Source organism: Hippocampus bargibanti, linkage group LG04, assembly GCF_051943395.1.
Source record: "Hippocampus bargibanti isolate YZ-2025 linkage group LG04, ASM5194339v1, whole genome shotgun sequence".
Taxonomy (NCBI): domain Eukaryota; kingdom Metazoa; phylum Chordata; class Actinopteri; order Syngnathiformes; family Syngnathidae; genus Hippocampus; species Hippocampus bargibanti.
The window spans coordinates 33,767,267-33,874,647 of NC_142737.1; the positions used below are offsets into that span (position 1 = coordinate 33,767,267).

Consider the following 107,381-nt stretch of genomic DNA (forward strand, 5'->3'; position numbering starts at 1 on the left):
CTAGATCGTAAGATTAGCGAGCGAACAGATAACTAATAGATAGCTAGCTCGATAGATAGCTAATCGATAGCATATTTACATAGCGAATAGATAATAATATAATAATAATAATAATACATTTAATTTCTATGCGCCTTTCAAAACTCTCAATTGGACTTTACAGTCACAGAATAGTAATATTAATAATAATAATAATAATAATAATAATAATAATAATAATAATAATATATTTCATTTATCAGCAACTTTCAATAAGTGATAGATCGTTAGCCAGATAGCTTGCTAGCCAGCCAGCCAGATAGCTGTATTTGCTATCTATTAGCTGTCTATTAGCTATCTATCTGTCAATATCCAATCCAATATTATTATTATTATTATTATGATGATGATGATGATTATTATTATTTGGCGTCCATTGCGTGCACCACGGAAATTCCTGAAAAACGAGTCACGGCGTGATGGGCGATCCCAAAAACAAACAAACAAACAAATCCAAAAAGCGGGTCCAAAAGTTCGCCGGGTCAACATCAGTGGGAGCGGTTGTTGGGTGGGAGGGGGGGGGGGGCGTGCCCGTCCTTCCGTCCGCCCGTTTGCCCTTTGACTGAATTTTCCGGATCATTAAGTGGCTAAGATGATGATGAGAAACACACACACACACACACACACACACATATGCGTACACGCCCCCCGCCCCGCCCTCCGCCCCGCCCCCCAGCAAAGTGTTCAGGGCCATTTTGCGCTAGTATCGTTTTAATGAGCGCCATTTCATCCCAAGCTAACCTTGTCAAGTGACAGGCTACTTTTCACCGGCCGGATTGAATCGCTTTTTGGCGCAATGGCGGCGCGGCGGTGCGGGGGCGGCCCGCGACCGCCGCGACGACGCTCGGTTGGGACGTGACATTGGCAGGGTGGTGGCCCGCGGGGTGCGGGGGGGCATGGCCCATTCTTACAGGGAATCTCACACATACCACACTGATTGCAGTGTCTGAAATAACGTCTGCCCGGACACCCGGGGCGTGCAACTTTCAACAACAACAAAAATACAGATTTTTGTTTGCAAATCAAACATTTGCTTTATTCAATCAATCTTTTTTTTTTTTTTTGCTTTAAATGTTTGAACGTTTTGAAATTACTTGAACAAAGATTTCGAAATCTGAATAATTTATTCCGATTTAGAAAATGATCTTTTATGGGAACCTGGGAACGGTTCATTCTCATGTTAATGGTTTCCTATGGGAAATTCATTTTTGGGATACACACTTTTCACCTTACACGCTGTCTGGGAACCAATTAAGTTCATAAGCCAATCGCCCCCCCCCAAAAAAAACAAATTAACTGGCTGGCAATGTCCCACTCCTGAAAAGTGACGGCGTGGGGGCAAACACACATTTCATCAGAAATGGATCCTCAACTTTGACAATTTGTGTGTGTGTGTGTACGCGTGTGTTTGTATGACTGGTCTTGTGAGGACCCCTTACATTTTATAACATAGGCAGTGAGGACATTTTTGACAAGTGAGGACCTTTTGGCCTTTTGGTCCTCACAAGTTTTTCAGTCTAAAGGCTTCTAGAGGGTCCATATATGCATCTCAAGTTAAAGTTTCGGGGAGGTCCTCACATCACCCAAAATGATTTTTCATTTCACTTGGATACACACACACTTTTTACTCACTGTGTGTGTGTGCGTGTGTTTGTGTGTGTGTGTGTGTGTGTGTGTGTGTGTGTGTGTGTGTGCGCGTGCAGTCACGCCGGTAGACGACAACCGAGAGTCGGCAGCCTTCGACCCCGCCCTCATCAATCCGGACGACGGAAGCGACGTCTCCGACAGTCTCGTCATTGACGAAGACGTTGGCAAATGAGCACCTTTGACCCCCTCCACGCCCCGCCCACGCCCCGCCCCCCACCGGCCACTCCACTTTTTGGGTTATTCTTTGCTTCATGTGTTGATTTTTCGTTTGCCCCAACTTGAAATTTGGAGCACGTAATAATAATAATAATAATAATAATAATAATAATAATAATAATAATAATAATAATAATAATAATAATACATTTCAAAACTCTCAAGGTCACTTTACAGTCACACGATCAGTTTTTCTGTGGGTGAGTAGCGGCAGCCACACGCACCAGCGTTCACTCAACCCGGAAGTAACTCACATAGATAGAAAGCTAGCTAGCTAGCTAGCGAATAGATAGCTAATAGATAGCTATTAGTTAACGAATAGATAGCTAATAGCTAGCAAATAGATAGCTAAAAGCTAGTGAATTGATAACTAATAGCTAGTGAGTAGATAGCCATTAGCCAGCGAATAGCTAGCTAGCTTTCACTCTACCCAGAAGTAACACAGCAGCAAAGTTATGAAAGCAAGAGGAAAGGAAAGAAAGAAGTAGAAAAAGGAAGGAAGCCCCTCTCGCAGTGCCATCTTGAAGTAAAAACAAAAACAACTATTATAATATTATACATTTCATTTCTAGGCGCCTTTCAAAACGCTCAAGTTCACTTTACAGTTACAGGATAAGTTTTCAACCTGGAAGTAACTCAAATAGAAAGAAAGGTAGCTAGCTAAGAGTTAGCTAATAATCACTCAACCCGGAAGTAACTCAAATAGATAGAAATCTAGCTAGCTAGCTAGCTCAGAGTCAGCTAAATGTTGAAAGCAAACATGCAGCAGTGGCATCCATTGACCAAAAGAGACATTGTCTCACATCTCTTGTCCCACGTCAATCCGCTTCAATTCCGAGCCTCTTGGTTTACTTCTCTCGTTTTTTGTGTTCCAGTTTGTTTGCCAATCATCTCAATCGTGTCATTTAATGTCATTTAATTTCATTAAAAAAATTCATCATTTCATCATTTGAGGTTTAATTTAATCATTTCATTTAATCATTTAATGTCATTTAATTTCATTTAATTTCATTACAAAATGTAATCATTTAAACATTTAAGGTTTAATTTAATCATTTAATTTAATCATTTCATTTAATCATTTAATGTCATGTCATATAATGTCATTTAATATCATTTAATTTCATTCCAAAATGTAATCATTTAAACATTTAAGGTTTAATTTAATCATTTAATTTAATCATTTCATTTAATCATTTAATGTCATGTCATATAATGTCATTTAATATCATTTAATTTCATTCCAAAATGTAATCATTTAAACATTTAAGGTTTAATGTAATCATTGAATTTTAAATTAATGTAATCATTTAATCATTTAATGTCATTTAATGCCATTTAATTTCATTATAAAATTGAATCATTTAATGTTTAATCATTGCGTATTTTTTTAATGTTGACTCATTTTTGCTTTGCTTCTTCTGTTTCATGGCCAAATAAAGATTCACTCGTCAGAGCGTGCAATCCAAACGAGCGTCAAAACTTTATTGGCAGCGCTTTTTCCCGACAGTGTGGGGATCCAAGTGCAGGAGTGATGCTACAGGGAGAATAGATCAAGAAGGTGGACGAATTTAAGTACTTGGGGTCAACTGTTCAGAGCGACGGAGAGTGTGGAAAAGAGGTGAAGAAGTGTGTCCGGGCAGGCTGGAACGGCTGGAGAAAAAGAGCAGGAGTCACGAGTTTGGATAAGATCATAGGATCAGTGACCAGGAGTCACCAGGTTGGATAGGATCAGTGACCAGGAATGACAAGGTTGGATAGGATCAGGGGGGAAAAGGGTCCAGTAGGATTTTCCCACTGAAAAGGTAGTGGGCAGGGTGCGACGTGTCCAGGAGGATTTTCCCCTGGAAAAGGTGGTGGGCAGGGTGTGGAGGGTCCAGTAGGACTTTCCGCGCCTTTGTTTGGATTCTCGCGGTGTGCAAGTCCTCCGGAGTGGCTAGGACGGTTCCATTTTTTTTCTTCTTTTTTCCGCCGCCGTCCTAACTGTCCGTTACCTGTCCGCACCCTTTTCCAGTTGAAAATCCGACTGGACCCTCTGCACCCTGTCCACCACCTTTTCCGGTTGTCCATGTTTGTGGGCCAACGCCGATGGAAGAACACAGAATGGATTCCGTGACTGCCGTGTAGCACGTCGTAGCACCTCCTGCGGCAGGTCATGCTTCTTTATTAGCTTCTTTATTAGCTTCTTCATTAGCTTCTTCATTAGCTTCTTTAGCCGCCTCAGGAAGTCCATCCTCTGCTGGGCCTTTCTCAGGATGGACTCGGCATAAAAATGGCACGTCGGCTGCACGCGGGAAGTGTTTTGTGGAGGCGGGCGGTGGGGGGGGGGGGGGGGGGCGCTTTATGTGGCATCGCGTTTGTGATGGAGGGCGGCGGACGCCAAGACAAACTTGGAATGTTTTCTTTGCGCTCGCCGACACTTGAGCGGGTCGCGCCCCATCTGCTGGAATCAATAACGCCGCCGTCTTGCAGCACGCCCCCCCCCCCTTTTTTTTATGAAACGCACTTACTCTTAATTTCATCCCTGAGTGGTTTTAGGGCAAAGAGTGCGGAGTTACCTATAAGCCGCGTGGCGCCGCCATAAATCAGTGGCGGCCCGCGCCGCTATTGATCGTTTGCTGATAGATCACACAAATTTACTGTCACTTGTGTTTTCAATTAAAGATACAATCAGTCAGATAATGACTTCATTGGATTTTACACAAGGTTGACTTTGATGGCCGACGCTTTGATGACTTTGGTTTAGGGAGCTCCTTTCACAAGCCGCCGTTGAAGCCCCACCCCCTCCTCGCCTCATAAGACTCGGAGGGACTTCAGTATCTAGCCAGGTAGCTAGCTAGCTAGGTATCTAGCTAAGCAACTAGCTAGGTAACTAGCTAGGCAGTTCCTGAAGCGCAACAATCCCCCTCTCTCTCTCTCGGTCTGTGTTGACGCTAAACAAAAGTGGCTTTTTTAATAATAATCATAATAATACATTTCATTTACAAGCGCCTTTCAAAACTTTCAAGGACACGGGATATTTTCTTCTGCGGGTGAGCAGCGGCGCCCATTCACGCGCCAGCGTTTGCTCAACCCGGAAGTAGCAAATAGTGTGCAAAACTATAGAAAAAAACATGTTACAGTTTGTTTTTGAAAGTATTTTACGAACGGCCTGCTCTTTTATGGCGTGTGAGTACAGTTTATGCTGTAAAATAGTTGAAAAGTGCTTTTAAAAAGTTGTTTTCTAGACTTGGAACCAATTAAAAATTTCTACATTAATTATCATGGGAAGTGCTGATTCGGTTTTTGAACAAATCGGTTTTCAAACGAATTATGGCCCTTTTTCAAGGGGCAAATTTGCCATTTGGTAATCTACAAACTGCCAGACGACAAATGAGGGACGCCTTCCCAAATGGAGGCTCGGCCGTTGCTTTCTGGAGCCCCAAGCTCCATTGATTGAATCAGAATCAGAATCAGAATCAGACTCATCTTCACTTCACTTTGCTGCTGTGAAATGTAAATTTCTCCACTGTGAGACTAATAAAGGCATATCCAATCCAATCCAATCCAATCTTTATTGCCAAGTATGTAGAACACACAACGGATATGTTTGGCTATCTAGCTGGCTAGCTAGCTAGCTTTCTATCTATTTGAGTTACTTCCAGGTTGAGTGGACACTAGCGTGTGTGGCTGCCGCTGCTCACCCACAGAAAAACTGATCCCGTGACTAAAAAGTGACCTTTTGAGTTTTGAAAGGCGCTTAGAAATCAAATGGATTATTATTATTATTATTATTATTATTATTATTATTATTATTATTATTATTATCATCTGGCTATCGAGCTGTCTAGCTGGCTATATTAGTATATTAGTATATTTAGTAGCCAAAATGGAACTGTATAGTGCCACTTAGCAGTTTTTTTTTTTTTTTTTTTTTTTTGACAACGATACTAGTGCAGCGTGTTCTACCGGAAACAAATTCCTTGTGTGTTCTACATACTTGGCAATAAAGATGATTCTGATTCTGATTCTGATTCTGATTCTGATATATTGGCTATCTAGCTACCTATTAGCTATCAATCTGGCTAGCTATTAGCTATATATTAGCTAGCTTTCTATGTATTTGAGTTCCTTCCGGGTTGAGTGATCAGTGGTGCCTGTGTCTGCCCCTGCTCACCCACAGAAAAACGTATCCTGTGACCTTGAGAGAAATGAAATTTATTATTATTATTTATTGAGCAAATTATTGTGAAAAAAAGTCAATGGCCGTATGGCGCAAAATATCCCAAATGATGATCGGAGTGCACAGTGATTAATTAATCGGCGATTGGTCAAGTGTTTATTTTCCCGCCAGGCAAATGCGTCCGGGTGGGCGTGGCCTAGTCGACGCCCCGCCTCCCCCCCCCCCCCCGGCGCCTCCTGACGTCAGCCACCCGAGGTGGAGCTCGGCGGCTCCCTCGCTCCCTCCGCAAAGCGACGTGCGCGTCTTCCCGGTCGGAAGCGCGCGCATGGACGGCTACTGCCCCCCGTACCTGTACGCGGGCGCGCCGGCGCCGCGCGCGCCCCTCCAGCGGACCCCAAGTGCGCGCGCTGCCGCAACCACGGCGTCCTGTCGTGGCTCAAGGGCCACAAGCGCTACTGCCGCTTCAAGGACTGCGCGTGCGACAAGTGCGTCCTGATCGTGGAGCGCCAGCGCGTCATGGCCGCCCAGGTGGCGCTGCGGCGGCAGCAGGCCCACGAGGGCCTGGAGGCCCTGCTGCCGGAGGCCCCGGGGGCCGCACAGGGGACCCCCGCCGGCGGACGGAGGAGCGCGCGACGGGAGATGAGGGCGCCGGGTGAGCGACGGCCGAGTCCTGCATGAACGCTTTTCAAATCCAATGGATTAGGATGATGATGATGATGATTATTTGCATTATTTGTATTATTATTATTATTATTATTATTATTATTATTATTATTAGCATTATTAGCATTATTAGCATTATTAGTATTAGCATTATTATTATTAGCATTATTATTATGATGATGATGATTATTATTATTATTATTATTATTAGCATTATTAGCATTATTAGTATTAGCATTATTATTATTAGCATTATTATTATTATTATTATTATTATTATTACTATTATTATTAGCATTATTAGTATTAGCATTATTATTATTAGCATTATTATTATTATGATTAAATCCCGCCGCCGTTTGAAAATTCCTCCCGTTGATCCAAAATGACGCCATTTTTTCCAGGGGGGGGGGGCAAAAGCCGTCAAAAGATGTCTCTAAAAAAACGGCTGCGTGTGTGACATCATTCGTTTGACGTCATTTGACACACCGTCAAATTCAGTGTCAGATGTCACCCAAAAAAAAGCGAACAAAAATGCGATCCTTGAAGCCAACCCCCCACCAAAATAAAATAAAATACAATGCAATAATATAAAATAAAATAAAATACAATACAATACAATACAATACAATACAATACAATACAATACAATACAATACAATACAATAAAATAAAATAAAATAAAATACAATAAAATACAATACAATACAATACAAATCGCTCCAAGCCGAAAACAGAGTTGGGATGATTGACAGGTGACAACGAAAATCGCCGCCGTCGCCGTTTGAAATTCCTCCCGTCGATCCAAAATGACGCCAAAATTTTCCTATGAAAAAAAAAAACAACAAAAGCCGTCAAAAGACGTCTCCAAAAAACCATCCGTTCCACGTAAAACGGGACGCGAAGATTGTTCGACGGCTGAGATGAAATTCGCGTTTTGTTTTTTTTTTTTTTTTTTGCTGTAAAAAAGACGAACGGAAATTGATTGTCTCCAAATGTGTTGAATAATAATCATAATCATAATCATAATCATAATAATACATGTCATTTCTAAGCGCCTTTGAACGGTCGAAAAACGTTGCAATCCAAAAGGGAGGTTGAAGGCTGCGCGCTTGACGTCATTCGTTTGACGCCATTCTGACATAAACAGGTCCAAATCAACGTCAGATGTCACCAAAGACTTTTTCTGACAAGTTGACATGACAGATCTACATGTAATGATGAGACATTCAGGAATGCTGGGAAATTCCTTTCATCACTTTGCTGCTGTGAAATGTAAATTTCTCCACTGTGAGACTAATAAAGGCAAATCCAATCCAATCCAAATTGGCAAATCAGACTATTATTTGTTATTTAGGGTTTTTTTTTTCATTTACTTTATTTTACTTCCGGGTTGAGTGAACGCCGGCGCGTGTGGCTGCCGCTGCTCACCCACAGAAAAAAAATTCTCCCGTGACTGTAAAGTGATCTTGAGATCTTTTTGAAGGCGCTTAGAAATAAAATATTTTATTATTATTATTATTATAAAAATAAAAATCGTCAATACTTATCGATGCAAAATAATAATAATAATAATAATAATAATAATAATAATAATAATAATAATAATAATAATAATAATAATAATAAAACATTTCATTTTTAAGCGCCTTTTAAAACTATCAAGGACTTACAGTCACGAGATAAGAACTTTTTTTTATCGTGCGGGTGAGCAGCGGCAGCCATTCGACGCCAAAGTTCACTCTACCCGGAAGTAACACAGCAGCAGTTAGGAAAGAAGGGGAAAGGAAAGAAAGAAGTAGAAATAGAAAGGCAGCCACTCTCGCAGCGCCATCTTGAAGTAAAAAACAAAAACAAAAAAGACAAAAACCTAAATATAATATAATATAATATAATATAATATAATATAATATAATATAATATAATATAATATAATATAATATAATATAATATAATCCATTTAATTTCTCAGCGCCTTTCAAAACTCTCAAGGTCACTTTACAGTCACAGGAGAATTTTTTTTCTGTGGTTGAGTAGCGGCTGGCTATCTGTTAGCTAGCTGGCTAGCTTTCTATATGTATTTCAGTTACTTCCGGGTTCAGTGAACGCTGGCGCGTGTGGCTGCCGCTGCTTACCTGCAGAAAAAAATATCCAGTGACTGTAAAGTGTCCTTGGGACTTTTGAAAGGCGCTTAGAAATGAAATGGATTATTATTATTATTATTATTATTATTATTATTATTATTATTCCAAATCCAAACGTGTGCGCTCCATGCACCCGCCGCTCTTTTATTGTATGTATTTTTTATTTTTTGTTGCAGAGGATCCAGACGAGGCTAGCGGGGAGACGTCTGGGCCCGAGACCGGACGCGGCAGCCCCGAAGAGCGGTCGGGTTGCCCCGACGGTGCCGGCAGCTCCCCGGAAGGCTCCAAGGGCCACTCCCGCTGCACCCCGGAGCCTCCCGACGCTCGGCCGCCGGCCGAGGAGGCCCGAGCCCCCGCTAGCCTCCCCGGCGGCCCGAGAGCCGAGCGCCCCCCGCTGGAGGTCCTGAAGAGGATCTTCCCGGGCCACCGGGCGCCCGTCCTGGAGCTGATCCTGCGCGGCTGCGGGGGCGACCTGGTGGGGGCCATCGAGGCGCTGCTGTCCGGCCGCGGCCCGGAGGGAGTCTGGCGCCCGGACCCCCCGGGGCTTCCGCCTTTTGGCTCCGCCGCCGCCAAGTGGTCGGCGGGGTCGGCCTTCAGGGTGCCGGACTCGCTGCGCTTCTCGGCCGGGTCGCCCCCGCCGGGCGCCCCGGGGGTCCCCTTGCAGCAGCACCCGAGCTACCCGCCGGCGCTGGGCCCCCGGGGGCCGAGCGGCGCCCCGGTGCGTCCCGGCGAGGTGACGCTGTGGAACGCGGTGGCCCTGCAGCAGCAGTACCGGTTGCGCTCGGCCGCCGCCGTCGCCGCCGCGGCCGCCGCCGCCGCCCAGTACGCGTCGCCCTTCGGTCCGGTCGCCGCCCCCGGGGGGTCGGCCTTCCGGGGGGTGCCGCTCCTGGCCCGGCACCGCCCCAGGGTCACCGAGGAGAGCCGAGGGGCCGAGGGGGGCCCGTACTCGCCCGGCGACGACGACTACCAAGAACGCCCGGATTCGGCCGACTCGCGGATCTTGAACTCGTCCGGCTAGAAGGCCCACCTGGACCCGAGCCGCGTCCGGATGCGCGCGTTAAGGCCCCGCCCCCTTGTCAGCATGTCGTCGTCGTGATTGTGAGCATGCATGCGTTGTTGAGTGCGGCTAATAAACGCCACGCCGGGAATGGAACCTGCGTCACGTGTCGCATGAGTATATGGCGGGCGACCCCCCCCCCCCCCCCCCCCAGGCAACTCAAGGCAGCATCACAGCTCAACTTTCAACATTTCTATTGCTAACTATTAGCTATCTAGCTAGCTATCTATTAGTAATCTATTTGCTATCTATTAGCGATCTATTTGCTATTTATTAGTTATCCATTTGCTATCGAGCTATTTATTTGCTATCTCTTAGCTATCTATTTGCTATCTATTAGCTATTTAGCTAGCTATCTATTTGCTATCTATTAGCGATCTATTTGCTATTTATTAGTTATCCATTTGATATCGAGCTATTTATTTGCTATGTCTTAGTTATCTAGCTAGCTATCTATTTGCTATATATTAGCTATTTAGCTAGCTATCTATTTGCTATCTAGCTATCTATTTGCTATCTATTAGCGATCTATTTATTAGTTATCCATTTGCTATTGAGCTATTTATTTGCTATCTCTTGGCTATCTAGCTAGCTATCTATTTGCTATCTATTAGCTATCTATTAGCTATTTAGCGAGCTATCTATTTGCTATCTATTTGCTATCTAGCCAACTATTTGCTATCTATTAGCTATCTATTTGCTATCTATTAGCTATTTAGCTAGCTATCTATTTCAGAATCAGAATCAGAATCATCTTTATTGCCAAGTATGTAGAACACACAAGGAATTTGTTTCCGGTAATTTGCTATCTATTTGCTAGTCTAACTAGTTATCAATTTGCTAGCTAGTTATCTATTTGCTATCGACCTATCTATTTGCTATCTATTAGCTGTCTAGCTAGCTATCTATTCGTTATCTATTAACCAGCTAACTTGAGATCTTTTTGAGTTATTCTGGGTTGAGTGAACGCTGGCGCATGTGGCTGCCGCTGCTCACCCAGAGAAAAAACTTATCCTGTTACTGTAAAGTGACCTTGAGAGTTTTGATAGGCACTTATAAATTACTTGTATTATTATTATTATTATTTCAAATGGGCCCCAAAGGGGCAAGGGGGGGGCGTGGTGGAATCAAACATCAGCAAGTGTAATGACGTCGTTCACCACTAGCAGGCAGCCAATCGCGGATCTGAACTCATCGACCGGAAGTAAGTGAAGAGCACTATCTTACCAGAGAGCCGCTTCTTTTGGCTCGGCTCACGAAAATGATCCGGCTCTTTTGGCTCCCAATTTCCCAGTTTGTGTTTTTTTTTTTGTGGCGTAAATTAAATAACTACTAAAAATCATGTAAAATGATGTGAAAAACCAATTACTCGTGTAGAAAACACATTATATCAAATATTTTTATTGATATATATGGGCACAGAGTTAGTGGACGCTAACTTTGACTGTCCCTGTGGTTCCTCTGGTCTGATGATCAGCTGTCACTCATTTGCCTTTCATATTCATAATGCTATCAAATTAACGAGTAAAATTGATAATAATTGAATAATAACAACAGCATCATGTGATAACATTAAGCCACCTTTCTACCCTAACCCCTCATTGCTGCGTGTGTCTGTATTTGTCCCCTCCCTCCTCGGATATCGACCAATCACGTGCGGCTTTAACCAAAGACTGGGGGCGGGGATTAGAGGACAAAAAAAAGTCGGCTCCCGTTTCCGGCTCCTTGTTAGGAACAGCTCTCTTGGTTCATTTCATAGAGCCGGCTCGTTTGCGAACGACACATCACTAAAGAGCACCTTTTCAAAAACAAGCGGGTGTGAAACGGGTGTGAAGCAGGGACACCTGTCGACGTTCCGGCAAGAGTCGGGTGAGTGACCCAGCCTGGGAATGCGGGTGTTTTTCCCTCTCGATCAGGGGTGGGCAAACTTGACAGAGGGGCCGGGCCAGGAGCATTTGGAGGGAGTGTTTGGGCCGGAAATACGAAACCTAAAGCATTAAAGGACAACCGACGCCTCCGGACAAGTTATGTCCATAATTTATAAAATCACTTCAAATGACTTTGACTGAGCGTATTTTACAAAGATTTCACAGCATGTAGCTATAGTTTACGTTCTAAGACTTGCGCTGAATATTCACAAAGTCTTGTTTTCGAATTGATGACGATGCCTGACGTGACGTGACGTCTGGAACCCCCTGACCGAGAAAGCAAGACACAATGCATTTTGGGTATTGTTTGCTCTGAAAACTTGGTGTTGATCCGTGTTGATGGCGAAATTAGAAGGAAAACACATAAATAACGCCATGGTGAATCGTTGTGTGTTGCACCAAGACTACTACAGTAAAGTCTCGTTATATCGATATTCAAGGGAGTCGGAAAAAATATCGATATAACCGGGACTATCGATATATCCGACCCTGTTTGCATGTAATTTTCTCCGTGCGTGCATAGAAATAGTATCGATATAACCTGGACTATCGATATATCCGATATCGATATAACGGGACTTTACTGTATTTGATATTCGCTGACACAAATTCCCAGCTGACAAATCAGCCCATTTCCAACGGAGCTTGGGCGCCATCTTGTGCATTTTCTGGGACGCCACATTGCTGTCATTGACGGCTCGAATTGATATGGGAGGACTCCTTGAATCGATGGCAAACATGTATGCTTTCCTCTTCACAACTATTTGAATGATATTCGTAACAGGATGAGTCACAAGAAAGCATCTTTTCCCGATGTGAAGCCATTGTTTTGGCAAGACGTCTTGGCGTGACGTCACGAACAAGGGGGTGGGACCTTCTGATACTGACCATTTCCGGATTCATTTTGAAGTCATTTTTATTGGTGTTTTTCATTTAACTAAAAATATCAGCCTGCCTGATTTGGTTATTTTAGATGCTATAAAACGTTTTTCTGATGTCAGTGGGAAACAAAAACAAAAAATGGTGCCGGTTGTCCTTTAAATGTAGTGTGTACAAACTCACAGCACAGTAAGAACACTACAACCCAATTTATTAACTGTCTTTCAAATGTGAAAAATATCCCTGATCAGTTAATCAATTTGTCTCAAGGAATATGGCCTTTACATACTATTTTGCAGATACTTGGAGGAGGAAATGGAAATAGATTAAAATAACATATGCACTGTGATTTATCAAGATTGTTTTTAATAAGTTTTCATTGAAGGGGCAAAGTTAAAGAAATCAACATTTATTGAAAAATGGAATCACATTCAAAACATATTATTCCACAAGGAAATATTCAAGCTCAATAATACCTACTTGTGTTAAATTCCGCCAAATCATAGATGGTTTGTCCTGACCGCGCGCTCAACAAACTCTCGACTGACGCCCTCGCATTCACGCGCAAACAATACACGTGTACCGTCGCCGAGCACACAGACATAGGCTACCTGCAGTTGAAATTTGCATACTCGGCACAGCAGCCAATCAGAAGCCTGCTTCTTTCTTCCGGACTTTCGCAAGCGTTATAAAGTCGTGCAATTGCATGTCATTTTCCAAAATAGATGCACAGAACCTCAGACCAGAAGAAAGATTCAAAAGAAGCTAACAAGATATGTGACGCTACAAAACGAAAAAATTACATTAAACCGTGACTGTAAAGTGTACGTGAGACTTACGAAAGGGGCTTAGCGGCTCGAAGAAAGCAATGCAAACGTTGCATTGTGCACCGCAGTGACAATCGACTACTGCAGCAAAATCTACAGCCATGCACATTTACCGAAAATTAAGCAAGGTAGCATTTGTAGTAGGTGCATTCTTGATTAAAAAAAAAAACTTTATACTTTGTTACAATGTTTTTTTAATGTCATTAGTTGTCTCATTGTGCTCCAAGTTGTGAAAGATGGGGCAGGCAACTTTTCAGTTATCTGCCCTGTTGTCCGCTAACTTTTTGTCATGAGTTTCAGGCACTGTTTTTACTATAATTTGGGCGGGTTCGGCGGGCCGGATTAAAAAGCCTAATGGGCCGTATGTGGCCCGCGGGCCGTAGTTTGCCCATGTCTGATATAGATCCACATCCTCTTCTTCTTGTCACACGCAATCACGCAGGCGACTTTATTTTCTCCTGAAATAAATGTCGATCTGGCTGCAAAGTGCACAAAAATACTCTTCAGTCAAAAAGGAAAAGAAGAAGATTTACCTAGCTATCCAGCTATCTTCTCGCTAGCTATCTAGCTACCTAGCTATTTGCTATCTAGCGCCCTGGCTGGCTATCTAGTGAGGTATGTATTAGCTATCTAGCTATCAGCTTTCTATCTATTTGAGTTACTTCCAGATTGAGTGACTATTAGCTAACTTTTAGCTAGCTAGCTAGCTTTCTATCTGAGTTACTTCCGGGTTGAGTGATTATCAGCTAACTCTTAGCTAACTAGCTAGCTTTCTCTCTGAGTTACTTCCGGGTTGAGTGATTATTAGCTAACTCTAAGATAGCTAGCTTTCTATCTATTTCAGTTACTTCCGGGTTGAGTGAACGCTGGCGCGTGTGGCTGCCGCTGCTCACCCACAGAAAAACTTCTCCTGTGACTGTAAAGTGACCTTGAGAGTTTTGAAAGGCGCTGATGAATGACATTGAATATTATTATTATTATTATTATTATTATTATTATTATTCCCAAACACGAGGAGGGGTCAGAATCAAACGCCATTGACGTCACCCGCTGGGCCGACCGGAAGTCCCCCGAAGCTGGAAGAAGCTCAACAAGTGGAGCGACGGCGCCATCTGGCGGTCAAGTGTTGACTCTGCACGCGTCCAATGCGCGCCACGCCCCCAATTGGTCGCCTCGGAACGACATCTAGCGGGCTCAGCTGAGCACTGCACCCAGATGGGGGTTGAGGGGTGGGGGTGAGAGGTCACGTTTGTCCCACGTCTCCCCCCCCCCACCCCAAAACTTTCGCTTTTCGACCTTTGCAGCCTTTTTTCCCTCGTTTGGCGACCGATGACGCCCCCTGGGGGCCAACTGGGGGCCAACTGGGGTGTGTTAGGGTGGCTTGCTCAAGGACACGCTGAGCGTGTTTTTGACGTCTGGGAATGCACACATTTTCTTTTTCAACCCATCGCGGGAGATCCTAGCTTAGTGCTAACAAACAACGCTATACGTGATTATCGATACATAGTTCAAAATGATGTTTTATGGGGACCTGGGAACAAATTATTCTCATTTTAATGGTTTCCTATGGAGAATTAATGTTTGGAATACACACTTTTCGCCTGACACACTCTGTCTTGGAACCAATTAAGTTCGTAAGCCAAGTATCACTGTATTAAATTTAGAATAATAATAATAATAATAATAATAATAATATTTGATTTTTATGTACCTTTCAAAACTCTCAAGGTCACTTTACAGTCACAGGATAAGTTTTTCTGTGGGTGAGCAGTGGCAGCCACACACACCTGCGTTCACTCAACCCGGAAGTAAATAGAAAGCTAGCTAAGCAGCTAATAGATAGTGAAGTGATCAAAGTTAAAAAAAAACGTCAGCTAGCCAGCCGGATAAATAGCTAATAATAAGGCAGCTAGCTAGTTAGATATCTAATAGATAGCTAATAGATAGCCAGTTAACTAGCTAGCTAGCTAGCTAGTTAGATAATAGATAGCTAATAGATAGCTAACCAGCCAGTAGATAGCTAATAGATAGCTCGCTAGATAGCTAGCCAACTAGATAGTTATACAGCTAATAGCTAGCTAGCAAGCTAGATAGTCAGTTAGCTAATACACTGAGTAGCTAGCTAGCTAATAGATAGCCAGCCACACTTGATCCTCCCTCCCGAAAACTGATTTGAAATCAGTTCCACTGGTCTTCAAAAACAAGGCGACGGACGGAATGAGAAGCCCCCGAGAAGCCCCCCCCCCCGACGACCCCAAGATGAAGAAGTCAACATTTTGGGGGTGGGGGGGGGGACCTCAAAAAGGCATCCGGGCTCAGTTTTTATGGGGTCCCCGATTCCCACATTGCGATCTGGGCCTGCCTGCAGCTGGAAAAGGCGTGGCGGGGGCCTCCACGTTGGTAGCAGGTTCCCCCATAAAAAGGCTCCAAACTCGCCTTTACCCTCAACGGGGGGAGGGAGCTATCTACCCAGCTATCTATTAGCTATCTAGCTAGCTATATATCTAGCTATCTATTTGCTATATATCTAGGTATATATTTGCTATTGAGCTATTTATTTGCTATCTACAGTAAAGTCTGGTTATATCGATATCGGATATATCGATAGTCCCGGTTACATCGATATTTTTTTCCGACTCCCTTGAATATCGATATAACGAGACTTTACTGTATTTGCTATCTAGCTATCTATTTGCTATATATTAGCTATCTGGCTATCTATTTGCTATCTTTTAGCAATCTAGCTAGCTATCTATTTGCTATCTAGCTATCTATTAGCTATCTATTTGCTATCTATTAGCTATTTAGCTAGATATCTATTAGCTATCTAGATAGCTATCCATTTGCTATCTAGCTATCTAGGTGCTATCTATTAGCCATCTCTTTTCTAACTATTAGCTATCTAGCTAGCTAGCTATTTGCTATCTATTAGCTATCTGGCTATCTATTTGCTGTCTTTTAGCTATCTAGCTATCTATCTATTTGCTATCTAGCTATCTACTTGCTATCTATTAGCTATCTAGCTAGCTATCTATTTGATATCTAGATAACTATTTGCTATCTATTAGCTATCTATTTGCTATCTATTAGCTATTTAGCTAGATAGCTATTAGCTATCTAGCTAGCTATCCATTTGCTATCTAGCTATCTAGGTGCTATCTATTAGCCATCTCTTTTCTAACTATTAGCTATCTAGCTAGCTATCTATTTGCTATCTATTAGCTATTTAGCTAGCTAATTCTTAAAAAGCCTGGATCTGATCCCAATGACTTAATAATAATAATAATAATAATAATAATACCGTCCATTTTAAGAATCTTTCAAAGCTCTCAAGGACACTTTACAGTCACAGACTCGCATAGGTACGATCATAAATAAAATACAATGACAAATAGAATGCAATTAATAAAATACAATTATCAATAGAAACAAGAGAGCGAGAGAGAGCTACACAGTCTGTGACTGTAAAGTATACCCGAGAGCTTTGAAAGGCGCTTAAAATGAAATGTATTATTATGATTATGATTATGATTAAGACTGATACAGACCTTCAAGGTGCACAGGTTGTCCCCCGTCTTCCTTTGTCCTTTCCCCAAAAGGGTGACGGGAATTCCTTGCAGGTCTCCTCCCCGGGGGGTCGAGGGGTTGGGGGTGCCCCTTAATGATCCACAGAGAACGCGTTCCACCTGGAGAGGCCGCCGACCGGCGCATTCCTCCGACCCGATCGGGGGCCCCGACCCGCCGGATCAAAGCATTCCTGGCCGGGAAACGGCGGCCTGGGGGGGCCACTCGCAACCCCTCGTCGTAAATTAAGAGACCAAGTGGAGAGTCCAGCTGCACCTGCGGGTCTTCGCCCCCCCCAAGAACCCCCAAGAACCCCCTCCTTCATCCACACATGGAGGAAACGTTAAGGTCCGGGAGAACCGCAAGCAGGCGCCACGCGAGCGTTTCTTCGCGGTGCGGGCGGGCGGACGGCGACGGAACAAAATGGCCGCCGCGCCAAAGACGGCGAGAAAACACGAGCCGGGTGCCCAAAACAACAACAACAACAAGGCGTCGACTCAAACACACCCAAGTGAAAGAAACGGCAAAACAGCTAACGCGCTACATGTTAGCATGACGTGTTGAAGACTTTTTTTTTTGTCAAATGCAAAAATGACGGAAAGTGTCCAGAAACGACTTGAAATTGAACGCGGAAGTGGCCAGTTTCAGAAGGTCCCGCCCCCTTGTTCGTGATGTCACGCCAAGACGTCTTGCCCTGCTCTCGAATCAAAACAATGGCTTGAGAATATGATTCAAAAAGCTCTGAAGAGGAAAGCATAAATGTTTGACATCGATGAAAGGAGTCCTCCCGTATCAATTGGAGCCGTCAATGACGGCGAGGTAGCGCCCGCACCTGCGCAGGTGTTGGTGGTTCCAATCGGTGGCAGTTCAAAGGACTCCCGGCGCGACCATTCATTGCATTGCATGGTCACCCCGCCAGCTTTGTTTCATCTCGGCAGATTTTTACTGGTGGTTTTCTTTGATACTTTGTACTTTTCTGTTGGGATGACTTTGATGTTTTTGTTCCCGCTGACTTTATTTGACTACAATTTGTCCAATCCAACCCGCTGCTGCCTCCCGCCCGCCCGCCTGCTTTTTTTTTTTAGGATCTGCCACCGTCACCGCCTTGCAAACCGTGACAGTGGGCCAATCGGGCCACAGGCACGTTTCATAACGCCTTCAGTCCTGAAAATATTTTAACAAAATTCAACTCGTAAAAAAAACCTTTATTGACAAAAAAACCGTCAAAATCCAATTTGATTCCATTTTTCTTGCGTTGAGGCAGCAGCCGGCGAGGGCCGAGTGGGCGTGTCATAACCAAACGCCATATTGGGCCGGGTGCGTCTCTCCTGCCTAACCGGAAGAGGCTTCGTATACACGTCGCTATCGTTCTCGGGCTGACGATTGGCTCGATAGACTTGAACCAACAACGCGAGGATCGTTTCGATCGTCGCGCCAACTTTAGTCGAGTTTGACCAACCCGGAAGCTAAGCGCCTCCCCGTTGGAGGCATTCTTCCTCGTGGCCTCGGAAGGCGGCCAATAGACGCGATGGGGGCGTGGCTTCGGGAGAGGCGTTGCTAGGAGTCCGCTCGGCTCGGCTCGGCTGCGGCCAATTTGGCTCCGGCGCCCGACGAAGGCCGACCAACCGACCGACGGAAGAAAGAACGCAAGGACGCAAGAACGCAAGAACGCAAGAACGCCGCAAGAACGCAAGAACGCAAGAACGCAAGAACGCCCGCTCCTTCCGCTCCTTCCGCTCCTTCCGCGTCACTTTGCAGCTCATTGGGCGCTCACAACTTTCCAGCGGCAGACTGGAGGACCTTTGCGGACGAGGTAAACCATTTTTAATCATTCTGTGTGTCCGAAAAGCCGCCGAACTTGCCCTCTTCTCGTTTGCTTTTGACGAAGTGCAATGCGGATTTTCAGCTTTGTGGACTTGAACGATCTCCTAATTTGATATTATTGATTGATTGGCATTCTGTGCCTTCGAATGGCATACTTTTAACGAACGGCTTCGTTTTGGGGTCATTCGTGTACTATGCAGCACCATTCATTGATTCTTTTTTTGGAAGCGTAGTCCTTTCATTGTGACGTCATTTGAAATTAAATGTATTATTATGATTATTGCACAGAAATGAACGATGACCTTTTGCATATTGCGTCAACATGGCAGAGAGGGACAGGGTTATTTGTTATTTGTTTGTTTGCGTGAGGAGGGGGCGGGGGGGGGTGAACCCGAATGGGGCAACATAGCGAGCTTTGGGGTAACCCGGATGCAATTGGGCCGTTTGAAAAGGGGGACAAAAATGCGCCTTCAGACGCAAGAAACGGGACGGACATTTCAACTTGCAATGGAAACACGGCGACTACTTTGCACTCGGAACCTACAAAAATATACAATCAGAAGAAGAATCATACACATCATAAATAATAATAATATTATTAATAATAATAATAATTATTATTAATAATAATATACATAATAAATAAATAAATAAAATATACATAAAAATATAACTAAATAAATACATAAATAAATAACAGAAAAACTGACCCAGTGACTGTAAAGTGACCTTGAGAGTTTTGAAAGGCACTTATAAATGAAATTTATTATTATTATTATTATTATTATTATTATTATTATTATTATTATTATTATTATTATTATTATTAAAAGTCTCAAGGTCACTTTACAGTCGCAGGATCAGTTTTTCTGTGAGTGAGCAGCGGGAGCCACACGCGCCAGCGTTCATTCAACCCGGAAGTAAGGCACACATAATATCATAATAATCATCTTAATCAGATATTCTGACGTTGATACATTTTTGTTCAATAATAATAATAATAATAATAATAATACTAATAATCTATTTGATTTCTAAGCGCCTTTCAAAAGTGTCAAGGTGACTTTTGTTTGTCCCGTCAAGGGCACTCGCCGACATGACGGAGGGTTGCGAGTTCGAGATCGACGTGGAGAGCGTGGAAACGGAGGCCGACGAGCGAGCGGAGGAAGAGGACGACGACGAAGACGAGGAAGACGCCGCCGCCGCCGCCGTCGCCGCCGCCCGTCCGGGCCTCCCCGCCGCCGGAGGCCCCGGCGAGCAGCAGCGGCGCAAACTGAGCCGCACGCCCAAGTGCGCGCGCTGCCGCAACCACGGCGTGGTGTCGTGCCTCAAGGGCCACAAGCGCTTCTGCCGCTGGAGGGACTGCCGATGCGCCAACTGTCTGCTGGTGATCGAGAGGCAGCGCGTCATGGCCGCCCAGGTGGCGCTCAGGCGACAGCAGGCCACCGAGGTGAGCGCCGGAGCCGAGACGAGCCGAGTTCGGCCGAGTTCAGCCGAGTTCGGCCGAACGCGGCCGATCGCGCTCCATTTCATGTCTGCCGTTCATTTGACTTCCTATAATAGCAAGAATGCGTTTCATTTCGAGGCGCCTTTCAAAACTCTTGAAAGGACGCTTTACAGTCACGGGATTGTTTTTTTTTTGTGCGGGTGAGCAGCGGCAGCCATTCGAGCAAGCCAGCGTTCGCGTTTTCTCTTCTTCCAAATCGTCGACGCAAAAGACGCGATTTTGGTGTTCGTTTTGGCAGATTGTCCTCCCAAAACGACTTTCCTCTCATCTTTGGCTAGTAGCCGTCCTTCGAAATGATGACAAATTCCCTCTCAAAGTTGAAGTACGCACGACATTATTTGTGCGTTGTCACATTGTTTATAATGTCATTTTTTGTTTGTTTTTTTGCTTTACTTCAAGATGGCGACGCGACAGTGGCTGCTTTGCCAGCAGCTCCTGGATTTTGTTTTTCTACTTTTTTCTTTCCTTTCATCAATTGTGTTACGTCCGGGTAAAGTGAACGCTGGCACGGGTGGCTGCCACTGCTCACCCGCAGAAAAAAATAAAGTAAAGTGTCCTTGAGAGTTTTGAAAGGCGCTTAGAAATTAAATGTATTATTATTATTACTATTATTATTATTATTATTATTATTATTATGACTACATTTTTTTTGCTTTTACCGCCGTGAGCCATTTCATTTTCTTTTCCCTATTTTTTCTTTTCTTTTATTTTTTTGCTGTTAAAGATCCGGCTCTTTTGGCTCCCAAATGGCTCCTCAGTTGTTTTTTTTTTTGGTTGCTTAAATTAATTAACTACAAAAACTCATGTCAAATAATGTGAAAAAACGAATTACTCATGTAAAAAAAATACACTATATCAAATATTTTTTTATTGATATGGCTTTATTTATATGTGTACAGGAGTGTTGGGAATTCCAACTTCTTTCAGAGAGCCGGTCGTTTTGGCTCGGCTCACTAAAAAGATCCGGCTCTTTTAGCTCCCAAATGGCTCCTCAGTTTTTTTTTTTATTGCTTAAAATAATGAACTACCAACGACGGCATTTTATTGACCATTTTATGACCTCGTGTTCTTTTTTGTGTCTTCTTTTTTCTTTCTTTCTTTCTTTCTTTCTTTCTTGACGTCTCGCAGGACAAAAAAGGGAAAGAAGTTGTGGCCAGCGAGAGGAGGCCCGTCTATCACAGACACGTCCGTCCGTCAAGTCTGCTGGCCAAAAGCATCCTGGAAGGTAAACATGAAAATGTATTAAAAATTGACACAATAATCAACAAGATGCTCACTGGTGACAAAGTAGCTGGCTACCTAGCTTGCTATTTGCTATCTAGCTATCTGGCTAGCTAGCTAGATATTTGCTATCTATCTAGCTGGCTAGCTATTAGCTACATATTAGCTAGCTTTCTATCTATGTTACTTCCGGGTTGAGTGAACGTTGGTGCGTGTGGCTGCCACTGCTCACCCGCAGAAAAAAATATCCTGTGACTGTAAAGTGTCCTTGAGAGTTTTGAAAGGTGCTAAGAAATGAAATGGATTATTATTATTATTATTATTATCTAGATAGCTAGCTAGAAGCTATCTCTTAGCTACTGACTGGCTGGCTAGCCATCAAGCTACCTACCTAGCTACCTACCTAGCTATCTATTTGCTATATGTTAGCTATCTATTAGTTATCTATCAGTGGTTTAGCAGGTTGGCTAGCTATTTCGCTAGCTATTAGCTGTCTACTAGCTAGTTAGCTTTCTATCTATTTGAGTTACTTCCTGATTGAGTGAACGCTGCCACTGCTCACCCACAGAAAAAGGTGTCCTGTGACGGTAAAGTGACCTTGAGAGTTTTGAAAGGCGCTTAGAAGTGAAATGGATTATTATTATAAAAGTTCATCTGCCAAACATTTATTTCCCATAAGAAACCATTAAAATGAGAATAATCCGTTCCCAGGTCCCCATCAAACGTCATTTCCTACTAAATAAGCCTTAGAACTTGGTCGAGATTACACAGACACAAAACAGACCTTATTATTATTATTAATATTATTATTATTATGTTATTAATCAAATTATTATTATTATTATTATTATTATGAAAGGGGAAGGCGGCTTTTGAACTGTCGCCTGAAAATGACATCACAGCGGCAAGCCGAGCGGCCATTTTGGGTGTTGTCGCTGCCGCCTAGCTCTTTTGAAATGTTCCGTTTCCTGTTTGCGGGCAGGTTTCCGGCCGCTGTCGTCGGAGCCTTTCCTGGCCCCGCCCCCGCCGCTGAGCGAGCGCATGCGCAAGAGGCGGGCCTTCGCCGACAAGGAGCTGGAGAGCATCATGCTGGAGCGCGAGCGTCTGGAGAGCGGCCGGGCGTCGCCGCCGTTGGCCGGGCGCCGCGTCCTCGACTACGGCGCCTACGCCGCGGCGTACCCGCCCGCCGCCGCCGACCTGTGCCCCACCTACTCGGACGCGGCGGCGGCGGCGTTCCCCGCCACCCTGGACGCCGCCTACCGGCGCTACCCGCGGGGGGGCTTCGTGTTGTGGCCCAGCGCCGACGCCCTCTTCTACCGCCGCTGCCTCTTCGACGCGGCGGGGGGCGACAACGGCGAGCCTGCGACGGCGGCGTGGGGCCTCAAGACGGGCCCGACCCCGCCCCCCGACTCGAACTCCGCTTTCTACCCGGCCAAAGGGCGCTCGCTCCACGTCCATCGCCCGCGGGGGGGCCACAAGGGCGGCGGGGGCCGGGCGACCCCCGACCCCTCCCGCCGGGACGGCAAAACGGACTTTCCGGTGGAGCCGGGAGGGACCAAGATGGCCGCCGGCGAGTCCCTGTCCTTCTCCGTGGAGGCCATTTTGAACAGACCCGCCGTGAGTCGAGCGTTTCATTGAAGTGGACGTGGCGTGGAAGCCACGATTTGGCCCAACGAAGGACATCTTCCAACGGCTCGCCTCGTGGGCCAAATTCCAACCTTTTGCCTAACCCAACATCGCCACAAATACAGTGAAAGCTCGCTTTACGAACCCCTTCGCTTACGAACGATAAATTGATGAAGATTTTACCTTGGCATACAAACTATTTTTCGGGATACACACGGAGCTGCCACAATGAGTGATGTGTCGTTCGCCAACGAGCCCGTTCTAAAAGAAAATGGCAGCCAACTTGTTTTGATTCTCTATTCCCCGCCCCCAGTCATTGGTTAAAGCCACGTGATTGGTCAAAAACGTAGCAGCACAAGCCATTTCTACACTTGATGCATAAAGCTATCGACCCAGCTAAACAGAACACACTTGATGAGGAACAAGGTAAAACGATGGCAGAGAAAGCACCTACAATGGATCATTCCTCAAGATGGTGAAAGAAGAAGGCTACGTTCCTCATCAAGTGTTTCATGCTGATGAAAGCGGACACTCCATTTTGTGTAGTGTTAAGGCTTATTTAGTCGAAAATGATGTTTTATGGGGACCCGAGAACGGATTATTCTCATTTTAATGGTTTCCTATGGGAAACTATGTTTTGGGATACACACCTTTCACCTTACACACTGTCTGGGAACCGATTAAGTTTGTAAGCCTAGGTATCACTGTACTAACATTTTTTTTCATCTAATGAAGCAAAAAATCCCATCCTCGTTTTCTCTCTATTGGCGACAAAGCAGACAAAAAGACGGCAAACAGAAACATTTAGCGTTTTCCCCACAAACTGCACCTCACCAAATATCACCCCTCTGGAATATTAAAATAAAAACCTCCAATAAATAAATGGATGGATGGACCGATGAATGATGGTGTGGTTCTGATATGGTTTCGCCGAGGGTGGTAAAATTGCGGTTCGGGGGCCACAAATGCTTCGGTCCAATCGTATCCGCGACTTTTATGCTTTGAGGCGTTCAAGGTCACACAAAAAAAAACAACAACAAAAAAAACAATCCCTTTGCACCCGTCAATTTTGTTTTCAATGAGCGCCATCTGTCACCTTGATGATGGGGGCGGGGGGCATTCGGGAGAAACGCCGTCTGACCTCTTGACCTCTTGACCTTGTAGTGATGGAAATTGCGGCTCTTTTTGGAGAGCCGCTTCTTTTGGCTCGGCTCACTAAAAACATTCGGCTCTTTTGGCTCCCACTGGCTCCTCAGTTTGTTTGTTGCTTAAATTAACGACCAAAAATCATGTAAAAACAAATTACTCATGTAAAAAAAATACAATATATCAAATATTTGTTATTTATATGGCTCGATTTATATGTGTGCACATAGTAGTGATGGGAATTTTGGCTCCTTTCAGAGAGCCGGTTCTTTTAGCTCGGCCCACTAAAAAGATCTGGCTCTTTTGGCTCCCAAATAGCGCCTCAGTTTTTTGTTAAATTAATTAACTACCAAAAATCATGTACAATTATGTGAAAAACGAATTACTAATTTAAAAAAAAAATACACTATATCAAATAATTTTATTTATATGGCTTGATTTATGTGTGGACAGTAGTGATGGGAATTCTGGCTCTTTTTAGAGAGCCGTTTTTTTTTGGCTGGGTTCACAAAAAAAATTCGGCTCTTTTGGCTCCCAAATGGCTCCTCAGTTTTTTGTTGCTTAAAATAATGAATTACCCCAAAAAATCATGTCAAACTACAGTAAAGTCCCGTTATATCGATATCGGATATATCGATAGTATCGACTGGCTGTTTCGATATCTATCTATTAGCAGTGTATTGGTTAGCTAGCTAGCTTTCTATCTATTTGAGTTATTTCCGGGTTGAGTGAACGCTGGCGCGTGTGGCTGCCCAAAAGGCGTCGGCTGCAATTCGCCACCCCCTCCCCCCTTCCCTGTTTTTGTTGTTGTGTCAACACGGGCCCGCAAAGCTAGCGCGACACGCATTAAACGGCCGCTGATAACGATCTGCTGAAGCGTTTGGAAGCCCGTCGTGGGAAGGAGAAATGAGGGGGGGGGGGAGTGAACGCATCAGCAAAAGAGCGAGGGATTGCTGACGGAACAGCCGTTCCTCACACCCTCCCTCGCTTTGTGTTTGTGTGCACACACTTGACATTTACAACACGCTTTTGGGCTGAACCCAAAACACACACACACAAAGAGGCACATGGTCGGAAATTTCAGGTTTGGTGCCTCCCGTCTAGCAAAGCAAAGAAGGTCAAAGGTCACCAGCGCCACGCAAGCGTTCACTCAATCGGGAATAACTCAAATAGATCAAATTAGTTAGCGAGCGATTAGATACCTAATAGTTAGCTAGCTAGCGAGTTAGACGGCTAATAGATAGTAAATAGATAGCTAGCCATGCAGCCAGCAACGGTGATCCCATTCAACCGGGAATAACTCAAATAGATCAAGTTAGCTAGCTAGCTAATAGAGACCTAATAGTTAGCTAGCTAGCTAGTTAGACAGCTAATAGATAGCAAATAGATAGATGGCTAGGTAGCCAGCAATGGTGACCCTGTTCAACCGGGAATAACTCTACTAGATCAAGTTAGCTAGCTAGCTAATGTATGACTAATAGATAGCTAGCTAGCCAGTCAGACAGCTAATAGATAGCAAATATATCGCCGGCTAGGTAGCCAGCAATGGTGACCATGTTCAACCGGGAATAACTCTATTAGATCAAGGTAGCTAGCTAGCTAGCTAATAGATGTCCGTGTCCAACGACGGCCATTTTGGGCTGGGAGAAAGGATCCGTGACAAAGCCGCGCGCTAATCTATGACTACGTTGGCGTTAGCCCCAAGCTAACAAAATAATAATAATAATAATAATAATAATAATAATAATAATATTTGATTTTAAGCGCCTTTCGAAACTCTCAAGGTCACTATCTCTGCATGTGAGCAGCGGCAGCCACACGCACCAGCGTTCACTCAACCAAAGTAACTCAAATAGATAGAAAGCTAGCTAGCTAGCTTATAGATAGCTACATAGCTAGGTAGCTACATAGCTTATAGATAGCTAATTAATAATAATAACAACAATAATAATACATTTCATTTAAAGCGCCTTTCAAAACTCTCAAGGCGTTCACTCAACCTGGAATAACTCAAATAGATAGAAAGTTAGCTAGGTAATATGTAGCTAATATCTAGACGTACCGGTACACATGGAAAACGAGGACAACCTGAAATAAAAATGTATTTGATGCCGTCTGAAAACCTTATGTTTGTTAGTCTGACTAACAAACAAGGCTAGCTAATAGATAGCCAGCTCGACAGTTAGTGAACTAGCTAGATAGCTGTATAGCTAATAGATAGCCAGCTACGTAGCTAACTAGCTAGCCATATAGCTAATAGCTAAGCAAATGGATCGCAAATAGATAGCCAGCTAGGTAGCTAGCTACTAGATAGTAAATGGATAGCAAATAGCTAGCTAGCTAGGTAGCCATCTAGAAGCTTGGTCAAACAACACCATTGACAATTATTTGGGCTTTTTGTTAGCATTAAAATACAAAACAAAACCGCCCAACCCCCCCAAAAAATCGGACCTTTGTGCCTGCAAGTTAAAAAAAATGTAAATCGCGTGTCCAAGTGTGGGGTCGGGGGTCAAGGGGGGGGGGGCAGTGTTCCACCAGCATGGTGGTCATGAATGAGCACGACGAGAACCTGACGCCCTGCAAACGACGTTGCGCTCCATTAGCTTCCGCCGTCATAATACGGTGCCGTGCACGCGGCGTCTCTCGATGCCTACGGAGCGTCATGCTAGCCGCCGGCGTAGCCGCAAACGTTTGCTAATCGTGTCGAGGGAGGAGGGGCTTGAGCTCCCGCGCCCGAAAACGGCTACGCTTCAGCGGCGCTAGTGTCCGTTAGCAAACCACCTTAAGTGAGGACAATGCAAAAACGGTCTTGTTTGCAGCACAAGGCGGGCAGTACCGCTGGTGCTCTTGACTGGTTTAGGTCTTACCGAGCTGTCATGTGGTGTTCCACAGGGCTCCATTTTGGAACCATTGTTGTTCTCACTATATCTGCTCCCATTGGCTTCTATCCGAATAATACATGGATTCTCGCTAGCTATCTATTTGCTATCTAGCTCCATGGCCGGCTATCTAGCTAGCTATGTATTAGCTATATAGCTATCTAGCTAGCTTTCTATCTATTTGAGTTACTTCCGGGTTGAGTGTGTGGCTGCCGCTGCTCACCCGCAGAAAAACTTATCCTGTCACTGTCAAGTGACCTTGAGAGTTTTGAAAGGTGCTTGGAAATGAAATGTATTATTATTATGTAGATAGCTAACTAGAAGTTATCTATTAGCTATCTGGCTGGCTAGCTATCAAGCTACCGACCTAGCTATCTATTTGCTATGTTAGTTTCTATTAGTTATCTTTGAGTGGTTTAGCAGGGTGGCTAGCTATCTCGCTAGCTATTAGCTTTCTGCTGGCTATTAGCTAGCTAGCTAACATTTTATCTATTTGAGTTACTTCCGGGTTGAAAAACTTATCCTGTGATTGTAAAGTGACCTAGAGAGTTTTGAAAGGTGCATATAAATGAAATGTATTATGATGATGATTATTATTAGAGGGCCATGCTCCATCGTCACGACAACAGGCAAAGGCGGTGCCGAGGGGCGGAGCCAGTCCCGATTTGGCGTATTTTGATGAAGTCCAGCTGCCGTTTTGGAGCCTATTTGCCAGTCTAAAGCGCGATGTAAATGCGATGGAAAAAAGGCTTTGTGCGGCGCGGCGTGTTATTGCTGCCCCGTTTGTTGTCTTTTGCCCCCCATTGGCGGTGCTTTTTTTAGAGGGCGCCGCCACGCCGCAGATGGAAAGCCGCCGCTGGCCGACCGCGGCTGCCATTTTACTAACGTGCCCATAAATGGCCGCCGCACCTGGTCCCGAGCCCGCGCACGCACGCACGCACGTACAAGTTCCGAGTGGAGGGGCCCGCTCGCCCGCCTTTGCATACGGTCTTCAAAGGTCACGCTGGGAACGGCGGTGGCGCTCGGGTCCCAGAAGCCCCGCCCCTTCGGACCTTTTGACCTTGAACAACAACTTGTTGCCACTCTGCAACTTTGCGCCTGTTGTGGCAACAAAGGCCTGCGCTAATCGCCGTCTTGTTGCGTCAACGCGACGCCGCCTTTCAACTCGCTTGCCGCTTGGACCCTTTCAAGTCTGCACACGCGACATTCTCTCCCCTTACCTTGAGACATACATCAATCAATCAATCAATCAATCAATCAATCAATCAATCAATCAATCAATCAATCAATCAATCAATGCATACATGCAAACATGCATGCATGTATGTATGTATGTATGTATGCATTTATTGATTATACATTTCCACATACACACACACATACACAAATACACACACACACACACACAAAACAAACAAACAAACAAGAAGCTGGAGTTGAACGACCCGACCCCGAACGCAACGTCACTCTGATGTTTTTCGGCCATCGCTAAGGTTTGCGCGTTGCCGTGGCGACGGGGTGCATGATGGGAAAACCAGAAAACATGTGCGCTCTTTAAACCCGTCGTGAAAAAAACACAGAGAGAGCCAAAAGTTGACACACGCTGGAAAAGCGCAGAAGATTGAGCGAGGGGAGGGAATCGAACGGGGAACCGCCGTCGCAAGGCCAAATAAAGTGAGTGTCTTTGTGACAGCCAAAAATATTAAAAACAAAACCACTTTTTCAAATTCATGCAAAAAAATGCTTGAAAAAAAGCCTCCGGTATGTGCTATCTATTAGCTAGCTTTCTATCTATTTGAATTACTTCCGGGTTGAGTGAACGAACGCTGGCGCTTGTGGCTGCCGCTGCTCACCCACAAAAAAACTGATCCTGTGACTGTAAAGTGACCTTGAGAGTTTTGAAAGGAATAATTTAAATTAAATGTATTATTATTATTATTATTATTATTATTATCATTTGCTCACTATTTGCTATCAATGAGCTATCTGGCTGGCTAGCTGCTAGCTATCTAGCTAAGTATCTGTTGGCTATCGATTGGCGAGCTAGTCAAAGACAGTTATTCATTCTGCAGCACTTGCTGTACCCTCTTTGTGACATGAAGCAGTTCGAGATGAAAGAGGAGAGGATCAAAGCGTCATTTTCAGCAGTGGATCAGGGGCGTCATGGTGGAATGCAATACAATCCGCTTCAATTCCAAGCGGCGACACTTCCACATAGGCATCGCTGCTCTGCAGACTGGATGGATTGAAAAAAAGTCCAAGGAAATGGTGAAAGTCTCCACTTGGAAAAAAAACCCGCCACGTTCTTTTCACGTTAGCGCTTTTAACGGGCCGAAGCGGAGCCGTTTTGACATCACGTCAGCGTCGCTTGCGGTTTGGCTCGGAGGCGGCCAACAACAACGGCAGCCACGAGGACCACGAGGCGCTCGAGCGCAACCCAAATCATGAGGAAAGACGAGCGCGCGTGGCGCTAAAACAAATGGATTATTATTGTTATTATTATTATTATCATTTGTTAGCTATTTGCTTGAAAGTTTTGAAAGGCGCTTAGAAATTAAATGCATTATTATGATTATGATTAGCTATCTGGCTGGCTAGCTAGCTACATCTATTCACTATCTAGCTGTCTGGCTATCTAGCTAGGTATCTGTTAGCTAACGATGGGCTAGCCAGCTAGCTATCTATCTATTTGAGTTATTCCGGGTCGAGTGAACGCTGGCGCGTGTGGCTGCCGCTGCTCACCCGTAGAAGAAAAAATATCCTGTGACTGTAAAGTGACCTTGAGAGTTTTGAAAGGCGCTTAGAAAGAAAATGGATTAGTATTATTATTACTCAAATCAACAATTTGGATTTGATTGTATTTTTTTTATAATAATAATCCATGTCATTTCGAAGCACTTTTCAAAACTCTCAAGGTCACTTTACAGTCACAAGATAATTATTTTTCTGTGGGTGAGCAGCGGCAGGAACACGCGCCAGCGTTCACTCAACCCGGAAGTAACTCAAATAAATAAAAGGCTAGCTAGCTAGTTAATAGTAAGCTAATAGATAGCTAGCTAGAAAGCCTGCCAACTGGACATCTACACAGCCAATAGATAGCCAGCCAGCTAATAGCTAGCCAGCCAGATAGCTACATATATAGCTAGCAAGATAGCCAGCCAGCCACCCAATAATAACATAATAATCCATTGCGTTTCTAGGCGCCTTTCAAAACTCTCAAGGTCACTTTACATTCACAGGATCCGTCTTTCTGTGGGCAGCGGCAGCCACAAGCGCCAGCGCCAGCGTTCACTCAACCCAGAAGTAACTCAGATAGAAAGCTAGCTAGCTAGCTAAGAGTTAGATAATAATCACTCAACCTGGAAGTAACTCAAATAGATAGAAAGCTAGCTAAGAGTTAGCTAATAATCACTCAACCCAGTAGTATCTCGGATAGAAAGCTAGCTAGCGAGCTAAGAGTTGGCTCATAATCACTCAACCTGGAAGTCACTCAGATAGAAAGCTACCTAGCTCGCTAAGAGTTAGCTAATAATCACTCAACCCGGAAGTAACTCAAATAGATAGAAATCTAGTTAGCTAGCTAAGATTTCGCTAATAATCACTCAACCCGGAAGTAACTCAGATAGAAAGCGAGATAGCTAGCTAGCTAGCTAGCTAAGAGTTAGCTAATAATCACTCCACCCGGAAGTAACTCAGATAGAAAGCTAGCTAGCTAAGAGTTAGCTCATAATCACTCAACCCGGAAGTAACTCAGCTAGAACGCTAGCTAGCTAGCTTGCTAAGAGTTAGCTAATAATCACTCAACGAAGTAACTGAAATAGATAGAAGTAACTCAAATCGATAGAAAGCTTGGTAGCTAGCTAAGAGTTAGCTAATAAGCACCCACCCTGGAAGTAACTCAAACAGATAGGAAGGACAGTAGACCCCAGATGCACTGGACAGTTTAGGGGTGGGGGCATTATTTCCACACTGGGGACCAACTGCAGTGATTGTAAACGAGGCACTTGGAGGTCCTCAGACTTGATAGTCCGGCGCCAGGGTGGTCTCGGGTGGCCTCGGGGGGCCAAGGGCCTTTTTGAAGGACCCCGTGAGGTCGCGACAAGGCGACCTTTGCCACCGCCCGCCGGAAAGTTGTCTCATTGACGTTCGTTTGGTTTTGCAGGTGCAAAAGGGCGCCGCTATTTGAGGTCGGCTCTGGACCCTTCGCGTTGGCTAATGTTAGCATCCAAACCTCGCAAGCTAGCTCACCTTACCTTTATAGATATAAGGCCAAAACTACCAGCAATTTTTTTGTTCGTCTTATACATAAAATAAGGTATTTTTTGTGTCGTTTTAAGGCTTAGAAAATTAGAAAATGATGTTTTATGGGGACCTGGGAACGGATTATTCTCATTCTAATGGTTTCCTATGGGAAATAAATGTTTGGGATACACACTTTTCACCTTCCACACTCTGTCTGGGAACCTTTTAAGTTTGTAAGCCAAGGTATCACTGTACGTACTTTGTATTTTTCTGTTCAGATGACTTTGATGTTTGAGATTTGGTTGCTGCTGACTTGATTTGAATACAATTCGTGCTCCTCCCCCCTTGCCTGCTTTTTGGGAGCGAATAGATAGCTATTAGCTAACGAATAGATGAATAGCTAGCTATTAGCTAGCGAATAGATAGCCAACAGCCAGCCAGCAAACAGCTAGCCAATATTCAGTGACAGCTAGTAGGTAGATATCTAATAGCTAGCCATTAGCAAGCGAACAGATAGCTATTAGTCCGCTAATAGATAGCTATTAGTTAGCAAATAAATAGCTACCAGCCAGCGAATAGATAGCTAATAGCTAGCAAATAGATAGCTATTAGCTAGCGAATAGATAACTAATAGCTAGCGAATAGATGGCTATTAGCTCGCGAATAAATAGCCAACAGATAGCGAATAGATAGCCAACAGCCAGCCAGCGAACAGTTGGCCAATAGTCAGTGACAGCTAGTAGGTAGATATCTAATAGCTAGCCTTTAGCTAGCAAACAGATAGCTATTAGTCCGCTAATAGATAGCTATTAGCTAGCAAATAGATAGCTACTAGCCAGTGAATAGATAGCTATTAGCTAGCGAATAGATAGCCAACAGCTAGCGAATAGATAGTCAACAGCCAGCCAGCGAACAGTTGGCCAATAGTCAGTGACTAGATAGCTAACAGCTAGTGAATAGATAGCTATTAGCTAGCGATAAGAGATCTATTAGCCCGCAAATAGATAGCTCTTAGCTAGCAAATAGATAGCTACTAGCCAGCAAATAGATATCTAATAGTTAGCGAATAGTTATTAGCTAGCGAATAGATAACTAATAGCTAGCGAATAGATAGCTATTAGCTAGCGAATTTATAGCCAACAGCTAGCAAATAGATAGACAACAGCCAGCCAGAGAACAGCTAGCCAATAGTCAGTGACTAGATAGCTAACAGCTAGTGAATAGATAGCTAATAGATAGCCATTAGCTAGCGATTAGAGAGCTATTAGCTGGCGAATAGATAGCTATTAGCTAGCGAATAGATAGCCATTAGCTAGTGATTATAGAGCTATTAGCTTGCGAATAGATAGCTATTAGCTAGTGAATAGATAGCTAATAGATAGCCATTAGCTAGCGATTAAAGAGCTATTAGCTGGCGAATAGATAGCTATTAGCTAGCGAATAGATAGCCATTAGCTAGTGATTAGAGAGCTATTAGCTTGCGAATAGATAGCTATTAGCTAGCGAATAGATAACTACTAGCCAGCAAATAAATAGCTAATAGCTAGCAAATAGATAGCTATTAGCTAGCGAATAGATAGCTATTAGCTAGTGAATAGATAGCCATTAGCTAGCGAATAAATAGCTATTAGTACTTGAGACGTGAAACAAAATGGCAGACCGAAGGATGGTGTCAAGCAAACAAAGAGCAGAATACTAAGTCTTGTCTTGCAAAAAATAAAAACTAAAAGAAGGAATGGAAAAGTGAGGAGAAGACGCAGAGAAAAGCCCTTTGGAAAAATGCCTCGCACGCACCCACATAAATGTCACACAAGATTTAAGCGACGCGCCGCGCAGGCCCGGCCGGGCCTGCAACCTTTCGGCCCCACGTTTGGCTTTTTCCCAGCCTCCTCGGCCATTTTCCATTTCCAACAAGTCATCTGCTCTCTTCTGTCTGCGAGTCATCAATGTCCTGATCGAGGACGATCCGACGCTTTTAGCCAATAAGACGAAAACCACCTTAGATAACTCATACATAGCTAGCTAGCTAGTTAGATAGCAAATAGATAGATAGCTAGGTAACCAGCTAGCTAACCACATAGCGAATAGATAGCTAACCAGGTAGCCAGCTACATAGCCGGCGAGGTAGCCAGCCGTTCAAAACTCTCAAGGTCACTTTACAGTCACAGGATAACATTTTCTGTGGGTGAGCAGCGGAAGCCACACGCGCCAAACTTCACTCAACCTGGAAGTAACTCAAATAGATAGAAAGCTAGCTATTAGATAGCTAATAGCCAACTAACTAGCAAGACAGCTTATGTATAGCCTACTAGATAGCCACCTATCCATCCAGATAGCTAATAGATCTCAACATCAAGAAGAACGTGATCAAGAGAAATTCATTTGTTTGAATCACAAAAACTTTATTCGTCCCGCAATGGGGAAATGTGCAAATATATATATATATATATACTGCTAAAGCCATTTTCAAGATGGACTTTTCAAGAATAGATGGACATTATTAAGAAAGGTTAGACAACTCCGTAGCTAGCCAAAAAAGCTAATAGTATTGCATTGTTATTAATTGGTGAACATTGGAATAGTTTCATGGCATTGCAGCAAATGGCGAGCAGCGTTTGTTGACATTTTTGTTCTTTTTTTTGGTTGTTTTTATCATATAAAAATGGCAGCGTTAATCACCTTGGAGAAAAAAAGACATTTTCAGTGGGTGAGAGTGGCGAGCAACAGGCAAAATAGGCTCTTTTGGCTGCCAAATGGCTCTTCAGTTTGTTTGTTTTTTTTTGTTGCTTAAATTAATGCACTACCAAAAATCTTGTAAAATCATGTGGAAAATGGAATTACTCGTGTAAAAAAAAACACACCATATCAAATATTGTTATGTATATGGCATGTTTTATATGTGCACAGAGTAGTGATGGGAATTGCGGCTCTTTTCAGAGAGCCGCTTCTTTTGGCTCGGCTCACTGAAAAGATCCGGCTCTTTTGGCTGCCAAATGGCTCCCCAGTTTGTTAGTTTTTTTTTGTTGCTTAAATTAATTAACTACCAAAAATCATGTGAAAAACTAATTACTAATGTAAAAAAACTACACTATATCAAATATTTGTATTCATATGGCTTGATTTCTATGTGCACAGAGCTAATGGATGATAACTTTGACTTTCCCTATGGTTACTGTGGTCTGATGATCTGCTGTCACTCATTTGCTTTTCATATTCATAATGCTATCATACCAACTAGTCAAAAATATCATCATCGTGAATAATAATAACAGCATAATGTGATAACATTTATCCACCTGACTACCCGAACCCCCATATTCTCCTCACTGCTGCGTGTGTCTGTAATTCTCCCCTCCCTCCTCTACCACGGATATCGACCAATCACGTGTGGCTTTAACTGAAGACTGGGGGCGGGGAATAGAGGGGAAAAAAATCGGCTCCCATTCCCGGATCCTTGTTCGGCTCTCTTGGTTCACTTCAGAGATCCGGCTCTAAGAACCGGCTCGTTCGCGAACGACACATCACTAGTACATCAAGGCGCAGTGTGACATACAAGTGCCACCGTGACGTCATCACTCGTGTCAATTAGGGGATTGGGGGGGGGGGGGTGAGTTAAGGAGGGACCATCCCAAACCACTCCGCCATCACAACGACCCCCCGTCGCACATCCGACCGAAAGCGTTCCTCGCTTGTCTCTGATTGCGATTGCTTTTGCCTGGATGCCCAGCTGTCCCGAGCGAAGAATCAAAAGGCAAAAGACTCCATTTCCCCAAAGTGTATTTGCTGCGTGGCGGCTATTTATGAGCTGCCCTGCGAGTCTTTGCCGCTTCTTTTCCAACGTTGACACATGGCGAGAAGATGGCGGCCCCTTTCAACTCGCACATCTGCGCGACAGCGGAAACGCCCCAAAAAATCTTGCCTGCCGCTTTCATTGTTACATTCGAGGTATCGCATGTGTGTGTGTGTGTGTGTGTGTGTGTGTGTGTGTGTGTGTGTGTGTGTGCGTGTGTGTGTGTGTGTGTGTGTGTGTGTGTGTGTGTGTGCTAGCAAGTGAGCAGGCCGGCTGCTGCGAGCTTGTAAAAAAGTGCAAGATGGAGATTCCACATGCTTATCCAAGGAGATAATAAACAAAAGGGGGTGAGCAGGATGGGGCGGGGTGGGGCGGCTGATATATTGGGCACATGTGGGCTCTTGGAAGGATGAAGGACGGAGGCGGGAAGGGGGGAGGGGGGAGGGGGGCCTGTCCGGATACTTCTCCGAGAACAAGATGAGCCGACTCCATCACATGGTCGCAACTTCAAGAGATTCCCGCCTCCACGGGATGCCCCCCCCCCCCCTCCACGTTTTCCGCCGGCGGACGGGCAAAAGTCAAATACAGTCATACCTCGGCTTATGAACGTAATTGGTTCCCTGACAGAGTGTGTCAGGCGAAAAGTGTGTATCCCAAACATTGATTTCCCATAGGAAACCATTTAAATGAGAATAATCCGTTCCCGAGTCCCCATAAAACCTGATTTTCTACTAAATAAGCCATAAAACTACACAAAATAGATTATATTTTATGTATAATAAATGTGCTAGGGTATTATAATTAAAGAAATAAACCATACGGTATATAATCAAGTCATTTTATTGACCTATGCGATGGTCGTTGATGGCTTGATGAAATGACTGGCCGCTTTCATCAGCATGAAACACTTGATGAGGAACGGAGCCTTCTTCTTTCGCCAACTGCTATAATTTTATCTAGTTCCTCATCAATTGTGTTCTGTTTAGCTGGGTTGATCGCTTTTTGCATCAAGTGTACAGATGGCTCGTGCGGGTTATTTGTGGAGCCTGATTGAGGGGAATTTTTACCTTGCAGTCTACACTCTGCCTTTGAACTATCCAAGTTGAAACCAGTCCAAATGTCACTGTTTTCTCTCCATTTTCTCACTCTCTCTCTGTCGTCTGCCTGTCTCTTTAATGTTTAAACCAATCACGTGGTTTTAAGTGAAGACTGGGGGCGGGGAATAGAGGATAAAAACTGTCGGCTGCCATTTTGTTGTCAGAAAGGGCTCGTTTGCCAATGACACATCACTTATTGTGGTGTGTATCCCAAAAAATAGTTTGTATGCAAAGGTAAAATTTTCATCAATTTAATGTTCGTAAACTGAAAAGTTTGTAAGTAAAGGGGTTCGTAAACTAGCTATTAGCTGTCTAACTAGCTAACTAGCTAGCTAATAGATAACTTGATCTTTTTGAGTTATTCACGGTTAAGTGAACCCTGGCGCATGTGGCTGCCGCTGCTCACCCACAGAAAACCTGATCCCGTGACTGTAATGTGGCCTTGAGAGTTTTGGAAGACGCTTAGAAATCAAATGGATTATTATTTTTTTTTAAATCCAATCAAATCAAAATGGTAGCATCCGATTCTTCTTTGCGTTTGCATGATGATATTGAGAACAGTGCCTCCTGGTGGCCAAGAGGAGAACACTCGAAGGAGCAGTTATCTTCAATGAATAATAATAATAATAATAAATAAGTAAAAAAAAAAACAACAACAACCTAAATAACAAATAATATAACATCACACAGACAGAGACAGATCAAAGCGTCCTTTTCAGCAGTGGATCAGGGACGTCATGGTGGAACGTGCTCACCCACAACAAGATAAAGGTTCCTGGCAACTAAACGTTTGCCATGGCCGTGATGATGACATCAAGTAAGAATTAAAAAGCCAAAAATATGGGGTGGGGGGTGAGCGCTTGTAAAAGGTGCACCCCGTGACGGGAGGTTGTCACGGCGATGATCCAGGAAACTGCCAACTTGCATCAAGTTGTGATGGGGGGGGCGGGGGTCCGATTCCCATGAAACGGCTTCCATATTCCTTTCATTTCTTCCCCGCCAGCAATTAGTCGCGGTGGGGGGTGGGAGGCAGCAGGCGTTATCAAAGGAGGCGGTAGGGGGGGGCGGGGCCGGGCATGTGCGCCGACGTCCACAAAGCACAATGAAATATGAAATATCCAATTTCGCACTCGTAAAAGCAAATGTCGGGGAAGAGGAGCCCCTTTCACGCAGGTAACGCAAAACATTCGGCGTCCGCTCGCCGTCCACCTGCTTCGGTCTGGTCCACTGTGCTTGTCGTTTAGGAATAATAACAACAATAATAATAATAATAATCCATTTAATTTCTAAGCACATTTCAAAACTCTCAAGGTCACTTTACAGTCACAGGATATTCTTTCTGCAGGTGAGCAGCGGCAGCCAAATCCTCCAGCGTTCACTCAACTCAACCCTGAAGTGACTTAAATAGATAGAAAACTAGCTCGCTAGCTAATCGATAGCTAATAAATATAATACGTAACTCAAAGAGATAGAAAGCTAGCTAGCTAGCTAATAGATAGCTAATAATATTAATAATAATAACTCATATAGATAAACAGCTAGCTAATAGATAGCTAACAACAATATGCTAACCCTAACCCTAACGTTAAAGCTAAAACCAAGTGTAAACGTGCATTTGCATCTCGTTGTTTATTTTTGGTCTGACGTGGCGGCAGAGCAAAGGTGGCATCAGGCGGCGCAAAGACACATGACCTTGTTCATTGTTGCCCAACCAAAAACTCCAGAAGTTCTGGGTGCCCTCAGAGACGTTTGGGAAGCGGCTGGTTTGGGGGGGGGGGGCGCGGGTGGTCTTTTGCGGTTCGGAGCGCCAAAAGGCCGTAAATGCGATGCAGGTGCGGGTCGACGCGCGCTCGCAGCAAATCAATCGCGCGCTGTCAGCCGGAAGATTCCAGAGCGTGAAACGACACCTCCACTTGAGCGATGCGCCCCCTCCTCCTTCTCCCCAGTGGTTGACCAGGCGCTGACCCCCCGCCCCCCCCAGCGCTCACCTGCCGCCGCCATCGTCGACGACCCGGATAATCCCACGCCGCCTTTTGCCATGAGCGCCTTCACCTTCTTCTCCGCGATGGAACATCAAAGACAAGTTGGGAATAGATAGATAACTAATAGCTAACAGCTAGATCGCTAGCCAGCCAACGAGATAGCAAATAGAGAGCTAGTTAGCTAGCTTGATAGATAGCCAGCTAGATAGCAAAAAGAGAGCTAGCTAGATAGACAGCTAGATAGCAAATAGAAAGCTGGCTAGCTATCTCGATAGCTAACAGCTAGATAGCAAGTTTGATAGCAAATAGAGCGCTAGCTAGCTAGCTCTATAGATAACAGCTAGATAGCTAGCCAGGCAACTAGATAGCAAATAGAACGCTAGCTAGTTAGCATGATAGCAAATAGAGAGCTAGCTAGCTATTAGCTTGATAGCTAATAGCTATATATATAGATAGCCAGCTAGATAGCAAATAGAGAGCTAGCTAGCTAGCAAAAAGAGAGCTAGCTCAATAGATAGCCAGCTAGATCGCAAATAGAGAGCTAGCCGGCTAGCTCGATAGCTAATAGCTAGATAGAAGGACCTCGCGGGCACACCCACGCCCGAGGAGTCCGCCACCGTTGGGGTGATGAAGCCGCTACGAGCGTGGCGTCGACGCACCCGCATTTGTCAGCTGTGGAAATGCAAGTGTCTCATGTTTATGCAATAAGATGTTTTCTTTGCCCTCAAACAAGAAACGGCGGCGCGGTGGCGGAATGTTTAAAGTCCATCCTTTGCAAAATGGCGCCCCCCTCACCCCCCCACCCCCAACTTGGTTCCGCCGCGACTAAACGGGAAGCAGGTGGGCATCCTTGGAGGCCGTAAGAAAACAGCCCCCAGAGTCTCATCAGGCTTCCCCACCGCTGCGGCCTCCTTGACCATCTGTAGCCGCAGAGGTCAAAGGTCAAGTCAATAGTTCAGGGGGGGTTGCCCCCCCCCCGAGCAAATGTTCGGGTTGGCCTGCTTGGCAGAGTTCCGTGCCCAGCGTTTCCTTTCATATTATATTAGCTAGCTAGATAGATAGCTAGCTATTAGCTAGCTGGCTAGCTTTTTATCTATTTGAGTTACTTCCTGGTTGAGTGAACGCTGGCGTGTGTCGCTGCCAAGTGACTTTGAGAGTTTTGACAGGCGCTTAGAAATTAAATGGATTATTATTATCATTTGCAAGCAATTAGCTAGATAGCTAGCTTTCTATCTATTTGAGTCATTCCAGGTTGAGTGAACGCTAGCACGTGTGGCTGCCACTGCTCACCCACAGAAAAAAAATATCCTGTGACTATATCCTTGTGACTTAGAAATAAATGTGACAATTAGCTAGATAGATAGGAGTTTTTGAGTGAACGGGCGCGTGTGGCTTAGAAATTATCCTGTGAAATGTGATTGAGGGTTATTATCAAATGTATTATTATTATTATTGTTATCATCATTTGCTAGCTATTTGCTCTAGCTATCTGGCTGGCTAGCTAGCTATCTATTCACTATTGTAAAGTGACTATAAAGTGACCTTGAGAGTTTTGAAAAGCGCTTTGAAATCAAATGGATGCTGATTCTTTCCTCCAGTTCTCAGTTGACTCCTGACCGAGACGTGAGGCGAAAGACGCCTCGATGGCCGCGGCGGCGTCGGCGGCGCTGAAACCAGAGCCGCTTTCTTGCGAAACGCCGCCATGAGTCACACGGGGGGGAGGGGAATGGGGGGTGGGGGTCTTTTCCACTTTTCGGGGGATTAGCCGGCCGGCAGCGCTCGCTTCCAGTAGTGTTTGTTTAGCCGCCATTTCTTTTAAGTGGTGTCACGCTTTTGGGGGGGGTCGGACGGTCGTAAAATTCCAAGGGCTTCTGAGGAGGGGGTGAGGGGGGGGGGGGGGTTGAATAAAAAAAAAACAATGAAATTAAATAAAATTAAAACAAAATAATAATAATAATAATAATAATAATAAAGTAACTCGGCTAGAAAGCTAGCTAGCTAATAGATAGCTAAAAATAACTAGCTAGGTCTTCACTCAAACTTTTCTGATGGGAAAGATGCATGTCTGCTACAAGCTAAATGTTGAAAACATTTAGCAAACAATAAAAGTCGGAATTCTGAGTTAAAAGTCAGAATTTTGAGTAAAAAAAAAGTCGGAATTCCGACTTAAATGTCTGTGCGTTATTCCGGGTTGAGTGAACACTGGCGGCTGCGGTGTGGCTGCCTCTGCTCACCCGCAGAAAAATAATAATAATACATTTAAAAACATTTTTGTTCTTATTTAGTTTTGAAAGACGCTTAGAAAATGAAATGTAAGATTATTCTGATTAAAAAAGCCACTTTTGTTTAGCGTCAACACACACTGACAGAAAGAGAGAGAGGGATTGTTGCACTCCAGGAAGTGCTTCCTTTGGGGTCAGCTCACCCATCACGTGACAGGCGTCGCCTTCTCGCAAAACAAAGTGGGCATCACGTGATCAAACATGTGCGAGGGGGCGGGGAGGGCCGTCATTTCACGTCGACGACGCGGGGAAACTCCATTGTGGAGTGCGAATTGCGCCATCTGCTGGAAGCTTGTTGTTCGAGCCCCTTCGAATATTTACCAGCCTTTCAAAATAATTACAACAATAATAATAATAATAATACATTTAATTTCTAAGCTTCAAGGTCACTTGAGCAGTAGCAGCCACAGGCGCCAGCGTTCACTCAACCCAGAAGTAACTCAAATAGGTAGTAATGTAGCTAGCTAGCCAGCCAGATGGCTAATAGATAGCAAATAGCTAGCTAGATGTCTCTTTTAATTATAATTATATAATTATATATTTACTTTCAAAATTTATAATTATAAGTTTTGAAAGGCACTTAGAAATTAAATGTATGATTATGATTATTATTAGCTATCGATTAGGTTGCTAGCTAGCTTTCTATCTATTTGAGTTACTTCCGTGTCGAGTGAACGCTGGCGCTGGCGCTTGTGGCTGCCGCTGCTCACCCGCAGAAAAAACGTAATAATACTTTAAAAACATTTTTGTTCTTATTTAGTTTTGAAAGACGCTTAGAAAATGAAATGTAAGATTATTATGATTAAAAAAGCCACTTTTGTTTAGCGTCAACACACACTGACAGAAAGAGCTTCAAGGTCACTTGAGCAGTAGCAGCCACAGCTAGCTTTCTATCTATTTGAGTTACTTCTGGGTTGAGTGAACGCTGGCGCTTGTGGCTGTCGCTGCTCACCCACAGAAAAACGTATCCTGTGACTGTCAAGTTACCTTGAGAGTTTTGAAAGGCGCTTGGAAATGAAATGTATTATTATGATTATTATTATTCCAAAACAGGCCAGTGGGGCCTTCTTCTTCTTCTTCTTCTTCTTCTTCTTCTTCTTTTGAAAGGTGGCCGTGCTTCCGCCATGTTGAAGGCGCATGTGTTTGTGGCTTGTCACAGTGGATACTTGGCACCGCTGGCCCCCTCGCCTCCCGCGAACGGACGCATCCGCCATCTGCGAGCCGTTAAGGACGCTTCATCTCCATCTCGCCGATGCAGAAGACAAAAAAAAAAAAAAAGACCCCCCATCTGCCCCTCATCTGGTCAGCGCAAAAATGTCCATTTGCGCGCCATTTTAGTTGAAACGTTTTACATACATAGATATTAGTGCTCTCTATTTGATATATATATATATATATAGGGCCGACAACCCCCAGCAAATATTAGGTCGCTGACGAAGCCTCTTGAATAAGAAGCGACACCTTGAAAGAAGTACCGATGACGCCTTTTTGCGTTCTTTTTGTCTTTCTTTTTCAGTACCTGAACTTGTGGGATGGCACGACGAGCGACCAATCATCTGTTTCCACTCAGCCCCGCGTTTTGGGATGCGCAGCCGGCGCGTGATGGATCCCAGCAGATGCGTCGCCGCCACGCTTGGACGCATTAAGATCAATTGTCAGCTCAAACGCTTTTCCTGCCCTTTGACCTGCCGGGGGGAAAAACGGCGTGGGATGAAGCTGTGAAAGCGGCCTTCTCGCTCTCGCCATTCGCACAATGAAAACGGATTATTATGACTCTACCATCATTTGCTAGCTATTTACTATCTATCAGCTATCTGGCTGGCTAGCTAGCTAGCTTATAGATACCTAGATACCTAGCTCGAGCTAGCTACAGATGACATTTACAGAACCTCTAAACCTCATTTACTAATTCCTAGCTATCTAGCTAGGTAGCTAGCTAATGTCTTGTATCGGTACTCTGAATCGTTATCTGTAAGTAATCAAAAGTAATATCCGAGTAGTGGCTAAAATGGCGGACATGGTCCTTTATGACCGAAACGTCACATTGGCCCGAAATGTAAGCGACTTTTGCCGGCAGAAAGGTGGAGATAATTGTCTATAGCGATTGTCATCACGTCAATATTTCTCGATTTATTTATCGAGCTATCCACCTATCTAGCTAGCTATTTGCTATCCAGCTCCCTGGCCGCCAGCTATCTAGATATCTAGCTAACTAGCTATCTAGCTGGCTGGCTAGCTATCTAGCTGGCTAGTTATTAGCTATCTTTTGGCTAGCTAGCTAGCTAGCTTTCTATCTATTAGAGTTACTTCCGGGTTGAGAGAACACTGGCGCGTGTGGCTGCCGCTGCTTACCCACAGAAAAACGGATCCTGTGACTGTAAAGTGACCTAGAGAGGTTTGAAAGGCGCTGAGATATTAAATAATAATAATAATAATAATAATAATAATAATAATAATAATAATAATAATAATAATAATCATAATAATCATAATCATAATAATAACTTTCATTTGTAAGCGCCTTTCAAAACTCTCAAGGCCACTTTACAGTCACTGGATCAGTTTTTCTGTGGGTGAGCAGCGGCAGCCACACGCGCCAGCGTTCACTCAACCCGGAATAACTCAAATAAATAAAAATCTACCTAGCTAGCTATTAGATAGCTAATAGATAGCCAGCCAGCCAGCTAACAGATAGCCAATAGATAGCCAGCTAATCAGCTAATATATAGCTAGCCATCTGGATAGTCAGACAACTAGCCAACTAGCTAATAGCTAGCTAGCTAGCTAGCTGGATAGATAGCTAACAGATAGCCAAGTACATAGTGCCCCGAATCTCCATCAGTATTCTCAGCAAAACATGCTAACTATGTTAAAATGCTACATGTGGCTAATTTCTTCATTGCTAATAAAAATGCGATGTGAAGCCGTTAAAAAGCAACATTTGATGACACGCGCAGACAGAGTGTCATCAGAGAGTGACATCATAATTACATAAATGTATTATGATTATTATTATTATGACCCTTTATGATCATTCTATATTCACGCTGCATTGACGGCAAACCTCCTCGATGCAGACACGATATTCAAAGGCAAGCATAAAAAAGAGACGATTCGAATACAGAGCGGCGTTGTGAGATACAGTGATACCTTGGCTTACGAACTTAATTGGCTCCCGAAGAGTGTGTAAGGCCAAAAGTGTGTCTCCCAAAAATTAACTTCCCATAGCAAAACATTAAAATGAGAACAATACGTTCCCAGGTCCCCATAAAACATCATTTTCGACTAAATAAGCATTAAAAATACACAAAATAGACCTTATTTTATGTATAATAAAGTTGCTATGGTGTTGTAATGAAGGAAATAAACTACACTGTATAATAAAGTGGGTTATTTTTACCTTTGTGATGGTGGTTGATGGCTTGATGGAATGGAGTGGCCGCTTTCATCATCATGAAACATGAGGAACGTAGCCTTCTTCTTCCACCATCTTGAGGAATGATTTCTTGTAAGCTTTGGCAGCTTCATCGTTACAACTGGCTGCCTCACCATGAACAATGACACTATGAATCCCTGTACGACGCTTCAAGTTCGTGGCTCGCCTTGAAATCATCAATGGATGACAAACTTGCAGGTTGCCTCTTGACGATATCCGAGTAAAGTTGCCGTACTTTAATTTTATCTAGTTCCTCATCAATTGTGTTCTGTTTAGCTGGCTTGATGGCTTTTTGCATCACGTGTACAGATGGCTTGTGCGGGTTATTTGTGGAGCCTGATTGATGGAATATGTTAACCTTGCAGTCTACACTCTGCCTTTGAACTATCAATAAAGTTGAAATGAGTCCAAATTGCACTGTTTTCTATCCATTTTGCTCACTCTCTCTCTCTGTCGTCTGTTCGTAAAGCAAAACGTTCGTAAGCCAAGGTATCACTGTACAAATGGCATTTGATATTTGAATGAAACGGCACGCCAGCGACCGGAACCTTTTTCAAGGTGACCCGCAACTTTTTCCTGCCTCGCCGGGGCCGCAAGGTCATCCTGCGCTGCTTGATTTGGCTCGCATTTACATCCACTTCCTGTGCGTCGGCCCCCAGAAGAAAAGGCGGCGAAGGCCCCGCTAGCGCAAGTCCAGATCAAAGATCAAAGCGCTTTTGTGAATTGAGCCCCGGATATTCAAATGAAGGCCCGTGTCGGGATGAAGCGCTTTGAATGCGCCGGCCGGCAAACCGAGGATGCTTCTCAAAAGCACTCTTTGAACTTTTTGTCTGCGTAAGCTCTCAGCGGTACAGGAGTGGTATCGCCTCATCAGCATAACTAAGCCTATGTGGTCTCAGAAGTCTGTTGGAAGAACAATTTTAATAGCTTCTTTTACTCCCTTTTACAATAGAAGTAATCATTGTCGCCTCAGGGAATAGTCCTCTGCTCCCCCCAACCTTAGAGCAGGGACCTATCATAGCAGAGGTCTGGCACCGCCACCCCTGGACTGTTGGGATATCTATCTATCTATCTATCTATCTATCTATCTATCTATCTATCTATCTATCTATCTATCTATCTATCTATCTATCTATCTAAAAGTACCAGCAAATGTTTGTTCGCTGACGAAGCCTCTTGGATGAGTAGTGAAACGTCCGACACCTTGAAAGAAGTACAGATGACGGCTGAAGGAAGAAACCTTATTTGAACTTTTCTGGCTATTTTGGATCCCAGGATCCAATTTGATTGACTTTATTTAGCCACATAATTATTTATTTGTGTTAATTAATTAATTAATTTCATTATTTAATTCTTGTTTTTATTTGTTTATTTATTCATTTATTTATCCACATACAGTACTTATTCCTTATTCATGTGTGTTTTATTTATTCATTTATTCATTTATTTTCATTTACTTCTGCACTTGTTTATTCATTCATCCACATATTTATGTATTTTTTCATCCACTTATTTATTCGTTTATTCACCTGTACATTAGCACAAAGGCTAGCTAAAAAGGTCTTTAGCTATATTGTCTGGCTGTTATTATTATTATTATTATTATTATTATTATTATTAAAAGAGAAAGAAAAGGCCAAACGTGTGGTGGGAAGTCAAGTATTGGGCGGTGCTGCCACCTGGCGGTCGATATCAGAACTTCGCGGAAGTGTGCCCCAACACCTCGGCGCTCCTCACTTTTCTCAAAATTTGAAAAAAAATGTACCGCTTTTTACGTCGAAAAACATTTTGTCCACAAACTGATCTTGGACACTTTCCACTAAAAGGCGCCCCGGGTCTCCTCCCGCCTTCAGAACGTGGCAGCAAAGTGACACATTCGAGTCAACATGGAGCCCAAAACACACCCGAGGAAGACAACAAGATGATCGACAAGGCCTTCTAGCAATAGGCGAGAGCGGCGGGGGAGAAAGGCGGGACATCCGCTGAATCCAACCAATGGACGAAGCTACCATCCAGCTCCACTTTAAATATGTCAGCAAAATAGCACGAAGGGGGAGTGAACTTGACGTCTGCAGTCATATTTTCGACAAACATTCCATTATTTTCCATCTGCCGCCGTGCGCCACTTTTGCTTGGGCCGAGAGGTAAATAAAGCTCGCCGGGGGGTTTCGGGGGGGGGCATGTCGCCGTGTGCGGTGCGTTTCTTCCCCCGCTGTTCGTAGCTGTCAAAACTTTTGGGACGCCGCCGCGACGTTCGCTTTGCGAGAGGCCGAGAGGGGGAGAGAAAGTCCGCGCCACACCGCCAGAAAAGCAGCTAGCTCCTTAGCCACCTAGCTTAGCCTTAGCTTAGCCTTAGCTTAGTTTAGCCCCGCCAATGACGTGTGGGGGGGGGGGGACGTGTGTCCGAAAGAAAAGAACCCAAATGACCGCCAAGGCGCAAACATCTTCGACAGAATAGCCGCGTGTAGTTACCTGGAGGCCCGCTGACTGTCCCGATTTGAGTCGCTCATGTGACGTTCCGCCATGATGGCCACCGTTTTCCCCCCTTTTTTTTGGTCAGCCATGATCCTATCCAGAGTCCGCTTCAAGCGTTCGGCCCTTTGCTTGCGTTCAAGAAGATGATTTGGCACGCTACTTAACGCTCGCAGCGTGTTATTTAAATAAGTAAATAAATACAAATAAAATCAATTTTGCCACTTGCTGGAATGTGAATTCTTTGCCGTTTGTTAGCGAGTGTTAGTGATGTGACAAAATGTTTTAATAAAAATTCATCACACATGTTCTAATACCATATTAAATTTACAGGACAACCGACACCATTTTTTGTTTCCTAACTGATATCAGGAAAACGTTTTATAGCATCTAAATCTGATATTTTTTAGTCAAATGCAAAACACCAATAAAAATGACAACCGACGCCTCCGGACAAGTTGTGTCCATAATTTGTAAAATCACTTTGAATGACTTCTACTGAGCGTATTTTACAAAGATTCCATCGCATATAGCTATATTTTACCTTTTAAGAGTCGCGCTAAATATTGAGGAAGTCTTGTTTTTGAGTTTGTGATGATTCCTGACGTGACATCACGTCAAGAATGCCCCTGACCGAGAAAGGAAACATTGTATATATACATATTCCTTTCATTCACGTCAATGCATGTTGTGGTCTGAAAAGTTCATGTTGATCCGTGTTGATGGCGAAATAAGAAGGAAAACACATAAATAACGCCATGGTGAATTGTTTTGTGTTGCACCAAGACTTTGTGTCGCATTCTCGGTCAGGGGCGTGTCACAACCGGAATCGACATCAACTCACAAACAAGACTTCATTAATATTCAGCGCGAGTCTTAAAATGTAAAATATAGCTGTATGCCGTGGAATCTCTGTCAAATGCGCTCAGTAGAAGTCATTTTACAAATTATGGACGCAACTTGTCTGCAGGTGTCGGTTGTCCTTTAAATAGCTTTCAAATGACGTATCAATTATTGTTCTATAACAAATAATAAGGAAATAATGGAATTTTTAATTTTGGAAATATGAGGGGATTTTCTGCCTGTAATCACACAGTTAAAACAATGAAAATCTGTGAGAGAGTTCTCTACAGTTTAAACAATCATAACTTTCTTCATTTTTGGCATATCTTAACGAGTAAGGTACCATTGGAAAGCTTGAAATTCTAAACAATAACAAAAAACACAAGAAAAGATTGAAAATATAAATGAGCAAATATCAACGATCGAATGCAGGCAGGTTATTGTCAAAAATCCAAAATGGCCGTCACTGAATACTAGGAAAGAAAATTGCCAGCTCTAGAAATATAGATGCTAATGCTTCTTTTTGCTTGAAATTTGCTAGTTATGGAGTAAAATATATATTCTAGCACTTCTATGAGTTATAAAAATACAACTTACTCACCTTTATGAACTGTAGTTTTATCAAAAAGAGCGTCAACTTCAATCCATTGTTTTCCCCGTTTCTCGTTGTCGTATTGGGACATTTCAAGACGTTTCATACGTCATCATAAGCTGCATAGCTTGGAAAATCCCACCAAAATCTATCACGTACTTCACAAAAATGCAATGATATACCACTGCGAGTACAGAGTGCGCTCTCTTCACTGGACAGAAACAATCACGGTGGAATATAGCGAACCGTAGCGTACCTACAATGACGCTGAGATCATGAGGTCTCCGTTTCCTTAAAAGTATGGATCAAATTAGGAAATCGAGACACACAAGAAGTCTACAGAGGTGGAGGGAGGGAGAGGATCTGAGGTAACGAGAGGGAATAGAAATTGGAAGAAGGTCAGATAGGTATGTGGGGGGGGGGGGGGCAAGGTTATGGATAGCTTTAAATGTAAAAAGAAGAATTTGAAAGTTGATTCTATATTTGAGCGGGAGCCAGTGGAGCTCTTGGAGGACGGGGGTGATGTGGTGAAAGGATGAGGTTCTGGTGATGATCCGGGCTGAAGAATTTTGGACCAGTTGAAGTTTGTGGAGAAGTTTCTGAGGGACACCAAAGAGAAGCGAATTGAAATAGTCAATGCGGGAGGTGACAATACGGTGAACGAGGATAGCAGTGGTGTGAGGAGTGAGAGAGCGGCCAAGACCGTTGATATTGCGGAGGTGGAAGTACGCAGATTGGCTTAAGTTATTTATATAGGAGTGGAAAGACTGTGTGCTGTCAAGGATGACACCTAGGCAAAAGACCTGATGGGAGGAAGAAACGATCGAATTGGGATAGCCCAAAGTCCACCATGGGGGGAGGGGGGGGTTCTAATTCTCACAATGGAGGGCAAGAATCATCGGAAAATCACTACGGGGGTGTAGATAATCAATTGATACCTGGCGGCACTGACACGGATTGTTTTCCTCAAAGGTGGTCTGCTTGCAGTCCATGTCCAGCCATTCCGAGCCGTCAGGCGGTATGTCCCACGCCGGGCCTTCCCCGGGCGCGGGCCTTTCACCCGGCCCCATCCTGGGCCCCAGCCCCGGCCCGGACCCGTCTCCCGCCTCCGTTCACAGCATGATGGGACCCAGCCCCGGGACGCCCAACGCGGCCCACGGCGTGCCGGGCCAGGCGCAGGGTGACTTCTCGCAAGACGTGATGTATTCCATGCACAAGGTCAAACAAAGTCCACGCAATTCTCTTCCGATGAATTCTAATGAAATGGCAGCTTTGCGGGTTTCTGCTAAAATTGTGGTCTTCGCCGATGTTGATTTTTCAGCCCATGGAGGGAATGAACGACAAGGCCGTGGCGGACGGCGTGCACTTTGCTCACATGAAAGGCGTGGGCATGAGATCTCTCCACAGTGGCATGGGCCCCCCGCAGAGCCCCATGGAGCAGCATAGCCAGGGTACATTTCAATGTCTTTTCTGTTGCACGATTGTCCATGCTTTTTGTCGTGTTCTGTGACGTGCTTTGTTCCAGCCACATTTGTTGCCAAAGCCAAATACAGTAATACCTCGGCTTACCAATGAACGCCTTGACTAACAAACTTTTCGGCTTACGAACGTTAAATTCACGAGAATTTAATCTTGGCATACGAACTATTTTTCGGGATACACACGGAGCGCCACAATGACTGATGTGTCGACAGAGAGAGAGTGAGAAAATGGAGAGAAAACACAGTGAAATTTGGACTCGTTTCAACTTTATTGATAGTTCAAAGGCAGAGTGCAAACTGCAAGGTTAACATATCCCATCAATCAGGCTCCACAAATAACCCGCACAAGCCATCTGGACACTTGACGCAAAAAGCTATTAACCCAGCTAAACAGAACACAATTGATGAGGAACAAGGTAAAATTAAAGCACAGCAACTTTACTCGGATATCGTCAAGAGGCAACCTGGAGTTTCGTCATCCATTGATGATTTCAAGGCGAGCCACGGATGGTTCGAGAACTTGAAGCGTCGTACAGGGATTCATAGTGTCATTGGTCATGGTGAGGCAGCCAGTTGTGACGATGAAGCTGCCAAAGCTTTCAAGGAATCATTCCTCAAGATGGCGGAAGAAGAAGGCTACGTTCCTCATCAAGTGTTTCAGGCTGATGAATGACCATCCCAAAGGTAAATAAAAAGACTTTATTGTACGGTGCAGTTTATTTCTTTCGGTTCAGGTTGTACCCCGCCGAGTGCCTGAAGACGGTTCGGAGTATGATCCCGCGACTCCGGTGGGGATACAGCGCTTTGCAAACGGAATCAATGTATTGATCGATTTAGTCTCAGGAAGTCTGGGCCTAAAATGGAGGTTTTTATGACTGTGACTGAATCCGAAAGTGCTTCGCACGCTGGGTCCGAGAGGACAGTCATTTCATCTGTGCTGTATGTCATGCGTATGAGCATATTTGGAATAAAGCTGACTTTGATTTTGTAAACTAGTTTGTATGCCCAGATTTTATTGTCGCAAATTTAATGTTCATAAGTTCGTGAGCGAAAGCATTCTTACGCTGAGGTATCAGTGTACTAGCTATCTATTGGTTATCTATTAGCTAGCTAGCTAACGTTCCATCTATTTGAGTTACTTCTGTGTTGAGTGAACACTGGCATGTGTGGCTGCCGCTGCTCACCCACAGAAAAACATATCCTTTGACTGTAAAGTGACCATGAGAGTTTTGAAAGGTGCTTATAAATGAAATGTATTATTATTAGTATTATTAGTAATAGTAGTATTACTGTAGTATTACTATTAGTGTTAGTATTAGTATGATTATTATTGTTATTGTTATTGTTATCTAGCTAGCTATTTAGCTATGTAGTGAGCTAGCTATTAGCTATCTATTAGCTAGCTAGCTTTCTTTCAACTTGAGTTACTTCCGGGTTGAGTGAACGCTGGCGCGTGTGACTGCCGCTGCTCACCCACAGAAGAACTGAGCCTGTGACTGAAAAGTGACCTTGAAAGTTTTGAAAGGTGCTTAGAAATGAAATTTATTATTATTATTTATTATTGTTTGTAGTATTATTAGTATTATTATTACTGTTATTATTATTATTATTATTATTATTATTATTATTGTCTAGCTAGCTATATAGCTATTAGCTATCTATTAGCTAGCTAGCTGTACGACTGAGAGCTTACACAGACATTATTATTATTATTTATGATTTAGTCTAGAAGACGTGGACTAACAATACATCTGTGGCCTTGCACCTTGTTTCTACTTTAGGCTACATGTCCCCTCATCCTTCGCCGATGGGCGTGCACGAGCACACGTCCAGTCCTATGTCCGGGGGCGCAGGACCCACGCCGCCCCACATGACCCCGTCCCAGCCGGGTCCCATGATGCCCATTGACCCGCAAGGGGGAGGCGGCGTAGCCAACATGTCCGCCATGGGTCAGCAAGGTCGCGGGCCGTCCACGTTCAATCAGGCCCAACTGCAGCAGCTCCGGGCGCAGATCCTGGCCTACAAGGTCTTGGGCCGCGGGCAGCCGCTGCCCGAGAACCTCCAGCTGGCCGTGCAGGGCAAGAGGAGCCTACCCACAATGCAACAGCAGCAGCAGCAGCAGCAGCAAGCCGCCAGTGGCAGCCCTTATAACAGACCTCAAGGTACCACAAAGGTTGCCGCAGACACAAACTTTGTCCTTCTTCTGATTGTGCCAGGGTCTGAAATAACGTCTGCCCGGACGCCCGTGGCGTGTAACTTTTCTGTCGGCCGTACAACTTACAAAACGTCTACGCCCGGGGTGGCCGACAACTTCCTCAAGGAAAAAAAACGAAAGATTAATTTTCAAATCAAACGTTTGCTTTATTTAGCGAAAGAAAATTGAAAGAAAACAGCAAAACCCTTCACTAAATCGCCATGGTGGGGTGAGGTTCATTTTGGATCGTTCCTACAACCGACTTCTTAGGCAACATAGGCTTAGTTATGCTGATGAGATGACAGTAGGGATATATATGTATATATAGGGCCAAAACTACCAGCAAAAGATTTTAGTTTGCTGACGAAGCCTCTTAGATAAGAAGTGAAACGGTCGACACCTTCAAAGAAGTACAGAATGACGGCTGAGGAAACCTTCTCATCGATGGATCACTCCTGTACGGCTGAGCGCGTACACGGACGTATTTATTTAATAGAGCAAACGTTTGAAATCAGAATAAATTATTTCTGAATTTCGGTTCGTTTGGCAATTTGCATACTCGGCACGGCAGCCAATCAGAAGCCTTCTTCGTGCTTCTGGACTTTCCCGAGCGTTATAAGGTCACGCATTTGCATATCGTTTTCCGAAGTAGACGCACAGAACCACTTATCCACTCATCCAGTGATGAATAGGATTCAAATAGTTGTGAAGAGGAAAGCATACATGTTTGCCATCGACTCAAGACGTCCTCCCGTATCAATTGGAGCCATCAGGACTCCAATGTAGCGTCGCAGAAAATGCACAAGATGGCGCCCAAGCTCCGTTGGAAATGGGCTGATTTGTCTGCTGGGAATCAATCTGTGTCAACTCGTATCAAATAGACACTGGATCGTGCGGTTTTGTCTTGAGCATTTCGTTCTGTTTGAAAGGCACCCCAGGGGTTCCCTTGAGCGGGGCTCAGTCCAGCCCTTGCCCCACTCCAGCCGTGCAAAGTCACAATCAAGGCGCCGTTCCCAAACCTTGGCCCGACGGTGCGTATCGGACCCGTTGTTCCGCAATCGGGACCGCGAAGGATTCACTGAACGGCGTTTTGTGCAGGCCAAGGCGGCGACAATCCCGCCGGCGCGCCCAAGCACCTCCCGCCGATGAGCGGCGCCCGCCCGTCGGGCGCGCCGCCGCAGGCTAGCTCCGTAGCGGCGGCGGGCCCTCAAACCGCCGGGCAGCAGGTGTCGCCCATGCTGCAGATGCAGCAGAAGCAGAACCGCGTCACGCCCGTCCAGAAGCCCCAAGGCCTGGACCCGGCGGGGATCCTACAGGAGAGGGAGTACAGGTACGCGGCGCTTCGCCCGTCCCGTTCGTTAGCGCTTCGGCGCTTTGATGAAGGACGTGGGCCAGGTTGCAGGCTCGGATCGCGCATCGCATCCACGAACTGGAGAGTCTGCCCGGATCGCTTCCGCCCGACCTGAGGACCAAGGCCACGGTGGAGCTCAAGGCGCTGAGGCTCCTCAACTTCCAGCGGCAGGTTTGCGCGTCCGGACTGGGATTTTTTGGGGGGGAGAAGGCCCTTTTCATTTTGAAGGCCTTCAACTTCGGTGTGTCAGTGTTGAGAACTTCCAACTTTTTCTGACCAAAATGACCAGATCAAACTAAATATAGACAGTGCCCCTTGGCTTATGAACTTTTCGGTTTACGAACGTAAAATTTTACCTTGGCATATGAACTATTTTTCGGGATACACGCACAGCAACACGATGAGTGATGTGTCGTTCACAAACGAGCCCGTTGTCTAACGAGACTTGTTTTTGTCCTCTATTCCCCGTCCCCAGTCTTTGGTTAAAGCCACGTGGTTGGTCAAGAAGGCAGAAGAGGGGGGCGGTTAAACATTAAAGAGACAGGCAGACGACAGAGAGTGAGAAAATGGATAGAAAACAGTGACGTTCGGACTGGTTTCAACTGTGATAGTTCAAAGGCAGAGTGTAAACTGCAAGGTTAAAATATCCCATCAATCAGGCTCCACAAATAACCCGCACGAGCCATCTGTACACTTGATGCAAAAAGCGATCAACCCAGCTAAACAGAACACAATTGATGAGGAACTAGATAAAATGATGGCAGAGAAAGCACCTACAAGAGATCATTCCTCGAGATGGTGAAAGGAGGCTGCGTTCCTCATCAAGTGTTTAATGCTGATGAAAGCGGCCACTCCATTCCATCAAGCCATCAACGACCATCACAAAGGTCAATAAAACCACTTTACATACAATACAGTACAGTTTATTTCTTCAATTACAGTCCTTCCAAACAGCAATTCCCTCCCTCTGACCTCCTCCCACCCCATTCCATCAAGCCATGAACGACCATCACAAAGGTCAATAAAACCACTTTATTATACAGTACAGTTTATTTCTGTCATGATAATACCAAGGCACATTTATTATACATAAAATAAGGTCTATTTTGTATAGTTTTAAGGCTTAGAAAATTATGGGGACCTGGGAACGGATTATTCTCATTTGAATGGTTTCCAATGTGAAATTAATTTTTGCGATACACACTTTTCGCCTTACACTCTTTCTGGCAACCAATTAAGTTCGTAAGCCAAGGTGTCACTGTATATATGTGTTCCGCCCCTCCCCCCGTCTTTTTTTTAGACTTGTTTTTCTTATTTGTCATTGTCGTGCCTGCTGTATGTACAAACGCTGTCCCCCAGCTGAGGCAGGACGTGGTGGCGTGCATGCGGCGAGACACCACCCTGGAAACGGCCCTCAACTCCAAGGCCTACCGCCGCAGCAAGCGGCAGACGCTGCGGGAGGCGCGCATGACCGAGAAGCTGGAGAAGCAGCAGAAGTTGGAGCAAGAGAAGAAGCGTCGGCAGAAGCATCAGGTTGGGAAAAAGAACTCAACCAAAATTCAAAATGGAGATTGTTGAGAATCATAACAATAATCATCATAAACATTTCATTTCCAAGCGCCTTTCAAAACTCTCAAGGTCACTTTACAGTCACGGGAGAAGTTTTTCTGTGGGTGAGCAGCGGCAGCCACTTCTGCCAGCGTTCACTCAACAATAGATCAAGTTAGCTAGCTAGCTAATAGATAGCTAGCTAGTTAGGCAGCTAATATATAGCAAATAGATAGGTAGCCAGCAACGGTGACCCCACTCAACCGGGAATAACTCAAATAGATCAAGTTAGCTAACCAGCTAATAGAAAATGCTCATCGCTCCGCCCCTTTCAGGAGTACCTCAACAGTATTCTCCAGCATGCCAAAGACTTCAAGGAGTACCACCGCTCCATGTCTGGGAAAATGCAGAAGCTCACCCGCGCCATCGCCACCTGGCACACCAACACGGAACGGGAGCAGAAGAAAGAGACCGAGAGGATCGAGAAGGAGAGAATGCGGAGACTTATGGTAACCGCCTCCACCACGGCACAACCCGTCCGCTATTGATTGATGAGAAGCTTTCTTCAGCCGTCATCTGTGCTATATATATATATATATATATATATATATATATATATATATATATATATATATATATATACAGATATATATATATATATATATATATATATATATATATATATATAAGGCTTGCCTAGATGGCAAGAGCCTAGACCTATTTGGTCTAGGAAGTCTGTTGTAAGAATGATCCAAATGAAACCTCACCCCATCATGGCGATTTCGTGAAGGGTTTTGCTGTTTTATGAAATAGCTTCTTTGACTCCCCTTTTAAAGCATCTCTTTTCTTTCGCTAATATTTTAACCTTACTGTCGTCAAATGAGTGGTTGCTAGCTTTTAGGTGCATATGTACTGCAGATTGATATACATACTGTATATCGGGCCAAAACTACCAGCAAAAAATGTTAGTTTGCTGACGAAGCCTCTTGCATAAGAAGCGAAACGTCCGACACCTTGAGAAAAAAAGTCCAGATGACGGCCGAAGAAACCTTTTCATCGATGGATGGACCACTCCTGTACCACTGAGAGCTTCCACAGTCCGCTATTGTTGTTGTTCCGCCAGGCGGAGGACGAGGAGGGCTATCGCAAACTGATCGACCAGAAGAAGGACAAGCGTTTGGCTTACCTGCTGCAGCAGACGGACGAGTACGTGGCCAACCTCACCACTTTGGTCTACGAGCACAAAGCCGCTCAGGCCGCAAAGGAGAAGAAGCGCCGCAAGAAGAAGAAGAAGGCGGTACGTAAGCGACGCACCCTCGAAAAAGGCCACCCTCGCCCTCCAATGACTTGAATGCGCTCCCGCGTCCAGAGAGCCGACGGAGAGGCCGGCGAAGGCCCCAGCGCCATCGGACCCGACGGAGAGGTACGGCCGGCCGCGCTCCCCGCTTCTTCTCTCTTTTTCACCGATGCCGCGTTCGCAGCCCATGGACGAGAGCAGCCAGATGAGCGAGCTGCCCGTCAAGGTGATCCAGACGGAGACGGGCAAAGTCTTGCAGGGGACCGAGGCGCCCAAATCCAGCCAGCTGGAGGCCTGGCTGGAGATGAACCCCGGGTGAGGTGGCGTCGCCGCTCGCTGCGTTCAATCACAAATCAATCGATAAACAAATCGCGCTGATTGCCTTTTTGCACTCGCCCCAGCTACGAGGTGGCGCCCAGGTCGGACAGCGAGGAGAGCGGCTCCGAGTTTGAGGAGGAGGTCAGTCTTTTTGCACACTTCCGCCATATTTTATTTTGAAAAATCTCATGACGCCGTCAAACGTAAAGCCAAATACACACAATTGAGTCATCGCTTTCTTATTAATACAACGCCAATCCACTAGGGGGCGGTAAGTGTGACATAGTTTCAATCCATCCATCATGTAAAAATCTACTGCATCTACGAGTTCAACCCCGATTAAAGGTGAAACGATGCCAGAATCTCGGGTAGAAACGATTCAAACGCGGTACTCTTTATTATTATTATTATTATTATTATTATTATTATTATCATTAGTATTCGTACTATTAGTATTAGTATTAGTATCAATATTATTATTAGTATTAGTATTGTTATTTTTAGCATTATTATTATTATCAGTATCATCAGTATTCGTATTAGTATTATTAATATTAATAGTATTATTAGTAATATTAGTATTAGTAGTATTAGTATTAGCATTAGTATTAGTCTTATTATTATTATTATTATCTAGCTAGCTAGCTATATAGCTATCTAGTGAGCTAGCTATTAGCTATCTATTAGCTAACTAGCTATACATCTGAGAGCTTACACAGACATTATTATTATCAGTATTAGTATTAGTATTCATATGATTAGTATTAGTAGTAATATTAGTAATTGTAGTATTAGTATCAGTATTATTATTAGTATTAGTAGTATTAGCATTAGTATTAGTATTATTAGTCTTATTATTATTATTATCTAGCAAGCTATATAGCTATCTAGTGACCTAGCTATTAGCTATCTATTAGCTAACTAGCTGTAAAACTGAGAGCTTACACAGACATTATTATTATTATTATTATAGTATTACATATTACACTATGTAGAGTTTTTTTATGAAACGGTTTTGCACATTTACAGTATACATTATGATGATGATGATTGATTGAAGGAACTTTGCGATTGGAACTGTTGTGGCCTCTCCCGCCGACCCCCCACATTAACATACTTCTATCATGAAGCCCATGAATCCATCTCCAAAGTGTCTTCTTTTATGTGGTCACAAGGAGGAAGAAGATCCGTCCAAGGGTGAAAATGACAAGAGCGCAGAAGATCCCGTTGGAGAGGCCAAGCACATTATCGAGTATTGGACTTCATTTTTCTCTCGTCGCCATTAGCGTATAGCATATCTGGAATGGGACCCCGAGTCTGATGTTGGCACACGTTCAGGTCAGCCAAGCAGGACGTGGACGACGAGTACAGCGTGCCCACAGACGAGGCCAGCCTGCACTCCTACTACGGCGTGGCCCACGCCGTCGTCGAGAGGGTGGAGAAGCAGTCGTCTCTTCTCATTAACGGCTCCTTGAAGCACTACCAGGTACGCTAAGTCCACCGTTGCTACGTGCGGCTAAGGGTGTTTCTGTGTTGTCTGAGCAACGGTCTCAGGCAATAAAAGAGGTTGAAAAACTTTTGTTGATTTTCATTAACGGAAAACAGCTAGCAGGGGACAGTGTGAGTGAGGGTATGATCGCCCAGCAAGCACGGCAACTTCACTCGGATATCATCAAGAGGCAACGACATCAACCACCATCACAAAGGATTGAATACAGATAATTGCACGCTGATAATATTGCTATCTACCTGGCTACCTAGCTAGCTACCTATCTATTTGATAGCTAGCTAGCTAGCTAGCTATTAGTTTTCTATTAGCTAGCTAGCTAACTTTCTATCTTTTTGAGTTGTTCCGGGTTGAGCGAAAGCTGGCGCGTGTGGCTGCCGCTGCTCACCCACAGAAAAATGGATTATTAATTGCACGCTAATAATATTGCTATCTAGCTAGCTATATAGCTGGCTACCTTGGTAGCTATTTATTTGCTATTTGCTATCTAGCTGGCTACCTAGCTAGCTACTTATCTATTTGCTATCTATTAGCTATCTAGCTAGCCAGCTAGCTATTAGCTAGCTACTTATCTATTTGCTATCTATTAGCTATCTAGCTAGCCAGCTAGCTATTAGTTATCTATCAGCTAGCTAGCTAGCTTTCTATCTATTTGAGTTATTCCGGGTTTATCGTCACAACTGGCTGCCTCACCATGACCAAAGACACTATGAATCCCTGTGACCTTGAGAGTTTTGAAAGGTGCTTAGAAATGAAATTTATTAATTGCAGACTAATAATATTGCTATCTAGCTGGTTATCTCGCTAGCTATCTAGCTGGCTACCTCGGTAGCTATCTATTTGATAACTAGCTAGCTACTTATCTATTTGCTATCTATTAGCTGTCTAGCTAGCTATCTATTAGTTTTGTATCAGCTAGCTAGCTAGCTTTCTATCTATATGAGTTATTCCGGGTTGAATGAACGCTGGTGCATGCGGGTGCCGCTGCTCACCCACAGAAAAACTTAACCTGTGACTGTTAAGTGACCTTGAGAGTTTTGAAAGGCGCTTAGAAATGAAATTTATTATTATTATACATCCACAACCATCACAAAGGTCAATAAAATGACTTTATTGTCCAGTACAGTTTATTGCTCTAATTACTATAGCACCATTTTTGCTATACATTTTTAGCAACATTTTTACTAATTACTATAGCACCATTTTACTATAGCACAATGACCATAGCACATTTATTATACATCAAATAAGGTCTATTTTGTGTAGTTTTAAGGCTTGTTTAGGAGAAAATTATGTTTTATGGGGACCTGGGAACGGATTATTCTCATTTTAAATGGTTTCTTATGGGAAATAAATATTTGGCAGACTAACTTTTTGCCTTCGACACACTTTCTGGGAACCAGTTAAGTTCATAAGCTGAGGTATCACTGTATTTTGTGTAGATTTCAGGCTTATTTAATGGAAAATTATGTTTTATGGGGACCTGGGAACGGATTATTCTCATTTGTAATAGTTTGTTATGGGAAATAAATGGCTTATGACGATGCTCTTTTTTGTCTCTTGGATATTCCGCAGCTTTTGTGTTCCGACACCCTTTTTTATTGTCGTCGCGAGATTTCACATGACAACGCTTGCGTCTTCTTTTGCGCAGATTCAAGGCCTGGAGTGGATGGTGTCGCTGTACAACAACAACTTGAACGGCATCCTGGCCGACGAGATGGGCCTGGGCAAGACCATCCAAACCATCGCCCTCATTACGTACCTGATGGAGCACAAGAGGCTCAACGGGCCCTACCTCATCATCGTGCCGCTATCGTCAGTACCCGTTTGCTCGCCCGCTTCAGGTTTTTGCCAAGCGAACCAATCAATGCGCTTGGTGCATTTCCAGGACTTTATCCAACTGGATCTACGAGCTGGACAAGTGGGCCCCGTCTGTGGTCAAAATTGCCTACAAGGTACGATCGGAACCATCGGTCCGAGCTGTTTCGAGAACTGATTCTTGGCCCGTCCGTCATCTTTGCAAGGGCACTCCGGGCCTGCGCCGAGGACTCGTTCCGCAGCTACGCAGCGGGAAGTTCAACGTTCTGCTGACCACGTACGAGTATATCATCAAGGACAAGCACATCCTGGCCAAGGTCAGACCCCACCTCGGTTCTTTGACTTTTTAGGCCTCGACTAGAAGTTCTTCAAGATTCAACAAGCAGGATGTTTTCAAGTCCTTCGTATTGGCACTAAAATGATCATCGATGAAAAGGATTCTTCAGCCGTCATCTGTACTTCTTTCGAGGTGTCGGACGTTTCGCTTCTTATCCAAGTAGCTTGGTCAGCAAGCTAAAGTCTTACTGGTAGTTTCGGCCCTATAGCTATATCCCTACTGTCGAGACGTTGGTGGTGCCGAGCAGGGACCTATCATAGCCACGTCCGACACACGCTACACTGATTACTTCTATTGTCCTGCCTGATTATGGGGTCTAGGACTGGCCTGATAGCCCCATTTGCTCTGGTATCTGGTAGCCTGATCAGCATCACTAAGCCTATGTTACCTAAGAAGTCTGTTGTAGGAACGATCCAAATTAAACCTCACCTCACTCAAAGAAGTACAGATGACGGCTGAAGAAACCTTTTCACCGATGGACCACTCCTGTACGACTGAGAGCTTACACAGACACTAAAATGATCATTGTTTAGTTGCAAATAGGGACAAAGCGCCTCGCTCGTGAATAGAAAACAACCTCTACGCGGTCTCAGTAGGCAGGTTCGAATCCCGCGAGCAGTGTTTTAAAGGACAACCGACACCTCGGACAAGTTGCGTCCAGAATTTGTCAAATGATTTCGACTGAGCGTATTTGACAAAGATTCCAGCGCATATAGCTAGATTTCACCTTTTACGACTCGCCGAATATTCAGGAAGTCTCGTTTTCGAGATTATGTCGATGCAGGAAGTGACATCACATTGGGTACGCCCCTGACCAAGAAAGCGACACAATGCATTTTGCGTACCTTTTTTTTCGTCTGAAAACACTGCGTTGATGGCCAAATTAGAAGGAAAACTATATAAATAACGCCATGGTGAATGGTTGTGTGGCAGCCAATTGCGGTAACACGCATAAAGAAGGTCTAAGTTGACACAAATTCCCAGCGGACAAAGCAGCCATTTCCAACGGAGCAGAGCAGTTGAGCAACAGCGGAGGCGAACGAGAAAGCTAACCCGAGTTAGCGATTCGGCGCTTGGATAGCGGAAGTTTGATGCATGTTTCCTCATTTAGTCACACTGCATGCTAACTGCTACATCAGAGTCCAGATCTCCTTCACCGGTTTCATCGCTCGCAGAAAGCTCGAATTGATCCGGAAGGACTTCTTTAATCGATGGCAAACATGTATGCTTTCCTCTTCACAACTATTTGAATCCTATTCATAACTGGATGAGGAACAAGAAAGCATCTTTTTCCCAATCTGAACTCTCTGAAGCCATTGTTTTGATTCTGGAGCAAGGCAAGACGTCCTGGCGTGACGTCACAAACAAGGGGGCGGGACCTTCTGAAACATTCCGGGTTCATTTTGAAGTAGTTTTTGGACACTTGAAGTCATTTTGATTGGTGTTTTGCATTTGACTAAAAATAGCATTGTGCGTGTTTTGGGTATTTTAGATGCTATAAAATGTTTTTCTGATGTCAGTTTGGAAACAAAAAAATGCGGTCGATTGTCCTTTAAGCTAACCCTGGCTGATCTTTGATGCTAATGTTAGCATCATGGAAGCCCATTACAACAGGGATCCCAGACGTCGGCTATTTAGCAGAGAGCATAGTGCTTTAGTCGGCATGCTTTTGTGTGTTTTGTTGCTTCCGAACGACACATCGCCCCCAGTCCTCGGTTAAAGCGCATGTGATTGGTCAAGAACGCAGCAGTGAGGGGAAGGGGGGGGTTACAGAAACACAGAGCTGCTAATATAAAATAGATAGGCAGACGACACAGACAGTGAGACAATGGATAAAAGACGCAGTGAAATTTGGACTGGTTTCAACTTTATTGATGCACAAAGCTATTAAGCCAGCTAAACAGAACACAATTGATGAGGAACTAGGTAAAATTAGAGCACAGCAACTTTACTTGGATATTGTCAAGGGGCAACCTGGAAGTTCGTCATCCATTGATGATTTCAAGGCTAGCCACGGATGCTTCGAGAACCTGAAGCGTCGTACAGGGATTCATAGTGTCATTGGTCATGGTGAGGCAGCCAGTTGTGACGATGAAGCTGCCAAAGCTTCCAAGGAATCATTCCTCAAGATGGTGGAAGAAGAAGGCTACCTTCCTCATCAAGTGTTGAATGCTGATGAAAGCGGCCACTCCGTTCCACCAAGCCATCAACGACCATCACAAAGGTCAATAAAACAACTTTATTATACAGTAGTTTATTTCTTTAATACACAATACCATCGCACATTTATTATACATAAAATAAGGTACATTTTTTTTGTAGTTTTAAGTCAACAAGAAAGGAGAAAATTATATTTTTTGTGGGCCTGGGACCGGATTATTCTCATTTTCATGGTTTCCTATGGGAAACTAATGTTTGGGATACACACTTTTCACCTTACACACTCTGGGAAGCAATTAAGTTCGTAAGCCGAGGTATCACTGTAATACATTTCATTTCAAAGCTCCTTCATGGTCACCTTTCAGTGGGTGAGCAGCGGCAGCCACACGCACCAGCGTTCACTCAACCCGGAATAACTCAAGTAGATAGAAAGCTAGCTAGCGAATAGATAGCTACCAGCTAGCGAATAGATAGCTATTAGCCAGCTAACAGATAGCTATTAGCTATGGAATAGATAGCCATTAGTACTTGAGACGTGAAACAATGAACACCCCTAAATATCGTGTAAAGAAAACAAACACCAGAATAATCATTTTTTTCTGTGGGTGAGCAGCGGCAGCCGCACGCGCCAGCCTTCACTCAACCATGCTTCTAAATGAAATGTATTCTTCTTATTATTATTTGTCACACTGTAAAGATGTCGTGGAAGAGAGAGATACTTCTATCTAGTAAGAGTGATAGCGGAACGAAGATGTCATTTCCGCTCCTTTAATTTGCGTTATCTGGCATCGCTCTTTGAAGCTAAGCGCTAGATTGCACGCCATTGATTATTTTCTTGCCCCCTTTTGCAGATCCGTTGGAAGTACATGATCGTGGACGAAGGTCACCGCATGAAGAACCACCACTGCAAGCTGACGCAAGTGCTGAACACGCACTACGTGGCGCCGCGCCGCCTGCTCCTGACCGGCACGCCGCTGCAGAACAAGCTGCCCGAGCTGTGGGCGCTGCTCAACTTCCTGCTGCCCACCATCTTCAAGAGCTGCAGCACCTTCGAGCAGTGGTTCAACGCCCCCTTCGCCATGACGGGCGAGAGGGTGAGCGCCTCGCCTCCCGTTTCGGCGCCGCCCGCCGGGTCCTGACGCAACTTTGCGCAGGTGGACCTCAACGAGGAGGAGACCATCTTGATTATTCGCCGCCTGCACAAGGTTCTTCGGCCGTTTCTGCTGCGCCGCCTGAAGAAGGAGGTGGAGTCTCAGCTGCCGGAGAAGGTGAGCCGCTTGGCTTCTGCTCATTCCTTTTGCCCGCAAAGGCGGCGGTGAAGCGGATGGATGTAATAATAATGACAAACATGATAATAAAAAACATAATAATAATAATGAAAAACATAAAAAACATCATAATAGAAACAATAATAATAAAACACTATCACTATTTTATTTTATAATCATTTATTATTATTTTGTTATTATTATTATTATTTTATTTTCATTATTTTATTATTTTATTTTCATTATTTTATTGTTTTTTATTATTTTTTTTTAATGTTTTAATTATTATTCTTATTTTTATTATTATTACTACTATCACTATTACTATTATTTTATTATTATTATTATTTATTATTATTTGTCTGAAGGAGTTCTGGCTTGCAAGTTGTTATATTGCAAGAGCAACAGATGCAGGCGGACACACTCGAAACTTCATAAATAGCTGCTTCCCTGGCTTGTTTTGAAAGGTGCTTAGAAATGTCTTATAAAAGCGAGCTTTGACCGACCGTACGTGGCACGCGCTAGCGCTTTTATTTGCTCAACTGCTAACATTCAAAAATGAATGAACGCGCGTGGCTTTTCCTTTTGCACAGGTGGAGTACGTCATCAAATGCGACATGTCCGCCATCCAGAAGGTCTTGTACCGACACATGCAAAAGGGAATCCTCCTGACGGACGGCTCGGAGAAAGACAAGAAGGTAGCCGAGGCGGGTGAAGGCGCGTGAAGGCCGGTGAAGGCGCACTCCCGTCCGTTTGTGGCTTTTCAGGGCAAAGGCGGAGCAAAGACCCTGATGAACACCATCATGCAGCTAAAGAAGATCTGCAACCACCCGTACATGTTCCAGCATATCGAGGTCAGTCCAAAAAAAATCCCAAATGCCCATCTTCTACATTTCTCAAAAATTATAAAATGACCATTTTCTAAACTTAAAAAAATACAAATAAAACAGTGATGCCCTACATTTCAAAAACATTCGAAAATGGCAATTTTCTACATTTAAAAAAAAGCTAAAATGGCGATTTTCGACATTTTTTCCCAAAATTTTCAAAAATGGCGATTATCTACATTTTCAAAAAAAAAAACCAACATAAAATGGCGATTTTAGAATTTGTAAATAATTATAAAATTCAGATTTTTCTACATTAAAAAAATCGAAAATTTTGATTTTCTGCATTTCTTAAATTCTAAAATGGCGATTTTCTAAATTAAAAAAATATATAAAATGGTGATTTTCTACATTAAAAGAAAATCTAAAATGGTGATTTTCCAGATTTTTAAAAAATTGTCTAAAATGCTGATTTTCTACTTTTTCACCAACATTTTAAAAATGTCGATTTTCTACATTGTTTTACCAAAAATTTCAAAAATGGCGATTGTCTACATTTTTAACAAAAAAAATCTCAAATGCCGATTTTAGAATTTGTAAATAATTATAAAATTCTGATTTTCTACATTAAAAAAAATCTGAAGTGGCGATTTTTCTACATCTTAAAATTCTAAAATGCCGATTTTCTAAATTAATAAAATATATATAAAACGGTGTTTTCTACATTAAAAAAAATATAAAATGCTGATTTTCTACATTTTTACAAAACAATTTAAAATGGCGATTTTTAGAATTTGTAAATAATTATAACATTCAGATTTTCTACATTAAAAAAAATCTAAAATGGCGATTTTTCTACGTCTTAAAATTCTAAAATGCCGATTTTCTAAATTAATAAAATATATAAAAACCGGTGATTTTCTACATTAAAAAAATATAAAATGCTGATGTTCTACATTTTTTAAAACTGTCTAAAATGCTGATTTTCTACATTTTGGCAACATTTTTTAAAATGGCGATTTTCTACATTTTTAACAAAAAAAAAAAAATTAAAATGTCGATTTTCAACATTTTTTACCAAAAATTTTAAAATGGCAATTTTCTCTATTTTTTTACCAAAATTTCAAAAATGGCGATTGTCTACATTTTTAACCCGATTTTTTTTTTAATGGCGATTTTCAACATTTTTTTTAAATTGTCTAAAATGCTGATTTTCTACATTTTTACAAAAATGTCTAAAATACTGATTTTCTACATTTTGGCAACATTTGTTAAAATGGTGATTTTCTACATTTTTTTTACCAAAATTTTTAAAATGGCGATTGTCTACATTTTGAAAATGGTGATTTTTAATATTTTTTTTAAAAAATGGTCAAAAATGCTGATTTTTTCCGTTCTGGCAACCATGAAAGCCCCCCTTTGATGCTTTCATTTTGTGCCGCAGGAGTCGTTTGCCGAGCATTTGGGCTATCCCAACGGCATCATCAGCGGGTAAGTGGAAGGCTACAAAAGTCCGGCGAGCGTCGTCCTCCATTGTCCGCCGTCTGGGTGTGAAAAATGGCCGCCGCGGCCGTCCGTCCGTCCGTCCTCGCTCGCAGGCCCGACCTGTACCGAGCCTCGGGGAAGTTTGAGCTCCTGGATCGCATCCTGCCCAAGCTGCAAGCCACCAACCACCGGGTGCTGCTCTTCTGCCAGATGACCTCGCTCATGACCATCATGGAGGACTACTTTGGCCACCGCAACTTTCAGTACCTGCGCCTGGACGGTAAGGTGGCGCCGCGATGCGCCGCGCCCTCCCGTGACCTTCGCCGCGGCTTCTTCAACAGGAACCACCAAGTCGGACGACCGAGCGCTGCTGCTGAAGAAATTCAACGAGGCGGGATCGCCCTACTTCATCTTCCTGCTCAGCACGAGGGCCGGCGGCCTGGGCCTCAACCTGCAGGCCGCCGACACCGTCGTCATCTTTGACAGCGACTGGAACCCCCATCAGGTGCCTTTGTCCTTGCAAAGTCACCTTTATTGTCAAATACCTTGGCTTACGAACTTCAGAGTGCGTAAGGCCAAAAGTGTGTATCCCAAACATTCATTTCCCACGGCAAACCATTAAAATGAGAAGAATCCGTTCCCAGGTCCCCATAAAACATCATTTTCTACTTTCCTAAGCCTTAAAACTACACAAAATAGACCGTATTTTATGTATAATACATGTGCTATGGTATTAGAATGAAAGAAATCATTTGTACTGTATCACAAAGTGGTTTTATTGACCTTTGTGATGGTCGTTGATGGCTTGATGGACTGGAGTGGCCGCTTTCATCAGCATGAAACACTTTTTCTTCCACCATCTTGAGGAATGATTCCTTGTAAGCTTTGGCAGCTTGATCGTCACAACTGGCTGCCTCAGCATGACCAATGACACTATGAATCCCCGTACCACGCTTCAAGTTTGTGGCTAGCCTTAAAAACATCAATGGATGACGAACTTCCAGGTTGCCTCATCAATTGTGTTCTGTTTAGCTGGGTTGATCGCTTTTTGCATCCAGTGTACTTGTTGCTTGTGCGGGTTATTTGTGGAGCCTGATTGATGGGCTATTTTAACCTTGCGGTCTGCACTCTGCCTTTCAACTCAAATCAAAGTTGAAACCAGTCCAAATGTCACTGTTTTCTCTCCATTTTCTCACTCCGTCTGCCGTCTGCCTGTCTCTTTAACGTTTAACCCCCCGCCGCCCCCTCACTGCTGCGTTCTTGACCAATCGCATGGCTTTCACCAAAGACTGGCGGCGAGGAATAGAGCATAAAAACAAGTCGGCTGCCATTTTCTTGTCAGAAGAACGGGCTCGTCATCACTCATTGTTGCGCTCCGTGTGTATCCTGAAAAAAGTTTGTATGCCAAGGTAAAATGTTCATCAATTTAAGTTTGTAAGCCAAGGGGTTCGTAAACCGAGGTATCACTGTAGTGTAAAAACGGTTGAGGTGAGGTCGTGCAGAAAAAAAAGAAGAAAAATAAAGTCCAGGATGTAGCGTGTACTTAGAGTTCGGTGAGTGTGGCAGTGGAAAGGGGCAGGGGGGGCAGGGCTGGGAGGGAGTTGAGTCTCCTGACGTTAGGCGCGTCTCGCCCGCCATTTGCAGGACCTGCAGGCGCAGGACCGGGCGCACCGCATCGGGCAGCAGAACGAGGTGCGCGTGTTGCGCCTGTGCACCGTCAACAGCGTGGAGGAGAAGATCCTGGCGGCCGCCAAGTACAAGCTCAACGTGGACCAGAAGGTCATCCAGGCCGGCATGTTTGACCAAAAGTCCTCCGGCCACGAGCGCCGCGTCTTCCTGCAAGCCATCCTGGAGCACGAGGAGCAGAACGAGGTCTGTGGTGACACACGCTCGCGCAATGGACGCACGCGCCCTTTAGCTCGCTCGCTCGCTCGCTAATAACCGCCTGCCTTGAACTTGTTGTTTTGATTCACACCCGCGGACAAAAGTACAGGCAAACCCGGCTCTTCAGCTGCAAGTAAATCTTAGCTACCCAGCTAATAGATAGCCAACGGATAGCTAGCCACCTAGATAGCTCTATAGCTAATAGCTAGCTAGCTAGATGGTTAGTTAGCTAATACACTGAATGTCACTATTAAATAGACAGATAGAAAGCTAGCTACCCAGCTAATAGATAGCTATCCACCTAGATAGCTCTATAGCTAATAGCTAGCTAGCTAGCTAGATAGGTAGCCAATACACAGAATGCCACTATTAAATACACAGATAGCTAGATAGATAGCCACTTAGATAGCTATCTAGCTGCTTGCTAGATTGCTACTTAGCTAATACACCTAATGTAGCTAAATAATAATAATAATATTGATAATACATTCTATTTATAAGCACCTTTCAAAACTCTCAAGGACATAAGTGGAGGAGACTCCAGTGGTGCATTCAGGTGCACTCAGGTAGTTCCAGAACCCATTTTTGCTGGTAAACCCGGGAATTAAAAAAAACGATGGTTAGGGTTCCTGTTACATCATAAATTATGACAGTCGAGCTAGCTATCAAACTAGCTACCTAGCTATCTATTTGCTATATGTTAGTATCTATGAGTTGTTTGGCTGGCTGGCTGGCTAGGTATCTATTAGCTAGCTAGCTTTCTATCTACTTAAGTTATTTCCGGGTTGAGTGAACACTGGCGGGTGTGGCTCCCTCTGCTCACCCACAGGAAAACTGATCCTGTGACTATAGTGACCTTGAGAGTTTTGAAAGGCGCTTAGAAATGAAATGAAATGGATTATTAGTATTATTATGATAATAATAATAATAATACATTTCATTTACAAGCGCCTTTCAAAATTATTCTTATTCGTCTTGTTCTTCTTGAACTTCTTCTTCTTGTTCTTCTTCTTGTACTTCTTGTTCTCGTTCTTCTAGTCCTTGTTCTTCTGTTCTTCTACTTCTTGTTCTTTTTCTTCTTGTACGTCTTGTTCTTCGTGTACTTCTTGTTCTTGTTGTTCTTGTTCTTCTAATCCTTCTTGTTCTTCTGTTCTTCTTGTTCTTTTTCTTCTCCTTCTTGTTCTTCTGTTCTTCTAGTTCTTCTTGTTGTTCTTTTTCTTCTAGTCCTTGGTCGTCTGTTCTTCTAGTTCTTCCTGTACTTCTTGTTCTTCCTGTTGTTATTCTAATCCTTTTTCTTTGTTCTTCTAGTTCTTCTTGTTGTTCTTTCTCTTCTTCTTGTTCTTGTACTTGTTCTTCGTGTACTTCTTGTTCTTGTTCTTCTAATCCTTTTTGTTCTTCTGTTCTTCTTCTTGTTCTTCTGTTCTTCTTGTTGGTCTTTTTCTTCTTCTTGTTCTTCTGTTCTTCTTGTACTTGTTCTTTTTCTTCTTCTTGTTTTTTTCTACTTCTTGTTCTTCTTTTTGTTATTCTTTTTGTTCTTCTAGTCCTTCTTGTTCTTCTGTTCTTGTAATTCTTCTTCTTGTTAATCATGGAGAAGTTGCTTCATTCTCCATTTTAGGGTTGAAAAAAAAGACGAGTGTTTGCATGTGAAGGCTTTTTTCTGCTTAACGCGCAGGAAGAAAACGAGGTGCCGGATGACGAAACCCTCAACCAGATGATCGCCCGCAACGAGGACGAGTTTGAGCTGTACATGGTAAGCAAGGCGACTTGTGGGGTGGGGGGGTGAGCATCATACCCCCCCCCCCCCCCCTTCCACTGACCCCCCCTCCCCCTCCCATCGCAGCGCCTGGACATGGAGCGTCGGCGTGAGGACGCCCGCAACCCGAAACGGAAGCCGCGGTTGATGGAGGAGGACGAGCTTCCTTCCTGGATCATCAAAGACGACGCCGAGGTGGAGCGCCTCACTTACGAGGAGGAGGAGGAGAAGATGTTTGGCCGCGGCTCCCGCTGCCGCCGCGACGTCGATTACAGCGATGCGCTGACCGAGAAGCAGTGGCTCAGGGTATGTTTTGTTTCTTGCCGGCGGCCATCTTGGGAGGCTCCGAAGGCCTTTCAAGAGTTTCCGTTTTGGCCGTTTTGGCTTCAAATTCCAATGAGGCGCCTCGGGTGGGCGTGGCCAACCGGCCTTTGGCACGTCTGAACTAGTGATGTGTCGTTCGCCAACGAGCCGGATCTCTGAAGTGAACGAACAGAGCCGGTTCCTAACAACGAACCGGACATGAGAGCCAACTTTTTTTTATCCTCTATTCCCCGCCCCCAGTCTTCGGTTAAAGCCACACATGATTGGTTCGATATCCATGGTAGAGGAGGGAGGGGACAACTACAGACACAGGCAGCAGTGAGGAGAAGGGGGAGGAGGTCAGGCTAGACAGGTGGACAAATGTTATCACATGATGCTGCTATTATTATTCAATGATGATATTTATTACTAGTTGGTATGATAGCATTATTAATATGAAAAGCAAATTAGTGACAGCTGATCATCAAACAAGAGTAACCTTTTTTACGCGAGTAATTAGTTTTTCACATCATTTTACATGATTTTTGGTAGTTAATTCATTTAAGCAACACAAAAAAAAACTGCGGAGCTATTTGGGAGCCAAAAGAGCCGTATCTTTTTCGTTAGCTGAGCCAAAAGGGCCGGATCTTTTTAGTGAGCCGAGCCAAGAGAACCGGCTCTCTGAAAAGAGACGCAATTCCCATCACTACTCTGTGCACATATAAATCAAGCCATAAAATTAAAAATGTTTGATATAGTGTATATTTTACATGAGTAATTTGTTTTTCACATAAGTATACGTGATTTGTGGTAGTTAATTAATTGAGGAGCCATTTGGAAGCCAAAAGAGCCGGATCTTTTTAGTGGGCCGAGCCAAAAGAATCGGCTCTCTGAAAAGAGCCGCAACTCCCATCACTCGTCCGAACGTCTCGCCGGCAGGCCATCGAGGACGGCAACCTGGAGGAGATGGAGGAGGAGATCCGTCTGAAGAAGCGCAAACGCAAGCGGCGGCCGGACAAGGAGCCGTCGGCCCGCCGCGACGACTGGGGTGCCAAGGCCAAGAAGAGGCGGGGCCGCCCGCCCGCCGAGAAGCTCTCGCCCAACCCGCCCAAACTCACCAAGCAGATGAACGCCATCGTCGACACCGTCATCAACTACCGAGACGGGTGAGGACCCCCCCATGGACCCCTTTTTCTTCTTCTTCTTCAAGTCAGACCGATCGATGAGAAGGTTTCTTTAGCCGCCATCCGTACTTTCAAGGTGTCGGACGTTTCTTATCTTCTTATCCAAGAGGCTTCGTCAGCAACCAAAAATTTGCTGGTAGTTTTGGCCGTATATTACCGTCCAGTATTGGAGGTGCCAGACTCTGCTATGATAGGTCCCTGCTCTCAGGTTGGGGGGAGCAGAGGACTATTTCCTGAGGCTACACTGATTACGTCTATTGTCCTGCCTGATTATGGGCCGATTGCCCCATTTTCACTGGTATCACCTCATCAGCATAACGAAGCCTGTGTTGCCTAAGAAGTCCGTTGTAGGAACGATCCAAATGAAACCTCACCCCACTCAAAGAAGTACAGGTGACGGCTAAAGAAACCTTCTCACCGATGGACCACTCCTGTACGACTGACGCCCAAGTCACACCGGGTCTTTTCAAGCGGGATTGGGCTCTGCTGGTGTTTTTCAGGGCTGGCAGGCAGCTGAGCGAGGTCTTTGTCCAGCTGCCCTCCAGGAAGGAGCTTCCGGAATATTACGAGCTGATCCGAAAGCCCGTGGACTTCAAGAAGATCAAGGTAGGCCAACGGGTTCCTGGGGGGTTCCTAGGTGGGTTCCTGAGGGGGTTGGGGGTTCCTCGGTGGGTTCCTGGAAAGTTTCCTGAGGGGGTTCCTAGGGAGGTTCCTATGTGGGTTCCTGTGGGGTTCCTGGGGCGCTCACCGTCTCTCGCTCGGCAGGATCGCGTCCGAAGCCACAGGTACCGCGGCGTGGCCGACCTGGAGAAGGACGTCATGCTGCTGTGCCACAACGCGCAGACCTTCAACCTGGAGGGATCTCAGGTCGGACCCACTCCAGATCCCTCCCGGAAGGGGACGCTAACGCCTTTGCCCGCCCACAGATCTACGAGGACTCTATCGTTCTCCAGTCGGTGTTCAAGAGCGCCAGGCAGAAGATCGCCAAGGACGACGACAGCGAGGACGACGACAGCGAGGAGGAGGACGAGGACGAGGACGACGACGACGACTCGGAGGCCGAAGGTCAGCGCCAGCCGTCCAGGCAGGTTCTCATCCTTCGGCTTTTCACGCCGTCTCGTCCCCTTCGCAGCCAAGCCGGTGTGGGTGAAGATCAAGCTGAAGAAGGAGGCCCGCGGGGGCGCCGAGCGGGGGGCCAAAAGGCGGCAGGGCCGAGCCAAGGCCAAGCCCGTCGTCAGCGACGACGAAAGCGACGACGATGACGACGAGCGAGACGCTAACGTGAGTCCGACGGACAGAAAAAGACGCCAAGATGGCGCAGTCCCGTTGCCCCCCTCCTTTCTTTTATGGCGCGGTCCATTTTGTGACAAGTGCTTTGAAAGATGCTCACATTAATAGGGCGCTATGCCTGCGCAGACCACTGGCTAGCTATTAGCTATCTATTAGCTATCCATTAGCGAGCTAGCTATTAGCTGTCTAGCTGACTTGCTGTAAGCTGTATAGCTGGCTAGCTCTTGGCTGTCTGGCTATATCTATTAGCTATTTATTTGCTATTTATTAGCTATCCATTAGCTAGCTAGGTATTGGCTGTCAAGGTGACTTGCTATTAGCTGGCTAGCTGTTGGCTATCTGGCTATCTATTAGCTATTTATTTGCTATCCATTAGCAATGTATTAGCTATCTGATAGCTAGCTAGCTATCAGCTCTCTAGCTGACTTGCTGTAAGCTGTCTAGCTGGCTAGCTTTTGGCTATCTGGCTATCTATTCACTAGTTATTTGCTATCCATTAGCTATCTTAAGTGAACGTTGGCACGCGTGGCTGCCGCTGCTCACCACCCGCAGAAAAACCGATCCTGTGACTGTAAAGTGACCTTGAGAGTTTTGAAAGGCGCTTAGAAATGAAATTTATTATTATGATTATTCTGAAAAATCTCTCCGCTTTTTGCTGTCTGCCTGCAGGAAGCGTCTGACATCAGCGATGACGAGTGAGCGACGAAGAAGAAGAAGAAGAAGAAGAAGAAGAAGAAGAGCACCCCCCCACACACACACACACACACACACACACACCCTCCTTGTTGTGGCCGCATTTTGTTGACACAGTCGGCCTCGCCGCATCGACCTTTTCCTCACTAACAAGCAAGCGAGCGGCGTCCGTTTCACCGATGTAATCTAGTTTGCAGTATTTGTTTTTTTTTTTTTTGTTTTTTTTTTGTTTTGGTTGACGCGACATCTGCTTTTGCCATTGCTTACACCGCGTTTTTATGCTTGCACTTTTGAGAAAAACAACAAATGTAGATGTTGTGGTGGTGGGGGGGGGGGGTGTCCGATGATGACGGTACGGTCCGATGGGGCCCCCAAATCTGCATCCGTAGTCCTTGGGGTGCCTGAACCGCCTTGCTAGTGTCCGCCTTTGAAATCAGAAGCGACACCCCAAAAAAAAAAAAAGCCTTTCCTCGCCACGGAGGGGCAATATGGCCTCTTTCTGGGGACGCGTGCGGAATCCAGCCATTCCACCGTGGCGGGTTTGGGGGCCGAATGTTTGGACCCCCCCCCCCCCCCCCCCCCCATCTCGGACGGTTATTAAAGAAAAAACAACCTTCCGAAAGAGTACAGTGAAACCTCGGCTTACGAACTTTTCACTTTACCAACGTTACACTGATGAAAATTTTACCCTGGCATACAAACGATTTTTCGGGATACGAGCCCGTTCTCCTAACAAGAAAATGGCAGCCGGCTTGTTTTGGTCCTCTATTGCCCGCCCCCAGTCTTCGGTTCAAGCCACGTGATTGGTCAAGAACGCAGCAAACATTAAAGAGACAGGCAGACGACAGAGAGAGAGTGACAAAATGGTTACAACACAGTGAAATTTGCACTCGTTTCAACTTTATTGACTGCAAGGTTAAAATATCCCATCAATCAGGCTCCACAAATAACCCGCTGATGGAGAATAATAAGTTATCATGTTTAAAAGTGTCGTGCTTTTGGGCCCACAGTCCAAGCGCAGATGGCCACAGTCAATCTGAGTGAAACAGACCCGGCCGGCCGGCAAGGTGAACTGTCGGCGCCATCGAGAAGGTCCGGCCGGCCTCGCACAAAATTTACAGCTTGAGATAGTCCTTTTTCACCAAAGTTAGTTACGGCTTAAACACAAGCGCCAGATTACAAATTCATCAGTTCATGGAAAAGACAACCAATTAAAATGTCTATGTTTTACTGCTTGCACGACGCCCAGAGGCATTATAGTCATCCATGTTTTACTAATGTATCACTTTAATTTACATATACTCTCAATAAATTGCTTGGCAGAGAGGCGCACAATTCAGACGGATGTCATTTGATGCCCGCGTCTCCTGCCGGCAGTAGGACAGTCTTTCTGGTTCCGAGTCTCTGTCCACGGTGTCTGACTGGCATATCTCTGACACCCGCACAAGCCATCTGTACACTTGATGCAAAAAGCTATCAACCTAGCTAAACGGAACACCATTGACGATTTCAAGGCTAGCCACGGATGGTTTGAGAACCTGAAGCGTCGTACAGGGATTCATAGTGTCTTTCTTTGGTCATGGTGAGGCAGCCAGTTGTGACGATGAAGCTGCCAAAGCTTACAAGGAATCATTCCTCAAGATGGCGGAAGAAGAAGAAGGCTACGTTCCTCATCAAGTGTTGAATGCTGATGAAGGCGGCCACTCCATTCCATCAACGACCATCACAAAGGTCAATAAAACCACTTTATTATACGGTACAGTTTATTTCTTTGGTTACAATACCATAGCACATTTACTGTACGTAAAATAAGGTCTGCTTTGTGTAGTTTTAAGGCTTAGGAAAGTAGAAAATGATGTTTTATGGGGACCTGGGAACAGATTGCTCTCATTTTAATGTTTTGCTATGGGAAATTAATGTTTGGAAGACAAACCTTTCGCCTTACACACACTTTCTGGGAACCAATTAAGTTTGTAAGCCAAGGTATCACTGTATTACAGCTTGTGCGCCATGTCTTGCGGCGTACTCAACAACAATTCAACGTTTGTTTTGTTCTTCATTTCCAAGTGTGATGTTTGTGTTTGCTTTGTGGTCACATGGCCCCGAGCCAGCCAATTAAACCCCCCTCCCCCAATTTGGTGCAAAACACGCTTGTCCTGCCTCCCATTTTTTTAAAACCCTCCCCAGGCGAGATTACGAGTTTTGTGGACGCCAAAAGGGCCTTTTTGGCCTGATTGCGCAACTTGGTTTGTTTCTGGCCTTGTAAAGTTTGAGCAAGTTCGACCTCCTCTGGTTTTGCGGCTTTTTTTTTAGCCCCGGCCCACTCTTAAACTCTGCTCAGGAGTCTGAAAGCATCTGACGGTGCAGCAACGCGGCACGGGGGGCCTCGCTTCCGACGGCTTTTATTGCTCTTTTTCCACCGCAGTGCTGCCTTTGAAATGAGCCTTGTTAAAAGGGGGGGAGGGGCACACCGTCGTGTGTTGGGAAAGAAAAGAATAAGAATTACATTTCATTTCTAAGCGCCTTTCAAAACTCTGACGGTCACTTTACACTCACAAGAGAAGTTTTTTTTCTGTCGGTGAGCAGCGGCAGCCACACGCGCCAGCGTTCACTCAACCTGCATGTAACTCAAATAAAAAGCTAGCTTGCCAGCAAACGGATAGCAAATAAATAGCTCATAGCCAACAGCTAGACCGTTTACAGCCAGTCAGCTAGACAGCTAAGAGCTTGCTAGCTAATGGATAGCAAATAAATAGCGAATAGATAGCCGACAGCGTACAGACAGCCAGCTAGACAGCTAATAACTAGCCAGCTATTAAATGGATAGCAAATAAATAGTGAATAGATAGCCAGACAGCCAACAGCTAGCCAGCTATACAGCTTACAGCAAGTCAGCTGGACTGCTAATAGCTAGCTAGCTAATGGATAGCAAATAGATAGCCAGCTTACAGCTAGACAGCTAATAACTAGCAAGCAAGGTAACGGATAGCTAATAAATAGCTAATGGACAGCAAATAAATGGCTAATAGACAGCCAGGTAGCCAACAGCTAGCTAATAGATAACTAATTGATAGTTAGCTAGGCCTTCACTCAACCCGGAAGTAACTCAGATAGATAGAGCGCTAGCTAGCTAACAGATAGCTAGCTTGGCCTTCACTCAACCCGGAAGTAACTCAAATAGGTAGAAAGCTAGCTATTTGATAGTTAATAGCCAGCTAGCTAACAAAAGTCGCATCCGAAGAGAAATCGACTCAACGTTTGGATTTTTGTCCCAAAACAAGTTTTTGGGGTTCATATTCGCTTCCTTTTGTAGGGGGGACGGGGGTCTTCTTTTTTGGGGAAAATGGCGATCAAACCATTTGATCAACTTGAAATGTGGAAAGGCCAAATCACTCTGCTTTGTTGCACATACAATTAGGCTAATTAGCATGTCTCCGGGCAAACTACAAGTACAGTGATACCTTGGCTTATGAACATAATTGGTTCCCAGACACAATGTGTATCCCAAAAATTAATTTCCCATAGGAAACCATTGAAATGAGAATAATCCGTTTCCAGGTCCCCATAAAACATCATTTTCTACTAAATAAGCTGTAAAACTAAACAAAATAGACCTTATTTTATGTGTAATAAATGTGCTAATGTATTATAACGAAAGAAATAAGCTGTACTGTATAATCAAGTCATTTTATTGACCTTTGTGATGGTCGTTGATGGAATGGGGTGGGAGGGAATTGTTTAACGTTCGTCAACTGAAAAGTCCGTAAGGCAAGGGGTTCGTAAACCGAGGTATCACTATGGGCTATGTTGGGGGGTCCCCATTCAGCCAATGACAAGCATCTTTTAATTGATTCTAAGATTCTTAGCTCCCACCCTTCAATGGAATGTCCCGTCTTTTTGTTGCCACCAATTGTTTTATTGCCCCTCCACATCCCAACAACAAGATGCGTGCGTCAACGGAACTTAACCTGCCCGCTAAAGACGCGTCCCCCCCGGTTATTGTGTCGCAAGCAAAAAGAGTCAAAAGGCAACATTCCACATGGCGGCGGGGGGGGGGGGGGTCAACTTGATGATCGCCAGCCTCCACGTCACAGAATCCTACAGTGTGAATCGCTCGTTTGACCTGCTACTTTGGGGGGGGGGGGGGGGGGGGGGGGGGCGTCATCTCGCAGGCGCGGGGCTAGTGAAGGGAATATCGTCTCTTTTCAGAGAGCTGGTTCTTTTGGCTCGGCTCACAAAAGAGATCTGGCTCTTTTGGCTCCCATTTGGCTCCATAGTTTCTTTTTTTTAACGTAAATTAATTAACTACAAAAAAAATCATGTAAAATTATGTGAAAAATCGAATTACTCGTGTAAAAAATACACTATCAAATATTAGTTAGAGTGATGGGAATTCCAGCTCTTTTCATACAGCTGGTTCTTTTGGCTCGGCTCCTTCAAAAGATTCGGCTCTTTTGGCTACCAAATGGCTCCTCGGTTTGTTTTTGTTGCTTAAATTAATTAACTACCAAAAAGCATGTGAAATTATGTGAAAAATTAATTACTCGTAAAAAAAAATACACTATATCAAATATTAGTTATAGTGATGGGAATTCCAGGTCTTTTCATACAGCTGGTTCTTTTGGCTCGGCTCCCTCAAAAGATTCGGCTCTTTTGGCTACAAAATGGCTCCTCGGTTTGTTTTTGTTGCTTAAATTAATTAACTACCAAAAAGCATGTGAAATTATGTGAAAAATGAATTACTAGTAAAAAAAATACACTATATCAAATATTAGTTATAGTGATGGGAATTCCAGCTCTTTTCAGAGAGCCGGTTCTTTTGGCTCGGCTCACTAAAAAGATCTGGCTCTTTTGGCCCCAAAATGGCTCCTTAGTTTCTTTTTGTTGCTTAAATTAATTAACTACCAGAAATCATGTAAAATGATGTGTAAAAAATACACTATATCAAATATTTGTATTTATATGGCTTGATTCATATGTGCACAGAGTTAAACTATTTCATAAAAAAACTACATAGTGCAAGTATCAATAAAAGTATATTGATATATTATTGCATCAACCCATATTTACAGATCAAGAGTCCATTTTTTTTAATTTTTCCACATGTGATTATTGATAATTGCAAAGCCTACAATCCATTTGATTTCTAAGCGCCTTTCAAAACTCTCAAGGTCACTTGACAGTCACAGGAAAAGTTTTTTCTGCGGGTGAGCAGCGGCGGCCACACGCGCCAGCGTTCACTCAACCCGGAAGTAACTCAAATAGATAGAAAGATGGCTAGCTAGCTAATAGATAGTAAGCTAGACAGTTAGCTGACTAGCTACCTAGCCATATAGCCACGAGATAGACAGCTACTTAGCTAGCCAGCTAGCTAATAGATAGCAAATGGGAGGTCCGAAACCTGCGGGTGACGATTGGTTCCTTCCAAAATCCACTCAATAAAATGAAAGCCGCGACCCCCTTCCCACACACACACACACACACACACACACACACACACACATTTTTGGGGGTGCGACATTTTTTGTCGGCTTCTGTGACGTCACAGACGGGGTTTGCCTTATTTGGGTGACGGGGCGGGGCTTTCGCCGGCGGGGCGGGGCGTGTGGAGCCGCTGTGCGGCGGCGGCGGCGGACTGGCGTCAACTTTTGGAGCGACCCCCCCAGAAGTGACGCAACTCGCCTCGCGACCATCTGCGGCTGTTTTAAGACAAACCAAAGGGCGAAAAAAGAAGACCCCCCCCCCCTCCCAAACTAAAAAGGACAAGGCGGAGGGGGAACCTTTTGCTGCTTTTTTCTTCTTCTTCTCTTGGGAACATTTGCCTTCCTTCCTTCTTTCTTTCTTTCTTTTTTTTTTTGTTTGCTTGACGAGACTCGCCATGGCCGCGCTGTCAGTCGCCTTGTTGGCGCTCTTGGGATTGGTCGCCGCTTCTGCCGCGCAGGTAACAAGATGACCAGAACGAGATCAATTAGCATTTTATTACAAACCGTTTCGATTAGAAAGTCAAAGCGGATGAGGGACTGCCGTGGGGGGGGGGGGGGGGTGTTTCTTGCACGTTTGACACCCTTAAAAGCGGCCAGTGTGTGAGATGTTGACACTCACACACACACAGGGGCGCACACTGCACACTTTGTCCCCTTATATAACCTCCAAAATACTCTTTTTTTTTCCGCGAGTGAGCAGCGGCAGCCACACGCGCCAGCGTTCACTCATCCTGGAAGTAACTCAAATAGATAGAAAGCTATCTCGCTAATAGATACAGTAATAATAATAACTCATTTCATTTCTAAGTGGCTTTCAAAACCCTCAAGGACACTTTACGGTCACAGGATATTTTTTCTGCGGGTGAGCAGCGGCGTTCACTCAACCCGGAAGTAACTCAAATAGATAGATGGCTAATAGCTAGCTAGATAGTCAGATGATCTAATAGATACCTAGCTACATACCTAGCTAGCTGGCCAGACAGCTACTGGATAGCGAGCTAGATAGCCGGATAGCAAGATAAATAAGTGAAGAGAGGAAAAGAGTCAAGAGAAAAAAAAGCGAAATGAAAAACAAAGCATTCATTGGGCGTGCGCCTTATACAACGGGAAAGACGCTAATCGCAATTTGTTATGATATTATTGACGATATTGACCATTGAATGTGTTGTCAATCAAGCCCTTCTTTTTGTCTTGCAGGGCGACGAAGGGCATCGACAAGGTGAGTTTCAACGTCAAAAAAAGACGACTTGCATCTCTGATTTTTGTTCAAAAACAGCCCGCGGGTTCCTTTCAGAAACTGGCGCGTGTGGCTGCCGCTGCTCACCCAAAGAAAAAAACTTGTCATGTGACTATAAAGTGACCTTGAGAGTATTGAAAGGCGCTTAGAAATCACATGTATTATTATTATAGGTATTAGCTATCTATTTGCTCGCTAATAGCTGTCTATTTGCTAGCTATTAGCTATCTCGTCACTAGCTAATAGCTATCTATTCGCTAGCTAATAGCTATCTATTTGCTAGCTAATAGCTATTTATTCACTCGCTTGTTAGGCGCATGTGCTGCCGCTGCTCACCCACAGAAAAAAACTGATCCCGTGACTGTAAAATGACCTTGAGAGTTTTGAAAGGTGCTTAGAAATCAAATGGATTATGATTATACGTGACGTCTGTGCGCTACGTCATCGATGGACGCGGTGAGGCAAAAAGTGTCTTGAATGGTGCTTGGCGTCCGTCTGTCCGTCCTGGCAGGAAGTGTCAATTCCACCTCTGGCTTGTCCACATCTGGTCTCCAAATGAGGAGTTGAGCCTGGACACGCCCCCCCCCCCCAAGCCCCACCCCCTTCCCCTCGCCCCAAACCCGCTTCCGCTCACACTTGACCTCTCTCCCCTCACTTCCTGTTTGTTTGGCCAATTGAATTGCTGGCGTGGGCTGCTTTCAGAATCAGAATCAGAATCAGAATCATCTTTATTGCCAAGTATGTAGAACACACAAGGAATTTGTTTCCGGTAGAACACGCTACGCTGCACTAGTATCGTTGTCAAAAAAAAACTGCTAAGTGGCACTATACAGTTCCATTTTGGCTACTGTTGAAAGAGTTCAAAGAGTTCAAAGAGTTAATGGCTTGGGGGAAGAAGCTGTTTAAATGTCTGCTGGATTTGGTGCGCATGGATCGGTAGCGCCTGCCTGATTTCAAGGGCGCTAACGACGCCAGGCTGTCATCAATACCGTTACTTGATTGACATACCGGGCAGCCAATCAGGTGACAACGTTTAATTCGTGATGGGAATTGCGGCTCTTTTGGCTCCTAAATGGCTCTTTCTGTTTATTTATTTGTTGCGTAAATTAATTAACGACCAAAAAAAGTCATGTATAATTATGTGAAAATTACTCATGTAAAAAATATACTATATCAAATATTTTTATTCTTATGGTTTAATTTATATGTGCACAGAGTAGTGATGGGAATTCCGTCTCTTATCACAGAGCCGCTTCTTTTGGATCAGCTCACAAAAAAATCCGGCTCTTTTGGCTCCCAAATGGCTCCTTCTCAGTTTTTTTTTTTTTTTTTTTTTTTTGTTTAAATTATTTAACCACCAAACAATCATGTAAAATGATGTGAAAAACGAATTAGTCATGTAAAAAAATACAATATATCAAATATTAGTAATTACAGTGATGGGAAATGCGGCTCTGTTCAGAGAGCCGCTTCTTTTGGCTCGGCTCACTAAAATAATCCGACTCTTTTGGCTCCCAATTGGCTCCTCAGTTTTTTTTTTTTTTTGCTTAAATTAATTAACGACCATAAATCATGTAAAATGATGTGAAAAACAAATTACTCATGTAAAAAGATAAACTCTATCAAATATTTGTATTGATATGGCTTGTTTTATATGTGCACATATGCTAACGGATGCTAACTTTGACTTTCCCTGTGGTTCTGATGATTAGCTGTCACTCAATTGCCCTTTCATATTGATAATGCTATCATACCAACTGGTAAAAAATATAGTACAGTAAAGTCTGGTTATATCGATATCGGATATATCGATAGTCCCGGTTATATCGATACTGTTTCTATGCACGCGCGGAGATAATTACACGCAAACAGGGTCGGATATATCGATAGTCCCGGTTATATCGATATTTTTTCGGACTCCCTTGAATATCGATATAACGAGACTTTACTGTAGTTGAATAATAGTAACAGCATAATGTGATAACATTTGTCCACCTGTCTACCCTAATCCCCCTTTTGCTCACTGCTGCGTGTGTCTGTAATCCTCCCCTCCCTCCTCTACCACGGATATCGACCAATCACATGCGGCTTTAACCGACGACCGGGGGCGGGGAATAGAGGACAAAAATAGTCTGCTCCCATTTCGGCTCCTTGTTACGAAGCGGCTCTCTTGGTTCACTTCAGACATCCGTCTCTAAGAACCGGCTCGTTTGCGCACGACACATCAGTAAACGGAATCACCGCGCATGCGCAAATAACGACGCTAACCGCTAAAGGTTGGCAGGACGGCACAAGTGCGTCGGTGTCTTTCAGCTTGCAACCTTTTTCAACCTTTTTGTCGATTTGAGTGACTTCCGGGTTGAGTGAACGCTGGCGCGTGTGGCTGCCGCTACTCACCCAAATAAAAACCGATCCTGTGACTGTAAAGTGACCTTGAGAGTTTTGAAAGGCGCTTGGAAATCAAATGGATGATTATAGCTCGCAAATATAGACAGAGAGACAAATGAATAAAGAAGTCCTTTTCAAATGTGAAGTCCCTAATAATGAGTGAATGAATGCGATAGTGGTTTACGTGGGCTCATCGGAAATTTGAGCGAGCATCCTGGCATTTGACGTGCTTGATTTGCTTTGGCCGGCAAGATTGCAAGACTTCCACACCTGCGATGTTAAAATCCCATCCCTAGAACTAACTAATATTTGATATTGTGTATTTTTTGCACATGAGTAATTCGTTTTTCACATAATGATACATGATTTTTGGTAGTTAATTAATTTAAGCACCAAACACGGACGAGCCGTTTGGGAGCCAAAAGAGCCGGCTCTCTGAAAAGAGCCGGAATTCCCATCACTAGAACTAACTAATATTTGATACCGTGTATTTTTAAATGAGTAATACGGTTTTCACATAATTTTACATGATTTTTGGTCGTTATTAATTTAAGCAACAGAAAAACAAACCGAGGAGCCATTTGCGAGCCAAAAGAGCCGGACCTTTCGAGTGAGCTGAACCAAAAGAACCGTCTCACTAGAACTCACTAGAACTAACAAATATTTGATATAGTGTATTTTTTACATGAGTAATTCGTTTTTCACATAAGGTTACATGATTTTTGGTATTCAATTAATTTAAGCACCAAAAAGAACCACACTGAAGAGCCAGATCTTTTTAGTGAGCCGAGCCAAAAGAAGCGGCTCTCGGAAAAGAGCCGCAATTCCCATCACTATTGGACACCTGTGATGTCAGGGCTTAGCCAGCTAGCTGTCTAGAAAGAGAGCTCTCTAGCTAGCTTGATAGATGAGCATGGATTCGCACAAGTTTGATTTGCTTCGGCGGGCCAAATAAAATGAGACGGCGGTCCGGATTTGGCCCCCGGGCCTTGAGTCGGACACCGACCGGTGCCTCAAGTCCGTAACGGCGGGCGCTTTGTTTTTGTTTTTGATTTTTGCGTTTTGCGTTGCAGGTGCGCTAACGCGGCGCCTGAAGGAATACGGGCTGGTCACCCCGTTCAGCACGGACGCCCACGGCCGCTTCCTGTCTCACCTGCTGTCGGCCAATCGCAAAGAGCGAGCCAGGAGGGCGGCGCCGTCGGCCCCCCCGCCGCCGTCGGATCGGCTCTTCTTCAACGTCAGCGCCTTCGGCGAGGAGTTCCATCTGCGCCTGCGGCCCAACCGGCGGCTGGTGGCCCCGGGGGCCACGGCGGAATGGGCGGGGCCCGCCGGCGCCGCCAGGATAAGCCCGCTGGAGACGGACTGCGCCTTTGTGGGCGACGTCGCCGACGTCCCCGGGGCCTCGGTGGCCGTCAACAACTGCGACGGCCTGGTAGGTGCGCGGGTCCGCTCTGCTAATTGGACTCCTTTCAACTTTAGCCATAAACCGCAAGGTTAAAACAACCCGTCGATCAGGCTCCGCAAATAACCCGCGCGAGCCGTCTGTATAATTTGAAGCAAGGCAACCGGCTATCAATGAGGTTTCTAGGGTGTCTGCTTGCATCTGTTGCAATATCACAACTTTTAAGATGGACAAGCCAGAGCTCATTGAGACACTTTATGCACAAAGCTATCTTTATTATAAAGTACCGTTTATTTATTTAATTACGATCCAAGAGCGCATTTATTAGACACGAAATAAGATCTATTTTGTGTAGTTTTAAGTCTTAGAAAAAGTTGAAAATGTTGTTTGATGGGGACCTGGGAACGGATTATTCTCATTTTAATGGTTTCCTATGGGAAATAAATGTTTGGGACACACACTTTTCGCCTGACGCGCTCTGTGTGGGAACCCATTAGGTTGGTAAGCCAAGGCCTCACTCTACTTTTTAACCTGCTTTTCCTGTAAGCAAAATACGAGAAGAATGACAGAGAAAGTGAGTGAGAGAGATAGACATAAATAGCAGCCAGCCCCTCCCCCTCCCCCGCCTGTACTTGTTTTGTGGGTCACGTGACCGGCCGGCCGACCGAGGCAGGCAGCACATGGCTGCAAAAAAGGGGAAAAAAATGATAAGAGCAAACAAGCGAGGAATGCCAGCGAGGGCCAGCTTCTTCTTTTTCTTCTTCTTCTTCTTCTTCTTCCCACTTGGGCCTCCTTGGGCCTTCCCGTCCTCCTCAAACGATGAAAAACTTTCTTCAGCCCTCATCCCTACTTGATGTCGGACGTTTCCTCATCCGAGAAGCTTGGTCAGCGAACCGACGCTTTTCGGATGAGGAGCGAAACGTCTGAAAAAAAAGAACACGTGACGGCTGAAGAAAGCTTTTCCTCAAATGGACCAGCGAGAGCTTCCGCAGCCGTCCTCCTCAAAGTTCACGCCGGCAAATTAACTGCAGACAAACGGACGGAACTTTGCAAGCGGATCTCCTTCGCGCTGATCGGGCTAACTCGTTAGCAAAGCAGCCTGTGCGCAAAATTGACTCGCTGTGGGAAAAAAGGAGGAAAAACGGTGATGGGAATTCTGGCTCTTTTCAGAGAGCCAATTCTTTTGGCTCGGCTCACTAAAAAGATTCGGCTCTTTTGGCTCCCAAATGGCTCCTGGTTTTATTTTTTTGTTGCTTGAATTAATTTACTACAAAAAATCATGTATCATTATGTGAAAATGAATTACTTGTGTAAAAATATACACGATATCAAATATTGTAATAGTTATAATGATGGGAATTCTGGCTCTTTTCAAGGAGCCGGTTCGTTTGGCTCGGCTCACTAAAATGATCGGCTCTTTTGGCTCCCGAATGGCTCCTCTGTTTGTTGTTTTTTTTGGTGCTTAAATGAACGAAAAATCATGTAAAATTATGGGGAAAATGAAGTAGTCATTTAAAAAACACATATGACATAACTGGACATAATTTTTTCTTTCATAGGGCTTGCTTTCTATGTGTTAGTGAATGCTAACTTTGACTTTCCCTGTGGTTACTCTGGTCTGATGATCAGCTGTCACTCATTTGTTTTTCATATTCATAATTATATCATACCAACTACTAAAAAATATCATCATTGAATAATTTGACATGATTTTTGGTAGTTATTTAATTTAAGCAACACAAAAAACTGGGGAGCCATTTGGGAGCCAAGAGAGCCGGATCTTTTTAGTGAGCCGAGTCAAAAGAAGCGGCTCTCTGAAAAGAGCCGCAATTCCCATCACTACTCTGTGCACATATAAATCACGCCATATAAATACAAATATTTGATATAGTGTATTTTTTTTACACGAGTAATTAGATTTTCACATCATTTTACATGATTAATTTAATAAAAAAAACACACAAAAACTGAGGAGCCATTTGTGCGCCAAAAGAGCCGGATGTTGTTAGTGAGCCGAGCCAAAAGAATCGGCTCTCCGAAAAGAGCCGATATTCCCATCGCTACTGGCTACTGCCGCCGTGGCAACGGCAGGTGTTTGCCCCCCCCCCCCCCCCCCCCTCGTTGGCCGACTTTAAAAGCGGCGTGTTCTCGGGCCGGGCCAGCCAGACAGCGCCGGCCCGCCAACGACAACAGGCGGCATTGAGCCCAAACGCCCCCCCCCCCGCCGCCGCTGCAAAGAAGCTCTGAGAGAGCCGCTCTTGGAGGAGGGGGGGGGGGGGGCACAGTGGCACCTTTCACCCGCCATGTTGCTCAAAGGCGTGTTTGCTTGGCTGGCACAAAACGCCGGTTGGCCTTGGTCATCATGAGCTGCCATCTTCTTGCCGAGAGCGCCGCGCGTCCCGCTGCGTTTCCCAAAATAGCCAAGCAAAACAAGAGCCAGGCAGCAAACGCTAATAAACGCTTTCAAAACTCTCAAGGACACTTTACAGTCACAGGATCAATTTTTCTGTGGGTGAGCAGCGGCAGCCACACGCGCCAGCGTTCACTCAACCCGAATGTAACGCACGCATAATCTTAATATGATAATAAGCAGATAGCTATTCCCTATATATTAGCTATCCAACTAGCTAGGTAACTATCGATTAGTTATCTATTATCTAGCTAGCTAACTTTCTATCTATTATTAACAATAATACATTTTATTTCAATAATAATAATAATAATAATACATGTCATTTCTACGTGCCTTTCGGCAGCCACACACACTAGCGTTCACTCAACCACTCATAGAAAGCTAACTAACCAGCTAATAGATAGCTAATACCTAGCTTGCTCGCCAGCCAGATATCTAATTAATGAAATGTATTATTATTATTATTATTATTATTATTATTATTATTATTATCATAATAGATAGCTCGCAAGATAGCTAGCGAGCCAGCTACATAGCTAATAGATAGCCAATAGCTAGCTCATTGGCAGTGGGGGGCTATTTTCTCTTTTCTTTCTGCCATTTGTTAGCTCGGTGCTAACACTTTGCGTTTGTCGTGCGGTGCAGGCCGGCATGATCCGGACGGACCGGGACGAGTATTTCATCGAACCTCTGGAAAAGGGCAACCAGGACCTGGAGGAGCATGGAAGAGTCCATGTGGTCTACCGCAGGTCAGCCGTGCTGCCCGGGGCGCCGCCGTCGGACGCCGCGCCAGGTAGGGGGCAGGCCCAGAAACGGCGGCAGTCACTCAAATAGATAGAAAGCTAGCTACCTAGCTAATAGATACAATAATAATAATAATAATAATAATAATAATAATCCATTTTATTTCGAAGCATCTTTCAAAACTCTCAAGGAACTTGATACAGTCACAGGATACAGTCGCTAATAGATAGCTAAACGATAGCTAGCTAGACAGCTAATAGATAGCAAATAAATAGTTAGGTCATAGTGAGACGAGCAGAATGGGAGTCGTTCCCACAGGACCCTTCTCAAAGCTGCTTTTCCTCCTTTTTCTTCCGGGGTCGTGACCTTTGGCGGGTGGGGCGGGGATGGCGCTCTTTTTTCCCTTTTTTTTCGCCGCCCACGACATTGAAGCGTTTGTTGCCGAGAACCGGATGCGGGTCACTGGAGTGGTCTGACCTCCCCGAAAAGGAAACGCAGCTTGCGTTTTCTGCCCCCGCCCACCCCAAAAGTGCCGTTGGCGCCCCGTCGTCCATGAATGCGGCCTTAAGTTCGCTGCAGCGGCGGCAACAAAGCCCCCGCTTGTGCCGCCTGGCAGGGCCCAACAAACCCCCGGGTGACTTGCTTCGCCTTCAAACGAGGGGGGGGGGGGGGGGGGGCATTGCCGGAAGCCCTTCCGTTCGACGCAAGGCCGGAGAAGGCCTCACGTGAAGGCCCACGCCTTCACGCGTATCTCAAAAGCAGATTAGCTGGGATGCTACGAGAAAAGAGCTTTTGTGCTTGATTGGCGAGCAGGCCAATTGATTACTACCCAGCTGGCTATCTAGCTAGCTACCTAGCTGGCTGTCAAACTAGCTACCTGGCTGGCTGTCTCGCTAGCTACCTAGCTGGCTATCTAGCTAGCTACCGAGCTGGCTAGCTCGCTAGCTACCTAGCTGGCTATCTTACTAGCTACCTAGCTGGCTAGCTCGCTAGCTACCCAGCTGGCTATCTAGCTAGCTACCTAGCTGGCTGTCTCGCTAGCTACCTAGCTGGCTGTCAAACTAGCTACCTGGCTGGCTGTCTCGCTAGCTACCTAGCTGGCTAGCTCGCTAGCTACCTAGCTGGCTATCTTACTAGCTACCTAGCTGCCTATCTCACTAGCTACCTAGCTGGCGAGCTCGCTAGCTACCTAGCTGGCTATCTTACTAGCTACCTAGCTGCCTATCTCGCTAGCTACCTAGCTGGCTATCTCGCTAGCTATCTAGCTGGCTATCTACCTAGCTGGCTAGCTCGCTAGCTACCTAGCTGGCTATCTACCTAGCTGGCTGTCTCGCTAGCTACCTAGCTGGCTATCTAGCCAGCCTCCTAGCTGACTATTTAGCAAGCTACCTAGCTGGTCATTTAGCTAGCTACCTAGCTGGCTGTCTCGCTAGCTACCTAGCTGGCTATCTTACTAGCTACCTAGCTGCCTATCTCGTTAGCTACCTAGCTGGCTATCTAGCTAGCTACCTAGCTGGCTAGCTCGCTAGCTACCGAGCTGGCTGTCACACGAGCTACCTAGCTTGCTGTCTTGCTAGCTACCTAGCTGACTATCTAGCTAGCTACCTAGCTGGCTAGCTCGCTAGCTACCTAGTTGGCTATCTTACTAGCTACCTAGCTGCCTATCTCGCTAGCTACCTAGCTGGCTATCTAGCCAGCTTCCTAGCTGACTATTTAGCAAGCTACCTAGCTGGCCATTTAGCTAGCTACCTAGCTGGCTATCTATGTCCTATCTATTAGCTATCTGGTTGGCTGGTTAGTTAATAATTATACGGCTACCTTGCTCGCTGTCTATCTAATAATAATGATAATGCATTTCATTTCTAAGCGCCTTTCAAAACTCTCAAGGTCACTTTAAAGTCACAGGACAAGTTAAATAGCTAGCTAGCTACCGTAGCTAGCTAGCCAGATAGCTATATGGGTAATTGATAGATAGCCAGCTAGATAGCTAATAGATAGCTGATAATAATATTCACTATCTATTGGCTATCTATTAGCTAATAGATAGATAGTAGACGTGCACATTCCACCATGACGTCCCTGATCCACTGCTGAAAAGGACGCTTTGATCTCTTCTCTTTCATCTAGAACTGCTTCATGTCACAAAGAGTGTACAGCAAGTGCTGAAGAATGTATGACTCATTGTGTTGTCATATTATTTATATAATAATAATCAATCATCATCAATCATCATCATAATATTAATAACAATAATAATAATAATAATCCATTTCATTTCTAAGCGCCTTTCAAAACAATTTTTTTTCTGCGGGTGAGCAACGGCAGCCACACGCGCCAGCGTTCACTCAACCCGGAATAACTCAAACAGATAGAACGTTAGCTAGCTAGCTAATAGGTAACTAATAGCTAGCTACATAGATAGCTAATGGATAACAACATTAGCCAGCATTCACTCAACCCGGAATAACTCAAATAGATAGAAAGTTAGCTAGCTAGCTAGCTAGCTAGATAGATAGATAGATAGATAGATAGATAGATAGATAGATAGATAGATAGATAGATAGATAGATAGATAGATAGATAGATAGATAGATAGATAGCAACATGAGCCAGCGTTCACTCAAACCAGAATAACTCCAATAGATAGAAAGCTATCTAGCTAATAGATAACTCATACATAGCTAGCTAGCTAGCTAGCTAGCTAAATAGCTAATAGATAGCAAATAGATAGGTAGCGAGCTAGATAGCCAGCTAGATATGTATGATATGTATTTGTTATTTAGTTCTTTTGTTGTTTTGACTTTTGTTTATGTAGACATTAGTAAAACAAATTGTGCCAGGTCTATTCCCTAATTTAAATTACATTAAATTAAATTTTCTGTAATACCGAACAATAGCTATCTAGCTGGCTAGCTATTAGCTCTCTATTGGCTTGCTAGCTTGCTTTTTACCTCTTTGTCTTACTATTCTATTTGAGTTACTTCCGGGTTGAGCGAAGCTGGTGCGTGTGGCTGCCGCTGCTCACCCACGGAAAAAAAAACGTATAAATCATGCCATGTAAATACAAATAGAAATATTTGATATAGTGTATTTTTTACACGAGTAACTTTACATGATTTTTGATAATTAATTAATTTAAGCAACAAAAAAACCAACACACTGAGACTTGGGAGCCATAAGAGCCGGATCTTTTTCGTGAGCTGAGCCAAAGGACCCAGTCTCTGAAAAGAGTCGGAGTTAAAATATAAATAAAAATATTAGTCTACTTTTTTTACAAGAGTAATTCGTTTTTCACATAATTATACATGATTTTTGGTAGTTAATTAATTTAAGCAACAAAAAACAAACTGAGGAGGAGCCATTTGGCAGCCATAAGAGCCGGATCTTTTTAGTGAGCCGAGCCAAAAGATCCGACGTCTGAAAAGAGCTGAATTTTTTAGTGACCCGAGAATTACATGAGTAATTCGTTTTTCACATCATTATACGTGATTTTTGGTAGTTAATTAATATAAGCAAAAAAAAAAACAACGAAGAGCCATTTAGGAGCCAAAAAGCCGAATCATTTTAGTGAGAACCGAAAAGAACTGTCTCTCTGAAAACAGTCGGAGTTCCCATATGAATAAAAATATTTCATATTGTGTATTTTTTACATGAGTAATTGATTTTTCCACATAATTTTACATGATTTTTGGTAGTTAATTAATTTAAGCAAAAAAAAAAAAAAAAAACCAGGCGCCATTTAGGAACCAACAGAGCCGAATCTTTTTAGCGAGCCAGCCCAAAAGAACCGCCTCTCTAAAAAGAACCGGAGTTCCCATATCAATAAAAATATTTGATATAGTGTATTTTTTTACATGAGTAATTCGTTTTTCAAATAATTATACATGATTTTTGGGAGTTAATTAATTTAAGCAACAAAAAAAAAACCAAAGAGAAGCCATTTAGGAACCAAAAGAGCCGAATCTTTTTGGCGAGCCAGGCCAAAAGAACCGTCTCTCTGAAAACAGCCGGAGTTCCCATATCAATAAAAATATTTGACATAGTGTATTTTTTACATGAGTAATTCGTTTTTCAAATAATTATACATGATTTTTGGGAGTTAATTAATTTAAGCAACAAAAAAACCAAAGAGGAGCCATTTGGGAGCCAAAAAGAGCTGCATCCTTTTAGTGATCCGATCCAAGAGAAGCGGCTCTCTGAAAAGAGCCGAATTTCCATCACTAGCGAGCACACTGGCGCTCTTGAAGCGCCGCTGTCCTTTGAAGTGGTCTGTTTACTCTTGGGGGCGGCGGCGACGGCGGCGAGGGGGCCAATCGGGGGAGTGCACAAGAATGCCAGTGTCACCTCCGAAGCGGCGCGGGGCAGGAATGCTGCCCACAACCCTCGACCTGCGGAAGATCGGCCGCCAACGCCGCTGTTGATTTGAGCTGGCCTCCATCGGCCTCCCAAAGACAACAAAAGTTATAATGAAAGTCACCGAGCTGGCTATCTATTTGCTATCTATTAGCTAGCTACCTAGCTAGCTATCCTGGCTATCTATTTGCTATCTATTAGCCTGCTACCGAGCTGGCTATGTATTTGCTATCCATTTGCTATATATTAGCTCGCTACCCAGATGGCTATGTATTTGCTATCTTCTTCTTTTCCTTTTGGCTTTTCTCTTCAAGGGGTCGCCACAGCGAATCCGTGTCCTCCATCTTCCGAGGTTTGATTCGTATTTTTGTTTTGGCCAAGCTTTTACGTCGGATCTATTTGCTATATATTTGCTATCTAGCGTGCTACCTAGCTAGCTATGCATTTGCTATACATTTGCTATCTATTAGACAGACACCTAGCTGGCTACATATTTGCTATTATTAGCTAGCTACCTAGCTGTTTATCCATTTGCTATCCATTTGCTATCTATTAGCTAGCTGCCTATCTGGCTATCTAATTGCTATCTGTTAGCTAGCTACTTAGCTGGTTATCTATTTGCTATGCATTGGCTATCTAGTAGCTAGCTACCCAGCTGGCTATCTACTTACTATCCATGTGTATCTATCTATTTGTTATCTAGCTAGCTACCTAGGTAACGATCTATTTGCTATCCATTTGCTATCTATTAGTTAGCTACCCAGCTGGCTATCTACTTGCTATTCATTTGCTATCTATTTGCTATTGGGATAGGTAGCTGGCTGGCTGGCTAGTGGCTATATGGCTATCTGGCTAGTTAGCTAAGTGCCTAGCTTGCTAGCTATTAGTTATCTGTTAGCTTGCTAGCTAGCTAGCTTTCTATCTATTTGAGTTACTTCTGGATTGAGTGAAAACTGGCGCATGTGGCTGCCGCTGCTCACCCACAGAAAAACTGATCCTGTGACTGTAAAGTGACCTTGAGAGTTTTGAAAATGAAATGTCTTATTATGATTATGATTATGATAAAAAAATGAAAGTGAAAAGGGCCTGTGCTGGGATCTCCATGAGTTGCGCGTGTGACGTGCGTCGTTGCGCCTCTCGGGGTCAATCGCGAGACCGAAGGTGGGCCACCAAGTGGTGGCTTGGCCCAAAACTGGCTGTGAACGAAAGTGGGCCGCGTTTTTATTTTTGGGCTCCTCTTTTAAGACGCAGCGTTGCCAGATGTTCCCCAGACTTTGGATACGCTTGCCAGGCAGCTCAACCACACGGTGCAGCAGCAACGTCGGCGCCGCCGCGACGCCGGGGACAACGACTACAACATCGAAGTCCTGCTGGGGGCGGACGACTCGGTGGTTCGATTCCACGGGAAGGAACACGTCCAGAATTACCTCCTCACGCTCATGAATATCGTAAGTGCGACTTTTCTATCACCGATGCGGCGTCAAATGCTGTCATGTCTCCCATCTGCTCCTGGCGGGGATTCCTTTTGCTTGCACGTTTGTTTGAATCGAGCGCGCGTGGCTGCCGCTGCTCACCCACAGAAAAAACGATCCTGTGACTGTCAAGTGACCTTGAGCGCTTAGAAATGAAACGGATTATTCTTAATATTATTATAAATGTGCCACTCAGGTGAACGAGATCTACCACGACGAGTCGCTGGGGGTCCACATCAACGTGGTCCTGGTCCGGATGATCATGCTGGGCTACGCCAAGGTGAGCCCGTTCGCCTTGTTTGGGACCCGACCGACATCTTGACGGATTCCGCCGAGCGAGTGACGGGTTGGTCCCGCCCGCGGGGGGCGCCTGACCACGCCCCTTCCTCGCCGGAGTCGAGCCATTTCTGGGCCTTCTGATGTTTTTAAAGTCCCGTCCCAGCTTCGCAGTGATGTGTCGTTGGCGAACGAGCCGGTTCTTAGAGCCGGATCGCTGAAGTGAACCAAGAGAGCCGCTTCCTAACAAGGAGCCGGAAATGGGAGCCGACCTTTTTTGTCCTCTATTCCCCGCTCTCAGTCCAAAAAAAAAAACAGAGGAGCCATTTGGAAGCCATAGGAGCCGGATATTTTGAGTGGGCCGAGCCAAAAGAACTGGCTTTCTGAAAAGAGCCACAATTCCCATCACTACTCCGCTCAACCGCACAAAAAAATCCAGTAACTGTAAAGAGTTTTGAAAGGCGCTTAGAAATGAAATGGATTATTATAATATCCTTGAGAGTTTTGAAAGGTGCTTAGAAATTAAATGTATTATTATTATTATTATTATTATTATTATTATTATTATCGGTGCACATATAAATCAAGCCATATAAATAAAAATATTTGATATAGTGTATTTTTTTTTACCTGAATAATTTGTTTTTCACACAAATTGACCTGATTTTTGGTCTTTAATTAATTTAGGCAACAACAAAAAAAAAAACACAAACAAGCTGAGGAGCCATTTGGGAGCAAAAGAGCCAGATCTTTTTAGTGAGCTGAGCCAAAAGAACCTTGTCTTTTTGAAAAGAGCCGCAATTCCAATCTCTCGTGTCAACGTGAGTGATGTGTTGTTCGCGAACGAAGCGGCTCTTATAGTGAACGACTGGAGCCGACTTATAATAGGGAGCCATACACATTTAAAAAATGATATATTGTGCATTCTTTGACATTAGAAATTCGTTTTACATGTAATTTGACATTATTTTGGGGAATAAATTAATAAAAAAAACTGAAGAGCCATTTGGGAGCCGAATGAGTTGAAATTCCCATCACGAGTCAACATGTGTCCCCCCCCCACCCCCCCCTCACCCCTGTCCGGTCAGTCGGTCAGCCTGATCGAAAGAGGCAACCCGTCCCGCAGCTTGGAAAACGTTTGCCGCTGGGCTTTCGGCCAGCAGAAGGGCGACGCCGAGCACGCCGAGCACCACGACCACGCCATCTTCCTCACTCGCCAAGGCTTCGGCCCCACGGGGATGCAAGGTGAGCCCGGCTGGAGTTGCGTCCTTGTAACCCCGCCCCCTTGTATTTATTTCCGCCCCCCCCCCGTTCCCTCCAGGTTACGCCCCCGTGACGGGAATGTGCCACCCGGTTCGGAGTTGCACCCTCAACCACGAAGACGGCTTCTCTTCCGCCTTTGTGGTGGCTCACGAGACGGGCCACGTGTAAGTCCCGTCGGCTTCATGCCGCTCTCTAATCCACCAAACACCCGCGTTGAAGGTCACTCTCGAGGTCACTTCACCGTCACTGCTAGATGTTTTTTGGTGGGTGAAGTAACTCAAATAGATAGAAAGCTAGCTAGCCACTACGTAGCTAATAGATAGCTAGCCAGACAGCTCGCGAGATAGCGAGACAGCTAATGGATATCTAGCTAGGTAGCTAGCGAGATAGCCACACAGCTAGCCAAATAGGTAATAGATAGCAAATAGCTAGCTACGTAGCATATCAGCAAAATTGATAACAACGGCAGTTTAGCGTCGGTGTAAGCTCTCAGTGGTACAGTAGTGGTCCATCCATCGATGAAAAGGTTTCTTCAGCCGTCATCTGTACGAATTTGAAGAAGTACAGATGACGGCTGAAGAAACCTTTTCATCAACGGCAGTTTAAGGCAAGAAAAAAAAAACACTACAAATAGCCTATAGATAGCAAATTATTATTTTATTTTATTTTATTTTATTTTATTTTATTTTATTTTATTTTATTTTATTTTATTATTGTCGAGCTAGCTATCTATTAACTATATGGCTAGCTATCTAGGGAGCTAGCTTTCTATCTATTTGAGTTACTCCCTGTTAGCTATATAGCTGTGTTGTCATCTATCTATCTATCTATCTATCTATCTATCTATCTATCTATCTATCTATCTATCTATCTATCTATCTATCTATCTATCTATCTAGCTAGCTAGCTAGCTAGCTAGCTATGTATTGGCTCTCTCTTAGCTAGCTAGCTTGCTTTCTATCTATTTGATTTACTTCCGGGTTGAGTGAACGCTGGCGCGTGTGGCTGCCGCTGCTCACCCACAGAAAAACTGATCCTGTGACTATAAAGTATACTTGAGAGTTTTGAAAGGCGCTTGTAAATTAAATGTATTATTATTATTATTAAATCGCCAGCTAGCTAGCAAATAGATAGCAAATAGCTAGCTAGCTAGGTAGCCAGCTTCTAGAAGGCGGGGCTTTTGGAGCAGATGGATGCGCCGAGCCCTCGCCAGCCTTCCAAGAGGGATCCGATACTGGCGAGGGTGGCAATTGTGTGGCCAGATCCGGTTGGGTTTTTGCTAGCTGGGCTGTGGCGTTTGCGGCCAGGTTGGGGATGGAGCACGACGGCCAAGGCAACCGCTGCGGCGACGAGACGGCCATGGGCAGCGTCATGGCCCCCCTGGTGCAGGCGGCCTTCCACCGCTACCACTGGTCCATGTGTAGCGGGCAGGAGCTCAAGCGCTACATCCAGTAAGTGGGGGGTTGGGGGGGAGGGGTCGCAAAATGGCTTCCGCGACGCCCACCCTCCCTTTTTTCGCAGCACGTACGACTGCCTGCTGGACGACCCCTTCAAGCAGGACTGGCCGAAGGTTCCAGACCTGCCAGGGATCAACTACTCCATGGACGAGCAGTGCCGCTTTGACTTTGGCGTGGGCTACAGGGTCTGCACCTCGGTGAGTGGCGCCTTTGATTCCATTGGAAACGGAGAGGACTCCGGCTTCTGGATACTAGGATGTTTTAGGGGGACCTATTAAGTCCAAAATATGTTGGATGGGGACCTGGGAACGGATTATTCTCATTCCAATGGTTTCTTATGGGAAATAAATGTTTGGAAGAGGAATTTTTCGCCTTACACACACTTTCTGGGGAGCAATTAAGTTCGGACACTGAGGTATCACTGTATTTTGTGTACTTTTAAGGCTTATTTAGTCAAAAATGATATTTTATGGGGACCTGGGAACGGATTATTCTCGTTCTAATGGTTTTTTATGGGAAATAAATGTTCGGCAGGCAAACTTTTCGCCTTAGTCTAAAAATATCGCCATTATTTACACATAAACATTTGGACTTTACATCACATCAATGAAATAAAACGTCTGCAATAAAATCGTACAAACTTTGCTGCTGTGAAATGTAAATGTGTCCACTGCGAGACTAATGAAGGCATATCTAATCTAATCTAAACTAATCCAATCCAATCCAATCCAAAGCACTTTTCCTGCTTTCCGCTCCGAAATGGAAGTTTTGATCTTCGTCCTTTTGATCTTTTCCTTGCTAAACAGGACAAGTCGATTGTCGCCGTCTTCTCAGTCAAATGAAAGTGAAAGAACAAAGCACGGCAAGTAAAACCTGTCGCGGAAGTGACAACAACCCACCGTAAATGTCAAGAAAAATAAGGCACAGCCACCTGCTGGCCAACTATGGGATAGCAGTCATAGACAAAGGGATCAGCAACATTTACACTGCCAGTGTCTGAAACTCCTGAGAAAAAGTTAGCGGACACCAGGGCAGACAACGGTGAAAAGTTGCCTGCCTGGCCAGAAAGTTGCCTGCCCCATTTTTACCAACTTGAAACGCATTTTTTTTTTTTTTTTTTTTGAAGGATGTAGCTAGCACAAATGCTCCCTCGCTTAATTGATGGTAAATATCCCTTGCGGATGATTTTGCTCCAGTTCGCTCGATAGCCAGCCAGACAGCTAACAGATAGCTTAAACAGATTCATGACATAAATAATCATATATAATAATACATTTCATTTTTAAGCACCTTTCAAAACCCTCAAGGACACTTTACAGTCACAAGATATTTTTTCTGTCGGTGAGCAGCGGCAGCCACACGCGCCAGCCCCCGCGCAACCCGGAAGCAACTCAAATAGACAGAAAGCTAGCCAACAGATAGCCACCCGGGCGGAGACGTTTTGCAAGTTGTACGCCCGACGTAAAAGTTGCACGCCCCGGGTGTCCGGTCAGACGTGATTTCAGACACTTGTGTCCTCCCCGGCGTGACTTTTGACCTTTGAGCCTCCCCCAGTTCCGCAGCTTCGACCCGTGCAAGCAGCTGTGGTGCAGCCACCCCGACAACCCCTACTTCTGCAAGACCAAGAAGGGCCCGCCGCTGGACGGCACCGAATGCGGGCCCGGCAAAGTAAGTCCCCCGTCGCTCGCTCGCTCGGCGCCGCTCGCCGTCGCTCGCCGCACCTTGACCGCCGGGCGTCTTTGCGGCAGTGGTGCTACAAGGGCCACTGCATGTGGCGCAACCCCGGCCAGGCCCGGCAAGACGGCGCCTGGGGCCCCTGGACCAAAGCGGGTTCCTGCTCGCGCTCCTGCGGGACGGGCGTCCGCCTGCGAAGGCGCCAGTGCGACCGCCCGGCGTAAGCGCCGCCGCCGTCGACCGGCTTCGCTTGGAGCGAACCGGCCCAAAGAACGCCCTCCTCCCTCCACCGCAGCCCCATCAACGGCGGCCGCGATTGCCCCGGCGTCAATTTCCAGTATCAGCTCTGCAACGCGGGCGACTGCCCCGAGCCCTCGGAGGACTTTCGGGCGCAGCAGTGCCACCTGCGCGACGCCCACTTTGAGTTCCAAGGCGCCAAGCACCGCTGGCTGCCCTACGAACATCCGGACGGTGAGTCGACGGGCTTTGTGAGGCGTTACGTGCGTCGCGTCCGACTGAGCCCCCGCTACCCTCCGCAGCCACCAGGAGGTGCCACCTGTACTGCCGCTCCAAGGAAACGGGCGAGGTGGCGTCCATGAAGCAGCTAGCGCACGACGGCACGCTTTGCTCCTACGGGGACGCCCACAGCGTCTGCATCCGCGGCGAGTGCGCGGTCAGTGCCGCCGTTTGTCTGCAGATCCCACCTTGACGCCCGGTTTGACGCCCGGTTTGACGCCCGGTTTCTCCAGAAAGTGGGCTGCGACGGGGAAATGGGCTCCAGCAAAGCGGAGGACAAATGCGGCGTCTGCGGAGGCGACAACTCCCACTGCCGCACCGTCAAGGGGACCTTCACCCGGACCCCCAAGAAAAACGGTGAGCGCCCCCCAAACCCCTGCGCTTTTATCATCATAATCATAATCATAATCATAATGATAATACATTTCATTTCTAAGTGCCTTTCAAAACTCTTGAGGACACTTTACAGTCGGGATATTATTCCCGTCCCCCAAAGCAAAAGAAATCATCTGGGTTGCCAGATGATTCTTTTGCTTTGGGGCCAATTTGCATCTTAAAAAACAACCGCCCCCCATTTCAAGCTCAGATAACTCCAACCCATATAACTTCGTTCTTTTTTTTTCGATGAAAGAATACAGTTTAAGGTTTTCTAACGCTGTGTTGAATGGTTATGTACTCCTAAAACACAACATTCTGTGAGTCCTGGAATTCAAGTGACAATGCCAAAAACCCTGGCACTGGAGGAAATGATGTTTTATGGGGACCTGGGAACAGATCATTCCCATTTTAATGGTTTCCTATGGGAAATAAATGTTTGGAAGACTAACTTTTCGCCTTACACACACTTTCTGGGAACCAATTAAGTTTGTAAGATGAGGTATCACTGTATTTTGTGTAGTTTTAAGGCTTATTTAGTCAGAAATAATGTTTTATGGGGACCTGGGAATGGATTATTCTCATTTTAATGGTTTCTTATGGGAAATAAATGTTCGGCAGTTGAACTTTTTGCCTTACACACATTTTCTGGGAACCATTTAAGTTTGTGAGCTGAGGTATCACTGCGGGTCCTGCAATTCAAGTGACAATGCCAAAAACCCTGGCACTGGAGGAAATGATGTTTTATGGGGACCTGGGAACGGATTATTCTCATTTTAATGGTTTCCTATGGGAAATAAATGTTTGGAAGACTAACTTTTCGCCTTACACACACTTTCTGGGAACCAATTAAGTTTGTAAGATGAGGTATCACTGTATTTTGTGTAGTTTTAAGGCTTATTTAGTCAAAAATGAAGTTTTATGGGGACCTGGGAATGGATTATTCTCATTTTAATGGTTTCTTATGGGAAATAAATGTTCAGCAGTTGAACTTTTTGCCTTACACACATTTTCTGGGAACCATTTAAGTTTGTGAGCTGAGGTATCACTGCGGGTCCTGCAATTGGAGTGAAAATGACAAAAACCCTGGCACTGTGGCGGTCACATTTTCCCCTCATGACTTTGTTTTCTTCCGAAAGGGCGAACCAGAGGGGGCTTCTCCTTGCCCAAAGGAGCTCGCAATGTCTTTTTAAACGAGACCGAAGAGTTTAGCAATGTCTTGGGTGAGTCTCGGGGGGGTCCCGGGGGGGTTGCTGGACATCCCCGCCGTCCTTTGCTGCCCACCGGTAGACTCGACGTCTCTGTCGTAGCTGGCTTTTCATCTGCCGCGGGTTCCTCCACGGTTCCTCCACTGATGAAAAGCTCTCGTCTTCTCCTCTCCTCTCCTCTCCTGGGTGGGCTTTGTCGAGCAAAGTGTCCAGGATGTCCCCTTCCCCCTCGTCCCCCCTTAAGCCGTCGCTTCCGTCCGTCTCACTCGTCTGTCCTTTGTCTTTTGCTTCCGCCAAAGGCCTCCTAAAGATGTTTGCGGTTCCATCAGGAGCCCGACACCTCCTGGTCCAGGAAGGCCAGACGCCCCCTCAAATTCTTGGTAAGTGTGATGGCGCGCAAACAAATCGTTTTGAGGTGGGCGGGGCCGGAACGCCCCCCTCGCCCGAGCCGTCATCACCCTTCCCGTCCCCCCAAAAGAAATCATCTGGGTTGCCAGATGGATGATTCTTTTGCTTTGGGGCCAATTTGCATCTTAAAGGACAACCGACGGCATTTTTTTCTTTCCTAAGTGACATGCGAAAAACCTTTGACAGCATCTAAAATAGCCAAAAGACGCAGGCTGATATTTTGAGTCAAAGGCAAAACACCAATCAGAATGACTTCAAGTGGCCCAAAACTGCCACAAAATAACACCGGAAGTGGGCAGGTTCGGAAACAGTCCCGCCCCCTCGTTCGTGATGTCACGCCAGGATACTCCTTCACAAACTGCCTTGCTCCAGAATCAAAACAATGGCTTCCGAGAGTTCAGATTCAGAAAAAGGCGATTGCTCTCTTTCACCAAGTGAGCTCTCAGTTAGCATGCAGTGTGACTACATGCATCAAACTTGCTAACTCCTGTTAGCTTCCTCGTTCGCCTCCGCTGGTGCTCGACTGCTCTGGCCTGTTGGAAATGGACTGCTTTGTCCGCTGGGAATTTGTGTCAACTTACACCTTTATTGAATATATAGCTAATAGCTAGATAGCTATTAGCCAGTGAATAGATAGCTATTAGCTAACAAATAGACAGCTATTATCTACGCAACTTGTCCGGAGGAGTCGGTTGTCCTTTAAACGAGCCGATTTTCTGACCGTCGATGTCGCCGGCTCACGCGTCGCTTTGCGCCGCTTTCTTCCGAACTTTAAAAAAAGCAGCAAGAAGCATCGGCGGAGGGAATCGCCAGCTGGCCTTCTTCCACTTTTTTTTTGACTTGTAATACCGGCGTTGGTCACCAGATGGCAGACACGCCCCATTAAGACTGTTGCAAATTCTCATGGCCGGGTGTGGGCCACCCTCGCCCTCCCTCGCGTGGGGCTTACTTTTGGTGACCCGATGACAAACGGGCGTTTGTCGCTGCAGCCATCAAGAACCAGGCGACCGGTCATTACATCCTCAACGGAAAAGGGGAGGAGCTCAAGTCCAGGAGCTTCATCCATTCCGCCGTCGAGTGGCACTACAGCGTCGAGGGCGACGTGGAGACGCTGCGCGCCGACGGGCCGTTGCGCGACCCCATCCTGGTTCTGGTAAGGAGGCGGGCTGGGGGGCGGGGCTTGACCCGGCCGGGTTTCAACGCGCCCTTTGCCCTTTGCCCTCCAGATGGTCCCCAAGGACAACGAAACGCGCGCCACCCTGAGCTACAAGTACGTGATCCACGAAGACTCGGTGCCCGTCAACACCAACGACGTCCTCCAGGAGGACGCGTACGAGTGGGCGCTCAAGAGTTGGTCTCCCTGCTCCAAGGCCTGCGCCGGAGGTCAGCGACCAATCGCCGTTTGACAGCCACGGGAGATAAGAATAAGAAGAAGAATCATCCATTTCATTCATTTTCAAAACTCTCAGGAAGTAACTCAAATAGATAGAAAGCTAACTAGTTAGCTGATAGATAGCTAATAATAGTAATCCATTTAATTTCTCAGCGCCTTTCAAAACTCTCAAGTTCACTTTCCAGTCGCTGGATCAGTTTTTCTGTGGGTGAGCAGCGGCAGCCACAGGCGCCAGCATTCACTCAACCAAGAAGTAACTCAAATAGATAGAAAGCTAACTAGCTAGCTGATAGATAGCTAATAATAATAATAATCCATTTCATTTATAAGCGTCTTTCAAAACTCTCAGAAAGTAACTCAAATAGATAGAAAGCTAACTAGCTAGCTGATAGAGATGTTTTCTCAGGCTACCAGTACACCAAGTACGGCTGCCGCAAGAAAGGCGACACCAAGATGGTCCAGCGGGGCTTCTGCGACGCGGGCAGGAAGCCCAAACCCATTCGCCGCATGTGCAACCTGCAGGACTGCGCGCAAGCCCAGTGAGTGCGGGGTCAACGGGGTCAGGGGTCAACGGGGCTGACCTCGTGTTTGACCTTTGGGACCTTCTCCTGGCAGGTGGATCTCGGAGGAGTGGGAGCACTGCACGCGCTCGTGCGGCAGTTTGGGCTTCCAGGTGCGGGCGGTGCGCTGCGTCCCGCCCCCCCGCCAGGGCCCCGCCCCCTCCGAGCGCAACCCCGCGCACGCCAAAAACTGCGCCGGCGAGCGGCCCGAAACGCGCCGACCCTGCAACCGCGTCGCCTGCCCCTCGCATTGGAGGACGGGGGCTTGGTCCCAGGTAAGGAATCGTCCTCGCTGTCCCCCGAAAAAAAGCCAGCGGGATAGTCAATAGATGTAGCTAGCTAGTTAGCTAGCTAGCTAGCGAGCCAGCCGGATAGCTAATAGATAGAAAATAGCTAGCAAATGACAATAATCATAATAATAATCCATTTCATTTCTAAGGGCCTTTCAAAACTCTCAATGTCACTTTACAGTCACCGGATCAGTTTTTCTGTGGGTGAGCAGTGGCGGCCACAAGCGCCAGCGCCAGCATTCACTCAACCCGGAAGTAACTCAAATAGATAGATAGATAGATAGCCAATTGTTAGCCAACAGATACCTAGCTAGATAGTCAGCCAGCCAGCTAGATAGTGAATAGATGTAGCTAGCTACATAGCTAGCGAGCCAACCAGGTTGCTAATATATAGCAAATAGCTAGCAAATAATAATAATAATAATAATAATAATAATAATAATAATAATAATAATAATAATAATAATAATAATAATAATAATAATAATCCATTTCATTTGTAAGCGCCTTCCAAAACTTTCAAGGTCACTTTACAGTCACAGGATCAGTTTTTCGACTGCAATCTAATCTAATGGTGGTCCTGGGTGGTCCGACCTACTAAAAAGTAGGAGTAGAAAGGAGTCCCCGCCTGTTTTGGCTCAAAGAAACGAAGGAATATGTTGAGTTGCGTCTCAAGTGGGACACGGCAAAAGGCTATCTAGCTAACGATTGGCTAGCGAGCTATCTTTCTATCTATTTGAGTTACTTCGGGGTTGAGTGAACACTAGCGCGTATGACTGCCGTTGCTTACCCACAGAAAACAATTATCCTGTGACTGTAAAGTGACCTTGAGAGTTTTGAAAGGCGCTTAGAAATTAAATTTATCATTATTATTATTAATATTATTCTAAAAACAGTTTTGATCTCCCCCCCAAAAAACAAGAAAGCTGAACAAAGAAACTGAGGAGCCATTTGGGAGCCAAAAGAGCCAGATCATTTTAATGAGGCGAGCCAAAAGCACCGGCTCTCTGAAAAGAGCCGCAATTCCCATCACGACAGTGTAGACAGGTACAGTGGACAAATGTGATCACATGATGCTCTTATTGTTATTAAATGATTCTATTTTTGACTAGTTGGTACGAGAGCATTATTAATATGAAAAGCAAATGAGTGACAGCTGATCATCAGACCAGAGTCACCACAGGGAAAGTCAAAGTTAGCATTCGCTAACTCTGTGCACATAGAAATCATGCAATAAAAATAAAAATATTTTATATAGTGTATTTTTTTTACATGAGTAATTAGTCTTTCACATCATTGTACATGATTTTTGGTAGTTAATTAATTTAAGCAACAAAAAAACAACAACTTAGGAGCCATTTGGGAGCCAAAAGAGACGGATCTTTTTAGTGAGCCTCGCCAAAAGAACTGGCCCTCTGAAAAGAGCCGCAAGTCCCATCACTACTCTGTGCACATATAAATCAAGCCATATAAATACAAATATTTGATGTAGTGTATTCTTTTTACACGAGTAATTCGTTTTTCAAATTATTTTACACGATTTTTGGTGGTTAATAAAGGAAAAAAAAAGAAAACAACAACTTAGGAGCCATTTGGGAGCCAATAGAGCCAGATCTTTTAGTGAGCCGGCCATAACAACCGGCTCTCTGAAAAGAGCTGCAATTCCCATCACTCACTGTCAATGTGAGTGATGCGTTGTTTGCGAACGAACCGGCTCTTGGAAGTGAACGGCTGTAGCCAAGTCCTCATAGGGGGCCATATAAATGTTAAAAAAATGATATATTGTCCATTGTTTGACATTAGAAATTGCTTTTTCATATAATGTAACCTTTTGACCAAGACAATGTCCACGTCTTTGCTTAGTGCTCCGTCAGCTGCGGCGAAGGGACGGAGAGGCGCCTGGTCAGCTGCCGGACGGGAGAGCAGTGCGGCGGCGACAAGCCCGAGAACGTTCGCGTCTGCCGGCCCGGACTCTGCCACGGTGAGGACCCCCTTCCTGATCCGACCTCCTGACCCCTGCCGCTCTCTTTCATCCTCTTATAATAATCATAAGAATTATAATTCATCACATGATTTTTTTTTCTGTTTGGTGAGCAGAGGCAGCCACACGCGCCAGCGTTCACTCAACCCAGAAGTAACTCAAATAGATAGAAAGCTAGCTAGATAGCCAATCATTAGCCAAAAGATACATAGATAGTCAGCAAGCTAGATAATGAATTGATGTAGCTAGCTACATAGCTAGCTAGCCAGCCAGCCAAATATCTAATAGATTGCAAATAGCTAGCAAATGATAATAATAATAATAATAATAATAATAATAATAAATAATGCATTTCATTTCTAAGCGCCTTTCAAAACTCTCAATGTCACTTTACAGTCACAGTTTAAGTTTTTTTTCTGTGGGTGAGCAGCGGCAGCCACATGCGCCAGCGTTCACTCAACCCTTAAGTAACTCAAATAGATAGATATTAGCTAGCGAATAGATAGATGTTAGCTAGTGAATACATAACTACTAACTGACGAATAGATAGCTACTAGCTAGTGAAGAGATAGCAAATAGCTAGCGAATAGTAGCTATTAGCTAGCAAATAATTAGCTGTTGTGCGTTTCCAGACGAGTCCTGCCTCGGAGACAAGTCCATCTTCTGCCAAATGGAGGTCCTGGCCCGCTACTGCTCCATCCCCGGCTACCACAAACTCTGCTGCGAGTCGTGCGGCAAGCGGGCCGACGCCGGCGACGGCGGCGTTGGCGGCGGCGGTCTTTTCTCGCCGCACGAGGAGCACGTCCGCTTCGGCTCCGCTTCGCAGTTGCTGGAGACGCTGATGGCTAACGTCACGCGCCATCGAGGGCCAAAGGTCAACGGGCCGCCGCGCCCAAGCAAGCCGCCCAAAAACACCGGCAAGCCGCAAAACGGCGGCGGGCGGAGAAGAGCGCCGATCAAAACGACGGCGCCGCCCCGCAGGAAGCCGAGGGACGCGCGGGCGGCGAGATGAAAGCGCCGCCTCGTTTTTATCAAAGACGCAAACAAAGAGGTGCTGGTCCACTTGAATTCAAATGACTCCGCTGTCACACGTTGAGAGCCAGTCGGCGTTTCAACAAGGATTTCAAGGCTGCCTTCAAGGCTCTTTTTTTCTCCAGTTTGACCCGCGACACCCCAAAAAAAAAAACTCACCTGCAAAATAATTTCTCAAGCAAACAACTGAAAGGAAGACGTGGAGCCAATCAGCAAGTTGTGTATTAGCTTTAAAGGACAACCGACAGCATTTTTTTTGTCTCCTAAGTGACATGCGAAAAACGTTTGATGGCATCTAAAATAGGCAAAACTCGCAGGCGGATATTTTGAGTCCAATCCAAAACACCAATAAAAATGGCGTCAAGTGTCCCAAAACTACTTCAAAATGACCTCCGAGATGCCGAGTTTCAGAAGGCCCCGCCCCCTTGTTCGTGACGTCACTGTCGGTCACACACTGCCTTGCTCCAGAATCCAAACAATGACTTCCGATTCGGAAAAATATGTTTTCTTGTGACTCATCCACTTATGAATAGGATTGAAATAGTTGTGAAGAGGAAAGCATAAACGTTTGACATTGAAAAAAGAAGTCCTCCCGTATCAATTGGAGCGTGTTAGAAAATGCACAAGAAGGCGCCTGAGCTCCGTTGGAAACGGGCTGATTGGTCAGCTGGGAATTGGTGTCAACTAGTATCAAATACAACGATTCACCATGGCGTTTTTGATGTCGTTTTCCTTCTCATTTCATCATCAAGACAGTGTTTTCAGATGAAAAAAAGTACCCAGAATGCATTGTGTGTCGCTTTCTGGGCCAGGGGCGTTCCTGACGGCGTCGGTTGTGTTTTTGATTTGAAACGCCTTGAAAGGCCTTTTATCCAAACGGGAATTTTACCATCAGTCAACACCACACCTTGGTTGAAAAGCCACCAGGATTTAGTCACGTCCCCAAAAAACGGCACAAGTTAGTCTTGGACGGACGATGTAGCGTACGAGGGACAAAATCCCAAATGTCTCTTTTGTCGGCCATCTTCATTTCCTTGATTTTTATTTTATTTTTTTCAACTTGAAACGGGAGCTTCCGTCACGATTATTGATGTCATTTGGGATCAGTAAGATGTCGGCCATTTTGGATGTCGGCCATCTTGATTTCCTTGACTTTGTTTTTCAACTTGAAACGAGCGCCTCCGTCACGAATATTGATGTCATTTGCGATCAATGAGCCGACTTTTCAAGGCGTATTTGGGCGGAATGCACACTCCATACTTGAATCCGGACGCTGGCTCTCGGTGAGCGTTTCTTCTGTGACTTCCTTGTCTCCGCTGGCTCGCCAAACGGCATTTTTCAAGCCCGGCAAAAAAAAAAAAAAAGGCAGTGGTGGCAAACCCACCGGCGATTTCCTCACAATGCATCTGACTGCAATAAAAACACACCGACGGTTAGTTAGCGCGTGTATATAGATAGCGTTGAATAATGAAGACATATTTATTGGCGGTCCTTGTAAAAAGTAATGAGATGGCTAGAAAGGAGGTTGTTTTTGGCCAGCAATTGGATGTCACTATGGCGACAGGCTGTCTTTTCTTTGTCGGGAGGGGCCAAGAACAGAAGCGCCGTTGCGTTAGCGCGTGTCTGTCGTGCTAGACGGGCGCGTCTCTTTTCTTAACATTCAAGTGGACGTTGACTACGTTGAATGTGATCGGGATCGGGGGGGGGGGGACAATAAAGGTTGCCAGGATCAATACCTCTTGCTCTTATTTGATTGATTGTGTTCAGTGCGAGAGATACCAAATATTCCCAAAACTCTCATCATAAAACAATGGCTTCACATTGGGAGAAGATGCTTTCTTGTGACTCGTCCTGTTACGAATATCATTCAAATAGTTGTGAAGAGGAAAGCATACATGTTTGCCATCGATTCAAGGAGTCCTCCCGTATCAATTGGAGCCCTCAGCGACAGCATGTAGCGTCCAGAAAATGCACAAGATGGCACCAAAGCTCTGTTGGAAATGGGCTGATTTGTCCGCTGGGAATTTGTGTCAACTACTATCAAATAGTAGTCTTGGTGCAACACACGACAATTCACCATGTCGTTATTTTTGTGTTTCCTTCTGATTTTGCCATCAAGACGGATCAACGGCAAGTTTTCAGAGCAAACAAAGTCCCCAAAATGAATTTCAAACTCGAAAATTTGCTCCATTTAAAGTCACCAATTTACAAGATTTAAAATGACAAATTTGTGACTGGCGGCGGGAAACAGGTCATTCGGACGTGATGAGGGAAGGTCCCCGCCCTCCCGCCATTTCTTGCTTTTGACGCGTTTCAAAAGGTCGCCAAACCAACGAAGAAAAGGTCGCCAAACCTACGACGAATTCGCTCCTTCCTTTGCCCAAATTGGCCTCCCCTTACCTGCAATAGCGCGACACGAACACAAGAGGGAGCTGTGGACCGAGTCACTCCTTCCGACTCCGGAAGGAACTTTTTTTTCCGAGTCCCTCGCGAGTCACTCAAGGCGTCACACGCACTCAAACGCAGCACGTTTCTTTCGTCATCGCTGTTTTATTTTCAATGTACATTTCATTTGAAAAATCGCATTTTGCTCAAGTCGACAAAAGCCCTTTGTCCAAAAACAACAAAAAAAGTCAATGATAAAAAGCCACCAACCACCCCCTCAAAAATAATGTTTTTTTTTGGGGGGACAC

The 107,381-nt window shown here is 44.8% G+C and overlaps 5 protein-coding genes and 1 long non-coding RNA gene across 10 annotated transcripts in view; 5 read left to right on the top strand and 1 right to left on the bottom strand.

Moving 5' to 3' along the window:
- dmrt1 (doublesex and mab-3 related transcription factor 1) overlaps positions 1–1,897 on the top strand; it is a 13,416-nt gene extending 11,519 nt beyond the window's left edge. The window contains exon 5 of the mRNA XM_088995577.1: positions 1,743–1,897. Within this exon, the coding sequence (XP_088851703.1) occupies positions 1,743–1,858 (116 nt within the window). The 3' untranslated portion in view covers positions 1,859–1,897. The remainder of the gene's footprint in view (positions 1–1,742) is intronic.
- Positions 1,898–6,389: 4,492 nt separating this feature from the next.
- dmrt3a (doublesex and mab-3 related transcription factor 3a) lies at positions 6,390–9,889 on the top strand. Its single transcript, XM_088995578.1, is given in 3 exon segments — positions 6,390–6,453; positions 6,456–6,716; positions 9,048–9,889. Coding segments are annotated over 3 exon segments (1,167 nt in total).
- Positions 9,890–18,720: 8,831 nt separating this feature from the next.
- On the top strand, positions 18,721–24,207 carry dmrt2a (doublesex and mab-3 related transcription factor 2a). Of its 2 annotated transcripts, XM_088995580.1 has the most exons (5): positions 18,721–18,771; positions 18,807–18,939; positions 20,034–20,400; positions 21,586–21,682; positions 22,661–24,207. In XM_088995580.1, the coding sequence occupies exons 3-5, from the start codon at positions 20,047–20,049 to the stop codon at positions 23,314–23,316; spliced, it is 1,107 nt and encodes a 368-aa protein (XP_088851706.1). In that variant the 5' UTR covers positions 18,721–18,771; positions 18,807–18,939; positions 20,034–20,046; the 3' UTR covers positions 23,317–24,207. The 2 variants fall into 2 exon arrangements, with proteins under 2 accessions (XP_088851706.1, XP_088851705.1); XM_088995579.1 differs by lacking the exon at positions 18,721–18,771 and having other exon boundaries at positions 18,813–18,939.
- A 15,974-nt stretch (positions 24,208–40,181) lies between these two features.
- Positions 40,182–46,967, bottom strand: LOC148899859 (uncharacterized). Its single transcript, XR_016114826.1, has 3 exons — positions 46,631–46,967; positions 42,242–42,407; positions 40,182–40,311 (listed from the first exon to the last, which is right to left on the bottom strand). It is a non-coding gene; the product is annotated as an uncharacterized LOC148899859 (long non-coding RNA).
- On the top strand, positions 46,146–75,221 carry smarca2 (SWI/SNF related BAF chromatin remodeling complex subunit ATPase 2). The gene is made up of 34 exons (XM_088995349.1): positions 46,146–46,302; positions 49,038–49,283; positions 49,387–49,516; positions 51,328–51,708; positions 52,670–52,771; positions 52,839–53,070; positions 53,136–53,262; positions 54,451–54,624; positions 54,975–55,148; positions 55,763–55,936; positions 56,009–56,062; positions 56,121–56,251; positions 56,338–56,395; positions 57,430–57,506; positions 57,593–57,740; positions 59,413–59,576; positions 59,650–59,716; positions 59,786–59,896; positions 62,928–63,170; positions 63,231–63,344; positions 63,938–64,042; positions 64,112–64,198; positions 65,616–65,662; positions 65,770–65,936; positions 65,998–66,161; positions 67,301–67,528; positions 69,213–69,290; positions 69,381–69,599; positions 70,536–70,762; positions 71,281–71,386; positions 71,546–71,647; positions 71,707–71,845; positions 71,913–72,061; positions 72,740–75,221. The coding sequence occupies exons 2-34, from the start codon at positions 49,056–49,058 to the stop codon at positions 72,767–72,769; spliced, it is 4,737 nt and encodes a 1,578-aa protein (XP_088851475.1). The 5' UTR covers positions 46,146–46,302; positions 49,038–49,055; the 3' UTR covers positions 72,770–75,221.
- A 3,179-nt stretch (positions 75,222–78,400) lies between these two features.
- adamts3 (ADAM metallopeptidase with thrombospondin type 1 motif, 3) lies at positions 78,401–104,811 on the top strand. Of its 4 annotated transcripts, XM_088995351.1 has the most exons (23): positions 78,401–78,704; positions 79,444–79,465; positions 82,945–83,303; positions 86,332–86,479; positions 92,029–92,231; positions 92,452–92,535; positions 93,620–93,776; positions 93,853–93,958; positions 95,102–95,245; positions 95,316–95,448; positions 96,806–96,919; positions 97,000–97,145; positions 97,221–97,396; positions 97,465–97,598; positions 97,675–97,798; positions 98,956–99,039; positions 99,324–99,404; positions 100,422–100,585; positions 100,659–100,815; positions 101,232–101,364; positions 101,441–101,660; positions 103,539–103,656; positions 104,289–104,811. In XM_088995351.1, the coding sequence occupies exons 1-23, from the start codon at positions 78,642–78,644 to the stop codon at positions 104,666–104,668; spliced, it is 3,450 nt and encodes a 1,149-aa protein (XP_088851477.1). In that variant the 5' UTR covers positions 78,401–78,641; the 3' UTR covers positions 104,669–104,811. The 4 variants fall into 4 exon arrangements, with proteins under 4 accessions (XP_088851477.1, XP_088851478.1, XP_088851480.1 ...); XM_088995352.1 differs by lacking the exon at positions 99,324–99,404; XM_088995353.1 differs by lacking the exon at positions 98,956–99,039 and having other exon boundaries at positions 78,403–78,704.
- The last annotated feature ends 2,570 nt before the right edge of the window (positions 104,812–107,381 follow it).

Coding starts and splice junctions, on each gene's coding strand:
- dmrt2a (XM_088995580.1), top strand. CDS start 20,047: ATGACGGAGGGTTGCGAGTTCGAGATCGACGTGGAGAGCGTGGAAACG. Junction 20,401..21,585: donor GGCGACAGCAGGCCACCGAG/GTGAGCGCCGGA, acceptor GACGTCTCGCAG/GACAAAAAAGGGAAAGAAGT. Junction 21,683..22,660: donor GGCCAAAAGCATCCTGGAAG/GTAAACATGAAA, acceptor GTTTGCGGGCAG/GTTTCCGGCCGCTGTCGTCG.
- adamts3 (XM_088995351.1), top strand. CDS start 78,642: ATGGCCGCGCTGTCAGTCGCCTTGTTGGCGCTCTTGGGATTGGTCGCC. Junction 79,466..82,944: donor CGACGAAGGGCATCGACAAG/GTGAGTTTCAAC, acceptor TTTGCGTTGCAG/GTGCGCTAACGCGGCGCCTG. Junction 97,397..97,464: donor GCCCTACGAACATCCGGACG/GTGAGTCGACGG, acceptor TACCCTCCGCAG/CCACCAGGAGGTGCCACCTG.
- smarca2 (XM_088995349.1), top strand. CDS start 49,056: ATGTCCAGCCATTCCGAGCCGTCAGGCGGTATGTCCCACGCCGGGCCT. Junction 66,162..67,300: donor GCGACTGGAACCCCCATCAG/GTGCCTTTGTCC, acceptor CGCCATTTGCAG/GACCTGCAGGCGCAGGACCG. Junction 69,600..70,535: donor CCGAGAAGCAGTGGCTCAGG/GTATGTTTTGTT, acceptor TCTCGCCGGCAG/GCCATCGAGGACGGCAACCT.